Source organism: Acartia tonsa, chromosome 13, assembly GCF_053477335.1.
Source record: "Acartia tonsa isolate MP-2025a chromosome 13, ASM5347733v1, whole genome shotgun sequence".
Lineage (NCBI taxonomy): Eukaryota > Metazoa > Arthropoda > Copepoda > Calanoida > Acartiidae > Acartia > Acartia tonsa.
The window spans coordinates 30,509,260-30,653,438 of record NC_137272.1 but is presented as its reverse complement, the minus strand read 5'-3'; the positions used below and the strand labels follow the sequence as shown (position 1 = coordinate 30,653,438).

The following is a 144,179-nucleotide window of genomic DNA, read 5'->3' as shown; positions in this document are numbered from 1 at the left end:
ACAGGCCTTCGGCCATTTGGAGCCCACAAAACTGGTTTTAATTGTATAATTTTCCATTTTAATATCCGTGGACAGCTGTCTATAATACAATGCAATAAATAACTATTCCAGTATGACTTCCAAACCAATTTATTTCCGCTGGATAAGAACCGGTTCTAAGCCATACTGAAAAATCATGTTTAGCTTCGTATTACAGTCAAATTTCCACATTTTCCCACGATTACTAAAATAAAAATCATAAATAATAATGTCAGTTTTTTTTTATCACAGGCCTTTATTACAAAACTGGTTTTAATCTTATAATTTTCCATTTTAATATCTGCAGACAGCTGTCTATAATACAATGCAATAAATAACTATTCCAGTATGGCTTCAAACTGATTTATATCCAATGGATTAGAACTGGCTCTAAGCAATACTGAAAAATCATGTTTAGCTTCATATTACAGTCAAATTTCCACGATTATTAAAATAAAAATCATAAAATTAATGTTAATTTTTTTACCACGGGCCTTAGGCACATCAGGGCCCACAAAACTGGTTTTATTTGTATATTTTTTCATTATAAATAACTGTGAAAAGCTGTCTATAATACAATGCGATAAATATATATTCCAGTATAGCTTCAAACCGATTTATATCAGATGGATTAGAACTGGCTCTAAGCAATACTGAAAAATCATGTTTAGCTTCGTTTTACAGTCAAATTTCCAATTATTAAAATAGAAATCATAAAATAATGTTTAATTTTTTAGCATGGGTCTTAGGCACCTCAGGGCAAACAAAACTGGTTTTATTTGTATATTTTTTTATTCTAAATAACTGCGGAAAGCTGTCTATAATACCTATAAATACCTATTCAAGTATGGCTTCCAAATCGATTTATATCCGCTGGATTAGAACCGGCTCTATGCAATACTGAAAAATAATGTTTAGCTTGGTATTACAGTCAAATTTCCACAATTATTAAAATAAAAATCATAAAATTAATGTTAAATTTTTTAGCATGGGCCTTAGGCACCTCAGGGCCCACAAATCTGGTTTTATTTGTATATTTTTTCATTCTAAATTACCGCAGAAAGCTGTCTATAATACAATGCAATAAATACCTATTCCAGTATGGCTTCCAAACCAATTTATAACCGCTGGATTAGAACCAGCTCTATGCAATACTGAAAAATAATGTTTAGCTTGGTATAACAATCAAATTTCCACAATTATTAAAATAAAAATCATAAAATTAATACTAATTTTTTTACCATGGGCCTTAGGCACCTCAGGGCTCACAAAACTGGTTTTATTTGTATATGTTTTCATTCTAAATAACCATGGAAAGCTGTCTATAATATGATGCGATAAATTGATTAATTTAAGCATGTTAGAATTGTCCTATAATTTTCAAACTATGGATTTCCAGTCAAAAAATTGTTGATCAACAGTGCAGTTACTCTTTAAACTGTTTTTAACCTATTTTTTTATCATATATCAAAAATATACTATGACACCAGTAGAATCAGACTGCAGAGCCCAAATTTGAATAAAGTCCCCAATAAACTTTTTTGGGGGGATTTAAAAATCAATTTTATATGTTGCTGTGATCATTTTGATGGAAGCAGAAGCATTTTTTAGTTTGGGGTTAAATTGTTTCTTACAGAACAATTTGATGTGATTCAGATTATATCAATACAATAATAAAAACTCTACTCTGTTCGATGCAAATAATTTTTTTCTAAAACAATAATTTATATAGAAGAAATTTAACATTAAAATAAAACATATTATTCTGAAGTCTGAACCAATTAAAAGTCTTGTTTCATTTCAGTTTTTTACAATTCAAAAAAGAGTGTTTTCACAAAGTGACTTATTTCCAATGTAGTTAAATAATTTTTATTTAATTGAAATGAAAAGAATGAAAACTATACACATAAAAGATACATGCTTTTTAAAAATATTTAAAAAAATAAGTTTGAATAATCTTATATTTTATCATATTTGTATATGTGACAAAAAAAATTTGTTGTATTGCGTAACCGTTTGTTGTCATCTTTCACTATTTAACCCTTTACAGCCAATTTTTTTGTGTTTTAAATAAGTGATGGAAAACAAGCACGATAAAGTTAATTCATTGATATATTGTAAAGAACTAAGTTTTTAATGAATTAATTTAGATGAAATCAAAAGGCCTAATTTTACTCTATACCAGAATACTATATATATGAAGCAAAACACTCTAAAAGCTACGAATTTTACCCAAATAAAAAAAGACCTTTTGCTCTGATCAAAAAAGACCACAGCAACAGTAAAATTAATTCTTAAATCCCCTCAAAAAAGTTTATTGGGGACTTAACCCATTAGTGCCGAACCGGGTTTTAAAACCCGGTGCCAGAAAATGGAAAAAAACCGGTTTCCGGCTTCATAATTGCATCATTCTCAGTATGAATCCCCCCTCTACTACCCTGGCTTTCATTTCCCCCTGGAGCAGGCAGTTTAGCTTACTTCCGTTTGCTGGTATAGATCAACAAAGTTTGAAAATCATGACAATTCAAAATACCCCATCTAACTTTTTTGTTTTTATAGTAAAGTCGCTGATTTTTTTCGTGAAATCTAATGTTTATTGACAAGTACATCTATTTGTGAATTCGTTTTATTTAAATTATTATTTTTTATATGATTTTTTTATCGTTTTTTTACGCCCTATATAGGCCCGGTTCGGCATTTCCATTTTGAGTCTGAAATTTTTATTACCCGGTTTCACTAATAGATCTTTTTTGACAACAACAACAAAACAGGGTTTTTTTACCCGAAATCGCCGGCTAAACACGAAATTTGAAATAAATCACTTCGTATTATACTTGTAGCTCTTTAGATTACATGAGGTTGTGTAGTTTTCAATTACGGATCGTATCAAAGTTCTAAAAAGTGTTCATCTCACTTTTGGCGTTCAAAAATTACATTTTTCGATTTTTGGTCAAAATAACCGGGTTTATACAGGTCAACCGGGTTTTAAAACTGGGGGAAAGCACCAAAAACGGGTGTTAATGCCTGGTTGGTATTTATGGCCAAGCCGAACCGGGTTTTTTTGCAACTTTCCTGTGCACGCCACTAGAGCAAAACAAAAAAATACGAATTCCGTTTTGACCATTATAAAGCTTCCCTGAAACTTACAGCTCGATCGGCCCATAAAAGTGGCGCTCGGCACTAATGGGTTAATTCAAATTTAGGCTCTGCAGTTTAATTCTACTGGTGTCATAGTATATTTTTGATATATGTTTTAAAAATAGGTTAAAAACAGTTTAATTTATTTGCCTTGTGGCTTTTCTTGGATGTAATTAAATATATAGGTTTACAATTCAAATATTATGCTTATTTTATTCTAAAATCTTTTTATCATTTTTAGTCTTTTAAAATCGCTAGGATTTGTAGTTGCACTTAAAAAAAGAGCGAATAATGAGATTTTTCTTTTATTATTGTTATTATCATAAACCGGTTAGAAGATATATTTTTCATGTCAGATATACTTTATCTACAACCAAAACATCATAGACTATACAAAAAAAGGGCAGGGAGAATTAAATATTTTTCCTTCATCAAAGATTATTTATATGTGTATGATGATTTGGGGGTGCCTTTAAAAAGGGTAAGGCAGTACAAAAATTACCTCATCTGAGTAAATTATGTAGAACTTAACAAATTTTTATTGTCATAATAATAAATATGTTAAATAGAACATTGATACAGGAAAGGCATTATTTCCTATAAGTTATATTTATGTGGCATTGCAATAGGTATATTTTCTAACTAAAATTTGTTCTGTATCAGTGTCCTATTTTACAAAATCATTATTTTTTTAAATAGCTATTTTATTTCATACTGGGCTCTATTTGTATAGTCTATGATGTTTTGGGGCTGCCTTAGAACAAGGGAAGGCTGTACAAAATAAACCTTTGTACTGTAAATATTGAACTGCCTTCCCCTATTTGGAGTCACCCCCATATTATCATAGAATAGACAAATAGAGCCCACTATAAAATAAAAATAGCAATTGTAAAAGTATTTCTTTACAAGATAGTATCATGTTAGAGAGGATAAATAGGCAATGTTGAAGGGACCCTTTTAGTGGTACATATATAGAATCATCTTCTCAATCCTTGGGTAATTTAATAGCAGAACATTTATGTATGATCAGACCAGAGAAGTGATGAATGATGCTTTCTAAAGCAACTGTATGAATGTAAAAAAATCAAACTACTATCACAATAAAAGAAATGGCTCTAGAAATATTTTTCAAATTTATTTATTTCTTTTTAATCTAAACATCTATATATATATATATAAATAATCTTTGATGAGGGGAAAATATTTCATTCCCCCTGCCCTTTTTGTGTACACTTGTAGACCCTCACACAATACCAAATAGTAATTAGATTTCCAATTCCCCATAAAATGATGATTATATGCAACCTTACAAGAAGGCAATTTTGTCTTTAAAAGCAATAGGTGGCATGAAGATTTAAAAGGGCACTTATTTACATGATTAGTTTCTTCTGATTTTAGAGTGCCTCATGCTTTTTTTCCATACTGAAGCCTTTTATTTGCATTGAGAAGAGGTATAAATGAATTGTATAATTACTTATCTACCTACTTATGATGGCCAAATGGGAACATCAATGCATGCTCTTTCAACTCATAGCCCAATTGATTGCTTGTGGATTTAATGAGGCTCTAATGGTCTTCTTTGGTAATTATAAAATTAATGAAAAACTGTTAAAAATATTTAGACTATACATATTTTATTGTTTGTGGATTAAAAGGAGCTCCTATTGTCATCATTTATAATTGTAATATCAATAAAGAACTGTAAAAAATATTTAGACTATACATATTTTATTGTTTTACAATTACACAATCAAAATGTTTTTAATTGGATATCTATGTATTATTTAATAAATGATACATCCACTAACAGTTTCCTCCTGTTTAAGGATCATTTTATTGAGGCACTTTGGCACAACATTGATAACAAAAATTATACTGAATACAACTGTGAATTACTAATACTACATCTCTCTTAAACCATTTTAGGGCGCCTAAACTTGTGTTTCCATAATACATTATTCCTTACTAGTTCTGATTGCCTGTTATGTTAGTTGCACTAAAATAAGCTGAAAAATATCTTTTTAGACATTTGGTCCAACATTTTTAAACCTTAATTGCAACTTTTTCAGTTGTCAATAAGCACAATTGATAATAACTGCATAATAAGCAGTAATTTATCTCTTATTTTACAAGCATTAGTTTATTAACTCCATCTGTGTTAAGAGAAATGCCAACAAATCTAAAGGTTTGTTTAGCACAGAATTGTGTCAATGAATTTTAGTTATACTGTAGCAAATTTAAAAATAGGAGTTTTAAGGCACTTTTTATATCAAATTTAGCAGAATTTTTGTCATAATTCTGATTAACTAAGTAATTCCAAATATATATCAAATTTTTAAAACTTGCTTCGCGATCACTTTAATACATAATATTTCTTTGAGTATCATACAAAAAAAATATTTCTAGAAGAAATAAGTAACAAGACTGGTTGTGTATTTCCCTGGGCCTGTCAAATAGATACATGTACTGCAATCACAATGTGTCCTGAGAAAATTAAAAACGTCTCAAGAAATGGAACTGAGCCTCTGTTTAAGATGATTAAGGATATAGCCAATAACAAGTATGTATTTTATACCTTAAATAAAACAAATGAAATTGGCTTTCAATAGAAAATAAAATTTATTGTGAGCATTGCCATTAGGGCTGACTTAGATTTACTTTTAAAGATTTGGATCCATGAAAGAAAATGAAATAACAGGTTATTTCATAAGTTCATATGTTCACAGTAGCAGCTTTACTCCTATTTCTACTGGACCACTCTCCTAACCCTGCAGGGCAATCATTAACATTACCTAACCTATCAAAAGCTACTGTGAAAATATAAGAAAATCTGCTACTTGGTTTCTTTCAATAATCTAAACATTTATAATCATGGCATTGGAACATTAAATATAAATGTAAAGTTTACACAAAACTAAAATCTTGTGTTTTTTTCACAATAAGTAATTCTGTGCTTCAGGAACATAATTGAGAGTAACAAACATTTATGTTTATTTTAGACGTTCATAATTTGCATTAAAATACTCTTGATTTAGACACAACTTTACAAGATGCAAGCAACCCTGCCTAAAGACTTTGTATCAAGTCACCCTTCTTGGAGAATTTCCAGCATATCAAGATTATCATTGGTTCAGGAATTTTAAACTTTTAGAAAATAAAACATTAAACTGTTTTTAACCTATTTTTTTATCATATATCAAAAATATACTACGACACCAGTAGAATCAGACTGCAGAGCCCAAATTTGAATTAAGTCCCCAATAAACTTTTTTTGGGGGATTTAAAAATCAATTTTATATGTTGCTGTGATCATTTTGATGGAAGCAAAAGCATTTTTTAGTTTGGGGTTAAATTGTTTCTTATAGAACAATTTGATATGATTCAGATTATATCAATACAATAATAAAAACTCTACTCTGTTCGATGCAAATAATTTTTTTCTAAAACAATAATTTATATAGAAGAAATTTAACATTAAAATAAAACATATTATTCTGAAGTCTGAACCAATTAAAAGTCTTGTTTCATTTCAGTTTTTTACAATTCAAAAAAGAGTGTTTTCACAAAGTGACTTATTTCCAATGTAGTTAAATAATTTTTATTTAATTAAAATGAAAAGAATGAAAACTATACACATAAAAAAGATACATGCTTTTTAAAAATATTTAAAAAAATAAGTTTGAATAATCTTATATTTTATCATATTTGTATATGTGACAAAAAAAAATTTGTTGTATTGCGTAAACGTTTGTTGTCATCTTTCACTATTTAACCCTTTACAGCCAATTTTTTTGTTTTTTAAATAAGTGATGGAAAACAAGCACGATAAAGTTAATTCATTGATATATTGTAAAGAATTAAGTTTTTAATGAATTAATTTAGATGAAATCAAAAGGCCTAATTTTACTCTATACCAGAATACTATATATATGAAGCAAAACACTCTAAAAGCTACGAATTATACCCAAATAAAAAAAGACCTTTTGCTCTGATCAAAAAAGACCACAGCAACAGTAAAATTAATTTTAAAATCCCCTCAAAAAAGTTTATTGGGGACTTAATTCAAATTTGGGCTCTGCAGTTTAATTCTAATGGTGTCATAGTATATTTTTGATATATGTTTTAAAAATAGGTTAAAAACAGTTTAACAATACCTAATCAATATAATGTGTGGAATATAAAACTTAATCACAATCAAACTGTTGTTATAATATGGTAACACACTGAGTTAAGATTATCATGTGTTGAATAAATTTTTTTAATTGCAATACATTTATGCAACTCACCCTTTGTTGTGTAAGATTATTGGATGATACCCAAAGGTCACATAAATAATACCCAATTCTACTGAACAACCCAGCCATGGTATTGGTTGAAATTGTGTACAGATTTTAATAGGAAGCTGAGTCATCTATAAATAGTATTTCTTAAGATAAAGCTTTTCTTGGATAAAAAATATCATGTAAAAACTTATTTCCTAGTATAGTGTGAAGCACAAGACAAAACCCTTAATAAGTTAACCTTGTATTGTTGAATTCCCTAGGATAAAGTTAGTGTGGTATAGTAAAAGACAGACAAGAGGGAAAATCAGTGTTGCGGATCCGGATCCGCAAGGATCCGCATTTATTTTTAGTCCATGGATCCGGATCCGGATCCTGGGGTATAAATTTATAGAAAAATCTACCTAAATTTATATAAAATAGTCACTTACAAATTTTGAAATATTTGGTAACCTTATTAAGATCAGCTGATTCACTCCCACACTCTTCTCTCTCACATTGTATTCAAGATTAAAGAATGAATATTTTTAAAAAAAATTTGGTGATTTTATTTTTATAATCAAGGATCCGCACTGGCCAAATTTGGAGGATCCAGATCTGCATACAATCAATGCGGATCCGCAACACTGGGGAAAATACCTAGAAGCTATGCACCTTGTCCTGAATTCTATTTTGGTGTCATTGTCAAATCTGATAACAAAAGCAAACAATAATACACCTGCTCCCCATTTTATCACAAGTGCCTGTAGACCCGCTGTATGCCAGGGAAAGGGGGAAAGAACCCCCTCTCTCACCCTCCAATCATCCTAACCTTCCCTTTTTGCCACTGCCTCGAGCCAGGTGTATCTACACCCCCCACACTCCCCGGAGCTACAGTCCCCTTTTTCTACCCAGAAGATAACATATCTATTTTTAGCTAATATGCATATTTTTGTCATTGTTATGTACAGTATATAATCTGATTTTCATGTTTAATGCTGCAGTTCAAATATAGCTGCTTTCCAACATTCATCTGTTTATTGTTTTGCTGCCCAACTAAACTGTAGTGGTTTCCATCTTTTACTTGTGCAACAACAGGGTTCACCACAGTTCACCCTGTTAGATTAGCTATAGTTGTCATGTAAAATTTTTTAACCCTATTACTTGAATGCAAAAAATAAACAAAGGTGCTTGTCTGCCAGAGAAATCCTTTCTAAAGATTGATGAATTTTGGGGTCAGATGGTTCATTAGATATATCATGTCTATTTGCTTCTTAATCAATAAAGTTGCATGTCAACCATTTGTACAAGCAGAAGTATAAAATGAAAAACTTCTGGCAGGATTTACTTTGACCAAGAGGTGCACCATGGAATTCAGACGTTAAAATACACTTCTCTTGACTTTGTTGAAGCCTTTGGAAGGTGTCTCAGTCTGTGGCTAAACCTGTCCTTCATTGGTATTTTTGATCTGTTAGTTGATGTCATTATGTATCTAGTACCCACAGTAATGAGAGGTAGACATGTAAATCTGAATTAAAGGGTTTGTGCATTAAAAAAATCTCAATTGATTATCAAACCTTGACATTTGTTGAGCGCCTTTCACTATACTCATCCAAAAAAATATCGAATTTTAACATCTTGATTTTGCAGCCTTATTAAATTTAATAATAAAAGTTTTTCGTGTACAGTCCCTTTGAATCATTATTTGATAAACTTTAACACTATTTCAGTTTATTATGTAATTAATATAACAATTCTTTTAACATTTATACCCAATTGAAACATTTTGCTGATTTTTCATAGCATAAAACCTATCGAATCAATATTACAGTAACATTGTAATAAACTGAAGATAAGTGAAGACCAAATTAAGAAGCCCCCCCCTCGCTATGCAATTTTTAAAATATGATTTTATATGTATATTTAATAATTTAAATGTATTGCATTAGTTAATAAATTCTATTCATAACATTGTACTTATTCTACATAATAATGTTGTGAAATAGTCCTAATAGGCTGTCCTAATTCTTTCTTACCCAACCTAACATTTTAAAAAACTAAATATTAATATTTATCAATACTTTTTTTTCACTTTGATAATTTTATTTGATTTTCTTGAAATACATTTCTAAACAATTAAATTTGTATCTTTTATGAGGTACTTATAATTTCTAGTTTAGCTACCTACAAATTTAAAGTTTTGCATCTAAAAAAACATTAACTTTATTGCATTAGAAATAGAACAGACATTTGTTTCAATTCTTTTTGCACAAAAGTTCAATTTCCCTGGCAGAGAGAAAACAAGGATGACTTTAATAAGCTGCAAAGAGCAATTATATACAGGGATCTAATGGGATAAGACAATGGCCAATAAATTGACGTATACAACTAATCATGGCACACAAAATTACCCCTTTTGTAGATTAACATTAATTGGTGAAACGTTTGGACACTTTACTCAATAAACCAACCAATCAATATTCAATATAAGTCCCAAAAGTTGTTAGGGTAATAAATAAGATAACATTATCAAAAAACTTTGGGAACTAGTGTAACAAACAGCCCAATATAGAGTTAATAAATTAAAGTTTTTTAAAAATTAAAGGATAATGTAAGTTATTACCTGCCACATTCTTAAAAATGTAACCTACTGCTGCCATGTCTGTTGGGTGACACTAACTGTCAGAGTGGTGAAGAAAAAACTCATAGCTATGTCAGTATTCACAGTTAAGGCAAAAATAAATTTTAGATAGATGACAAAAATAAACTTTAGATAGATACTGATTGAAATATTTATCCTTATGATAAAGTCACAGGATGTCTGTTTGTCTGTCTGTTTGTTTGTACCGAAGGATTTCAGTAACCACTGAACAGTTCGGGTTCTCCTTTACAGAGAAGCTTCTCATAGGTCCTGGGAAGATTTATAACTATTTTGGGGAAGAGTACCACAACCCTCCCAAGAAAAATTGTACCTAGAAAAACAAAAATTTTCTTTTTTAACCAAAAATTAAAACTGACCGGGAGGGGGGGGGGGACGACCCCTCCACAAAAATAAATTATTTTTCTTTGAAAATCTGAAATGAAATAATTGGGTTTTGTAATCCAACTTCCCCTTCCTCAAGTGTCCATAGAGGCCTCTAGGGGCGTAGCTGCTAGTAGTAGAAATTTATTGTATATAGCATGATGAAATGAAATTCTAATTGTCACTCTTATGTAATATTGAATAGAAATTTTTGTCCTTTTAAAAATTATTGGCAATAAAAGAAGTTACAGAAGAAAACTACCTAAAAAATTTAGTTATTTATCTTTAACAACAGCTGAAAAAGTGATGTTTGGCCAAGCGAATATTAGAGTAGCTTCCTTTCAAAAAGTTAACCACAATTGAAATTGACTTTGATGCAATAAAGTTACACTCAGCTTCTTCTGTTCTGTCAAAGTTTCTATTCTTCTTGTATTTTATTCTAGAAGAAGGATTAGCATATTCATGCAAAACAAAAAAAAAACATTCTTTCATCAAGATTTCTTAATTATTATTGACTAGCGGCTTCGCCCCTAGCCTCTAAGGGCTTTGCCCCAAGAGGTTTGATCAAACCAATTTTTCTTATTTTAGATTTAAAATAAAAAATAAAATAAAATTATTTTTTTTTTTTGGGGGGGGGGTTATTTTTTGGGGGGATGGGGGTGTCCCACCCCCCTTCCCCCGAGAAAATAGTTATAAACCTTCCAGGGACCTATGAGAAGCTACCCTATAAAGGAGAACCCGATCGGTTAGCGAGATCCTTCGCTACAAATAAACAGACACACAGACAGACATCGTTCTACTTTGTATTATAGATAGATTTTTCATTATACCATTCACCTCTTTAAAAGCAAGGCATTTTAATATTTAGGGTCGTTCTGTCTGTTTACAACTTTGCACGATGATTAATTATAACCTCTATTCGAAACGTTTTTAGAAAATCGATTCCTAGCACAACAGAGTACAATATTAGGATCTACTGCAGTTCACGGTAGAATATTGCTGGTAACGAATATTTTACCGTGAACTGCAGTAGATCCTAATATTACAAAAAAAATCAGAGTATGTCCTTTTGTATCATGTATTTATGACATTTTTTACAGATTTGTTTAGATTTACAAATTATTAACTTACCTCCTTGTATTAAGTTATAACACTTTACAATAATTATTGTTCATTTGTCCTTCCTTCTGAATTAGAAAATCGCTATTAAGATGTAGTCAATCATGTTTATAATGCTATATACTTACTACAACAAAAAATAGGTCTCTTATTGAATCAGAAGAAAATTAAATCAGTGATGAGTACAGAATAAAGAAACAAGATATTTTCATCTTATCAACCAGAAATTTCAACTAGTAAGAAGGGAAAAAGGATGATACATATATCAGTTTTAAAAAAATAGCAAATTTAGAGGATCAATAACTGGTTTTTTTATTGGCCCTAAAAGGCAAAAGGCCTGAGGCCATAAAACCAGGATTAATTCTATATTTCTTTTATTTTTGGTAAACTATGCATTTTTTATGATAAAATATGTGATTTTTCATTATAGCTCAGAACCAGATTCGAGCCCCTCTTAGTTGTATACAAAATAACAGCTCACATGACTGTACCTCACATCCCTGTAAGTGTCACTCCCTCCCCTTCTTAGTTGTATACAAAATAACAGCTCGCTTGACTATGCCTCACATCCCTGTAAGTGTCACCCCCCCCCCCCTTCTTAGTTGTATACAAAATAACAGTTCGCATGACTATCCTTCAAATCCATGAGGGTGCCACCCCCTCCCCCCTAGTTGTATACAAAATAACAGCTCATATAACAACCCCTTAAATCCATGTGGGTGTCCTGCGACCCCCCCCCCCCCTTAGTTGTACCAAAATAACAGCTCTCATGATTATACCTCACATCCCTGTAGGTGTCACACCTCCCCCTCCGTCGTGTACCCAAGGGACTGGAAATCAAATATCAATTTCTAAAGATTTAGGATGCCCGTAGGCTAACCCACAACACTTCATCCGAATTCTGATGGAAAATACAGGGATCTAAAGGGACAAGACATTGGCCGATAAATTGATATGTACATCCCCAATAATGATACACAAAATTAACCCTTTTGTAGATTGCATAGTGGTTGAAACGTTTGGACACTCAAATTAATGTACCAACCAATCAAAATTCAATAAAAGTCCCCAAGGTTGTTAAACCAACGAAAAAGAAAACATTATGATAAGAATTTGGGGACTAGTGTAATAAACAGCCCAATGTCCCCTCCCTCCCTGTGGAAAATAGAACACCAACATTCATTAGAGAAAAGCTCAACAATTCATACAGTCAGATAAACAAAAGAACTAATTACTCTGTAAATATCTTTCGAACATCCTTAAATTAGCAGTAAGAGCTGTCCGTTGTGGACGGACTGGCCATAGATGGAGAAAAGTTTCGCTTTAAAAAAGGTGTGACAATGGTAGAAAAAGTCGTAAAGATTAAGATTGAAATGAGAGAGTAAAAAAAAAGATATAACATAAAGGGAATCAATTTTTAGAAATAAAATAACAAGGTTGACAACATCCATAATTAGCAAAGCATTGAAGATCATGAATGAAAATATGTACAAAGTGATCTAAAGAGCGGAGAAAATTGAATGATATTCTGAAAAACAATTCTAAAGAAAAATTTCCCCACAACCCCCTTCAAAGGTTTCGTGGTTTTTTGTAGAATTGATTGTTACAATAGCTATCCCTGTGTGTCTAATGAGTAGTTGTTAAGTGGTCATAAATTAAGAATAAATCTAATGGGAAAAATCACGAAACCTTTTAGTACTAATATTTATATTTTTGTAGCATGACTGACAGACCAACGGATTAAGTAAATCCTCTACTGGGTGCTCATTGGTGTAGGGAATCTTCACGCAAAATCAGTCGTTTGTATAGCATAGCAGCCAAGAAAATCACATTTCCCATATAGCGTTACGGACGGACACACATAGAGTTATAGAATAGTTTAGCTACTAAACATCAGAGAGAGAGAGGGGACAATGGGCTGTTTATTACTCTAGTCCCCAAAGTTTTATAATATGATTTTTTTTTTTGCAGGCTTAACAACTTTGGAGACTTTAGGGAATTTTGATTGGTTGATCTATTAAATTGAGTGTTCAAACGTTTCAACCACTAATTGTAATCTTCATAAGCGGTTATTTTGTGTATCATTTTAGGGTATGTATATCAATTTATAGGCCATTGTCTTATCCCTTTAGATCCCTGACTAAACATAGCTCCAAGTGTTTTATTACAAATTTAGAACGCTACTGTGTAAAATATAAATTGACATTCATTTTTGTTTCTTTACAAAAAAGCTTAAAACCTGCCTAGATTTATACTATCCTATACGTGGATATTGTGACAGGAGAATTTACGTCATTAATTAAGGTTGCTAATAAAGTCCTTTGTTATTGGTCAATTATCAAGGGAGGGGATAGGTGGTAAAGTCATAGGAGTGAAGGTAATGAGGGTTTCAATATTTTAGCCAGCCTGGAGAAACATTTTATCAGGGTATGCGAGAATCTCGCACAATAATCATGTATTCATTTATTATTCATTCATGTATTATTTCAGAAATTAATTTGAGTTTAATTGTGGATTTCAGAGAAAAAACGAAGATTTTGATTATTGTAATAGTTTTCCTGTGTTTAATTTAATATCTAACAATTTAATTTAATTGCTTCAATTTGTCTCAAGTTAATAGGATGGTGACTTTGAATACAGGGATCTAAAGGGATAAGACAATGGCAGATAATTTAATACACATCCCCAATTATGATACACAAAATTAGTGGTTGAAACGATTGAAAACTTAACTTAATGAATCAACCAATCAAAATTAACTAAAGTCCCCGAAGTCGTTAAGCAAACGTTATTGTAAAACTTTGGGGACTAGTGTAATAAACAGTCCATTGTTCACTCTCTCTCTCTCTGCTTTAAATATAAGATGTATTACGCTAGATGGTCAATCAGAAACAATAAAGGTTGTTTCAATCCCATATTATCTTTTCCTCCAATTTTTTAGTGTTCATCTAGAGAAACTAGAGCATCATCCGCGTGTAATGGGATGCGATACTCCACAGAAACACTTAAGATTATTAGGTTAAGTAACTTCCAACAGACAACCAACCCTTTGATTGCACGACGCACAGACGGACGGACGGACAGACATCATTCTACTTCGTATTATAGATAAAATTTTATTTTTAGAAATATAACCACAAAAATGATTGTAATTAATGATATGATTTTTAAAAAATGTTTTACCACAAAATTATAAACTTAATGGAATTGTCTATTTTATGAAGACTGAACTATTATAAACAGGGATCTAAAGTGATAAGACAAAAATACCCCTTCTGTAGATTACAATTAGTGGTTGAAATGTTTGGACACTCAGCTAATAATAACCAATTAAAATTTTATAAAAGTTCCCAAGGTTGTTGAGCTAACAAATAAGAAAACGTTATTATAAGACTTTAAGGACCAAATGGGTTGACATCTACCCTACAAAATAGCCTCAAACTTGCTCATAAATCATTACTGAAAAAAGAAATCTAGTTGGTCCCTTTGGGGGAGAAATTACCTCCCTTACAGTAAAAAGCTTAGATGTCCTTGACTAACATACATATAACTTTTTTGGATTAAACTAAAATTTTCTTGTCACCATATGAACAAGGACATTTGTACAATCCAGTACACACTATCATAATTCAGGGCAAAGTAAAATTTATATAAAAACAAGTATGACAACATCCATTAAAGCGAAGCTCTGAAAGGGTATGAAAGACGAATAATAATATGCAAAATATAAATATGTAAGTTTTGACAAAATTGGACGTAAATTTGTTGCAAAACTTCTTAAATACAGAATACTGTTTAAAGACATACTGACATTTTTAGGACGTGATTATGGAGATGCTTCGCTTAAAATATTGTACGTTATTGTAATAGGAATCAGTACGCTAAAATTCAGATCAATTGGATGATTATATCACATAAAAATTTGTCGTTTTATTTATTTTCAAATTTTAAAATCTCCATATTTTAAATAGACGTAAGGACATTCTGTTAACAATTCTAGAGTTGCTCCGCTTTCCTAAATGTACCTAACTACTACAGGTATCACCATGCAAAGTTTTAAATCGATAGGACAATTCTAACATGCATGGATTTACGGACGGATGCTAATTACAGAAAAGCTTCGCTTTTACTAAATATGATAAATTTAATTTTAGTTCTTTTCTTTTGTGGCCATAAATCTACATACTCTATGGTTCACTTTGTCTGTCCGTCCGTCCGTAACGCTATGAGATAAATGTGGTTTCATCGGATGCTATTTAAGATGGACAGCTGAATTTTTTTGTTAAGATTCCCTTTACCTATACGTATCAAATAATAGCATTATTCTGTCCGTCGGTCTTGACTTTATGCTTATACTTACGTTTACAAAAGGTTTCGTGAATTTCTATCTTTCTTCCTTTTACTGCCTCTTTTATATGATTACTAAACATTTGCTCTATTACTAACTTTGACCGCTTGTTTAACCTTAATATTTTTTTGCTTCGCTACCAATGAATGTATTGTTGTTTCACAAAACTAAAAAAAAGTATTTTTTCAACATATTGTATTTAAATTTAAAAGTTTTAAATTAATGTTGTTATACTTTAAATGTAATTTTTGTAAGTAAATGATAAAGACAAATAAAGAATCAAATAATAATAATAGTATTTAAATGATTTACTTATATATAACTCAAAAAAATATATTTATAAGTATAAACTAAACAATAAATATATGTAGTATAATTTAACTAAGACAATGTCAAACTATACTAGGAAAAAATACATATCAGTTAATCAGTTAATTATCGCATCGTATTATAGACAGCTTTCCGCGGAAGGTAAACTGAAAAATTTTGAGATTAGCCGAAAGCCCTGCCTCACAAAACTAGTATGGATATTATGATTTTTTTATTATCAATAGAAAATTGCCTTTGATACTTTACTAATAATACGATACAATAAATAATTTTTCAGTATGGATGAGAACCGGTTTTAATCCAGCGGATATTAATCGGTTTGGAAGCCATTATCCACAAATAAATCCAACACATAAAGTAGGCATGAAAATTTCATTGGATGGAGGAACGTCGAACAATGGATTTCTTGTTGTAGTCGTAGGTGTATTATTGGTTGTTTTTGTCTTGGATTTGGTCGCCCTTGTTTTGCCTAAATAAAAAAAGGATCATCGAAAGAAACGAAGTAGAGGGTTTTCGTCGTTTTAACACAGTAGCTTTTGATAGGTTGTTTTAGGTTGGATTAGGTAAATGTTAGCAAATTGTCCCCACAGGGGCTAGAAATAGGATATAGCTAATTTGAAAATACGACGGAACCCGCTACTTTGTTTTCTTTGGGGTATTTTATTGAATTTTGATTGGAATGTTAAATTAGTTGAGTGACCAAGCATTTCAACCATTAATTGTAATCTACTTAAAGGCTAATTTTGTGTATCATCATTGGGAATAAACATCAATCTATTAGCCATCGTCTTGTCCCTTTAGTTCCATGGCTTAACAGGTATTTTTGGGGGAAAATAACAAAAAAATGTGTTTACCTGAATTATATTTATCTTGACTGTTGCCACCAAGTTGCAACAAGCGGCCCAAAATTGTCCTCAGCATTTCTGTTTGGATGGATCTACTTCCAAGATTGGGTCGCACTGGACTCAATGCTGTTCTTGTCAGAGAGGCTATTCCAGGTGGACTTGACAATCCTAGACCATATGGTGTTCCTTTAACATCCTCAATCCCTGCTGTTCTACTAAATAACGCACTGCCTTTATTTACTGTTCCATATAGACTTTGTATGTATGCTTCTTTAGTATGGGTGCCAGAGGCCAGAGTACCAACAGTTCCAGCTGATGTCTGTGCAGCAATGCTGATAACTGACACAAAACTGAATGCCCCAAAGAATTTCATCCTAAAAAAATAAATTTTTATGTAAAAGTAACAGGATGTTTATGAGTATTTCTGTCTGTTTTTATCCAAGGACCTCGCCAACCGCTGAACCGATATGGTTTTCCTTTACAATGTAGCCTCAAATAAGTCCAGTGAAGATTTATAACTAAAGCTTCACTGTAAAAGAGAACCATATCGATTCAGCGGTTAGAGATATCCTTTTTAAACAGACAACCTCTTACTTTTATATAAGGATCATTATTTACAAATTAAATTGTTGTTAGTTTGTAGTAAAACATACTTAATATAAAAATAAACTTCGTTTAAACTAAATAGGTAATACTGTGTGTATGAAGGAAAAACAGTCCTTTAATCATAAATTTGCAAATGAGTCAAAAAAACAACCAAAACTTAAAAAAATTATAGTATTACATTACCATTTATAAAAAAAAACAGCTAAGATTACCTTACCTTATGTATAACTAAACAAGGTGAAATTATAACTGAACAATCCATACAATATGTTATGGGTATAACTCCGCCCATTTTCATCTTATGCTTACATAAAAACCTCTAAATTTTTTGATGTTCTATAAAATCATATTAAATTAATGGCACACTAGACTTCCGATCTGTGTGAGCCTATAACAGTAATGTTATATAAGGGTAAAAAGGATCTTTGGAACCAAGTTTGATGAATAAAATTGAGTAAATATGTTTATGAAATTAAAAACAAGGATGACAACATCCTTAAAAGCGATGCATTAAAATCAGATTGTAGAACAAACGAACATTGTGTTAGAAATCCTTGTTACAAAAATCAGATTAATAGGATAATTAAATCATACAAAAAATTTCTTTGTCAAAATGTTAAAATCAGCATATTTTAAATGAACGTACGGACTTTATAGTTACGATTATAGAGTTGCTACTCTTTATAAATCATAATTTATTGTTACAGGAATCATCATCCAAATTTTGAAATCGATTGGACAATTTTAACTTGCTTTAATTATCGAAAAGAGCTAAATGTTACGTACGGACTGCGACCATAGAAAAGCTTTGCATCTAATAAATTAGAAATGTAAAATGTACAAAATAATATTATACCCAGGTGATAATAATTTTAATCCTAACCTAAAAATTCAAACAATTTCAGGTTATAAATATTTCTGATATAATCTGCAATTTAATCGGTCATTCTATCTATAATAAAAAGTATAATGATGACTGTCCGTCCGTCTGTTTGTCCGACCGTCTGAAGCTTGAGATCTCGGTAACTACTGAGCCGATTGGATTCTACTCTTCAGGGAATATACCCATTGGTCCTGTGGTGGTTTTAAGCTATTTTCTTGGGGAATGGGACACCCCCAACCACCCCAAACAAAAAATTCACCTTTTTTTGCTGATGCAGGTAATAAAAACATTAGTGCTGCACCACGACTACCACTGTTTTTTTTGAGGCAGGTAATTAAAACATTGGTGGTAAACTTGGGGAAAAAGCCCCTAGAGGCTAGGAGCGAAGCCGCTAGTTGTTTATAAAGTAGTCAGGTATAGTTTCTAGGGGCGCAACCGCCAATGCTTTATTAGACAAAGGCATTTTTAAGGGTTTCGTGATCTTTTTCGAATTAACACAGAATATCTTATTTTCTTTTTCTTTTTAAGACAACTGAACATCTGCTCTATCATTCATGTTATCCGTTTGTTTGTGCTTCGCTATTTATGGATATTGTCACCATTGTTTTTATTAATCCTTATCTACAATATGATATTTTTATCATTATTCAATAAAACTCCCATAATTTGTTACTAGTTAACTTCTGTTAAAATAATCGAATTTTTCTTGTTTGTTACTTATTTTAAAGTAAAAAATAATATTTAATGGGCCATATCCTATTAAATTTCCAAGGGTAGTATAAGTGTATAGTGTAGTAGTATAAGGGGTTTCCTTGCATTACATAGATGTAAAGAAATATGTAGAACTTAGGAAACCCTAACCTCTAGGCTAACCTAAAATAATATATAGGATTTGACCCAACATTTATTTAGATTTAATTTTTAAAGTTATTAAATAATATTCTTGAGAAAGCCCAATCTTCCCCGCTTTTGTATTACTTTAGAGGAGTACGATTCCAGTTACGTCATATACGTTTCGTGAAAGAAAAAGGGAAGGGGGGAAAAAAATCTCTTTAAAAGAGATGGGAGAAAAGGGAAGAAATTTTCTTCCCCCCTTCCCTTTTTATATGACGTCACAGGAATCGTACTCCTCAAAAATTATACAAAAGCGGGAAAGATTGGGCTTTCTCATATTCTTAGGTGCGAAGACTCCATTAAGTTTGCGTTGTCTGTCATTCTGTAAGACTCCGGCCAATTAATTTTTTTTACGGCTGCTGTTTAGGAAATACTGCTTATTTTTTTGTAAGTGTTTTACCAAATATATGCTACATGCTATATCATATGCTACAAAATATATTTATGTATAAATATGAAGATTTCGTGATCTTCTATAATTTGTCATAGCCATGTGTCATTTATAACAGATTTCACTGAACATTTGCTATATAATTACTTTCTTTTTCTGGTCGTCAATCCACGATTTTCTTGGGGTGCTTCACTATTTTTGGATGTTATTGTTAACACCCTTGTTTTAGATATATAATGAAATACTCAATTGTCTTATTTCTATCAATGGTTGCTTCAACCAGCGCAATAATTAATTGTATAGGTAAATTTTCTATAAAACAAGAATAACAACATCCATAAAAGCAAAGCTCTGAAACGGTAGGACAAACGAACATAAAAATTTGCAGAGTGTCAGAACTAAAAAAATCAGTACATAAATGTATATATGTCACAGGGGCGTCCAAGCTTTTTTTTTTGGGGGGGGTAAAAAATTTTAGGGGGGGGGGTAATTCGTGTTTACCCCCCCCAAAATTTTTACCCCGGGGGTAAAATTTAATTGGGGGGAGTATTTACCCCCCCTAAAGTCTGTTGGGGGGGGTAAATACTCCCCCCAAATCTGTTGGGGGGGGTAATTACCCCCCCCAAACTAATTTACCCCGGGGGTAAAATTTTTGGGGGGGGTAATTTAATTATGTAAAAAAAGCACCTACCTAATCTATTAAGTTAATAATAAGTACTATCTTATAACATAAAGTAGTAAGTAAGGTTTATTTGACTATAGCTTCAGATTTCATTACTTTTAATACTGAGTTCTCCTTTTAAGGAAAGCTTCACATAGATCCCATGATGGTTCCACACTATTATAGGTCAATCCTTTGAGTGGTTTTAGGCTATTTTTCTCCTCCCTTTTTACCCTTTAGAAAACACGAGTTCTTAGATGCTAAGGGCGCCACTACTATTCAAATATATAGTAGTATCTTATTCTTTAGAACATAAAAATACAATAATTAACTCACTAACCAATGAACCAATATGATTTTACTTTAAAGTGAAGCGTCTTATAGGTCCTGGTAAGTTTTATAACTAGTTTTGAGACACCCTGACATCCTCCCAAAAGAAATCGCCTATAGAAATTCTTTTTCATTATTTAATGAAATATTTAATTTAATTAGGTATCTATTTTATGGAATCTTCAGTGCTTTACAATTACATCATAGATCCCCGGGATGGTTTTAGCCCTTATAAAGGCCCAAGCATATAAAACATGATCAAACTATTAAATTTTTTGTTATCATGGTTAAGAACTGTTAACTGGTTGGATCGTAAAATTTTTTTTTAAAGAACATTCAATTTGGGGGGGGGGGTAAATACCCCCCCCAAAAAATTTTTTTAAAGAACATTTATTTTGGGGGGGGGGGTAATTACCCCCCCCCAAAATGGTTTGGGGGGGGGTAAATACCCCCCCCAAAATCGTTGGGGGTGCCTACGGCACCCCCAAGGTAGGGGTAATTTTTTTTGGGGGGGGGGTATTGTTCACAAAATTTTGGGGGTGCCTACGGCACCCCCAAAATCGTTTGGGGGTGCCAAATGGCCCATTACCCCCCCCCTTGGACGCCTATGATATGTCAAATCAAAATTGTAAGTAAAATTGTTGAAAACTGCTTAAATACAGGAGGATGTTTATGGACATACTTACATTTTTAGGACTTGATTATAGAGTTGCTTCGCTTTTAATCAATATACTAAAAAATCTGATCAATCGGATGATTAGATCATATAAAAATTTATTGTTAAAAAAAGTAGAAAAATCAACATGTTTAAAATGGACGTACGGACATTCTGTTAATGATTATAGAGTTGCTACGCTTTTTAAATTGTACCTAAGTATTACAGGAATCACCATGCAAAGTTTGAAATCGATAGGACAATTCTAACATGCCTAAATTAACAATAAAAGCTATCTGACTCGGACGGACGTACGGACGGACCGACTCTGATTATAGAAAAGCATCGCTTTTAAAAAGGCATATACCTTCTACTTTTTCACCAATACGAAGCTATTTATAGCCTTTAAAAAATTACGTCATACTGGCCTACCATCGGTCAATCAAAATGTATACTGGCCTGCCATTGGTAATTTAGTCTGCGTATTTGCCTATCATTGGTAATTTGTATCGTTATTTTAGCCAGCTGCGAGCAATCATCATTTTATTAGAGTTCATAAAAATCTGGTGCAACATACAAGTATTAATATAACAAGGATGACAACATCCATAAAAGCGAAGCTCTGAAAGGGTAGGACAAACGGACATTAAAACTTGTATAATGTCAGAACTGAATAATCTTGATTATAAAGTTGCTTCGCTTATAATGTTGTACTTTGTTGTCCCAGGAATCAGTATACCAAAAATCAGACCATTTGGATAATTAGGTCACATACAAATTTGTTGTTAAAAATGTAAAAAAAATCAACATGTTTAAAATTGACGTACGGACATTCTGGTAATGATTATAGAGTTGCTACGCTTTCTAACTCGTACCTAACTGTTAGAGGAATCACCATGCAAAATTTGAAATCGATAGGACAATTCTAACATGCCTAAATTAACGAAAAAAGCAATTTAAAAAAGTAAAAAAATCAACATGTTTAAAATGGACGTACGGACATTTTGGTAGTGATTATAGAGTTGCTACGCTTTCTAAATTGTACCTAACTACTAAAGGAATCACCATGCAAAATTTGAAATCGATAGGACAATTCTAACATGTCTAAATTAACGAAAAAAGCTATCCGTTACGGACGGACGTACGGACGGACGTACGGACGGACGGACGTACGGACGGACCGACCCTAATTATAGAAAAGCTTCGCTTTTAACAATAGTATATCTGTTATACTTTTAAAAATAGCATTGTCATAGACCATAAACAATTCATTAAAAATATCTTTAGTGCACAGATAACATAATATGTCCTCCCTCTATATTAATGATTCTTTTAGAGATTAAGAAAACAGCAAATATTTATTTGCAGGGAGGGGGTAAATTTTGTTTATTGTTACACTTGCAGTAGCGTGTCTTTCTAAGATGCCCCTGCTTCGGACAAACTTAAAATATAGAAAAGTCTTGGCTAGTGATAGTTGTAATATCAGACACATGTTGATTTTTATGTCTTTATTTATGAAGTAAAATAAAACAGCACAAAGAACATCTAAAAAAGAAAAGAAAAAAAATTGGTCATAAATAAAACATAGGGGTTGATTAAATTAAAACCGATTATTCAAAAAATATACACAACAAAATAAAATTCTACCTATATAAGAAATGGGCTTTTGCTTTTTATAATTTTTTTTAGCATAAAAAAAATATTTGCAAAAAAAAAAGAATTACGTTTGGACACACAGTCTTTTATACCAATAAATTTGCTTAGGGGGGGTTAAAAAATTATTCTAAACATACCTGATAGTGAAATAACACAAGCACCTATCACACTTCTGCACTCTATCTTCCACAAACTGATTTTTCATATGGTATAATTGTTCTATTCATCTGATTTTTGGAGTAATGAATCCTAGGACAACAAGTCAATATTATAAGTAAAATGTCCTTATGATCAAGTCCTAAAAATATACAGGGATCTTTTGGGGATAAGACAATAGCCATTAAATCAATGTACGTACATCCCTAATGATGGTACACAAAATTATCCCTTTTGTAGATTAAAATTAGTAACATCTAAACATTTAAATTAATGAAACAACCATCCAAAAGTTGTAAAGCTAAAAAATAATAAACATTATCATAAAACTTTGGGGACTAGTGTAATAAACTGCCCATGTTCCCCTCTCTCTCTCTGATAAAATAAGTTTTAATTCCATTTTGTTTTGCCTTATTCTGTTTATGACATTCTGACACTGTTCTTTAGTCTTACGGTTAACTTAAAGAGATTCGGTTTTATAGATGATGTCATCCTTTTTTTCAGTGTGTACCTCCAACGCTGAAGAGAAGCATAGCTGGTGCGAAGGAACATATACAGATCCTGACGATGGAAAAGATCATGTAGGATTGGTAAGAAAATTTGTTACAACAGAGCTGGATCTTTAAATCATTTCAATGGTGCGCACCCCGATTTAGCGCACCATTGAAATGATTTAAAGATCCAGCTCAGAAATCTTCAGGGATAAGACGGTGGCCTATGACTGGAACAGCGGTAAGTGTCATATGTGACATCATAAAAATACGTCTAAAAAGGAAGGCTGAAAGGAGAAGTGTGAAAGGAAACCCTTAAAAAGGAGATGGATAATAGACATATTTTTATGACGTCACACATGGCACTTTCCGCTGTCCCCTACAAATTTGTATTCATCCCTAATGATGATAAACAAATTATTCCTTATGCAGAATAAGCTTGAAAAGTTTGTCTATTAAGTGCAGTCAATTTTCTTATTTCTTCATTATTCCTGGTAATTTTATATTTTAGTTCAGTGTTTGTAAACACTGGCAGACGAAAAGTGTAATGTTTTCCTTTATAAGTTGAATAAGGCATTTATATTTGAGAAAGAAAAGATGAAAAGAAAAGTGTGATTGCTGTCAATTTAATATAATTTTTTAATTATGAATTATTATTTAACTATTTTTAATAAAGTTACTCCAATATTGTTCCAAGGAAAAAAATATTGACTGCACCTATTGTCGATGCACCAACTAGTTCTGAATCAACAAAAAATAGCACAATAAAAGTACCTAAAGTGTTTAAGCCAACAAATAAGATTAAAGTATTCAAAATATATCTTTAGATAAGACAACGGATCATTTTCAGAAAAATCTCTGACTAATTTTTGAAAAAATCTGCCAGTCATTTTTGTAAAAATTGGCGAGTAATTTTTTGAAAAATCGGCGAGCCATTTAACTTAAATTTAAAAACAGTTTATTACGCATTTTACACATTTGTATATGAAACATTTTGTAATGCAAAATAAATATTTAAATAATATTCAAATAAATAAATTGTAAGTTGGTAATTAAATTTAAATAATTTCAGTTTGAAACATCGGACCAATGCTTTGCAAGTTACAATCCAAAAGACAGCTCCTATAACAGTAAGTTATTTTTTTCCAATCTAATTGTGATTTAATTAACATAAAATAATAGAGGGGAAAGGGGTTGAATAACTGTAAGTCCCCATCCCAGTACAGATTTTTAATTGGGTCTTTGAATATTAGCCAGTAGTGTCGCAAATATTAACACAGCTACAAAAATGCAGAAAGCAGACCGGAAAAGATCTTCAGCACTGGATCCAGGTAGTTATCTGGATTATATATCTATACTTATACATTTAGTGAGATTTATATCAAGTAAAATCTGTAAAAAAAAAATTATACATAAATTTTACCATTTTGAAAATTAATGATTATTTAGTTAATTATTATTAACATATATTTAATACCAGGGATGCACATCCCAATAATGATACACAAAATTACCCTTATTGCATCGTAAAATTAGTGGTTGAAACGTTTGAAACACTGATATGCTAGCTAAGCATTTAATTTTATCACAGCAGTTCATTCCCTATAAGTGTCTAGTTGAGCAAAGAAACACCCCCTTCCTTTTCTTTTTAAGAAGTACTCCCCATATTCTCTATTTAATAATAGGAGGAAGGGTTCGGTGCTCTCTAGGCACTTTGAGAGAAAGTTTGTAAATATTTTAGGAGGTGGATGTATAGATCAGTCCTGTGATTTCCAGGCATATCCTGATCTACAATACGCACTTTGTGGCACTAATGTTTGCAATACAATGGATCCAAAGTAAGATTTTAGTTTCTTGGCTGTCATTTAAGATAGATAGATAATAGATTCATCAAGAGATCCCATGGGCATCATCCGCTTGTAATGGGATGCAATACTCTAATGTCCACTGGTGGATATTAGGCTAAGTAACATCCAACAGACAACCAACTCTTTGATTGCACGACCTTTGTCTGAGAAGTCCTACTAACTGTGCATGGTTGCGCGTGATTATGGACCAAGGCATTTCTCCTACTTTAACTATTTATGTCGCGCATCTGACAATAAACTGGATATAATACAATGCTAGACCTAATTTTTTTGTTTGGATGAGATATCTTGAGAACCGGTTCTAATCCACCAGATATTAATCGGTTTCGAATGAATACGAGAAATAACTTTTAGATTTATTATATATTTTAGAAAAGGAGGAAGCAGCAACATTGAAATAAGTATAGGTAGAATATTTTTTATTTAAATTAAATCTGGATATGATGGTGAAATAGAGCAGGGATAGAGGAATGGGACAATGGATCAAAAATTAATTTTATTGGCTGTCCTAGATTTTTGGTACTGAAACTAATGCAACTTTTCTTCTTTTGACAATTTTTTAAGACTTTGGGGAACAGAGCACATAATGCCGCTAAATTTGTTATAATCCTAACAGACAAAAAACTGTATATAAAGTTTTTGCTTTTGTCTTAAATATTAAATGGGGTGGATGGGCAAGTAATCCCCGCCACATAACCTAAACCTCAATTTGAGCCGATAATAAAACTGACCCAAAAATGGTGAAACGATCATTCGAAACATAAATCTTACTGGACATACAAACAGATAGACAGAAATAATGCAACCTTTAGCAGGGATCTAAAGGGATAAGACAATGGCCAATAAATTGATGTACGTAAATCCACAATGCCGATACACATAATTACCCTTCTGTAGATTAAAAGTAGTGGTTGAAACGTTTAAACACTTAACTTAATGAATCAACCATTCAAAATTTACTAAAGTCCCCAAAGTTATAAAGCCAACAAATAAGAAAACTTTATTATAATACTTTGGGGACTATTGTTATAAACAGCCAATTGTCATCTGTTCGAGGGAGGGGAGCGGGCAGGGAAATGGCCTAAAACCATCCATACTTTACTGCTGTTTCTTAATATTTAATTATTTTCAGGGGTTGTTGTTGTGTCTTTGCTGTTTTCTAAATTATTCTAAGAAATAAAAAGATAATGAATTTGAAAAATTAATTATTTAAAAATGATTTTAAGTATTTATTTAAAGTATGAAATTGTACTTCTTAAAAAGAAATAAAACATTTTAATATTGTGCTTATTTATAATTCTGTTTTATTTAAACAAAACAAAGTGTTTTTGCAATATACAGAAATTTAATGATTGTGTATGTCCTCAGGGATATAAGGGGATAAGACAATAGCCGATAAATTGATGTAAACCCCCAATGATACTCCATTCTGTATATTAAAATTAGTGGTTGTAACGTTTGAACACTTAACTCAATTGAACCTCGTAAAAGTGTCTGACTATGACGTCAGAAAAAATTAACAATTAACCAATGAGAAGCCAGTATTCACTGTAACTGACCAATGGTAAAATATACAGCGATCTCTCATTGGTTAATTGTTAATTTTTTCTGACGTCATAGTCAGACACTTTTACGAGGTTCAATTCAATTAACCAACCAATCAAAATTCACTAAAGTCCTCAAAGTTGTTAGACCAACGAATAAGAAACCGTTATTATAATACTTTGGAAACTAGTGTCCTAAACAGCCCATTGTCTCCTTTCTCTCTCGTCTGTCCTTCTATATGTCGGTAACGATAAGGTTGTCTGATTTTTGCTGAGAATCCTTCAACGTAACCTAATAAAGAAGTAAGTTTTTGTCTGAAGCTTATGATTTCGATGACTACTCAACTGATTAAGTTCTCCATTTTAGGGAATAGGTCCTAGGATGGTTTTAGGTTATCTTTTTATATTAAAATCTTCGGATGAATGTAGAATCCTCCCTAACCCTTCGTATAAAGGGCCTCTAGATGCTGGGGGCTCTGCTACTACTGCTAGTATATGTTATTAATGTACCCTAACCTAACTAAACACTAACACAATAAAATTATCTCCATCCCCTTCCACATTATTAATTTTTTTTCAAAATAGGGGGGGAGGTTACTTTAAAGAAACTCAAGCTCTTTTGCTTGCTCCTTTTTAAAAACACTAAAATATGTGTATGTGAAAGTTTATCTTAGTTAAAGTCTTAAAAAGTTTTCAAAATCAATTCGGACAACAATATAGAAAAAAAAAGTTTTTAGAAAAAAAGGCACATTCCCCTTAACTCAAAATCGAGGGGTTTAAAGGGGTGTAAAACAGATAATATTTATTCACTGATTGATAAAATCATATTATAAATGCATATCAAGGAGTAATTAAGCCTTGGAGTATGCCGTAGATTTACTCATATTAGGTATTACCTAGCTACATTAGATAAAATTTTAACATCTTATATATGACGCGTTCATCATTCATAAAAGTATAAATTGTCCCAAAATACCTGGCCTTATCAATTATGTAGGTACGAAAGTAATGTATGTGCGTTTGTATAAGTTGAAGAGCTGAATAAAAACACTACTGCATAGCAGGGATCTATAGAGAAAAAACTGTGGCGGAAAAATTGATGTACATCCCCAATGATGATACACAAAATTACCCATTCTGTAGATTTCAATTAGTGGTTAAAACGTGTGAACACTCAACTAAACAAACTAACCAATCATAATTCAGTAAAGGTCCTCTAATATTACCCTACTATAGATTAAATTATTTGATGAAACGTTTAGACACTATTATTTTTAACCAACCAATTAAAATTCAATAAAAGTATCAAAGTTTTTGAACCATCAAATAAAATTATAAAGTACCAGTATAATTAATATCTTAATGTCCCCTTCCGCCCTGCTAGTAAAAATACACTCAAGCATTAAGTTATCCAGGGATCTAAAGGGATAAGACAATAGCCGATAAATTAATATACATCCATAATTACACCTTATGTAGATTACAATTAGTTGTAGAAACGTTTGGACACTCAACTATATGAAACAACCAATCAAAATTCAATAAAAGTCCCCAAAGTTGTTAGGAAAACGTTATTAAAAGATTTAGGGGACTAGTGTAATAAATAGTCCAATATCCCCCCACCCCCTCCCTAACTATGATGTAAACCTATACAATTTTGTATCCAGCTACCCAACTTACGACGAGGTGTGTGTATGTATATCGGCGAAATCATTTGTTGTTTTTTGTTCACATTTTTCCAAGCACATTACAAGATAATATTACAATCTTATCTTGATTTAAGTAAGCATAAAGAGGCAGAGATAGAGTTTTAAAGAATAGACCAAATATTATAAAAAAATTACTTAAGTTAGAGTTTTGGTTCGCTAAGTCTAAAGTAGGGATAAGGAAACCCTAACTAATAACATCTGAAATTTTAGAATTTAAATATAACATACGAGCTAACCTATAATCAAGCGAAGAGTAGCTTTACCTAATAAAATCAAATACTTTAGTTAGTAAGAATTTATTCTTATTTAATACGTCCATTACCTAAGTTTAGATTTGATAAAATTAGAAGTCGACCCAAACCTTTTTTTATCTTAATTTTATATCATTTTTCTTCATAATGTTAATGTTACATTGTATTTAAATCAATTGTTTTATTTTATAGCAAAGCTTTTAGAAATTTAGTATTTTTCTCTTCATGATCTAAACCTATATGTAATAACAACATCCATAAAAGCGGAGCTCTAAAAGAAAAATGGGCTATACTCCCTTTTGTGGCAACTCATCTTAAGGGGCGTTTGGTCGTATTTTCAAATTAGTTTTTATAGGTTATTTTAGGATAGGTACGGTTAAGTTGGGTTAGGTGATTGCCCTGCAGGGTTAGACCTCCCACATGGGCTAGAAATAAAGGAAAAGCTATTGTGAAAAATACCACTTAAAAAATATCCCTTAAGAGGCGTTGTCACAAAAGGTACTATACCCGGGAAATGAAGGGTTTACGAACAATAACTATTGTATACTGTCAGAACTTAATAAGCAGAAGATTAATTTGTAATCTAAACAAAATTGTTTATAAATTTGCTGCAAAATCGAGTAAAAGGATATATTTTTTTATTTGATTATAGATAATGATATGCTTATTGTACCTTGTTGTCCTAAGAAACAATAATTAAAAAATCAGATGAATAGGATAATTCATTTATTGTTGCCCAAAAAGTTTAAAATCAGCATGTTTCAATTGGACGTACGGACTTCATAGTAAGGATTATAGTGTTGCTACGCAAAATAAATCTTACCCTACTGTTATATAAATCATCATGAAAAGTTTAAAGTCTCTAGGACACTTCTATCATTTCTAAATTAACGAAAAAGCTAATTAATACGGACGGACGGGCTGGCCCTAACTATAGAAAGGCTTCGCTTTCCAAATAAGATTTTCTTGATAAATAAAGATATAATAATGTTTTTATGATAAAATATAGAATTGTTGGAAATAAGAAAACCCAGTATGCCTTTAATTGCTTGAAAGCCCCATTAGCTTAATCTAGGATAGGTTCTATAGATAATAAACTTAGTACTATTACAGTATGATATCTGTCTTATTTAGCCTGTAACTTTGAGGATATTCTACATTAACTGAATAGCTATGGAACTTTAGCTCTTATCTTATCCCTTGTAACTGATATTATTGTTTTGGTGACACGGGGTTTCACCAGATACAGAGACAGAGGGAACAATGGATTGTTTATTACACTGGTCCCCAAAGTTTTATAATAACATTTTCATATTCGTTGGCTTAACAATTTTTGTGGGACTTTTGTGAATTTTGATTGGTTGATTTATTAAGTTGAGTGTTTAAACGTTTCAACCACTAATTTTAATCTATATGAGGGGTAATTTTGTGTATCATCATTGGGGATGTACAATGTATCGACCATCATCTTATCCCTTTAGAAACCTGGGTTTTACAATGTAAGCGGCGTAGAATCTCTACAAGCATATTTGTTGTCTTTAAAATAATTTGGATTTACATTTACCGAATATTTAAACAGATATCTAAAGGGATAAGACAATGGCCGATAAATTGATGTACATCTACAATAGTGATGCACAAAATTACCCCTTCTGTAGATTACAATTAGTGGTTGAAACTTTTTATCGCTCAACTTATTGAAAGAAAAAATCAAAATTCAATAAAAGTACCTAAATTTGTTTTAAAAATTTCGTGTTAAAATTTTTTTTAACATTTAATCCTATTATATAAAGTAGCAAGCGTTTTTTGTCTGTCCTGAAGGATCTCTCTAACCGCTGAACCAATATTGTTCTTCTTTACAGTGAAGCTTCTTATAGATCCTGGGAAGGTTTTAAACTTTTTTTGGGGAGGGTGTCTTTACCCCCCTCCCTCCAAAAACTATTTTTTTTTACTCTTTTGAAACTCAAATTTAAAAAGGGAGGAGGTAAATTTTCCCCATTCTACCTTAAGTGCCCCTAGAGGCTTCTAGGGGGCGTAGCTGCTAGTATACATATAAATTACATGATTATATTTCTTATTTAATGTATGCATAGTTTAATTGAAAATATATTGTACAGAAAATAAAATAAAAATATATTGTAGCTTAAGGAACGATAAAATCCAAACTTAATCATTATATTAAAGTAACTGGATGTTTGTCTGTATAAAAGGTTCTCGCTAACCACTGAACAGATATGGTTCTCCTTTACAGGGTAACTTTTCATAGATCTTGGGAAGGTGTATAACTACTTTTAGGAGGGTACCAACACCCACCAAAGAGAAATCGCCCCTTGAAAAAAAATGGACCCCCCCCAAAAAAAAGGTTTTTTTTTAAAAAGCTACAATTGAATATGGAGGATAGACTTCACCCCCTCCCCTCAAGGGTCAATAGATGCTTCTAGAGAAGTAGCCGCTAGTAATTTATTTGGATTGTTGTTTAATGATGGAATGGAGATTCCTAGGATAATAAGGTAAACTGTAATAGGCAAGTTAACTCTAGAATCAAGTCAAAACAGAGAAAGAATGTCGATGATAAAAACGTTTTTTTCTAGTATGGCTTTAAAACCGATTATTATCCACTGAATTAAAACCGGTTCTCCGCCATAAAAAATAATGTCCGCGAAAAGCTGTCTATAATACAATGCGATAAATAACTATTAAGCTATTTACATCTGAATTATACAGTTAAAATGTATCTTAATGTACAAACAGGCATATTATGAATTCTAGAGTAGGTTGGCTACATAAAAATAATAAAAAGTAATGCATATTTATTCTATTTAAATAAAATATATAAATGTATTGTAAACCACAGTGCGATAGGATAAAAGAGATAAAGCAACAATTTTAAACTACTATGAGAAAATTCTCATATAAAAGAAGCAGTATGTCTATGTGTGCACCGAAGGATCTCGCAAACCGCTGAACCGATATGGTTCTCTTTTATAATGTACCTTCTCCTAGGTTTATAACTATTTTGGGGGAGGGTATCCAAGAGAAAACACATCTAGAAAAAATTTACCCCAACAAAAGATATTTAAAAAATTTCTTATTAAAACTAAAATTGAGTTGGGGGAGTCAACTTTTCCTCCCTATCTGAAAGAATCCCCCTAAATCTTTTTTTCACTTTTACCTTTAATACAAACTCAAGCAGACACTTTTTAAAAAGTTTCAGGTGCAAAAAAAAGTGTTTTTTTATAACTGCCATTTCACTTTATACTGTGGGAGGGGGTATTATAGTTGATTTATGTCTAGCTTTGAGCAAACTTGTTTTATGCACATTATATCCAGGAAGGGGAGGGGACATTGGACTGAAATAATACTGGTACTCAAAGTTTTATCGCCATGTTTTCTTATTTGCTGACTAAATGTAAACTCTAAACTTTTTTGATACTTTTATTAAATTTTAATTTGTTGGTTTCAAATCTACAAAAGGGTTTATTTTGTTTCTATTATTGTGTACATACATTAATTTATCCTTAATTGTCTTATCCCCTAAGATCCCTGAATTATATACTTTGTCATGTAGAATATTAAACATAGCTCTGGAATAGTTATTATCGTATTATAGACAATTTTCCCCGGATAGTAAAATGGAAAAATTATTTTTTTTTTTTGTTGAAAAAATCATTATATAAGTTGATACGTTAGCAAAAAAAGGATGAAAACATTCATAAATAACAAATAAAGCATAATTCTCGAAACCTTTACATATCAATATATTTATGTTCTTTGTAGTATGACCGACAGACTGACGGTCTAAGTTGTATACTGAACTTTCTTAACAGAAAAAAAGTATAGAAAAGCTTTGCTTTTAAAAAGAAAAAGTTTGTTTATGGAAAGAAAACGAAATTGCGGGTTTCGTCGCATTTTCACCGTAGCTTTTGAAAGGTTATTTTAGGTTTTGTAAGTGTTAATGATTGCCCCGCAGGGTTAGAAAATAGGCCATGCAGGTTTAGAGCCCCACGCAGGGGCTAGAAATAGGAGAAAAGCCACTGTGAAAATGCGACGAAACCCGAAACTTCATTTCTTTCCATGATCTGAAAAAGTTTATATATGTTCTGAAAAAGTTTATATATGTTGTATTTAATTTGTGTTAAATCTCAGGGAGGGAGGGGACATTAGTCTCTTTATTACACTTTAACCCAAATTTTAGAATAGCTTTCTTATTCGTTGGCTGGACAATTTTGGGGACTTATATTGAATATGATTGGTTGGTTACTATAGTTGAATGTCCAAAGTTCCTACCACTAATTGTAATTTACATAAGGGGTATTTTTGTGTATTGTCATTGGGGATGAACATCAATTTATCGGCCATTGTCATATCCCTTTAGATCCCTGATTAAATCTGAATATAAGATAATGAAAGTTAGGCCTAGCTAATTGAATAAGTGTATACTATAATATAGGTTTATATCTGGACTATTGGATATATGATATAAGTGGATATTATGACTGGGGGAAAATTGTCCTAAATTTAGGTTGCTAACTGTGTAATCTCGTATTGGCCATTTCGTTCATCCAGTAGAGGGGGATGGGATGGATTAAAGGGGGGTGGGGGGTCATATAAATATTCTTTGGTTATCATTATTTGAGAATCATTATTTTAGCCCGATGCGTGTTTCACTTTACTAGATTACAAGAAAATCTGATGTAAGATCCAAGTAATAATGCATCTATTTATGGAATAAACAAGTATATATATATTTATTTTGAATATAGTTTATTGTCTTACACAGGGTCTTTTATTCTAAATGTTATAGGCTATTTTATTTGTAGATTTGTATTATGGTTTAAAGCTACAAAATTCATTGAAGAATTGCTACGCTTTCTAAATTATACCTAACTTTTACAATAATCATCAATGCATGCCTAGTTTTATATCTACATGAAAATTCTAACATGCCTAAGACCTATTTGAAAAGGACCCTAAATATAGAAAATAAGCTTCACTTCTTAAATTTAATCAAAAGTATAGAGAGGGGCAGTAGCTATACAGTATACGTTACGAAAAATTACCGGTCTTTGAAATGGTCTAGTCTCCCTGTAATGAAGTTGTAACCCTATTTTTGTATGTGTGATCTTTATATACATGTATAATGGTGTTTGTTGCGGTAAATTAGATCAAAGAACATTTTCCGACATTCAGCAGGTTATAAAAGAAATTAAATATGAAAAAAATCAGACCCTTATTTTTTAAAGTAAATTTTACTTAAGCCGAAAAATCACATTGAATTAAGCATAGTGGTTGTGTCGAGTTTTATCTTCAGCATAAAATTTTGCTTCCATAGACACCTTACCCGAATTCCTAGCTGTCATACAAGTCATTTGAGCCCAAAAAGTATGTATCAAGACCTCAAAATCTATGATTTTTCGGCTTAACCAAAATTCACTTAAAATACATAAGGGTCTGAATTTTTTCATTTTGAATATTTTCTTTTTTAGCCTGCTAAATGTCGGAAAATATTCTTTGATCTAATTTACCGCAACAAACACCATTATACATGTATATAAAAAAAAACACACATACAAAAAATAGGCAAGACAATACCGCCGACGAATCTGATTTTCAAACTTTGGGGACTAGTTCAAAAACAACAGCCCTATGTCCACTACCTTCCTTGTTAAAGTTTTTGAGCCAACTTCAAGGATAACGCGGTTGTTCTTAAACTTTGGGTACTACATGTATTTTACTTTCAGTCAGATGTCCCTTTCTCCCTGGCTTTTATACAGTATGAATATTAGAGCTAGTCAAGATAAATATTATTTTCAGTATGGCTTCGAAACCGATTAATATCCGGTAGACAAGAACGAATATGAAAATGTAAAATCATAAGATTAAAACATGTGCCTTCAGAAACTCGGGGCTATATCCGCGGATAGCTGTCTATAATACAATGCGATAAATTATTATTCTTTGGTTTATGTCGATTATATGGTTTTTAAATAAGTGGTTGTGGCTGCCATAGTAACAAAAAAAGCTATTTTTAAATGATTTTTCTCGTATTCATTCGAATCCGGTGGATAGGAGCCGGTTCTCATCTATACAAAAAAACTATGTCTAACATCGTATTATATCCAGCTTTCTACGAATATAGAAATGTACAATCATAAGATTAAAACCAGTTTTTTTAGCCGGTGCCTTCGGCACCTCGGGGCTAAAAAACTAGTTTTAACCTCATAATTGTACTTTCTATATTCGCGGAAAGCCGTTTATAATACGATGCGAGAAATAACTATTAAAGTATTTACATTGACTAAATTGGAATCAGCTTATAGTGCCTAATAAAAAATGACGTCATACAATACAAATGACCGAATATGACCAGTATAAATTTTACTATTGGTCAATTAAATGTATCCTAAATTATATTTGGTCATTTATATTGAATGACCAATTTTTTTTATTAGGCAATATGAGTTGCTTCCTAAATGGCTTTGGTATAAAAGATTTAATAACTGAAATCATATCGATATTACAATATTCTAATTAAATTAACATAAACATATTTATTTGGGCATAAAAATTAAACATAGTCATAAAATAAATAAAAAAATAAAATATACAATTAAAATTACTATAATAATAAACAACCTAAATCCTAATTAGTTCTGCCCGGGTAACCATGAATAGATCACTATGGATCTTTCTACTTTGCCCAAAATATATCAAACATTGACTACCTACATAATAAAGCCTTTTAAGATAAAAAAGTTTATAGAAATAAAAATATGCTTTTGATTATTCTAAAATGATGTCTATTGTATGTATAATAGAATGGTTTAATCAATTCTCAATAGGAAAGTAATAGACAGAAATTGAATGTATAATACAGGGTGTTGCAGCTTATAGTGCCTAACAAGAAATGACGTCATACAATACAAATAATAGGCTACTAAACATTTATTAGATTAATTAAAATGTATACTGGCCTATCATAGGTCAATGTTTTTGCATGACGTCATTTTCTATAATTAGGGTCGGTCCGTACGTCCAGTAAAGCGAAGCTCTGAAACGGTAGGTGTGTCAGAACTGAATGAGCAAAATATTATGCATAAGTCTAATCAAATTCTAAGTAAATTTGTTACAAAAGTTCATGTATAAAGGATACTGTTTAAGGACATACTTACATTTGTAGGACTTGATTATAGAGATGCTTCGCTTGTAACATTGTCCCTTGTGGTAATAGGAATCAGTATTCTAAAAATCAATAGGATAATTATAACATACAAAAATTATACAGTATGACCCTCGAAAAAGTATCTTTTAGGGTATACAGCCCTTATTTCTTAATGTATCATCAAAAATATCATATATCCGTGTTCTCTGTACATTTCCACACAAGCATATATAAAAAAATTTATTTTACCTCCATTAACACTGGAGATTTTTAGAGCTAAAGTTTTGAAAAAGTGACTGAGAAAAAAGTAACTTTTAACATAAAATGACTTTTTTTTGGCAAAATTAAGATAGAAATTCTATTATTTTTGTTACTATCAGAAACTTTATACAAAAATGAATTTAAAAATTTAGGTTTTGAGTTCAAAGCATTTTTTTACACATATTTTTTGAGTCTTTTTAGTGTAATGATATTTTGAAAAACTTACTTACGAGGCAAAATTGTTTTAGATTAAAAAACCAAATGAATCTTTATGAATATAGCAGGAAAATTGTTTTTGTTTCATAATCCTAACTTTAATAACAAAAAAGTTATAAGGAAAATAAAATCACATTATAATGATTTTTTAGTCTAAAAAGCTTAATTAACCCCCTATCAAGTGATTGAGATGTCAAAAAAGGGGGCGGAGCAACTGCCATAATTAATCCTTTTCATAAATAAGGGTAAGTAAATATCCTGAAATTTGCAAATAATTAATTCATTCAGTAGTATTTTTTGCCATTAAAAATTTAAATTTTTTGGTGAAATAAAAAAGAAATAATTAGTTAACTTGATTTTCTTTGTTTATCATTCTTCAGTTACCAGAAAGACATAATGTAACCATCCAAAAATAGTGGAAAACAAAAAAAATTCTTTTTCTCAGTCACTTTTTCAAAACTTTAGCACTAAAAATCTCCGGTGTTAATGGAGGTAAAATTAAAATTTTTATATATATATTTGTGTGGAAATGTACAGAGAACAAGGACATATGCTATTTTTTATGATACATTAAGAAATAAGGGCTGTATACCCTAAAAGATACTTTTTCGAGGGTCATACTGTATGTTTTTAAAAAAAGTAAAAAATCAGCATGTTTTAGATGTTCTCGCTGAATAGTAGTAACGATTATAGATTTGCTGCGCTTCCCAAACCATACCTAATTATTCTAGGAATCACCATGCAAAGTTTGAAATCGATAGGACCATTCTAACTTGTTTACTATAAAGATCGATCCTAATTATGTGCAAATGGGGCGATTAATGAAAAATTTCTACGTACCTAACATTTAACATAATTATACATATACTTGAAAGATATAAACATAAAAGTTAACCTTTGCTGGAGTTTTGTTTAAATTTCCCTGGGAACAATTCTTTTCTATGTCTCCCCAGGGTAAAATGTAAGGCAGGGAGGGAGGGGATATTAGGCTGTTTTTTTACACTAGTCCCCAAAGTCTTATAATAACGTTTTCTTATTCGTTGGCTAATCAACTTTAGGACTTATTTCATTTTTATTGGTTGGTTTTTTTTAATCACTAAAGGTTATTCTACAGAAGGGGTAATTTTGTGTATCTTCATTGCGATGTACATCAATTTTATCGGCCATTGTCTTATCCCTTTAGATCCCTGGTAAAATGTAATGTCACTCTACAACACTTTGTAGTAGCAAAGCTACTCTATAATCCACTTTGTCTGTTGGTCCGTCAGTCTTTCAGTCAGCCCGTAACACCATGGGGGGATTCTGATTTTCGCAGCTGCTAGTTAATTTCCTGGATCATACAACAAAGATATAGAAATATTTCTTCTGAAGTTTTCGGGGATTTCAATCATCCTTGATATCTTCTTATTTTTATCCTTCTTTTATGTTCTTCCTCTTTTTCTATTCATGTTTTTTTGGTGCTTTGCTACTTATGAATGTTGTCATTCTTGTATGCATACATTTCTTTTCATACTTTTTAAAAATTATTCAGTGTTTTCATTCAAAGTTCCTGTTGAGCAAAGATTCCTTTTTATTTTTCCAAAAAAAATGAAAAAATGTGGAGTTATTTTGTGCCTATGCCTAACCCATGCAGGGTTTCTAATCATTGCAGGGCTTGACTAACTACAGAACACCATGTAGGGGTACCAAATACAAAATGGAACCAAACCAAATCTGGATCATCTCAAAAATGCCTATCCCAAAAATGACTAACCTGACCTAAACAAATATACAAACAAACATAAAATAAGACCCCCTCCCCATATTTTCATTCTAATTCAAAAATATGGAAAGCCTTTGACTATCTTCTTGGGGCTTATAACTAAGAGGTGGGGTGGATAACTTGCAATAAATATATTTTAGGACTTTTCCTTGGGCATATAAAAACTTGTTAAAAAGTTTTTTATGGCTATTATAAAAATATGTCACTCTATTAATCTAGAATATGGCCTAATTTTACTAAAAGCCATATCAAGTTTTTATGTGTATGATATATAAGCCTCGAGGTACAGATAAAGCTAGAAAAGCGCATTATGTGTTTTTCAGGGGATAAAAGGTATTGAGGTTTTAATATATTTTTCGTGCTTTCCCTAAAACTGCCAAGCAAGCACAGAATTCACCCGCACCATTTTTGAATTAATGTTTCACCCCCACGGAAGGACCTAACCCTGCGTTCCTATACATGAAGTGCCTTAACCCTATGTGGCTACCCAGGAGCCAAAATAACCTAACATAACCTGACCTAACGTAACAAATTACCCCCTTTCCCGCATCTAATTTAGAACTAAGGGGAAGGAAGATTTCCATGCTCGACTGGGCACTTTCAGGAAACTCACCGTTTTTGTTTGTTTGAAGTTTATAGCGTTAAATAAGATTTGTTTATGAGGAATATAATTTTTTATACCATTATACAAATCAATTTGGGTAGCCAACCAAGCAAAAAAATGGGGGGAGGGGGATAAATGAGACGTTTAAATGTACCTTTTTCTTTGTTTATCCAATTTTGCATCCTTAATTTCTTCCTATTCGTGATTTGTATATTTCTGTACTCTAATGCACCTTTCTTTTTATACTAAATGCAAATTGCAAAGCTGATGTTCATTCAAAATGTTCAAAAGAAGCTTCCCTGTAAAATAGCAGAAAATAGGAATAATATATTCATAGCCAGTATCAATTATTGCACAACCAGACATTTACCTGGATCCCCCTGTTAAGAGCCTTTTTCGTCTGCTAGGAAATTGCTTTCTGCTCTTTTGTAGCGACATGGCTGTGTTTGTATACCGGATGCTATTCGTAGATTTTCAAAGACCCAATTGAAAGTCGGCACATGGTCCTTAGGAAGGGGACATACAGTTTTTTAACCCCTTACCTCTCTAGTGTTTTACTCTTATATATAAATGTCCATTAGGATCTTGACAAGTTTTTATTTTAGTGCCAGACAGGTTTTTAGCTATTGGCCGAAGATGGGAGTGGTACAAACCGCGGTGAAAATGTAGTTGTCTGTAGCTTAAGAATTCGATAAATACTGAACCAATTGAGTTCTTCATTCATTTTAGGGAAGCTTTATTTAGTTTTTTAGGTTTTAGGCTATTCTTTTTTTAGGTCTACCTCTGGAGTCTATTTTACTTCCCTTTGCAACCCCCTTTGAATACAGAGCACCTAGATGCTAGGGGCGCTAGTATCTTATAAACTAATTTTATACAATCTAATAGGTATTCCAGTATCACTTTGAAACCGATCAATATTCGGTGGATTAGAACCGGTTATCAGCTATACTAAAAAATATGTATAGCATCATATTATATCCAGTTTTCCACGGAAAGCTGTTTATAAAAGGATACGTTAAATAACTATGAAATGCTTAACTGTATATATGTATATATCACTTGATTATTTAATTAGTCATAGAATGTAAATATCTCTTTAAAATAGCCGCTACGCCCCTAGAGGCCTCTAGGGGCACTTGAGAAGGGTGGTGGTACCCTCACCCAAATAGTTATAAACCTTTCCAAACCTATGAGAAGCTACCCTGTAAAGGAGAAGCATATTGGTTTAGCAGTTAGCAAGATCCTTTGGTACAAACAGATATATTGACATTCTGTTACTTTATTATAAGGATTTAAGAATTTAGTAGGGTTCGGCCGGATACTTTTTTGGCCGGATACCGGATATCCGGCTGATTTCAAATGCCAGATATCCGGTAACCGGATAAAAAATAAAGTATAAAAAATTATAGAGCCGGATATCCGGCCGGATAGTTTTAATATCCGGCATCCGGCCGGATATTGAAAATGGCCAGATATCCGGCCGGATATCCGGCCACACCGGATATCCGGCCCAACCCTAGAAATTAGTAAAAACTCATTAATATTATACCCTTAATAAATGAATATAATATATATATATATATACATATATATTGATTTTTGGCTACATAAATTGGTTATTTTAAAAGAACATTTATGTACAAACACACTTTTTCTATTCTTTCCAATATTGTTTAGGCGTGAATAGATACAATGGAATGAACTAATACAATTATTTTCAAGATTTGTACAGTGTAACACTAATTGGCGTGAATAGATACAATAGAATGGTCATATACAATTATTTTCAAGTTTTGTACATTGCAATAATATTTGGGCATGATTACATACAATAGAATGGTCTCATAAATTTTTTTTTAGGTTTTGTACTGTGCAACACTATTTAGGCGTGAATAGATACAATGGAAAGGTCTTATACAATTATTTTCAAGTTTTGTACAGTATAACACTATTTATGAGTGAATAGATATAATGGAATGATTTCATACAATTATTTTCAAGTTTTGTACAGTGGAATATTATTTAGGCGTAAATAGATACAATAGAATAATCTCATACAATTATTTTCAAGTTTTGTACAGTACATTTAATTCTACTGTTTAGGCACGAATAGAATTGGCCTTCTACAATTTTTTTCAAGATTTGTAAAGTGCAACGAACAGATACAATGGAATGGTCCTATATAATTATTTTCAAGATTTGTACAGTGCAATATTACTATATAGGCATGAATAGATACAATGAAATGGTATTATATAATTATTTTCAAGATTTGTACTGTTCAATATTACTATTTAGGCGTGAATAGATACAATGGAATGGTCTCATACAATTATTTTCAAGCTTTGTACAGTGCATTTCTATTTAGGCGTTGATTGATACAATAGAATGGTCTCATAGTTTTGTACAGTGCAACAATAGAATGGTCTTATAGAATTATTTTCAAGATTTCTACAGTGCAGCACTATTTAGGAGTGAATAGATAAAATGGAATTATCTTATTCAATTATTTTCAAGTTTTGTATTCTGCAATATTTAAGGTGAATATTAAATCTTATCCATTAGCAGAATTGATTGAATGCAATCGGGTGGTTTTTAAGTTAACCTCCCAACCCCTTCAACAAAAAAAAAATTGTGGGAAAATTACCCCCTCCCCTCAGGGAAAAGGATATATGATTCTGACAAACAATTCTAAAGAAAAATTTCCCCACAACCCCCATCCCCTTTTCCTCCCCTTCTAACCTAGCCCTCTTCAGTTACATGAAAAAACAGGATATACTCCAACCTTACTTCCAAAGGTTTCGTGAATTTGTAGAATTGATTGTTAGAATAGCTAGGCCTGCCTCCCCCCAAATAAAAGCTTTAACGGCATTTTTTCTGTTATATAGTGTATAAATCTTAAAATATTTTGAAGTTGTTGTAAAAGAAAGGATGCCCAGTCCCACCATTTATCCACCTTTTCTAAATAGAAATTTTCTTAACGATAGCGAGTAATGGATATCTGAAAATACGCATTGACGCCAAAGAGTACAAATGTTACGCCAATTGTGATCACAACTCTCACGTTTATATAAAAATGCAACATATAATAATAGCTATTAAAACAATTTTCAAGCATAACTTTTATCTTTTTAGGATAACAATTAAATAAGAAAAATATTTTTACCATATGAAATTCGTGATCAAACACCTAATTGAAAAAAAATGCAAGACATAGCTCTTATTTTAAGAAAGACTAGGGGCAACGAACGCCCCCAAGAAGCCTCTAAGTGTTCTTAAGGTGGGAGGGGGATAAGTCAACCGCCCTTCTACTTTTTAATTTGAGTTTTAATAAGAAATATTCAGAAAAAAATTTTGTGGGGGATTTTAAATTGGGAGGGTGGAGATACGCTCTCCCAAAATAGTTAAAAACCTTCCCTGTACCTAAAAAAAAGCTTAATTGCAAAAGAAAACCAAACAGATGTTATTTTCAAAAAAATTTTATAAAACAAAAATTGGCGCATTTGTATGAACACCAGAATTATAGGTCTGAAAGGGGAAGGAAAAAAAGAGAGGGGGAAGAGAGGGGGTAAACTAGTTTGAAGATATCTGAGAATAGTTATGATCGCCATCTTCCACTATCTTTCTTAACCATTAAACAAAAATGATCAAATCATGGGAGCATAGCTAAAGAAATATTTTTCCAGGGATGGAGGGGACATTAGGCAGTTTAGTTCGCTAGTCCCCAAAGTCTTACAATAACGTTTTCTTAATCGTTGGCTTATCAACCTTGGGGACGTATATACAATTTTGATTGGTTGGTTCACTTAGTTGAGTGTCTAAACGTTACAACCACTAATTGTAAACTACATAATTAGGTGTGTCATCATTGGGAATGTACATCAATTTATCGGCCATTGTCTTGGTTTAATTAAACGTTCTTTTTTTACAATAACAAAGTCTTACAATAACGTTTTCTTATTCGTTGGCTTATCAACCTTGGGGACGAATATACAATTTTGATTGGTTGGTTCACTTAGTTGAGTGTCCAAACGTTACAACCACTAATTGTAAACTACATAATTATGTGTGTCATCTTTGGGAATGTACATCAATTTATCGGCCATTTTGTCTTGGTTTTTTAAACGTTCTTTTTTCCTAGGGGGCGGTTTCTATCGGGATGGCGGAGGTAACCTCTCCCAAAATTAGTTATAAACCTTCCCCGAACCGAAGGATCATATCGGTCTAGCGAGATCTTAAGCTACAAACAGACACTAATTGGACTAATAGGGTCACAATGTAGGAAAGATCTGACCACATTATTGGTTTCAAAATGTACAATTTTGGTACGAAGGGTCGGTAGTTTTTTCATTTGATAAGCCATAAGTTTAATTTCTTTAGATAAAGCTTTGCTTGGAGAAAATATTAATTGACGAAAATATTGTCGCTTGCATAAAGGGATTGAATCATATAGTACTTAATATTAACAAAATCTTAGTTTGCAAGAAATTCCTTTTTAAGTTGGACGGATTATATTGTATGATTAAACATCTAAAGTAATATTTTTGCTTTTATTTCTATAGTAAACCAGGAATCTAAAGGGATATGACATTAGCCGTTAAATTTATGTACATCTTCAATGATGACAGAAAAAATACCCCTTCTGTAGATAAAAGCTATTGGCTAAAACGTTTGGACACTAAACTTAATGAACCACCAGATCAAAATTCAATAAAAGTCCCTAAAGTTTTAAGCTAACAATTACGAAAACAATTTATAAAATTTTTGGGAGAATAGTGTAATAAAAAGCCCAATGTCCCCTCCCTCCCGGCCATGGTATGTAAACACATCTATCAATTTTTCAATCATGTTTTTATGTGCTATTATATGATATGTAATAATTGAAAATATTATAGGCTTATAATAAACATTATACAATATACATATGTGAACTATGATAATAATTTACATAAGTAGCGCACCAGTTACATGTAGATTAATCAAAAATAACAAAATGCATTTAATCAGATAAAGAGGGGATAATGGGCTGTTTATTTCACTAGTCCTCAAAGTTTTATAATAAGGTTTTCGTATTCGTTGGCTTAACAACCGTAGGGACTTTTAATGAATTTTGATTAGTTGGTTTATTAGATTAAGTGTCCATACGTTTCAACGACTAATTGAATCTACATTTTGTGTATCATCATTGGGGATGTACATCAATCTAGCGGTCATTGTCTTATCCCTGTCACCAATTACACACGAAAAATAACAAAATGCGTTTATTTTTTGTAAAGTTATCCTAAAAGAGGATGCCCAAGTAAAATACAAATATTTGATGTAAAAAAAGCTTCATATCATTACGAGAAGATAAGATTTTACAGACGGACAGACAGATATTAATTTATAGTGGCTTTGCTATCTTTATCTGTAAATAAACAATTTACCAAGCAAAAAATGATATCTAATTTATTTCTTATAAATGTGATAGATTTATCATTGTAGATATAAATGTTTGGATCTAGTGCAGTTCACGGTAAAATGTTCCTTGTGACGATTATCGCCAAAAATCTAAGAATTTTAAAGGCTGTTAGCTTCCAAACAGCTGAACGTACATATTTTGCCCGCGCACCTTCCTACAAATAATCTGGAATAACCAAGATCCAATGATGCACAATGAAAGCTTTAATTAAGATCAAGGATGACAACATCCATAAAAGCGAAGCACTGAAACGGTAGGACAAACAGACATTAACACTTGTATAGTGTCAGAACTGAATAATCATAATATAAATGTATAAGAGTGAAAGCAAAATTGTAAGTAAATTTGTTGAAAAACTGCTTGATTCAGGATAATGTTTATGGACATACTTACATTTTTAGGACTTGATTATAGAGTTGCTTCGCTTATTACATTATACTTTGTTGTCCCAGGAATCAATATACCAAAAATCAGATCAATCGGATGGTTAGATCACATAAAAATTTGTTATTAAAAAAGTAAAAAAATCAACATGTTTAAAATGGACGTACGAACATTTTGGTGATGATTAAAGTTGCTACGCTTTCTAAATCGTACCTAACTATTAAAGAAATCACCATGCAAAATTTGAAATCGATAGGACAATTCTAACATGCCTAAATTAACGAAAAAAGCTATCCGTTACGGACGGACGGACGGACCCTAATTATAGAAAAGCTTCGCTTTTAAAAACGCGTAAAGTAAGTCTTTTTTGCGCATTTGTGCACTCTTCAAGATACCCGTGCATTATTGATTGATTACTATTACCAGGAACATTTTACCGTGAACTGTACTTGACCCAAATGTTTTTCTTTATACCTAGAATACATCATTATAAAAATATGCAGGACTGTAAATTAAATTGGTACCCAAAGTTTTATTACTAATTTGTCTTTTACGTTGGGTCAAAAAGTTTGAGTAAATCTATTAATTTCGATTGATTGGTTTCAAAACAGTAGTAATAAAAACTTTCATTTAATCTACTGAAGGGAAAATTTTGTTTATTATAATTGAGGATATATCATACATTGTCTTATCTTTTAAGTTCACTTATCATACTACATAGATCATAAATATTGTATTTTCTCAGCATAATGGAAAAGAAATTTTACCTTCAAATCCCCAAAGTTTGCCCCCCCCCAACACCCTGGTAGATTTCTGTGTACGCTTCACTAGTAAAGTTTTACAATGTGATTGCTATTATACTCTCAGACGAAAAATTGTGGATACAGCAAAGACCATTTATATATAGAGATCCTTCCAAACATACAATAATGAAATAAGGATAACAAACATCAATAAAAGAGAAACTCAACAAACCAGACAGACAAACGAACATTGACATATAAAATGTAATGACGAATTCAATATCAATCAAATTGATAGAACAATCATATCATTAATAATAAAAAATTATGGTCAAAATTTTAAAGTACCTAGGAACAAGATACCATTATTCTGACAAACTTCTACTTCCTTTTCCCCTTCTTTTTACTCACTTCCCTTTAGTTACAACACAAAACAAGTTTTACGCCAACTCTAAGCTACAAAGATATCAAAATTTTCAGCAATTTGAAATGGAATCAAGTTGCTGAATCACAGTCCCTATCTAAGTTTCAATTCCGCAGGGCAGTTTTAACACACCTAAATACACAATAAGAGTCATAACCCTGCACAGGACTTCTAAAATAGTTCTTCATGATTGAATAAAACTTTCTAAGAAATCTATGTAAAAATTATCTTTGCATACAGAGATCAATTTTGAAAATTGGTCCCCATAGAATAATTCAAGTCTTTAACCTCTTTATTTCTAGCTTAGTGTTACAGGAATAGGTCAAAAGGCGATAAAGAGGGCCATTTTTTTCACTTAATATCCGTAAAGTTGTATGTTGCAGTTTAGTCTAATGCGCTTGTTAAGTCAAACTGTTCCTAATTTTGACCTAAAGTATGAAATGGTAAAAATTAAGAACAATTGGACTTAATAAGCGCATTTGACTAGACGCTCGCACAACTTTACAGACAATATGCGAAAAAAATGACCCTTTTTATCAACCTCTCGAAATAAAAAGATAAAATGAAAGGCAGATCCTATAAAACCACATATTTAGAACATTTAGAAATTAGAACCTTACTAGAAGGCTAAGAATCAAAATATATGTTAAGAGGTATTAAGAATATTATACACAAAAATCGGAATTTTAATATGCTACTGAATTGATTTTTCCATTTTAGTAAAGATTCACATGTGTCTAGGGGTGGTTTTATGTTATATATATTTTTTCTTTTTCCAACCCTTCAAATACAGAGCCCTATATGCTAGGGGCGCAATTGCTAGTGAACTAAGTAACGCTTGAATTGAAATTAAACAGCACTATCAAAATAGAAGGTGGTGTGTGGATTTTCAGTACTCATTTGGTTCTTTGTGTGATGGCACTCTTTACTCGTTCAGATATAATTTTTCATTAGTTATAAGCGAAATAATACATTGATATAGAAACAATGCAAATGGGAGAAGTTAATAAATTACTTCCTTTGTGTATATTGTATTATATCTGGGTATAAAATATAGGTCAGAATCAGTCCTTCTGCTTTTTGCCTATTTTCTTTTAATGAAGTAAAGATCTAGGAATGGATCTTTGATATTTTGCATACTGTGGGTAAATTACTTGAAATCAGGCTTTTATTTTCGCAATAGCTATTGCAAAAGTAAAAAATCTAAACGCTGCATACAAATATATAAAAGCAACAAAGATTACCAGGGAAAGGTGTGGGGGGAAATTAATTATACTAATAAAATTTGATTGGTTGGTTTATTAAGTTTAATTTAATAACGTTCCAATCAACAACAGTTATAAAATATCGATGGGATAATTTTGTTTATTATCAATGTAGTTCTACATCAATTTATAGTCTAATGTTTTATCCTTTACGATCCATGAAAACACAAAACCGAGGTTTTTACCCAAACTTGATTAATGGTTTAATTACCTAAGCAGAGTATGGTCTTGAGAAAAAATTAAAAAAAAAAGACAATAACGTGGGAGAAAATCACCTAATTTTTAAAACTAGTAGGATGTTTTTTATGACAGACGCAACAAATCATTATATCAGATGCTAATAAAATTATAGATTTTTTTCAAACGTTTTCACCGTCTGATTTTAATAGGAGACAAGGAAACACTTTTGATTTTAGAGTAGCTTCACTACTGCCAAAGATCTACAGTATGATTTTTTTGAGAGATTCGGTAGAGTATATTAGCCGCTTGAAAAATATTTCAGAAAAAAAACAAGGATGACAAAAGCGTAGCTTTGAAATGGTGGTACAAACGAACATACAGAATAATGTTCAAGGACATAATTACATTTTTAGACTTAGTTATAGATAAGCTCCGCTTATAACATTGTACTTTGTTGTCCTAGGAATCGGTATTCCAAAAATCAGATAAATCGGAAAATTATATTACTATAAAATTTGTTGATAAAAAGTTAAAAATAAACATGTTTAAAATGGAATTTATATAACGATTTAAATTACAGAGTTGCTACCCTATCTAAATTGTACCTAACTACTACAGGAATCACCATGCAAAATCGAGAAGATAATTCTATCTTGACAAAATAAGCTATCCATTCCGGACGTACGGACTTTAATTAAGGAAAAGCTTCGCTTTTAAAAAGCGAAATAATATACTTACCATGACAGTAAAGTAAAAGGAACTATTAAATAGTATCTGAGAAAAAATGTTCTGGAATAAATTACCAATATATTTATTTATTTATATTTACAACTTTCCTGATAAAATAGATCACTGCATGATAGACTCGAAATAAAGTATTACCAAACTTTACCAATAAACTGTAAACAAATATGATAAATATACAAGCAAAATAACAAGTTAATGTTGAGATTCAATTCCTTCTCGTTCCTTCTTAAGCATAAAATGAATTTGAAAATTTTAAACATAAACTTTAATATCCTTATCAGGATGTTGATTTTATATGTCGTCTTTATGACAGGTGAAGATGTTATGAATATATTTCTTAAATTATGTATATAAAAAAATATTGTACGGTAATATCAAATTAAATTAAAAATAATTTATTATTTTTTGTTTTTTTTTGTACCAGAATCATCCCTGCAATGAAAGAAGAAAAAAATTTGTTTTGTTTTACATAGCAGACTAAATGTATTATGATAACATACAACGTCTCTTTGTGAGTTCATATTTATAATATTGATTTTTATAAATGAATTAATGAAAAAATATTTGTTTGAAATTTGACTAAATGTCATATTGTATAATTTACTTAATTCTTAACAGTCGGACCCCTTGCCGCATCTTTATCGGTCGGGGGTGAGGTGGTGGTGTTCGACGCCCCCTCCCCTATTATCTGAGCCACTATTAGAGCTAGAGGTCTTAAAATTTCTGTGTATGTCCCCTGTTTGATAATAAATTTCCGACTATAAGTGAGTCAAAGTAAATTTTCGCTTTCTTCATCCTTTTATTTAACAACCTTTGTTTTTAGGTCCTTTTTTACTTAAATATTACTAACGGCTGCCTTTATTTTATTTTTTATTAATATTTTATTTTCTAATGAGAGCTACAATTGAATTTTCATCAGAGCATATTTAAATAAATTTGTATCTACAAATAACTTTCTTCTTTAATTATAGTTAAGTAGTTAAGTGCTGCTACTCTATAATTACAATCTTCTTTAAAAGGACTGTTAATGTTTATGATAATTCATATTAGATTTTAGCAATGTGAAGCTGCTTTGTTTAGGAGTGAGGGGGTGTTTGAGCTAATACTATTCAGAATCAAATCTTTAGTGGTGAAGCTACTCTATAATTCACTTTTTCTGTGTGTTAGTTAGTCCGTAACACTAAGGGGAAAATGTAATTTTCTTAGGTCTTATTGGAGACAGCTGAAATATTCAGTGAAGATTCTTTTGACATTTATTCTTTACAATGCCTTTTTGTCTGTCTGTTGGTCATGCTTCAAAAGACATATTACATATTCTCTCCTCTAATTTGTATTTGTTAAGAAAACTTAACATCTGCTCTCACTTTGTGCATTTGACCATGACAAGATTTTTTGTGCTTTGCTACTAATGGTTGTTGTCATAAATGTTTTATTTTGACAATGATCAAAGAATAACCCAATAAATTTTAGCATGTTAGTTTGTTTTGAAATTTTTGCAAGGGGGTACTTTCATGAATAAAAATATATCACAAATTCAGTTTGTCAAAAATATTAATAAGAAGAATGTTCATAAAAAAATAATACTAAAATTTTTGTTCTGATCCCACAATATAAGTTTCAAGTTAGTGTGAAACTGCATTTTGATACTCCGTGCATCATTTTACCCACAAACCTGTCGCATAACTCTTTTTTTAATTTGAATCCCAAAAAAGCTTGGGTGTCTTTGATTTTTATCCTTATATAACAGTAACATGATGTCTATTTATCTATTTGTCTCAAAGGATCTCGCTAACTGCTAGACAGATATGGTTTTTCTTTACATTAAAGCTTTTTATACATATGTCCTGGCCATGTTTATAACTATTTTGGGAAAGGGTACCTCCACAATATAAAAATTGCTCCTAACAAAAAATAACCCTCTAAAATTTTGGAAAAACTATGATCTTAAGTGTAGTTGCGACTCTCCACCCCCCCCCCCCCCCCTCCCTCCCCTTCCTATCCCCAAGTGTCCCTAGAGGATTTAAGGGTACGTAGCCGCTAGTCCTTATATGGAAATAACGGGATGTATGTATATCTGTCTCTAGCAAAGGAACTCGTTATCCGCTGAACAGATGTGGTCCTTGTTTTTTTTTGTAAAACTTAAATTAAAAAATAGAGGGGATTAAATTCTAGTGCCCATAATGATTGCTGGGGGCATAGCGTTTTTAGCATGGCAAGCATCGTTTTAGAATTAAAAAGAAAATAAATGTTTCAGTTAATAACAACCCAACAAATAATATCTATAGCAATTTGATCAGCTGATTGGTTTTAATACTAGATGTTTTTTTTAAGTAGCGCAGCTACTCTAAATCTAGGAAATAAATCTAATTTTGCTTAGAATTTACTTTTAGGTGTTTTAAACGTTGTAAATTGAAGATTTTATTTTGATAATTAACATTTTACAACAATACCCTCTATAAACTGTGAGGAAGTTTGATAAAATTACGTTTATTTTGCAAGCTTTTTTGAAAATACTTCATTATTTTTATAATTCTGACAAAATAGAATTTCTGTTTAAGTAAATAACATGGCCACAAAAAGGTTTAAGCAGTTATTGAAGTATTTTATTACCATTCTTGCTAATTAAATAGTCGTTAACTATGTTTAATTTGCATTTTTTTAAAAGACAAGAAAAATATTCTACTTAAATGCTACTTTTATGAAGTTATCTTAAACCTTTTCCAAAAGTTTGTTTTATAAAAATATTTTATTTTCCATTGATTTTATTGATTATATAGGTTAAAAATATCAAAAGTATTTTTTAAAGGCTATAGATTAATTTTGATTAATTCCGATTTTTAATTTTTTAAATTTTTTTCAAATCTGAAAGAATATGCCTGTCTTTTTAAAGAATAGATTATATAAAAAAACTAAATTAAACATATTCAGGCTATCAAAAAGTTAAAAATATTTTTTTTTTACTACTAAATCGCTAATTTTTAAAATCATTAGATTTTAAGCTTATTTTGCATGGAAACACACTTTTTCAGTCATTTCTTCTCAACAATGGATCTTAAATGATTATTACTGAAAACTTTTATGAAAATGTTATTAACCAAAACTCCAAATAAAGGAAATAATTGCCGTTTGCGAAAATGTGTGCAAAAAGTTGCCAATATCTCGTTAGAAGGGACTTAATTGATTTTAATTTTTACTGCTTACGACTTAGTGGACTATAAACTATTAGAAAAGTATCACTTCAAGGTGGAATTTAAAGGGTCAAATTTTTTTCTTTTAAAATTCGCAGTGAGATAGTGTGTGTTGCTTACAGCAAATTGGAAATTTCACTTGTAATCAGGATCTAAAGGGATAAGACAATGGCCGATAAATTGATTTAAATTTCTAATGATGATACACAATATTATATTACCCCTTCTGAAGATTAAATTTAGTTGTTGAATTGTTTGAACACTCAACTTAGTGAATTAACCAATCAAAATTTACTGAAGACTCCAATGTTGTCAAGCCAATTAATAAGAAGACATTATTTTAAAACTTTGAGGGACTAGAGTGATAAACACCCCTTGACCCCTCTCTCTCTCTAAATAAAGATTCATAAATTGCAGTCAAACACTTTAACTAAATTCTGAAGTACATAAATTATATATCGGGGACAAGACAATGGGAAATTCAATAGTACATAAATTATACATCGAGGATAAGACAATGGGAAATTCAATACTCTTCCCAACCCATCCTAATTACAACAAACAAGACCCTTTGGTATAAAGATATCTATTATTGGAGGAAATCTTTAAATTCTAGCAGCACCCAAAAATTAACCCTTCTCTCTTTCTTCGCAGGAATAGGTATAACCACTTTCTTCGACAAAACTGGAACATTTCATACCTATTGAATATTTTAGGTTGCGCAAGCAGTAATCCCGCAGGGTTGTAGTTTAAATGCAATCTTAATCTAAAAAAGATAAAATACTTTAATTTAAGAGTAAGAAAAACAATCTTTCAAAATTTTTTTTTCTTCCAAATTATAGAGGAAAAAGCTATCTTTAGTAGAACAAGCTATGGCCTTAACTAAACAGAACTAGATTTTTTAAATATTTGCTAAGAGAAAAGTTGCTGTATAAGCTTCCACACTCTCACTGCTACGTGAGCTGGCAGGGTTGTGGCTAGTTTAAACAAATTTAATTGCAACCTTCATACAGAATAGAAACATATTTAACTAACGCATTAATTTTTACTAGAACAAGCAAATGCCTATAAAGCCTAATTAAAATTAACTTGATTTATTAAACATTTGCTTTAAGAAAAGTTGCTGTGATTACTTGCACACCCTCACACCTAATCCTAAAGCAATTATTATGTTGTCATTGCAGAAATATAGAAAATGTAAAGATATGTGTAATCTTTACAATATAATACATATAAACAGAAACAAACATAAGAATAAAAAAATATAAAAACAAGGATGACAACAACCATAAATAAGAAGCTTAACATAGCAGACAGTTAGACAAACGGACATTAACAAAATTAAAATATACTGGAACATAAAATTTAATACCTTTCCATCCTTATTTAGATGCTCCAACGAAAATTTCGGATAAAATTATGCCAAAATTATTCAAATACAGGATGCGAATTAAGAACATACCTACATTTTAAGACTATAGAGATGCTTTGTGACTAATATTATCATCCTGGTCATCAATATTTCAAAAATAGTCCATTATCACATAAAAATGCTTAAATCATATTGAAATTGACATTTTGCCAAAAGATTTATAACCCTAGATGGGCTCTAGTTGAGATGAACCCTATTGGATGGTCTTACTGCTCTTTGGTTTTATTTGGACTGCAGTTAAATAAAAAAAAATACAGGCTCCTTCTGGTTTCATGCTATTTTATCAGCTACAAATTGTGATTGTTTCAGCTTCCCTACTCTTCAATGTACAAAGAGACGTTAGTTGGTACAACTAATAACCTAAAAATAAGCTTTTTTTGTCTGAAGCTTAACATCTCAACAACTACCGATCCGATAAGGTTCTCTATTTCAGGGAAGCTTCACATAGCTTCTGTGATGGTTTTAGGCTAATTCATTTTCAGATTTAAGGCTACGTATGGTTTAAAGCTATTTTTCTAGCCCATCTGTGAACCTCTGAATACTGAGTCCCTAGATACAATGGGCGTGGCCACTAGTAAACAACACAGAGTTAATAAATAGTAAAATATTCAAATCAAAGTAACAAATTTATTACAAATATTGACATGAAGTAATGAAATATGCAGTTGAGTTTGGAGTTTTAAAAACTCAAAAAAAATCTAATGATAACAGTTCACCAAAGGCTTTTAGGCCCAATACAACATTTTAGGGTATATACAACTAATTGTACATTAAAAATTAGATATTCAAATGGTTTAATTACAACTTTGTTTTCAAAAAAACATAGAATATAGTTTTGAATGAAGAAAAACTTTAATTATGATCGAGTGAAAGATAATATTTAAATTCAAAATAGTTCTAAAAATATTAAATCACTTTAGAACAAAATCATACTTAATTCATCAAAACAGTGATTTTTTATACTTTTTGAATTCAATATCAATCTGTACAAATTCATTTTTCTTCAAAACATAATAACAGATGTCAAGAGAATTTAGTACTTTATCAGTGTTAATCATGGTAGTAATGGTTTGAAATTATAAATAACTTTATACATGAACTAAATGTAAAAAATAAATTCTTCGACAATTCATCACAAATTTTTATTTTAAATGAGAAGATTAATTTTTTAAAAGAGGGAAATAAAAATTTGAATTAAAAATTCATTCCACCTACAACATTTCAAAATCAATCATTTTAAGCTTGGCCTGTTTGGACAGATTATACCTCATCACTCTTTAGAATAAGCTTTGATTTTACATCTTATGTTTATCTAAGAAATGCGGGGGAGGGTGACCTTGCAGGCCTCCTCCCATATGAACCATCCCTGCGCGGGGGTGGCGGGTACGACTCCCTGTCACTACCACTTCTTCTTGATGAACCGAAACTATCTCTTGGCGGGTAGTCTTTTCTGGGGGGAGGTGCTCCTCCGCCCCCTGAACGACCACCACTAGTTTCCCTTACTGGTCTTGGGCCACTAAAATTAGAATTCAATACAATTTATTCAAGATATTAGAAGATACATGTTTGGTTGGATACCGGATATCTGGCTGATTTCTAATGCCAGATATCCGGACATTAGAGTACTAATAATACTTTTTTTGATGTTGTTGGCAACAGATGACATTTCTAAAAATTAATAACCAGCATGTCTGTAATAGGTTTTATACCTTAATCTTTTTTCTATGAATTTTAAAATGGTTAATGATAGGATAAGTATGAATTTTGTTTCTAGATTACAGATTATCATTGGATAGCAATATTTTTTTTAGATGGAAATAATTCAGATGATTTTGTGTTGTGGAAATGCTTAATGACAACAGCTTCAGATCTCACTGATTCACTCATAAAAGACTTATTTTGATATTTGAATCAAATCTAAATTTGAGAATGGATGACAAAAATTATTTATATCGTGGTATGACAGAATTTCATCAATAGATTTGTAGCAGTTAAGGCTGTAACTAGAATGTATATTCATGTTTCTGGATTTGTTAATTAAGTTATTTTATGTTTAGTGTGTACACCTTCAAATTTGTGTGTCTTAGATAGTGAATATTTTAAGTTACTGTTCTGAATTTTGGCTTGTTCTCCATACAGTTAACTTATTACAACTATCAACTCTACGATTAATATAACCTAATCTTTAAACTTACCACATGATTTGAATTCGATTTAAATAAAACTTTTATTTAATCTTTTCTGAACACAATTGATTATTTTACAAATTTTGAAGAAACTATGATCAAAACTTGGAATTTGATTTCTTAATCTTCATCCCATCAGTTCTCTTAGAATTTGACATTTAGTTCTATCAATTCTTTAACTCTATCAAGTTAAAGTATAGCATCTTGCAGGAGCTTATTAGGTTCCAGGGGTGTATATTCTGCATGGGATCCCCTGCTCAGGGGGGGGGAAAAAAAATAAAAAATATGTGGTTGGAGGGAAAAAAAATGTAAAAATTAAGAAAACTGAAAACATTTTTTCCATTTCGCCCCCCTCCTTGGTTAAAAAAACTAAAAAAATGTGTGGTAGGAGGGATAAAATAAATAAAATATAGAGTTCTTTAAATATTTTTCTATTTTCCCCCCTACTTTTAAAGAAAAATCTAGGGGGGAAAAAAAATAAAAAATTTTGTAGCAGGGGAAAAAAAATAAATCTTGTGCAGAATATACACCCCTGTTAGGTTCTATTCTAAAAATTGTTTGATTGTTTCTTTTTTCTTGAAATATTAAACTTTATTCTCATATAATGCAAATTTGCAGACAAAATTTGATAAAATGCAAATTGGCAAGTAATTTTTTTAGAAGAATTAAGCTATTTATTTAGGTAAAAAAGCCAATATGAAAACATGACATAGAACTTTTACAAAAAATATTTTAAATATAAATATATATTATAAATACCTACCTACCTACTGTTAAAAAGCTAGTTATACTTAAAATTTAATATTTGAACTCGGCAGGAAAAATTGAAATATTTTTGGCAGCAATAGAAAAAAATATACACCCCTGAGCATAAAAGTGTTTGAAGACTTTATGTACAACTATACTAAGCTCAATTATTTCAATTTCAAAAGCAGCAATACTTTAGTCAGAAAATTCATGAAAAATAGCCACCTCAATAAAATCTTACTGAAACTTTCTTGGAATGTTCTATTTTTTATCACTAATTCTGTTTCTCCAAGTCTTTTGGTAGACAAATATCACAGTCTGTTGGATTAAAATTATTTTCTCAAACAGATTGCCCTGCATTCCATTACACTGGGGTTTCAACAATTCTGAATGCTTGGTTTTGAGGTTTTAAGATCAGGAATCTTTTATATCACAGTTGTTTCATTCACAGCTTTAGTTTTTTAGTTTTAAAATATATTTCTAAGGTCACTTGAGATCTGAGAGATTAAAATAACACAAAATAAAGAATTTGTCACCAAGGTAAAAAAAACTATTATCTAAAAATTAGATTTTCAACAACTTTTGGCTTAAAATGCAATTTTCACATATAATAAATGTGTAGGTAGGTATGATTTCTTTTCTGCATGAATCACAGTTTTTCTGAATTTTTTTAGATGTTAAACAACAAGTTACCACAGGCTGAATATCATGTATCTCAACTCTAAATGAATCATAATGATTTTTATTTGTGTTTTAGATTAATAATATATGTACACATCAATAATTCCTCTGCCAACAGAAACCTAGAATGTTTTTTTTGTTATTAATAACACTTTAACTGAGTGAATTTTAGTTTAAATTAGATTTCGAGTCATTATTTACTGCAGAGCCTCGTATTAAAGAAGAATTTTTTCAACATAATTCATCTGACAATTTTTTTTATATATCATTCAGTGACTATGATATCCGACATTAGTACAATAGATTTTGTCTACTTAAATAGATAACAAGATCATTGTTAGAGGATGAAAATTGATTGTTCTTTGCATCTGAATGTATTTTAAAGTTCAAGGTTTTTATTCAGTATGAATTACAGTGGAAAACTTTTATCCACAGGCATGTTAATCTTTTATGAAAACCCGTTATAACAGGCTGCTCTTCAGAGGATAAGCTTTAGAATCTGCTGATGACTTTTTAAAGTTTAATTCTTTTATTCAGAATCTTTCTGACTTTATTATCACAGAATGAGCAATTGTCATTTCTTAATCTTCTGTAACAAATCTTTCAGAATCTGATTTGCTACTTTCTCTATTAAAGTCAGAAAATATAATGAAAAGTCATCTTGATTTTATTTTAGTGACTTTATTGATTCTATTGTTGACTTCAGTATATGATATATTAAGATATTTTAAGTTAAGTCTTTTTAGACTGGATAATAGAATTTGTTGGGATCTATAGTCAAGGCAAGAGTATCTCATTATTTTTCAAAGATCTTTCCACAAAAGCAAAGTTATTAAGTATAGTCTTTTATTCTTATTTGTATATGAAGACTGACTAGATGTGTTTTAGATAGAATTTCATAGCTTTAGCTTTTCTGTTAGCTTATGTATTATGCATTAGACTTTAACATTCAGTGTCTTATGAGATATTGCTTTATTTTTTACTTTTTTTCATCTTTTCAACGGGACTAGACTTATTCTTTGGTAATTTTACTGTAAACAAGCCGTGTCAAGGTTATAGGTAACCCCTAAAACAAACAAAAATAATTAGTAGAAAAGTGTTCCTAATAAAAATAGATATATTAAATAAATTTTAACACAAAGGATATTTTTATTTAAACAATGAGTTTCATGATTTTAAAAAAATTATTCTGTCTTTTTCACAGAAAAAAAATTAAACAGTATTTATCTAGACTAGTAGACATATTCTTAATAATCATGAAGCTGAAAGTCTAAAAGATCAACTATTAAAGATAATAGGCTATGAAGAAAATGATCAAAACTCTTACCTCATGACATCCCTTGGGATAGGAGAACGGCTTCTCATCCTCTTTGGAGGTGGGGGAGAGCCTCGAGGTGGCCTAAAAAAAGATAACTTGAAATTACATAGGTATAAAAAAGCAGGATAACAAAATTCATAAATTATATAATTCTAAGGAAAAAATATATTCTTAAGTCAGGAAAAAAAGACATCTTGCATAAACCTTACCCTCTGTAATCTCTACTGCTTGGGCCAGGTCTCGGTGACAGGCTTCTTGAATCCGGCCTTCTGCCTCTTGGTGGGGGAGGAGAATCTGGCCTACGACCTCCACTGCGTGGAGGTGGGGGCGAGTAGTTTCTTCCAGGGGGAGGGCCTCGAGGTGACATTTCCCTGAAAAATATGGTTAATTTATCACTTAAGTAGACTAACTGTAAAGTAAGGTTTTTGAATCACTATATCAAAGTATCAATATATCTTTAAGTATGGCTGTGCACCTAGAATCAAGCTCCGTATACATAGGGAAGGTATGTGGTTATAACATTATCGTGTATGTAATCAGTAAGAAGCAATAACAAAAATTAAGGTTTAGAAAGTTCTTGGACAAGTCCTAAAGTAATAGAAATTTTACCTTCTGCGCGGCGGTCCAATTGGGGAGCGATCTCTAGGAGGTGGACCCCTACTTCCCCTTGGGGACATTCCCCTTGGTGGGGGTGGTGAGTAATCACGAGGAGGTCCTCTGGTGGGACCTCTAGGTGACATTCCACGGGGAGGACCTCTGGGAGGTGGTGATCCCCCTCTTGGTGGCGGAGATCCCCTTCTATGGGGTGGTGGTGGCCCTCCACGTGGGGAGGGTGAACGACGACTGTATGAGCCTCCCCTGCGGGGTGGAGGGGGTGAATAGTCTCTTGGTCTGCAAAAAATATATATCAATAAGTAATATAACCGTAATATTGTTTATTTTTCTGTGAGTGTGAGATTCTCATGTAAAAAATCAGTCAATCAAGAATAAGAATAAAAAAGGGATCTAGTGCAGTTCACGGTAAAATGTTCCTGCTAACGATCATCTCCAAAAATCTATGAATTTTAAAGGCTGCTAGCTGCCAAAGGGCTGAACGTACATATCATGCCCGCGCACCGATTTAAGCGGCATGAGAAGGACTACAAATATTCTGGGGAAGCCAAGATAAAATAATGCACAGGGAAAGCTTCACAGAAGGAAAAACGTAGAAAATAAGTCTTTATTTTGCGTATTTATGTGATTGTGCACTGAGAGATACTGTACATTATTGATTAATGACTATTCCAGATTGTTCGTAGGCCTTCTTTAGTCAGAAAAATTTTGTTCGAGCACAAATTATATGTTCCAACTTCTGACCATTAGAAGAGACCTAAAAAGTCCACAGATTTTTGGAGATAATCCATAACAGGAACATTTTACCGTAAACTTCACTAGACCCTACAAATGAGAGTACATACCTGTATCCATCATCTCTGTGTGGGGGTGGTGGTCCTCTCCTGTAGTCAGATGGGGGTGGTCCACGTCTACCCGGGGAGGGTGGAGGTCCCCTGCGTCCTGGAGAATAGTCACGGGGCGGCCCTCTGGATGGGGGTGGTGACATGTACCTTGAATATTCAGATTAGTTTATTTTAGGTAAATGTTATGTCGTTATCTATTAAAAATAACTTATCATCAAAATTTAATTCTAAACAAATTACCTAAAAAAATCAAATTAGGTAAAAACTACCTACCCAGGTACTTTTTGTCATTTTTGAGAGGGGACAATGGGCTGTTAGTTTCATCAGTCCCAAAAATTTTATTATAACGTTTTCTTATTCATTGTCTTATGTAACAACTTTGGAGAGTTAAATTAATTTTGATTTATTGTTTCAATAAGTTGAGTGTTCAAACGTTTCAACCACTAATTTTATGTATCATCAATAGGGATGTTCATAAATTTATCGGCCATTAACTTATCCCTTTACATCCCTGAGATGGGTTTTTGAGTCAAGAATTCTGCGTTTTTTCGACATTTTTTAGGCCTGTCGTCTTCCGTCAATCAATCATTATTATGAAAATGCCTCGTAGGATTTAAACTGAGTATACAACTATTTATTTAATTATTTCGCTTTTGTTGGTATTGCTTTTATCTGAGAGAGTAGGTTATTAAAGATAAAATCATTCTTATATGATGAATTTTCCCAAGCTTTAAGATTTTTTGGATAGGCCTCCAGGTGGTCTCTGGACAGGTAAAAATGATAACCTATCCTCTCAGTCCAAAGATAAAGCCTATATACCAGGTTTACGCAAATGTGTCAGAACTCCCCCCCCCCCTTAATGCATCTTTTTAGAGCTTTATTAGACATTATACTAATACCTAGCTAAAATAATAATTTTAAAATTTTTTATTTCTAAGTTGTATAGGTACTCTGTAAATATCCTACGAGGCATTTATAATAATGATTGATTGACGGAAGACGACAGGTCTGAAAAATGTCGAAAAAACGCGGCATTCTGGACTCAAAAACCCATCTCTGATATGAATTTGATTTTACCTTGGGGGTGGGCGACCTCTTGGTTCAGGTGAGTAATCCCTGGGTGGTGGGCCCCTACCAGGTGGTCCCCTCCTGGGTGACGGGGAATATTCTCTGTGGTGAGGGGGAGGAGGTCCGCGGGGGGGTCCTCGTGGCGACATATCCCTCATTGGAGGTGGGGGGCCTCTGTAACGTTGTGGTGGAGGGGAGTAGTCGCCCCTGGGGTGTGCCTCCCTTGTGGAGTAATGTGAGGGGGGTCCATAGCCATCTCTTCTCTCATACCTGAAAAAATAAAAAAAAATAACTTAAAAGTTAAAATTCAATAAAAAAATGTTTTTAAAATTTTTTAATTGGTAGGTAGAAAAGGGAAGAACTAATAATAAAGAGCATATGGGGTGGACTAACCCCCCCCCCCCCCAAAGAATTTTTTTTTACCATCTTATTTTAAATCTAAAATAAGAAAATTTGGTTTGATCAAACCTCTTGGGGCCCAAGCCCCTAGAAGCTAGGGGCGAAGCCACTAGTCTTTAATAAAGCAATAAAAGAGATGGAAGGTATTTAAAGTTTGCAAATTTGGAAATCACACTTATATACCTATTTTGTTTATATAATAATACTAAATTGTTTAAAGTAAAAAAGTTCTTTGTCTTTAGCTTAAGATTTCGATAACTACTAAGCCGATTGAGTTCTCCTTTATAGGTACAGACTGGCCAGCCAATTTTGAAAATAAAAAACGTACATAACGTACACAAAAAAATACGTTACGTACATAAAAAAAGTAAAAAACGTACAAAAACGTTAAAATAAGTTAAATAATTTCCTAGTTACCTATTATCAATACATTTAAGTCTACTAGCATCTACCTGTAAAGGAGAACCATAGCGAACTGACAGACACAAGATATCCTATTACTCTATTTAAAAGAACTAGCGTCTACGCTCCTAAGGGCCTCTAGGGGCACTTGAGGAGGGGAGAGTTGAATTCAATAAAAAAACATAGATGACAACATACATAAGTAGCGAAGCTCAAAAGTTATTTATAGACATCTGGAATAAAATTAACTTAAAATCAGTGAGCAATTAAAATTCATTTTTGGAGGGAGGAGGTAGTTTTTTTTCTAAAGTCAATTTCTCTTAAGAGGGTGGATGGTGATACTCTTCCCCAAAATAGTTATAAAACTTCCAAAAACCTATGAGAAGCTATCCTGTTAAGGAGAACCATATCGGTTCCGTGGTTAGCGAGATTCTGTGGTTCAAACAAACAGACATCCTGTTATTATGTACAAAGTATATCCTATTATAAGGACCAGCGACTACGCCCTTAGAGGCCTCTAGAGGAACTTGATTAGGGGGGGGGGGGAGTTGAAATCAAAAATCCATTTTTTTTATTTAAAAATAAAAAGTAAAAAACAAGGATGACAACATCCATAAGTAGCGAAGCTCAAAAGTTATGGATGGAAATCTGGGAACTATATAAACTATAGAGTAGTGTCGTAAAAAATAAGCATTTAACTTATTTAAATAAATCACAAAACCTTTTAAAAATATATATTAACGTGAAAATCTAGAAATAAATTCAGCCCCCCAACCAATAAGCAAATCTCAATGAAACAAAGTGGAAGTATTAAGAATGAAAACTAATACAATCCCTGAAAATTACAACCGTCTATCAGGAATATGAGTAGAGAAAATCACAAAAACCTATACAACTAGGAATCGATCTAGCACTGCAACAAATAGACAAACATTAAAGAAACTTTTTGAAAATATGTAGAATGTGAATTTATTTATTCCCTGAAAATTTCAGCCGTCTATCTTGAATAGAAGTCGAGAAAACCATGAAAAAAAGAAAATCTTATCTAGGAATAGATCTAGCACACCAACCAAAAGGCAAATCTCAATGAAAATATGTGGAATGTGAACTTATTCAATCAAACAGGAGCCGAGAAAATCACGTTTCTCCGATAGCATAAGGGACTGACAAAGTGATTATAGAGTAGCTTCGCTAATAAATTTTTTAGTGATGGAGGGGGGAGTAGACTACCCCCATTTATGATTTCAATTTTAAAAAGAAAGAAAAAATAGGGGAAGGATGGTGATTTTTTTCTAAGAGTAATTTCTCTTGGGAGGGTGGTTGTACCCTCTTCCAGGACCTATGAGAAGCTACCCTGTAAAGGAGAACCATATCGGTTTAGCGGTTAGCGAGAACCTTCGGTATAAACTGACAGAGAGACATACATCCTGTTATTACGTACTAAGTATATTCTATTAAATAAAGTAGTAAGTTTTTTGTCTGATGCTTAATATTTTCATAACTACTTCACACAGTTACCGAGATGGTTTTAGGCTATTTTTCTACCATTTTGAATACAGGTTCTTGAAGGGATATGGAAGGGCAGAGAAAATAGCCTACAACCTCACAGTCGGTTCAGCAGTTAGCGAGATTCTTCGTTACAGAAAAAAAGGATTTATAGGATAAACATATAATAGGATATAGGGTTATTTTGTCTATTGCTAAAGATCTTAGAAAATACTAGTCTTTAATACAAAGTAAATCAATGCCTGTCTGTCTAAAGCTTAAGATCTTGGTAACCGCTGAACAGATTGGGTTCTAATCTTCAGGGAATATATCTACTGGTCCTGTGGTAGTTTTTGGCTATTTTCTTAGAGTGTGGAAAACCCACCCCCCAAAAAAATAGGGGTAGTTTCATGAAATGCATTTAAACTTGAATTTAGTCAACTGCATATCTCTTTCTGTTCAATAGTTTAAACTAAATCTATAGGACATATATTTCAAATCCATAAATTTAAACTGTAAGTTCTAATAACATATATGCATAATTTACCTACATATTTTTGTTCTATGAAAATTGCAGATATTATTGAATTTATTTGATATAATACACCTATTGTTTTTGCAAAAATTTTCGTACAAAACATAAAAATTACTTTTCTACTAATATTTGATTCTTATTCTTAAAAAAAACGTAAAACGTACAAAAATATAAAATACGTTACGTACACATCTCAATATAACGTCCAGAACGTACTCAGATTCGATACGTTACGTACAAAACGTACACTCTGGCCAGTCTGTAGGTAGGGAAGCTTCTCATATGACACGGAATGGTTTTAAGCTATATTTCTGTCCCCTATCTATCCTTTTTTATACAGAGCCCCCTAAATGCTAGGGCCAAAGCCGCTAGCAATATCTAAACTAATTTTAAAATTTTACCTTGGTGGAGGGGATCTACCACCCCCTCTGCCACCACGTCCTCTGAAACCACCCCTGTCCCCTCCACGCCCTCTACCTCTAAAGCCACCCCTATCACCTCCCCTTCCTCTAGAGCCACCTCTGTTATTTTGAAATGTTTTGATTTTGAAAAAAAAATCGAAGATTTTTAGTAAATATTTTGGAAGATTAATTTCTTATAACTCATTCTTACTTGGTACTGTTTGTTTAGCGCAGCTACTTAAAACCCGTGTGTTTGTACGTCCGTCATTAATTGAGAAATACACGCTTCCAGCATGTTTATGATATCAATGTAAAATATCATCTGAATTATTTTAAAACAAAAACATTCCTTGAGTAATGTGGGGGGCTGCGTCTCTCATACCTATCATACCTATCCCCGCCCCCACCCCGGCCTCTACCTCTGTAAGAACTGCGCCCCCTATCACCTCCGCGTCCTCTATCACCACCTCCACGTCCCCTGCCTCGTCCCCGGGATATTTCCACTCTCAGCCGTTCACCGGCGTATAATGTACCGTTCATTTCCTTAAAAAATAGAGTGAAGTGAAAATAACTTCAAGACCTGAAGTTTGTTTAATAACAATAAGGTAAAAATAATTCAAAATAGTTCCCTATAGCTTAAAAGTACCTCCTAGCCTTGTGGAATATTTAAAACCCTTCTTGATCTCCCTAAACCTAACTAAAAGCAGTAGTGAAAATTTCAAACAAAAAATGATAATTAGAGGATTATTTGGGTCCTCATGAAAACGATAATTTATTCCGTATCCAACCTCTATTAATGGGAGTTAAAAGTTTCTTATCGCATCGTATTGTGTATAACACGCCGCGGTTTTCCGCGGATAGTAAAAATAAAAAAAGGTTCCAGTTTTGTCGGCTCAAAGGTTAGACCAAGAAAATTAATAAGGCCAGGGATTAAGGGGGGGGGGAAGTTTTGCCACTTTCGCGTAATCCGTGATTATTAGGCTAGGTATTGATGTGAGACTATAGGTTATTTGGGATAAAAGTTTACTTTTGGGTAGTACTTCACGTATATTTAATCATTTTTTGGATAGGTCTCCAGGTTCAGGTGCTGCAGGCTGGAAGGTGGTTTCTGGACAGGTAAAAAAAATTTAAAATTTTTGTTTGAAGAGTTAGAGATCAAATTATTAAACAAAATATGCATCTTTATGGATATTATTGACATATAAGAAGAAAAAATTGAAAACGGCCTCCAGGTTCAAGTGCTGCAAGCCTCCAGGTCCACTCTGGACAGGTAAAAAAACAAGTTTTTTATTTTAAGAGTTAGAGGTCAACTTATAAAACAAAATATGCATATTTTTTTATATTATTGACATATTTGAAGAAAAAATTAAAATCGGCCTAAAGGTTCAAGTGCTGCAGGCCTCCAGGTCCACTCTGGACAGGTAAAAAAAACAAGTTTTTTTATTTGAAGAGTTAGAGGTCTACTTATTAAACAGAATATGCATTTTTATGGATATTATTGAAATATCAGAAGAAAAAATTAAAATCGGCCTCCAGGTTCAAGTGCTGCAGGCCTCCAGGTCCACTCTGGACAGGTAAAAAAACAAGTTTTTTATTTGAAGAGTTAGAGGTCAACTTATAAAACAGAATATGCATATCTTTTTATATTATTGACATATTTGAAGAAAAAATTAAAATCGGCCTCCAGGTTCAGGTGCTGCAGGCCTCCAGGTCCACTCTGGAAAGGTAAAAAAACAAGTTTTTTTTATTTGAAGAGTTAGAGGTCAACTTATAAAACAGAATATGCATCTTTTTTGATATTATTGACATATAAGAAGAAAAAATTAAAATCGACCTCCAGGTTCAGGTGCTGCAGGCCTCCAGGTCCACTCTGGACAGGTAAAAAATCAAATTTTTTATTTGAAGAGTTAGAGGTCAACTTATAAAACAGAATATGCATATTTTTTTATATTATGGACATATTTGAAGAAAAAATTAAAATCGGTCTCCAGGTTCAGGTGCTGCAGGCCTCCAGGTCAACTCAGGACGGGTAAAAAAATAAAAAAATTTACTTGAAGAGTTAGAGGTCAACTTATAAAACAGAATATGCATTTTTTTGTTATTATTGACATATTTGAAGAAAAAATTAAAATTTGCCTCCAGGTTCACTTGCTGCAGGCCTCCAGGTGCACTCTGGGCAGGTAAAACAATCAAATTTAATATTTGAAGAGTTAGAGGTCAGTTTTTAAAACAACATTAGCATCTTTTTAGATAAAATTGGCGTCCAGGTTTAGGTGCTGCAGGCTTCCAGGTGAACTTTAGAGACTATTTCCAGGTATATTTCCTATTTATTTGATTTCCCCCCTACTTTTTTTTCTATTCTATATGGTAGTTATCATATTCATTGAAACTTTTTGATGGATCCCAGTGACCGCTGTTGGCCATTGGCCAGGTAAATATCCAGGTAATTTTTGAATTTAGAGGAAAGGTATGTATTTAAAAAATGGTTAAAATAAGATAATATAGTAAAATTAATCATTTAAGGCTTCAAAATGTGTGTCCAGACAGGCTCCAGGTCCTTTAATTTCACTATATTATTATATTTTAAGTTTTAAACTTATTCTATTTCGAAATCTTTCTTCTAAATTCCAAAATAACCATTTGAGATATTCACCTGGCCGGCAACAACCAGCGTTCACCAGGATCCAGGTAAAAGTGTCACTGTCCATATAAAAAAGTAAAAATGTATGATACCTACCTACCATGTTTTAAAACAGGAAAAAAGCAAAAATACCTGAAAATGAAAGCCTGCAGCACCTAAACTTGAAGGCCGATTTTAATTTTATCTTCAAGTATATTTAATATATCCAAAACAATGCATATTTTGTTTTATAAGTTGACCTGTAACTTTCTAGATAAAAAGACTTAATTTATACCTGTCCAGAGTGGACCTGGAGGCCTGCAGGATCTGAGTCCGATTTTAATTTTTTCTTCAAATATGTCAATAATATAAAAAAAGAAGCATATTCTGTTTCATAAGTTGACCTCTAACTCTTCAAATAATTTTTTTTTATTTTTTACCTTTCCAGAGTGGACCTAGAGGCCTACAGCACCTGAACCTTTAGGCCGATTTTAATTTTTTCTTCAAACATGTCCATAACATCAAAAAAGATGCATATTCTGTTTTAAAGTTGTCCTCTAACTCTCCAAATAAAAAATTTGATTTTTTACCTGTCCAGAGTGGACCTGGAGGCCTGCAGCACCTGAACCTGAGGGCTGATTTAAATTTTTTCTTCAAAAATGTCAATAATACAATAAAAGATGCATATTCTGTTTTATAAGTTGACCTCTAACTCTTCAAATAAAAAAAAATATTTTTTTACCTGTCCAGAGTGGACCTGGATGCTAGCAGCACCTGAACCTGGAGGCCGATTTTAATTTTTTCTTCAAATATGTCAATAATATCAAAAAATATGCATATTCTGTTTTATAAGTTGACCTCTAACCAGGGTGGGGAAAAACCCAGGGTTTTTTAAAAAAGCCCAACCCAACCCGTAAAAACCCTTAAAACCCTGGGTTTTATTGGGTTTTTTCGGGTTTTATTGGGTTTTTTCATTTAGGAGTCAAATACATTTGATATATTGATGAAATATTAATGTTTATGTTGTTGTAGGTAAAAGGTAAGCAAGATTTCACAATAAACAAGATAGATAATGAAAAAAACTGGCATTTCGATCAATAATAAACCCTTATTAGCAACGGTGCACAAAATATTCTATTAAGGGGGAGGGGAGGTTAAAAGCTTCAAAACATGGAACTTCCTCCTCTATTCCTAAGCTGTCAACACCCCCCCCCCCTCCCAGAAATTATTAAGGTATTCCCCTTTTTACATCCCCTTAATAAAACCCTCTGCACGCCACTGTAACTATTTCCTTTCATAAATTGTTATGTTTTAGTTTAAAAATCAATTATGATTATGTAATTTACACAATTTATATATCATCAATTTAGTAGCAAAGCGTTTTCTGAAATTAAGTTTTGAGAGAAAGTAATTTCATAAACATTTGAACAATTAGTAGAGCATCATTTTTATAAGGGGGGGGGGGGGGAGGGGTCAATGCAACCATCTCTTAATCAATGATTAAATAGCACTTAGAATTCGAATTTTGATCTGAAATTTTTCATGAGTATTCCTTGGTAGGTATATTTTCCCTAAATCTAACAAAAAGTTGGAAAAAGTAACGGCTGGCGGCTCAGCCGTTTAGCCGATTTTTGCCTATGTTGAGGGCAAATTCATCATTAATTACGTAGGAATCAACTTTTTAAAACATATTTTGGTTTAATTCATGTTAAATGATAGCAATAACCATTTTTAAAATTTCTAGTACCTACAGCAACCGGCTAGAACCGTTTGATAAGGTTTTTGAGAGACAAAAAGTATTATGTGGAGATAGGTTTTGTGACTAATTTGCTCTTAAGATAGCCGAAAAATGGCAAAACATCTGAGCTGCCAGCCGTTAGCCATTACTTTTCAAACTTTTAGTTCGATTTAGGGAAAATAGACTTACCAAGGATTATTCATGCAAAATTTCAGATCAAAATTCGAATTCTAAGTGCCATTTAATCATTGATAACGAGATGGTTGCATTAACCCCCCCCCCCCTTACTTTATATTTTTTTACGTTTTTTAGGTAAAATTTGCTTTAAAATGTTATTAGATCCTAGTCTTTGAGTAAATAGAGGTTTAATTTGTAAATTTTAATGTGAAATTTCAATATTTTTTCAAAAACCCAAAAAACCTTGGGTTTTTTTTCAATGGGTTTTTTAAAAAACCCTGGGTGGGTTTTTTTGGGTGGGTTTTTTGTATGCCCACCCTGCCTCTAACTCTTTAAATAAATTTATTTTTATTTTTTACCTTTCCAGAGTGGACCTGGATGCCTGCAGCACCTGAACCTGGAGGCCGATTTTAATTTTTTCTTCAAATATGTCAATAATATTAAAAAATATGCATATTCTGTTTTATAAGTTGACCTCTAACTCATCAAATAAAAAACTTGTTTTTTTACCTGTCCAGAGTGGACCTGGAGGCCTGCAGCACTTGAACCTGGAGGTCGATTTTAATTTTTTCTTCTTATATGTCAATAATATCAAAAAAGTTGCATATTCTGTTTTATAAGTTGACCTCTAACTCTTCAAATAAAAAATTTGATTTTTACCTGTCCAGAGTTGACCTGGAGGCCTGCAGCACCTGAACCTGGAGGCCGATTTCAATTTTTTCTTCTTACATGTCAATAATATCCATAAAGATGCATATTTTGTTTAATAATTTGATCTCTAACTCTTCAAACAAAAATTTTAAATTTTTTTTACCTGTCCAGAAACCACTTTCCAGCCTGCAGCACCTGAACCTGGAGACCTATCCAAAAAATGATTAAATATACGTGAAGTACTACCCAAAAGTAAACTTTTATCCCAAATAACCTATAGTCTCACATCAATACCTAGCCTAATAATCACGGATTACGCGAAAGTGGCAAAACTTCCCCCCCCCCTTATCTAAACCCCGAACAAACATATTATGCAAATATGAATTTTCAAAATAGCAGCTTTATTATTCATTTAGGATGATTTTACAATAAATATGAAATGTAGATGCCTCTTTAGGTTACAAAATTCCACTGTTATTTTTTTATTAATCAGCACCAATAAAGCACAAGATCTAAAAAACAGCATTTGGGGGAAATACTGGTGAACAAACATATTATGCAAATCCAAAACAAAGCAATAAAAAAAAGGTTTTTGGGCACTTTTCTCCTCTTTTAAAGATTGATTATGATAAAATAATAATTTTTTAAGGGATTTATGCATTAAGGGGGGGGGGGGAAGTTTGTACACTTATAGGAAATGAAATTCAGTACCAAAGTTTGGGAGGGTACTGTGGGCTTGTTTTTAAAGTTATCAACCTAATTCTTTTTGTAGGCTCTCTTATATGACTGGATATACACGTATTTCTTTGAAAATTGAATTTCGGCACTTTCCTTCTAGGGGCTTGTGGAGCAATAGACCCCCCAAAACACTAAAAATATGAGTTCTGAACTTATTTTTAAAGATATCAACCTGATTTTTTTTATAATAATTTTTTTAACATAACCGAATCAACGAACCATTACAGATTTCATTTTGGGACTTTCCTTCTAGGGGCTTGTGGAGCAATAGACCCCTCAAAACACTAAAAATATGAGTTCTGAACTTATTTTTAAAGATATCAACCTGATTTTTTTTATAATACTTTTTTAACATAACCGAATCAACGAACCATTACAGATTTCATTTTGGGACTTTCCTTCTAGGGGCTTGTGGAGCAATAGACCCCCCAAAACACTAAAAATATGAGTTCTGACCTTATTTTAAAGGATATCAACCTGATTTTTTTATAATACTTTTTTAACATAACCGAATCAACAAACCATTACAGATTTCATTTTGGGACTTTCCTTCTAGGGCTTGTGGAGCAATAGACCCCCCAAAACACTAAAAATATGAGTTCTGACCTTATTTTTAAAGATATCAACCTGATTTTTTTATAATACTTTTTTAACATAACCGAATCAAAGAACCATTACAGATTTCATTTTCGGACTTTCCTTCTAGGGTGTAGTGGAGCAAAAGACCCCTAAAACACTAAAAATATGAGTTCTGACCTTATTTTTAAAGATATCAACCTGATTTTTTTAACACTTTTTTAACATAACCGAACTTGGTAACTTTTACAGATTTCATTTGGGACTTTCCTTCTAGAAGCTAGTGGGGCAAAAGACATGCTGTATTTGTTGCAATTGAAAAACCAATCAATAACTAATAGTTTTCTTTTTTTACACTGAATACTTAATTTTTTTTCAATTATGTAGATAGTTTTTGACTTTTTTAAATTTTTTAAAATTTGTTAGGATACATCATCATTTTTAGTCTTTGTACAGTATTTCTATACCAAGTATTATGAAACCTTAATCTAGTTGTCTTAATGTAATTTTTTTTAAGAATACTACATAATATTTGAATATGACTGTGAATTGATTCAAGCGCATTTTCATTGGACCCTAGAAGGAAATCAAAATCTGTAATGATTACATAGTTCATTTATGTGAAAAAATTTCACATTAAAAAAGTATTTTTAGTGTTTTGCTTCACTAGCTTCTAGAAGGAAAGTCCCAAAATTAAATCTGTAAAAGTTACCAAGTTCAGTGTTAAAAAAGTGTTTTAAAAAAATCAGGTTGATATCTTTAAAAATAAGGTCAGAACTCATATGTTTAGTGTTTTGGGGGGTCTTTTGCTCCACTAGTCCCTAGAAGTAAAGTCCCAAAATGAAATCTGTAATGGTTCATTAAGTCAGTTGTTAAAAAAGTTTTCTTTAAAAAATCAGGTTGACATCTTTAGAAATAAGCTCAGAACTCCTATTTTTAGTGTTTTTTTGGAGTCTTTTGCTCCACTAGCTCTAGAAGGAAAGTCCCAAAATGAAATCTGTATTGTTTCGTAGATTTGGTTATGTTAAAAAAGTATTATAAAAAAATCGGGTTAATATCTTTAAAAATAAGCTCAGAACTCATATTTTTAGTGTTTTTGGGATCTTTGCTCCACTAGCCCCTAGAAGGAAAGTCCCAAAATGAAATCCGTAATGGTTTCTTAGTTCGGTTATGTTAAAAAAGTATTATTTTTAAAAAAACAGTTTGATATATTTAAAAATAAGCTCAGAACTCATATTTTCAGTGTTGGGGTCTTTTGCTCCACAAGCCCCTAGAAAGAGAGTCCTAAAATGAAATCTGTAATAGTACGTAGATTTTGGGGGTCTTGCTCCACAAGAAGTAGAAGGAAAGTACCAAAATGAAATCCGTAATGGTTTCTTCAATTTTCTTTTAGTGTTTTTTTGGAGTCTTTTGCTCCACTAGCTCTAGAAGGAAAGTCCCAAAATGAAATCTGTAATGGTTCGTTGATTCGGTTATGTTAAAAAAGTATTATTGAAAAAAATCAGGTTGATATCTTTAAAAATAAGGTAAGAACTCATATTTTTAGTGTTTTGGGGGGTCTATTGCTCCACAAGCCCCTAGAAGGAAAGTCCCAAAATGAAATCTGTAATGGTTCGTTGATTCGGTTATGTTAAAAAAGTATTATAAAAAAAATCAGGTTGATATCTTTAAAAATAAGGTCAGAACTCATATTTTTAGTGTTTTGGGGGGTCTATTGCTCCACAAGCCCCTAGAAGGAAAGTCCCAAAATGAAATCCGTAATGGTTTCTTCAATCGGTTATGTTGAAAAAGTATTATTTTTAAAAAATCAGGTAGATATCTTTAAAAATAAGGTCAGAACTCATATTTTTAGTGTTTTTTGGGGTCTTTTGCTCCACAAGGCCCTAGAAGGAAAGTCCCAAAATGAAATCTGTAATGGTTTGTTGATTCGGTTATGTTAAAAAAGTATTATTAAAAAAAATCAGGTTGATATCTTTAAAAATAAGATCAGAACTCATATTTTTAGTGTTTTGGGGGGTCTATTGCTCCACTAGGCCCTAGAAGGAAAGTCCCAAAATGAAATCTGTAATGGTTCGTTGATTCGGTTATGTTAAAAAAGTATTATAAAAAAAAATCAGGTTGATATCTTTAAAAATAAGTTCAGAACTCATATTTTTAGTGTTTTGGGGGGTCTATTGCTCCACAAGCCCCTAGAAGGAAAGTGCCGAAATTCAATTTTCAAAGAAATACGTGTATATCCAGTCATATAAGAGAGCCTACAAAAAGAATTAGGTTGATAACTTTAAAAACAAGCCCACAGTACCCTCCCAAACTTTGGTACTGAATTTCATTTCCTATAAGTGTACAAACTTCCCCCCCCCCCTTATTATGAAATTTAGTATAAGGTAGAAATTAATGATTTTTCTAAATAAGAAATGTTTGAAAAAAATAAATTTGATCCCTATCACTTTTGAGGACAGCTGCTGACCCCCAGTCTTATGGATGAACCTAAATACATGTTAAAGATAAAAATTACCCTGAAAAGTATACAAAAATGTTTTTTTATGTGTTAAAAAGATTCATTTTAAAATTTTGATTTTGAGGATGATGACCTTACAGATGCTCCTGTTGGTGGTGATGGTGAGCCAAAGGTTATCTAAGTACATGCCCATTACAACAACTTGTCTATTAACCTATGTACCATTTTTTGTAGTCATAGCAGCCTTCAATGGAGCCTTCCGACAAGAAATATAACCATCTTCTAAAAACTACAGTATTCACCTTATGAATTGAAGTAAATAAAATTGCAATTCTTTTCTTTTTTAATAATGCTGGGCTGGAGGATGTTATAACTACAAAAATTGGATCATAGTTTAATATATAAGTTGTCATCATGGACATGCACTTTGATAACATTTGGCTCACCATCACCACCAATAGGGGCATCTTAAAGGTCATCATCCTCAAAATCAAGATTTTAAAATAGATATTTTCAACACACCAAAAAAACATTTTTGTATAATTTTCAGGATAATTTTTATCTTTAACATGTATTTAGGTTCATCCATAAGACTGGGGGTCAGTAGCTGTCCTCTAAAGTGATAGGGATCGAATTTATTTTTTTTCAAACATTTCTTATTTAGAAAAATCATTAATTTCTACCTTATACTATATTTCATAATAATTAATGCATAAACCCCTTAAAAATTATTATTTTATCATAATCAATCTTTAAAAGAGGAGAAAAGTGCCCAAAAACCTTTTTTTTATTGCTTTGTTTTGGATTTGCATAATATGTTTGTTCACCAGTATTACCCCCAAATGCTGTTTTTTAGATCTTGTGCTTTATTGGTGCTGATTAATAAAAAAATAACAGTGGAATTTTGTAACCAAAGGAGGCATCTACATTTCATATTTATTGTAAAATCTTCCTAAATGAATAATAAAGCTGCTATTTTGAAAATTCAGATTTGCATAATATGTTTGTTCGGGGTTTAATAATCTATATTTCGTATAAAATCATCTCCAATTCGATTCGATATGTACAACATTGCTTTTCAGTGTGGCTAAAAACAAGTTCTATTCGGGCGAAAATTAATAGGATTCGGAGCTAAAGTGTAAAAAGAATGGGTACCTGAACTGCTTTGTCAGCTCCGTCGGGATGATTAAAAGTTATAAAACCATAACCTTCACCAATAAATACCTACAAAAATACTTTAATCAACGTCGAAGGTATAAAAAACATAATTTTTTTTGCATTACAATGAAATGTTATTGAATTTAAAAATGGTAATTAATACCAATAAAAATAGGTAAAGAGACCACATTCATTTATTAGAGCGTTGTCAGCTTTCAAGTAATGAAAAGGGTAAGGCAGGCCTTCATTGTTTTCAGGGGGTGGCGAATCCCCCCTTTGGCGCGCTTCTGTTTTAAAGAAACCAAAATAGTTTTGCATTATTTTACAGAACTAAAATGTATAGGTATAAACTTTTCAAAAGCTTACTTCTTCAACTGCCCCGTATGTTTCAAATGCTGATCTGAGGTCTTGTTTCTTTACAATCTAAATAAAAGAATTTGTTATAATCAAAAAACTATAGGTATTAAACTATAAAAATACGACAAAAGTAGAAACCGTATACTTTTTAGCTAGACCAAAATAATCAGTAGGTAACAAGTTTGAAATAGATAGGACAATTCCTACATGCTTGAATTAATGATAATAGCTCTCCGTTTCGTTACTTAACTTAATGAACCAACCTATTAAATGTCAATAAAAGTACCCAAAGTTTTTAAACCAACAAACAAGAAAACGTTATTAATAAACTTTTGGGACAGGTGTGATAACAGCCAAATACCCTATATTATTGGTAAAACTTACATCATTAATATTGCCTACAAAAACTCTGGTGCCAGGCAGCGCATCTGTGGACATAGTCTGATCATATAACAATCTGAAGAAAATAATAGTTTTTTCTCGCATCGTATTATAAAAGGCTTTCCGCGGAAATAAAGATATACAATTATAAGATTAAAACCTGATTAAAGACCCGAGATGCCGAAGGCACGAGTTGAAAAAAAATTATTTCAATTTTATGATTGTACATTTTTATATTCGTAAAAAAACTGGATATAATCCGATGCTAGACATAATTTTTCAGTATGGCTGAGAACCGATTCTAATCCACCGGATTTTAATCGGTTTCGAAGCGATGCGAGAAAAGAGATTAACCAGCTGGAATTTCAAAGAACATTACAGTGACTTTAAGGGATAAGACAATGGACGATAAATTTAAAAACATTTCCTTAACAAGATTTACCCTTCTATAGATTAGTCCAACTTTGATTTAAGTTTTTGAGATACTGAATAATGTAATGGATTATAAAACTTTGGGTATCAATGCAATTTACAGTCCAATGTCCCCTCCCTCCCTCCCTGGCTAATAGGTCCAATAATCAATAAAATATCTTAAATTTTTATAATATAAAGAAACGATAACAAATGAGTAAATTATAAATACAAGAAATTTTATAATATAAGCTCCAAGAAACTATAAAATTTTGGAATGCTAACATGTTATGCAATAAGTTGTAATAAAGAAAAAAAATATAGGTATTAAAGCACCAAAAATAAACAAAAAAATAAGAGGTAGAAATGGTAGGTATACAAAAAAATTACATAAAATATGTCAAAAAAATATTTTTTTTTCAGGTCAAAAGCGTTAAATATAAAGCGAAGCAGTCTTATATTACTGACATGTTGTTAAACACCGTTAATTAAGAGAAAATAAGCAATTTTTAACAAAAAAAGCTCTTTTTGTAGTATACGATGAAAATACATACATTTATAAATTTATAATGACGAGTAATATGAATTAAAATAGATGAATTCTACAATGAAATATGAATAATTTGAAAAACTACCTAAATATGGCTTATTTGATATAATAAGTAGGTATTTAATATTTTGTAGTAAGCTAATTTGAGCTTTAGTTTTAAAGTCTTTGGAAAATTCTGCGTTTTGTAAGAAAGTTAGATTAATAGATATGTTTTAGGTAGACTATTTAAAAAATAATATGAAATGATTATTTTTATAAATAACTGTCGAAAAGTCTTTCAATTAGAGAAGGGTTAAGAAAAATGAAAAATAAAATATATTTATCAACCCTTCTTCAACTTTAAGATACGCTAAATTTTTTTTTGGGTGGTTTCACCTAAAGTGTCTAGCAGGCACAGAACCCCCACTCCTTATTTTGTATTATATTATAAGAAAGGAGGTAAGTTTTTCGTGAGTTTGTGTTTTATCTTATTGAGTACGGGGTAGACCCGTATAGTATGCCCCCCCCCCCCACCCCCTATGGATTAGGCATAAAGATTAAGAACCCCCCAATAATTTTCCGATTAAGTTAAAAAATGAGGGAATTGGGATTGGTTCTATACTCGCCAAGCACTTAAAGGGAAATCACCAAATCTTTCTTAACAATTATGAACAGATCTATCTATCGTTCTGTCCGGGAGACCGCCTCTAGTCTTCAACGGATAATCCATTATTCAGTGCTTGGAAATCTGTCTCCAGGAAAGAAGTGACTGCCTCCAGAAATTCTTCTTGTGAGTCCAGGTGTGGGTAGAATGCAGCGTTGGATATCTGAAATTTAAACAAGGATGACAACATCCAAGTGAAAGGTCAAATTTTTTATAATATTTGTATTTTGTAGCTTGAACGTCAGACTGATGAAATTCCTATTCTTAATTTTGATGGAATAATATAGTTGAAACGTTTGAAGACTCGACTTAATGAGCCAACCAATCAAAATTCACTAAAGTCCCTAAATATGGTAAGTCAACGAATAAGAAAACGTTATTATAAAACTTTGGCGTTATCCTCTCAGAATTTTTTTTCAATTTTGAAAATTTGAGTACCACCCCCCCCCCCCCCCCCCCGAAAACGACGAACAACTATTTTAGGTTAGGTTTTAGGCTAGGGAGCCGAGCGCTGCGGCTAGGCAGGCAAGGGAGCTGAGCGCTGCGGCTAGGCAGGCAAGGGGGCCGAGCGCTGCGGCTAGGCAGGCTAGGGAGCCAAGCGCTGCGGCCAGAGTTCATAGTTCGCTGTCGGGGGTGGGGGGGGGGGGGGGGTTACTCATATTTTCAAAATTGAAAAAAAAATTCTAAGAGGATAATACCAAAACTTTGGGGACTTGTGTAATAAACAGCCCATTGTCCCATTTCTCTCTGGGTAAAAAATATGTTAATCTTACCTTTACAAAATGGCTGTCCGGGAAATAATATCTGATCTTTCTAATATCCTTATCGCTGATACTCCATGCCTTCTCTCTATCCCCAGTCAGAAATAGAACCGGTTTCTTGAATACAAAATTTTCAAGCTCTGGAAACTTCCACAGATCTAAAAATAAAACAAGGATGACAACACCTATAAGTATTAAGTAGCGAAGCACAAAAATATCATGTTTGACTTAGTGAATTACAGAGAAAAATGTTCTGTGGAATTATTTAAGAGTTAAGGAAAAAGAAAGAGTCAGAATTTATAAAAAAAAACTTTTAAAACACAGTTAACATTTCAAAGGATTAAGCTTCTTTGATATTCAGGTTATCTTGTAATTCAAATCAATTGTTTGCATCATCAAATTATACTTCCAAAATTCTCAAATAAGTCAACATTTTATACCATGTAGTTTTCATTTCATGTTTCATCAAAAAAATGTACACATTTTTTCACTTTTTTGGTTAATTCAAAAGAACACCAATTCTTCCTCCATCCTAAAACCTAAACAAAGCAGGATATCATAAAGATTAAAATTTTTCCCATCTCAGGAATAACTCCACCCATTTTTTTAACAGATTTCAAAATCCAAATCTCCGCCCATAAACAACCAAGGACAAAGATAAATCTATAACCTTTTCATAACCCCCCCAATCCTCCCACTTTTTTGTCTCCTCCCAGTTTTTTTCTGTCTCCGCCTTCAACCAAACTCACCATCCAAAACTCCGCCTATTTCCTAACCATCAAAAAAATTCCTTTAACAAAAACTATGCCCCGCCCCATAACTCAAACAAGGCCAAGAATTATTCCCTACTCCTCCTTTTTAAAAAACTAATGTTTTAATCTTTTATTTCAAACTTTTTCAGTAGTCATCTGTATTCTATGGTGATACCTAAGATTCAAAATAATTTGTGACATTGTTCTATATAAATGTATGTTTAATATCTTTGATCATATTTGCTGTTATCTAATGTCTCATGCCTATATTTTTTTAGACAAAATGAATTGAAAATGATTGCTAAAATCGAAATATATCTTCATGTCTTAGAATAGTGTAATTTTTTTAAAATAGGTTGAAAAACATACTAACTTTAAAATATTCTATCCTCCATGTTTTTCCCATGCATTCTTCACAGAATCCCTATTTTTTAAACTCAAATAAGGGTTATCTTTGAATACCTATGTACAACCTTTTGTAAGTATGATGTTAGCAGGTATTCCAGGGCAGAACAGAGAGGATGGGGACCCACCACCAGCAGGATCTCCCCCTCCAGGTTCTCAGATACCCATACCACAACCATCAGGTGACACTATTCAACAAGAAAATATAGATGAGGTATCTTTTTTTAAAAATAGGTCTTACAAGTCAGAATACTTTAAGGTTCACAAAAAGCTGGCCAATTTAATCAATAGTTCGTCCAGAATAAACTTTCTTCAAAGCTGTATAAATTTCAAGATCCTCCCTCCCAATTCCAAAATAAAATGTAACCACAATCCACGATTCTCACAAGAAGCTTCAAAAATATTCACAGAAAATCTTGAATTTATCAGCTTTGAAAATTTAAAGATTGGTTTAAGGGAAGAAAGACTGTTTTTAAAAAAATGTAAACTTGAACTTAAAAAATCAAAAATACATTTACACAGCCTTATCTTAGAACCAAATTTGCACGTTTTTTTTAATACCAGGTTAGCACAGGACAAACTTGTTCTAAGTAAACAGGCTGTAAACAAGCACAAACAAAAATTGATTTTCCTTTTTAAAAAAGAAAATAGGCCCCTCCCTCCGCATTTAAAAACCAGCTTAACAAATGAAGAAACAAAACAAAAAAAGAAAAATAGGAAATTCATCAAAAGAAATCGTTATAGGAAACTTAAAAAGAAAATTGATCGCAAAATGCAACTACCTTTAGTAACCAATTTTAGTGATATTGAGGTAACCAAAGACATGGAAAGTTTATTAAACAAAGGTTTAAATTATGCCATTGTCCCTAAAACCATTAATACAACTCAGATTATTGCAGGTTTTGAGAGAATGGGACGCACAATGAACTGGATGGACAAAATCAATAAAGAAAAAGAGTCAAATGAAGAGAGGGAACTTGACCTATCTTTGACTGACAATTTTATTAAGGTTCCATGGAAACCAACCAACATTAGACAACCGCAAGGTACCCCAACAGCTGACCTGACAACCTTTTTAAATGGTAGTTTATCTTGCGTTTTAGGCTCAGACTTGAAAAAAACACACAGGAATCTACCTGTAAATGAAAGAGCAGCCATGGACAAGCTGGTTAGTCTACAAAAATCCAGAATTATTACCATCAAACCGATGGACAAAATGGGTGGGGTAGCAATTCTTAACACCCCAGAATACATTTCAGGAATGGAACAGCTTTTAAAAGCAGAATTCAAGGACGAAAATGGTACTAATCATCTTTACTTTAGGACTTTAGAGGCCGTTGAAGCAGATCAGCTGCAATTCAACCATTTAGAGGAGCTTAAGGACATTGTCAGGAAAGGTAGGCAAAGAGGCTGGATAGGAGAGGACGAAGCAAAGTGGCTAGTCCCCGACCATTTCAGCCCAGGGAGGCTATATGGACTTGTAAAAGACCACGTGGACCCAGCTAAATGGCCAGCTGGAGGAAAAATCCCCCCCCTACGCCCTGTTGAATCAGCATCAGGTACAACCTTTGAAAATTCAAGTCATTTTGTTGATTATCATAGTAACCATTTAGTTAGTTAACCCGCGACCGTGGCTCAACACGTAGCGCATCCGCTCGTCGTCGGGAAGGTGATAGGTTCGAATCTCGGGCCGACACCGCGTCATAACTAAAGACGTTAAAAATGGTTCCTACTGCTGCTATGTCAGATGCGCGACATAAATAGTTAGAGTAGGGGGAATGCCTTGGCCCAAAACAGGCGCAACTCGTTACCATGCACAGTTGGGACTTCTCAGACAAAGGTCGTGCATCACAGAGAGTTGGTTGTCTGATAGATGTTACTTAGCCTAATATCCTTGGGTGTTTGGACAGAGAAGGGTGCGTTACAGTCATCCTTAGTTCTCCTGGATTGCTGGACCAGGACCTGGACAGTACATCAAGTCGATAAGGTCCTGGACTGCAATCCCGCCCGTACGAAGTAATCAAGTAAGTAACCATTTAGTTAAGGATATACCCAGCTTCATTGAAGACACACCAGATCTTCTCAGATTCATAGAATCTGAAAACCAGAAAGGTCCACAACCTGCAGGTTGTGTGCCAGTCACTCTGGATGTCACAGCTCTATACACAAACATACCTATAGACGAGGGAATGCATTATTTTCAGGAGTTTTTAGATAAGAGAGAAGATAAAACAGTTCCAACTGCATTTTTAATAACTCTTTTAGGTATGGTGCTTAGTTGTAATATCCTAACTTTTGACAACAAATTTTATTGGCAGGAAGTAGGAGTGGCAATGGGAACCAGGGTTGCCCCCACATTTGCTAATATTTTTATGTCTGTTATAGAAGGTAGAATGCTTAGAACTTGGAGAGGCCAAGCCCCAGCATGGTACAGACGGTTCATAGATGACTGCATTATGCTGTGGACTGGATCTGAAGTAGAACTTTTAAATTTTTTAGAACATATAAACAACATACATCCCCTGATTAAATTTAAAGCCTCTTATGATTTTCAGAGTAAAAAAGTTGAATTTTTGGATACTGTAATTTCCATAACTGAACAAGGATTTATTAGGACATCCCTTTTTACAAAACCTGGCAAGAAATGTACATATCTCTTGCCATCAAGCTGTCACCCTGGTCACATCACCCAAAACATTCCCTACTCTTTAGCTCTAAGACTCAAACGAATCTGCTCTGACAATTTAGACTTTTTAGCACACCTGGACATATTACAAGAAAAACTGTTAGGAAGAGGTTACAAACAAAACTTCATAGTTAAAGCTTTTGAAAAGGTCAGTAATCTACCCAGAGCAACAGCATTGATAAAAACCGAAAAAAATCCGGTAAAGAGAGTTGTACTCTCACTTCAATTTGATCCCAGACTACCCAATATTTCTAATATCTTGTTTAGGTTTTGGAAAGTCATGATACAGAATCCACACCTCAAAAGAGCCTTTCCAGATCCACCAATGATTTGCTGGTCCAGACCAAAAAATCTACGGGATTTTTTAATTAAGGCACAACTCCCACCAGTAATTACAGAGAGAAGGTCAAGCAGGGTTAAAAATGGATTTTCCCACTGTGGTAGAAATTGTAAAATGTGTCACAATTCCCCCCGGTTTTGTAAAAGTGTCATAAACACTAAAACCAATGAAATCTTCCCTATTTTAAGCACTCTAGACTGTACTAGTAAAAACGTTATATATCTTATTACTTGTAGGAAAAACAGTGGATCCTGTGCAGTTAGGAGACCTCAGTATGTGGGCCAAACAAGTAGAATGATCTCCAGCCGTTTTAACGAGCACAGCCACACAATCAGCACTGGATCAACTACAGTTGGAAGTCATTTCAAGGCCCAAGGACACAATCTACAGGACTTGGAAATTGTCCCAATAGAGAAAATACGAAGCACAGACCCCTGGATACGCCTAGCTAGGGAAAAACTTTTGATTAGGTCTTTTGATTCTGCTCTCAATAAAATTGTGTAATTTGCTTCACCCAACAAACATTTAATCATCATTTAAACAAAAAAATCCTTTCTCAAACAAGACCCATCTTTCCAACAAATTTCTTTTTTTAACACATAACATTTGTTTGCAGTTTCAGAGATCTACTAAAAAACCCTCATCATTTGGTTTGTAAAAAATATTTTATTTCTGAACATTTCTTTAAACTCAAATTAACTGTGTGCATTTGCAAATTTTTATAAAAAAAACTTTTAAAACACAGTTACACAACGGTCTAAGGGTGGAAATTTGGCAAAAAAGTCATGATCAAATTTTCTTATTTTAACTTGATATTATTGATTTACATACCCCAGCCCATGCATAATGGACAAGGAAAAGAAAAAATAACGTTTGGAACTAAGTTTTTTTTTACTTCAAAGTTGGGCCAAATCAATATTTTTTGAAGGTCAAATATCTACTTTTTATTTTCTACCTAGATATGAAAAATTATTTTTTTTGCATAAATATCTATTAAAAACTAATTTTGTTCATATTCTTTACAAATATATATACCAAATCAAAAAATAAAAACATTTTTATTATATATTTTACCTTAAAAGTGTTAATTTTATGCTTTGAAAGTAAATTAATGAAAAAATTTTCGTCATTTTTTTACTGAAAAATTTAGCAAAAAAAATTAGTTTTCCTCATTTTACTCCTAGTTGCGATACCGACCCCATACCAAACCATATATGATTCTAAATTTTGAGAATATAATACAACTTTAAGTGAAGTTTCCAGAGTGGGGTCGGTAGCGCAACTTAAAAAATTTTTAATCTAAAAATTGCCTGTAAAACTTAAATGAGGGGGGGGGGGGGATTACAAACCATAACAGCAATCTTAATTTCTTTGTTATTCCATTACTATTAAACTTTTAAAAATTAATCAGTAATTACTAGAGGAACAATAATTTTAAAGGAAAACCGCGACTTACCCGCAGTTCCCGCAAAAAAAGCCGCCGCCCACATATTTTAAAACACAAAACATTTATTGCATATAGGTCATTTCTTTTTTGATTTTAGTGTTTAGGGAAGGTGTTTGCAACTCTAGTCCTTAGAAGGAAATACAAAAATAAATTTTGTAGTAGCGTAGCTACTTTCACATTCGCGAGTCCGTCAGTCTGTATGAATCGATATGTAAACATCATGAATTTCTTTGCTACGACTCAAGACAGTTGAAAGAAAATCTTTTTATGAACATTATCTGTACAAACAACCATCTACTGTAAGATATTTATTTGGTCCGTCGGACTGTTGTTAATTCTCTTACAGACATAAGATATCTGTAGAGAAAATTTGATCTACTAAGCAGTTTTATTATGTAAAAAAGCTGATTTTTTGGTGATGGTTAAGCTCACCAACAAGCATCTACTCTTTAGTTCGTTCACTTGGTCCCCTCATCTGTCTGTAAAACTCTAAGAACATTAAGATTTCAAAGAGTAAATGTGTTCGTTTCTTCTATCTTTTTTTTGTAAGATATGTTATGATTTAGCTGGCAAATACTGTTTTAGTCTATTACTTGGTCTACCGGTTTTTCTTTACTGTTCTAAAATGAATTAAATTTTGTTTGATATCAATTTTATGATGGTTATCTTATTTTTGGTTAGATAGGAGGGGGGGGGGGGGGCATAGATACAAAAAAATATTTTGGTCAGTTATGAGAATACTTTTTTCCTTTTAAACTCAGTATAATACCTTTAAAAACAGTAAAATTTTAACTTCTGGTTTGGTAGTAGAAGGGGGGGGGGGGGGTGGTGTTGGCCCCTGTAGGGCGTAGATAGATAAATTTAGATAGATACTTAATGGTTAAACTATACAAGTAGAAAAATACACATAAGATACTTAACAAAAAAAAAAAAAATTAATCAATATCTTTAATGGGAAGCTCGATTATCCAGTCTCAATATTCATTTTCTTTAAGTTTAAAACGACCTAACCTCTCTTAAATAAATTATAAATATTAAAAAGCAGTTGTAAGTGGATAGTAAAAGGTGTATTATAATACTTTTATTTAAATATATCACTTTTTTTATTGACTCCAAACAGCCAAATGAGGTAGCAAATAACACGGCGGAATTCGGCGGTAGACGACGGTTTCGGCGGGAAATTCCTATTATTTATTAATAATCGTTTATCTAGGGTAGTAATTGAATCAGGTTAAAAATTTGGTTCATTTATCTTTGAAAATAACAGAGTAGTAACAAAAATTATATTTTAAAAATCACCCCTTTTTGGTTACCCCCCAATCACATTCCTGTGCACGCACCTATACATGACCATCTTTAAAAAGTTGCCTAATGTAATATATTACTCATAACTTTTTATTTTAATGAATTCGGACTGGTAGAAGTGTAAATATTTAAATTTGATTAAAGCTATACCAAATTTCCACTAAACCCCTTAAATAGACCATAGTGAGTTAACATTTCAAAGGATTAAGCTTCTTTGATATTCAGGTTATCTTGTAATTCAAATCAATTGTTTGCATCATCAAATTATACTTCCAAAATTCTCAAATAAGTCAACATTTTATACCATGTAGTTTTCATTTCATGTTTCATCAAAAAAATGTACACATTTTTTCACTTTTTTGGTTAATTCAAAAGAACACCAATTCTTCCTCCATCCTAAAACCTAAACAAAGCAGGATATCATAAAGATTAAAATTTTTCCCATCTCAGGAATAACTCCACCCATTTTTTTAACAGATTTCAAAATCCAAATCTCCGCCCATAAACAACCAAGGACAAAGATAAATCTATAACCTTTTCATAACCCCCCCAATCCTCCCACTTTTTTGTCTCCTCCCAGTTTTTTTCTGTCTCCGCCTTCAACCAAACTCACCATCCAAAACTCCGCCTATTTCCTAACCATCAAAAAAATTCCTTTAACAAAAACTATGCCCCGCCCCATAACTCAAACAAGGCCAAGAATTATTCCCTACTCCTCCTTTTTAAAAAACTAATGTTTTAATCTTTTATTTCAAACTTTTTCAGTAGTCATCTGTATTCTATGGTGATACCTAAGATTCAAAATAATTTGTGACATTGTTCTATATAAATGTATGTTTAATATCTTTGATCATATTTGCTGTTATCTAATGTCTCATGCCTATATTTTTTTAGACAAAATGAATTGCAATTAATGATTGCTAAAATCGAAATATATCTTCATGTCTTAGAATAGTGTAATTTTTTTAAAATAGGTTGAAAAACATACTAACTTTAAAATATCAGAATTCAATTAAATAAAAAAGAAGATAGGAGAATATCATAAACTTCATAAATTTATTTTTTTGTTGTTGCATGGCCGACGGACAAAGTTGAATACTAAATGCTATTTGAAAATCTGTTTCTTTATTTAAAAATCAGCAATTCTTCTTAAAAATCAAAAGAAAGTAAGGAGAAGATGGTCCTTATATTTTTTTTTGTTTTAGGAGAGTATGACACTACCCTACACCACTGATTGGTTGATTGCAAATTATATATAAATTAGGGTTGGCATTCCAAATCCGAAAACCGGAGCTGGATCTTTAAATCATTTTTGTGGTGAGCCAGATCGGGGTGGTTCACCTCGATCTGGCTCACCACTAAATGATTTAAAGATCCAGCTCGGAATCCGTCCAATTATTGGACAATTTTTAAATCCAGAATCCGAATCCGCAATACGTTATTTTAATAACGGATTCGGATTGTTAATTGTTAGGCTAAAATTTAGGGTATTGAGTTTTTTTGGTTTAAATATATATTTTAATTTTTAACAACGTTAGGTTAGGTTGAGTAAGGGTTAGAAAATAGGAGAAAGGTTACTGTGAAAATATAAAAAAAAAACGCAGTACCCGATAAAATTTAATCCCTTAATTTATTTTAAAAAAGGCGTTTTAAAATATTGCTAGAATCCGAAATCCGTCAAAAAAATAAGAAGCCGGAATCCACGGATTAATCCGTTTCATTTTTGGGCGGATTTTTGTAAGAATCCGAATCCAGTGCAAAAATTGAACGGACCACCAACACTTAATAGTCTAAAAGTTGCTGTTATGCACAGCTGTATGCAAATTTCACCTGGATTAGTCCTAATAGCAGAAGCATGAAACTTGGCAAGATTGCTCAAGAAGAGAGCTCTATAGGTGTCACTGTTGATCAAGGGTTGCAGCGCTTTTGTGGCCTCTAGCTTGAACTCTTGACTTTGCAACAGATCTATATAAGAACAGACCAGTTACGTTTTGTTTATGTTATTTTACCAGCATACTACTAAAGCCATAATGTTACAATTTGTTAACAAGGCATTGTAGAATTAGATATAGGTTTTCAATAGTAATGCATAATGTTAAATATATAAAGCCATTACATCAACAAGTCATTAACAGTTCATAAATGAACACTTTTATCGGTCACCTAATATTTTTTTGGGGTGAGTTGCTTTACATACAGATTGCTTAACATATAATAGACGCGTGTTTGTTAAAATCAAATCATAAAGATTCTCGCGTCAATAACATTATACCAAATCGTCCTGTATACAATCTTTTAAAATCAAATGGATCTTATATATAATCTAACATATAAGCAATTAATTTATAGTTAAATTTAAGAAATAACCTGCTGAAACAATATTAATAAATTTTAATCTTATCATCATAGAAATTAACTTTTGAGGTTTAAAGTCGAAAGAGCAATTCTATATAACAATGCCTATCTAACATAAGAGCTATTATTTATGAATGCATGGACCCTTAAAGCAGAAATGTGTCGCCTTTACATCATTATATAAATACCTGCTATTGGCTTTTTACTATCAAAATTAGACTTCAATGTTTGAATAACATAAAAACTTTGAATCAGATTTTGCCATTCTTGAAATCTTGCGTCTGTGTTGACGGGAGAAGAGGAAACTACCACTAATCTGTCAATCAAATCTGGCCTAAATATTAAATTTTCAAAATGTTGTTAAGGGATGGTAAAAATAGAATTTAAATTTGAAATCTAAGTACATTATTTGTGTATGCCATTTTATTAGGCGATTCTACTGTTTTACATAGTTTCCCTTTTTCCTTAAAAACTTTTTGTCTGTAAAGTATTAGAAGGTAAAAGATAGTTGAGTAAATTTATCTGATTAATCGATATGGTTCTCCTTTACAATGTAGCTTATTACAGCTCTAGGGTGGTTTTTAACTATTGTTGGGTTAGGTACCACCAACTTTCCAAAATAATCACTCCCTTGACCCCCCCCCCCTCCCCCACAAAAAATAATTTCTTTTACTTTTTAAAAGCTGCTATAGTTATGACAAATAGAAAGTTTTCTCGTTTTCATTCGAAACCGATTAATATCGGGTGGATTAAAAAACGGTTATCAGCCATACGAAAAAAATAAGTCTAGCATCGTAATATATCCAGTTTTCTACAAATATAAAATGTACAATCATAAGATTAAAACCAATTTTTTTATATTTCACATTTCATATCCGCAGAAAATTTTTTACAATACGATGCGAGAAATAACTATTACCTGACTAGCGCTGTATACATACCAATACGGCCACCCAATCCAAATCCAACAAAACTGGATTCTTTCACTTTTAAACCACTCAACAACTTTACAATATCTCCTGAATATTAAAAAATCTTTGAATGTCTTTGTAAAATAATCAACATTAAACTTTAGAAGATAAACTTTTTGTCAAAACAATAAGGAATAAAAATTCAAATGATTCAAATAATGTGTACTAATGGTTCGACCTATCTTGAATAGGAGCCTAGAAATTTATGATGCCACCAAAAGTCCAAAACATTTTAAAAATACAGACATACTCAACTTTGAAATTATACTAGAGTAGCCTAACTACTTAATATTTGCTATAAAATAATGACACAAGATTTCAGATAGGTATTAACTAGGTTTAGAAATAAAATTAGTTTTTCCTAACCTGACATAAGTTTGTGACTCATCGCAGAGCTCTCTGGACTGTTTCCATGGTTTCTAAAAAAATTAAAAATACAGCTTTAATAAAGTTGACACTATTTACACTGTACAGCAAATAAAGTAATTTTGCATAGAACGAATCAAAAAGAAAATAGGTAATTAGGGCCAAATATTTCCAAAGATTGAGTGAAAAAATTTTAAATCGTCAATTTAACATATTTTTATATTTTTTTTTGTCTTTAAATTTCAAGCTTCGCATAAATGAGGTGACAATGAACTATAATTAGATTCCCAACAACAATGCCAGCTTGAACCAACCAATCAGGATTTACAGAAATTACCCATTGTATATTTCAGCGTTTCGGAGCCGGAGCTGGGAGCAGCAACATTTTTGGTGGAGCCGGAGCCGTATTTTTCGTTAAAAACGGCTCTGGCTCCAGATTAGCTAAACATGATTTTTTAAAGTAATATTATAATTTGGCAACGGTCTATTTCCATATAATAAACTGAAAAACTATTGTTACTTAACAAATAGACACACATCCTTCTACTTTTATATAGCTTTAATCAAATAAAAGCAAAATATTTTATATTATTTATTTTATTTTATCAAATTCAATAATGAACAAAAATTGATATATTAATTTTAAGGTAGGAGCCGGAGCCGCATAAAAATTAAACGGCTCCGACACGCTGGTATATTTAAATAACCCAAAGAATGAGAGATTGTATTTTTAAAAAAAAAATTGGGTACCATTGTAAATAATAATCCAATGTCCCCCCCCCCCCCCCCCAGAAAAAAACATATATAATATCAAAGTTACTTAGTAAATTATTTCTAGTTTGATAGTTAAAAGTGGTACAACACCAAACTCTTTACCTTGCATCTGGAAGTAGTATGTTTCTTTTTGTCAGATGAAATAACTGTTTTCCAATCTTTGTAAAGTTCTCCTTCCTTAAACATAAATTCAGTTACAGAACCAAATTAAAAAAGAACAACAAGAATGACAACATCCATAAAAGCGACGATTTAATGAAATGAATATTAACAAAAATAGAGTAGGTAACAACTGGTTAATATTAATTGAATATAGGATGAATATTATGGAAATACTTGAATATAATGGACCTTTTTGTATAGAGATGCGTTACTTGCAATCAATATAAAACAGGAAAGCCATATTCCAAAAATCAAGTCCATAATTTTTTTTATAAAAAGCCAAAAAAAATCATATTGTTTATAATAGACATATGTACATTCTGCCGTTGACAATTGCTACAATTTCTAAATTGTACCTAAATATAACATGAATCATCCTTACCTGCCACAAAGATCATGTTGAATAAGAATTGGTGGTTTGGTCGAGGCATCTTTCCCTCTTTCATAAGATGTCTAGATAAAAAGTTTAATAATTACAGGGATCTTAAATCTATTAGTTGTATAGTTTGGACACTATTTGTTAAGAAGGAACAAACCATATTCAATATATTGCACAAAGTTTTTGAGCAAACGAACATGCTAATCCTATTAAATAAAGTAGTAAGCGCTTTTTGTCTGTCCCGAAGGATCTCGCTAACCGCTGAACCGATATTGTTCTCCTTTGCAATGGAGCTTCTTATAGGTCCTGGGAAGGTTTTAAACTATTTTTGCCCCTTTCCGCCCCCCCTCAAAAAAAAAATATTTTTTTTACTCTTTTAAAACTCAAATTTAAAATGAGATAAGGTCGTGAGTGCCCCTAGAGGCTTCTTAGGGGGGCGTAACCGCTAGTGTGATTATAAAACTTTACCGGTTTAACTTACAATCCATTGTATCCCCTACCTCCCTGGTAAATAAAAGGTCATTAATGCCCCAAAGTAGCAGATTTAATTATCTTTAGTATGGAAGATTATCATATGAAAATCGGTTTTCACGTTTACGAGATCTTTCGGGACATACACACACTTAGAAATTAATACTTAATAGAAAAGAATTTCAATGCTTTAAAAAAGTAAAATATACTCACATAAGAAAGTTGTAAAGAAGAATCCGCTTCTTTAGACTCTTTGGTTGATGACATGTGGCTGTTTTGTCGTCTAGTCATCTGATTTGTCACGTGACTACTTGGAGCAATCAGCTGTTTGGTCATGTGACCGAAGGAGCCGCTCATGGCTCTTGTGACTGTTGTACTGCTGGATTTGTTGGCATGCTAAAAAGATTGATGTGTTCATTGATTGGTTTTATTACATACATTTACAGCAGCTTTCACTCAAATCAGTCTAGACTCTGAAGTAATTTCAACAAATCATTTTACTTTTCTTTTAATTCAAAGCCTACTAAACATTTCATTTGAAATGGATGAAAAAATAAATAGAAGTAGACGGATACTATCATTTTTAAACTTTTTCAAATTTACCTTTGCCAACAAGTATCCATTCTGGACATTTTTAACTAGCCTTTTCATTAATTCTCTGAAATTAGAGGCAACATTATTTTTCACATTATCATATAAAAAAGCATAAATAACAAGATTTTACATTAATAATCATGATTTTAGAAAATTTGATGAGCATGGAATATTCATTTAAAAATGAGATTAAACGGTTCATATTTTATTTAATTCGTTATTTTTTTAATTTCTTGTACCTAAAGCTTTGAAAAATATGATCATAAAATTTTAGATGTTTTTTTTAGAGAATCATTTTCTTTTTAAGCAACTAGTTGCTTTTCTTGTACCCAAAGTTTTATAAACACATTCCTTCAATTTTTGGCTTAAAACTTTGGGGACTTTAATTAAATCTTAGTAATCATTACTTATTTAGTTTTAAACTAAAGGTTAAAAACTTAAAATCAATTTTAGAATTTGCATTGAAAATCAGGATCATAATTTAAAATTAAAACTTTTGAGTAATAACGAAGTTTTTTTTCTTCAAATTGTTAAAAAATTTATAAAATTTAAGGCTTAGATTAGGTATCTTCTAAAATGTAAATTTAGATTTTATAATTGAATTTTGTATGAAAAATTAATTAGTGCAGTCTTTCATAATATAATACATTATACAAATACAACCTTCGTATAGCATTTTTGTCCATTGATAAGTAAACATATAAGATAATAACCCCATTTTTTAATAGCTAAATGCAGAAAGGTTTTTTTTTTTAATGCAACCATCTCGTAATCAGTGAGCAAATGGCACTTAGAATTCGAATTTCGATCTCAACTTTTGCATGAGTAATCCTTGGTAGGTCTATTTTCCCTAAATCGAACAAAAAGTTGGAAAAGTAACGACTAACGGCTGGCGGCTCAGCAGTTTTGCCATTTTTTGGATATCTATAGTACAAATTATTCACGAAACCTATCTCCACCTTATTCTCGTTGCCACTCCAAAACGCTATCAAACGGTTCTAGACGGTAGTTGTTGGTACTAGAAGTTTCAAAAATGGTTATTGCTATTATTTAATATGAATTAAACCAAAAATATGTTTTAAATAGTTGATTCCTACATAATTGATGATGAATTTACCCTGAAAATAGGCAAAAAAAACGGCTAAACGGCTGAGCCGCCAGCCGTTACTTTTCCAACTTTTTGTTCGATTTAGGGAAAATAGACCTACCAAGGATTACTCATGCAAAAGTTGAGATCGAAATTCGAATTCTAAGTGCCATTTGCTCACTGATTACGAGATGGTTGCATTAACCCCCCCCCCCCTTACTTTTTCTTTTGATTTTATTAGGATTTTCATTGGACAAACACTTTAAAATACAATTTTCCCAAATTTTAAAAATTCATTGATTTATCACAGTAAATGTTTGGGGTTTAGAGTTCAGATGGAAGTGGATTTTTAATTAGTATTTTATATACAATCCTTAGGTATTTAATTTCACTAAATGTCTTCCAATTTTTTTTCCAATCAGTCAAAGCAGAAATTTAAGGTATCTTATCTAAGAGAATTTACGTTTAAAATCTTGAATTGTTAATTATCTTTAGGTGGACATCTAATTGTAAATGATATCGAACTATGATTATGGCTTGGATTTTAAAACACAAGATATTATCATCCATTTGATGGCTTCTGGATGTCTATTATCTACAGGATTGGATTGTGCCAGCAAATTTTGCCCAACAGGCAACCAGTGACCAGCTGCCAAGAACAAGGATTGAAGGCCGTGGATACTACAGACTGAAATAAAACAAGAATATCTCTTAGAGGTAAAGCAAAAACTCATGAATTGACACATGGAAAGAGATAGGTATATGAAGGAAAAATGATAAATTATAGATTTATCATTTTTGTAGCATGACAGAAAGAATGTCATACTAAGTGGATTATAAACTGAATGGTCATGAGCACAGAGGTTTTTTACCTAAACATTTTATCTGTCTTAAATAGCAGCTGAGAAATTCATGTTTCCCCTATTCCGTTTCCTACTAAGTGACAAAGATAAACCATAAAGAAGGGTTTAGGATAGCGTAAATTAAGACAGACAAACAAACACCCCTTTGTAGATCAAAATCATTGGTTTAAAAGTTTAGACACAGGAAGTTTAAAACATCCAATCAAGATTTAAGTACCCAATGTCATCTCCCTTGCTGAATTATATAAAGTTCTTACCCCCGTGTGTGTTGTACTATGTCCAAATTCATGGAGTTGGACTGGGGAGGTTGGGACACACTCCATCAAGTCGGAACAATGAGAATTCCAGCCAAGCAAACGGACACCTTAATTTAAAATTGTAGGTTAGGTTAGATAAGATTGCAATGCATGTTTGTATTTCGTTTTCTTTCGACGAAGCCCGCTACTTCGTTTATTATCCATGATCTTAATGAGGATTTTAAAATTTTATGTGGCATAAAAAAAATAGGGGAAATAGTATGAAGCATTTGAAATTTATACTATATACTAGTATATTTTTAGGAATAGTAGGTATGCAAAGTATGTTTTTGGCCAGCCTGCATTGTATATATTTCAGTCTTTTCTAGCATGACCGACAGCCAGACGGATCAAGTAACTGCTAATGCTGGATGCTTTATTTTCCACATAAATTTTAGCTGTTTATCATGAATAGCAGCTGAGAAATTACCGTTTCTCCAATTTCGTTTCTTACAGACTGACTATTATTTCGAAATATAGAGCAGTGTTGCTACTAATAGCTTACCATATCCAAAAGGTGAAGCTAGGACCCTTCCACAATTACTAAATGCCATCTCTTTGATAAATCCTCGACCTTAAAAATATACATATAACAATAGCTATGTGTCTTGTTGTCAGGTTAAAATCAGGGTAGAAGGTGACATTGGACTGTTTGTTACACAGGTCCCTAAAGTTTTATAATAACGTTTTCTTGTTTGTTGGCTCAACGTCAACAACTTTGTCTTATCCCTTTTGATCCCTGGGTTAAAATGAAAGGATGAAACGAGGGAGAACTTTTATGAATTGTTTAATATTTATGAAGGGCTAAAACAAGAAAAAATACTCTGTGAATTCATATCTTGAACGTTGTTTCTATAAGTAAAAGATTTGACAAAATCGAATTTATAAAAAGTTTAAGCTGACAAATCTAACCTAATTCTTTTCTTACAACTGATCGGATGTTGGTAGGACGCGAACGGACCCAATTTTTGAGTGGCTGTGCTACTAAAAAAAATAGTTCTACCTGTATTTGACTCTTCAATGTAGTGAGTAAGCCTGTTTGTGTTGTGGTGTATTTTTGCGTCTACAGGTATCCTGGCAAGTTGAGCGCGCCTGAATATTACATTTTAGAAAGGGGAGTCATTTTCGGCGTATTTTCTGTGAAGTTGGATGTAACCTATTAGTCAAATGCTCTTATTTTGTCAAAATGTACTACATACAAGTAAACAAGCAAGTAAACTACGTCATATCCAATATATGGAAACACATTATTCATTTTAGGTATAGTACTCTTTCGTTATAATTTAGATAAAAAGAAAAAAATTACAGGATAAATCTCTTTTTTGGCCCGCACTTTTGGCCTCTAAAAGCAAACTTAACTAAAATTATTACTATAATTTTTCATTTTACTAACCGCGGAAAATTTTCCATTCTAGTTGCAATAAATAAGAATAAATTATAGTTTACCTGGCGGCTGGTGATCCAAAGTATGCAAACCTGCCAGGCGTTCTGGTTATCCGGAATCCACTTGAAATTAATGTATTTTAGACTTTAAAATGGCACTTGACTACGACACGCTAAAACGTTGTTGAGTTTTTGGTTTAATTACAATTCTTACATAAAAGTAGATGGATGTCTATCTATAGTTCTCACTAAGATCTCGCTAACGGCTGGACCGATATGGTTCTTCTTTACAGTGCAGCTCCTTAAAGGTCCAAGGGTTTATGTCCATTTTGGGTGAGAATACCTAGACTGTTCCTTTTCACGATATCTATAGATATGGGGAATACCCTCCAACCCAAATCCAAAACAGTCTAAAACCTGCCCTGGACAATACAAAAAATAAACTTTCTTGAAAATTGTGGATAAACAGTCCATCTGTTTACGAGATTTTACTGATAAAAAAACATGCTGTTACTTAATAATACAGGATATTTTTTACCTCAAACTAAAGAGCTCAGCAATTGAAGATCTATTATTTCTTTCCGACAAACTTCTACCAAATCCCGGGTATACAGGGGGTAGAGATATACTTGGAATTCTATCATCAGTATCCTCACTCTCTCTCCTCTCCCTTTCCTCCCTGGCTGTTTGTTCTCTCTCCCTCTCCTCCCTGGCTATCTGTTCCCTCTCCCGCAATTCCCGTTCAAATGGAAAGACAGGCAGGTTTGGTGGCTCAACTAAAAAAATATTAGATTTTTGTTGCGAGTATTGAAGAGGGAGGGGTTTAATTCTTTATTTTTTCATATTTGTAATTTCACATTCACATTTGCAATTTATTCAAAACATCTAAATACATTTTAATACTTAATGTTATGAAAGATATCTGTATTAAAGTAATTCTTTAGAAAACTTTAAGTGCTTTGATATAAATAGAAAAGACTTGACTTAGACTGAACTAGTTCAACGATCGCTTATGGTCCATCGAACAGTTGTCAGGGCATAAACACACAAATTATGGTGGTTTCCCTTAAAGTAGCTGTAGTAGAGCACTGGAAAAATTAATAAAAATAAATTGAAAAAAGCCAAGCCCTAAACCTGCGGAGCTACCAATATAACCTAACCTAACGAAATATTATAGTGATGGGAATCCGGATCCGGAATCCGAATCCGGAATCCGCCCAATTTTCGGCCAATTTTGGAATCCGAATCCGGATCCGGAATCCGTTTTTTATAGCGGATTCCGGATTCTAAATTGGTAGGCTAAATTTAATTTAAATAGGTTAGAAAATACCAAACACATTTTTAGGACATACGTAGCACTTAAATTTTTAAATTTACTAATGTGATGTAAATGTTTTAGTTATGCTGGAAGTCAACACTTTAAACAAATCAAGGCTTCAACCAAGTAACATAGTGATAAATTAACGAAAAAAGCTATCCCTCTGTGACGGACGGCCTTTTAAATACTGCTAGAATCCGGAATCCGAATCCGGAATCCGCCAAAAATAAGAATCCGGAATCCGCAACAATCCGTCACTTTTTTTGACGGATTCCTTCAGAATCCGGAATCCGAATCCGGCCCAAAAATTCGACGGATTCCCATCCCTACGAAATAAACAAACAAAAATTCCTTCCCCTCTTATTTAAAAAAATATAGGAGGGAGGGGTGTTTTGTTCTTGTCATGGCACTTTGAGGGAAATAACCAATTAATAAAATGATTAGGTACTTACATATATCTCCAAGGGCAGCAAGGGTAGAAGCCGCAAGAAAGTTTGTTCCCTCAACTTCAATATTTTCAGCTCTATTCTCCTCCTCGTGGTCATCATCATTTGTATTATTCTCAGCAGAGGTGTTGGGATCATTTGTACCATCAGTTTCATCTTCATCTAAATGATTTTCAATTTCAAATCAGGGATCTTAAGGGATAAGACCATGGACATTAAATTGATATGCAACCCCAAAATTACTGTTATGTATGTAGAATGGTAGATTGGTTGAAAAGATTTGACACTAAATTTTAGGAACCAACCAATCAAAATTCAATAAAAGCACCCAAAGTCTTAGAGCCAACAAATCGGATAACATGGTTATAAGATTTTAGTTACCTGTGAAATTAACAGTTCAATGTAACCTCTCTCACTTCACAAAGTTAATTTATTTAAGTTAGTTAATTTTAATTACCTGAACTGGAACTTGAATCCTCTTGATTATTTCTCAGTCTAAAATTTACTCGGATACCAGGTCTTGATTCCTAAATCAATAACAGGATTAGTTAAGTTGTGTTTTTTTTATTAAGAAAACAGGGATCTTAAGAAATAGACAACGAAAGAAAAATTTATATAAATAAATAATAAACAAAATTAAACCTTAAAATTACGGATTGAAAAGTTTTGACAATGCTAGTTGGGAACTCAACATTCAAAATTAAAAAGTACCCAAAGACTAATAAAACTTTGGGATGGTACCAGTATTACTTAATTTTACAGCTCTCCTCCGTGGTAAATCCTATCAAAGTTAAACTCTTACCCTTGATGTGGGAAGGCCAGTTGAAATGATTTGAATGTTACCAGACTCGGTGCCCCAGGTCTCTGCTATAGGCGGCCCTTCACTCTGCAAAAAAATGTAATATATTAGGGATAATGTCGTCTTTATTGAATCATGAGAATGACGTTTTTAATTACGAAGATGTCTTCAATCATGTGAATGTCGTCCTGTCACATGATAATGTCGTCTTTCATTATGAGAATGTTGCCTTTTGGGAAAAAATCTCTCCTATTCCGTCCAAACACCCGGGGTATTAGGTTAAGACTAAGTAACACCTATCATCCAACCAACTCTTTTATTGCACGACCTTTGGCTGGAAGTCTTAACTGTGCATGTTACCTAATGAGTTGCGCCTCTCTTACTGTTAATGTTGCGCACCAATATAGCAGCAGTAGGAACCGTTTTTAACATCTTTAGTTATGTTAAGCCGAGATTTGAACCTATTACCTCCCCGATGACGAGCGGATACGCTACATTTTAAGCTACGGTCGCAAGTTGTCTTATTTAAAAGGCAAGGAAACTTATATTCACAAAGTAGTGCGTGCAACTATATCAAGCAGGCGACATCTATTGTCTTATCCATGAAATAAAATCTTACATCTGTATCGCTGTCTGATTCTTGTCCAGGGGCCAGGAAGGGGTTGACAAACCTGACCCCTCCCCGCAGAGGCGAGGAACTTCTGCCGGGGTGCAGGGGTGGGGCAGAGGAACTGTTTTGTTCTGTTGATACCATCTCATCATCTTCCTCTCTAGAATTTAAAAAAATATATGTAGAAGTATAGATGAGCAATCCAGACAACTACCTGCCCCAAGTGGGGGAGAACGTTAGCGTCTGCTAGCAAACTCAATTGTTTCTGTTCTTTTGTAGGGACTTAGCTCTGTTTACTGTTTATATTTCCGAAGCTGTTTATGATTTCAAAACCCCAAACCCCCCCAAAAAGTGCTATTCAAATGAAGGAAAGCATAACAAAAATTTTATTGGTGTAAGAAATAAAAACTAGAAGTCTTTTTTACATAGAAATATAAATTAGAGTAATAGGTATTTGTTATTACCTTAGCTTTTATCAAAAAGAATGATATCAAATTAGAATAATTGACCGATTGACAGACAGGACAAATAATAGAAATAAAATAACTTATCTTTTAATCAATAATACTTTAAGGACTTACTTTAATGGAATAGTTTGTATATCATGAATACAGCACCATTCTGAGTTGTCATCACTACTCAGGTTTCTTGTAGCGGCTACCCAGCCTTGCGGGTGGATCCTAAACATATTACAAATACTTTGAGACCAGTATAAATTATGGTCCAATATTCCCTACCTCAATCCCTGCTGTATTTTTATAATTAAGTACAACAGTTAATAATTTTGTTTATCGTGATTGGGGGTTTATATCAAATCTTATATTGCCTTAACCCTTAAGAACTAACCTGAGACTTGAGATAGTTTTTGCTTCGTCCCCTTCTGGGAAGTCAGCGATAAGCTCGACTCTGTTCTTCTTAGCATGAAATAACCTTAAAATAAAAACCAGATTAGCTTTCATGACTAGTTTTGTCATATTAATTGTAAAAAAAATTCATGTCTTTTCATATAAAGACGTACCTATAAAAGATTAAACATTACTAAATATCAGCTACCATGATAAGTGAATAGGACTTACTTTGTAAAATTGAGTGCCATCTCATGATAACCTCTGGTCTCTTGCATTTCTCTGTACACATCAGGTTTGAACCCTAGCAACAATAGAAATAAATGCAATTTTAGGGTAGAACAGATTATTTTTGTTTTTATTTTTTAATTCTAGGAGAGAGTGAACATTATTATGTTTAATAATGTATCGTTGTATCTTAGTTCAGGCTTAAAACTTTAGATAATATTTTATAAAAGCTTGATTGGAGTACAAAATGTTGAACAAATATTTCTAATCTACAAAATCCTTGTACATTGTCTTATCTCCCCCCCCCCCCCCCCAAAACCGGCCCCAATCAAAAACGAAGGTTTGAAGCAGCAAATTAAAATTAATAAATAATGATCGAAAAATTGAAACCCAATAAATGAGAAAACGTTGGTATAAAGAACTTTGGGTAAAAGAGTTATTTTCAGTGCTCCCTCTCTTGAATTTATTGCTTATAAAAAATGTATAATCTAAAGATAAATACAACCATCTAAAAACATGTTACTACAGCGTAGCCATTGTAAGGATAAGAGCGCAGCCAATCCTAAATAATAGATTACCTTCCAAGTCTTTGTCCATAGTATCCAGGTTAACATCATGTATAACCATAAAGAATCCTTTAGACGTGGAAATTACCATTTTCTCGGCGTCCGGCGTCAATCGCATGCGCATTAAACCACTCATGTTGAACACCTAAGTGATATTGAAATTAGGCAAGGTACCTTTAGGATTCTAAGATTTACTAGCTGTTTAGCCTCTAGCAGCATCTACAAGGGAAGGGTAGAAAAATTGCCTAAAACCATCCCAGGGCCTATGTAAATCTTCACTAAAATGGAAATCTCAATCGTCTCATTAGTTATAGAATTCGTAATCTACAAAAAAAAACCTTACTACTTTATATTATAGGATAGAATTATATTCAAGTACCGACTTTCAATTGGGTCTTTCAGTATCTTCCAATAGGGTTGGAAATAAAAACACAGCCAAGTTGTTACAAAAGAGCAGAACGCAATTTGGTAGCAGATGAAAATGGTCCCCATCACTTGGGCCAGGTAGTTGTCTTGGTTACATATCATAGCAACCCTATGAACGTCTTTTCGTAAATCTAAAAATTGAAGGAAGGTCTCTGCTCAAAAATAAAACACATACAAAGAACATCTACCTTATTGTAGCACCCTTCTGACCGGCCCTCCGTGAATTTGTTAAGCTCCCAGGTATAGATGGCACCATCAAATCCGGAGGTCACAAGAAGATTGTTTTGAGATGAATATTCTATATTTTTCACCCAGTTAGAGTGGCCTCGCAATGTTCTTATCCTTAATTTAAAGAATTATGTTTATATTAGATAACTCACCTTATATTGATTAAATCACCAATTGAATTTTTGAAAAGAATATTAAGTCATTATCTTCATTTTTACTAGACTAACCATTAACCCTTAACGGTCGGGGAGGGGGGGGGGGCGTTGAACGCCCATCATCCGGTTTTTTTCTATCTCATTTTCTGTGTGTGAAAGATAAAGAGCCCAAACTGCTTGACTTTTTAAGTATGGGTATGACACATAACTGAGAGTTGGAATTTTTTGAATATCTCCATCCTGGCTGGCACAGGATGCCAGCAAACCTGGCAGGGTCATCCAGGTAAAGAGCAAAAATATTTTTTTGACTAAAACAAAGCATTTTATCATACCAAAATACTAAAAAATCCTCTAGTAGTACATCCTTATAAAAAATACAGGTGTTCAAGTCACTTTCAGGTTCCAGGTATGATCCTGCAGGCCCTGAACCTCCAGGTCTCCAGAAATCTTTAAAAGGCTCCTGTGGCCGTAATTTTTGACGTAGAGAATTCAAATTTCAAACTTAAGCTTTTCTTACATGTCTACATAACGTATTAAAATTTCATGAAGATCCGCCGCCGTTTTCCCGCCGACTGCGGCGACTGGCAGCTGCCAAGTACAGCTGCGGCCGCTGAAACTTATATTTGATATTTCTAATGTAAAATTTACATAAAAATAAACATTTTCTGGAAAAAAAAATTTCTTCTAGCTTCAAAAATAAGAAAGTTACAGCCGTTTGAAATTTTTAAGTAAAAAAAGACCCAGGGGTGTATATTCTAAATGGGATCCCCTGCTCAGGGGGGGGGGGGGGGAATAAAAAATAAGTGGTTGGAGGGGGAAAAAATGTAAAAATTAAGAAAACTGAAAACATTTCCATTTCCATTTCCTCCCCCCCCTCCTTGGTGAAAAAAAACAAAAAAAATGTGTGGTAGGAGGGATAAAATATAGAGTTCTTTAAATATTTTTCCATTTTCCCCCCTTCTTGGTGAGAAAAAACGGTATTATCCTCTTAGAAATTTTTTTTTCAATATTGAAAATTTGAGTACCCCCCCCCCCCCCCCCCGACAGCGAACTATGAACTCTGGCCGCAGTGCTCGGCTCCCTAGCCTGCCTAGCCGCAGCGCTCGGCCCCCTTGCCTGCCTAGCCGCAGCGCTCGGCCCCCTTGCCTGCCTAGCCGCAGCGCTCGGCTCCCTAGCCTAAAACCTAACCTAACCTAAAATAGTTGTTCGTCGGTAGTCGGGGAGGGGGGGGGGGGGTACAAAATTGAAAAAAATTGAAAAAAAATTTTCTAAGAGGATAACGCCGAAAAAACTATAGGGAAAAAAAAAAAAAATTTTGTAGCAGGGGAATAAAAATAAATCTTGTGCAGAATATACACCCCTGAAAAGACCTAAAAACAAAGGTTGTTAAATAAAAGGGTGAAGGAAGCGAAAATTGACTTAGACTTATAAAAGGTCGGAAATTCATTATCAAACCATGGACTATCACAAAAAAGTTAGCCCTCTAGCTCTAATAGGAACTGAGATAATAAGGGGGGGGCGCCCCCCCCCCCCGACTGATTAAGGTGCGGCAAGGGGCCCGACTGTAATGGGTTAAAGTAAAATAATAGAGGGAACATGATAGGTATGTAATTCTGACCATATGGCGGAGACCCTGTCCCGAATTTGTATTGGGTCTTTAAAAACAGCTAATAACGTCGGAAATATATAAACAGCCAAGATCCTACAAAAGAACATTTGCCAGCAGACTATAAGGGGCTCCACCTTAAATTTGGGCAGGTTGTTGTCTCGATTATACACCTAGACTAATACATTTATTGGCTAAACTACAAAAAGAATGATTTCTAGAGTAGGTATCTACTTGGTTGCTAAGCTTGCAGGGGTATTATTCTGCAAAAGATTATTTTTTTCCCCTGCTGCAAAATTTTTATTTTTTTCCCCTCCTAGTTTTTTCCACCAAGGAAGGGGATAAAATGGAAAAATATTTTCAAAACTCTTTATTTTATTCATATTCCCCCCCCCCCCCCCCCCCTATTCTTTTAGTTTTTTTCGCTAAAGAGGGGAGAAAAATAGAAAAAATGCTTTCAGTTCCCTTATTTTTTACATTTTTTCCCCCAACCACATAATTTTTATTTCCCCCCCACCCTCCCTCCCTTGGCATGGTCAAATTTGCACAATATACACCCCTGTAAGCTTGTGCATAATTTACCTGGTTTTAAGGTTTCTAACATCCCATAACGCCACAGTAGTATCGTCTGAACAACTGGCAAATGTTCGAGTGTCCAAAAACCTAAAAATATATATAATGTAATCCAGTTAACTAGTATATAAAGGAGTAGTTTTTTGTTTGTTTGTTTGACATTGTTCGTTATGCTCTTGCTAACCACTGGACCGATTAAGTTTTCTATTTTAGAGAAACTTTACAAAGGTTAGGGATGGTACTTGAATTTAATTTTCTAGGTGGTTTTACACTTTTTTATTGCCCCAGCGCCTCACTTAACTCCCTCCCTCTTCAATATTTTTATGAACATAAATTAATAAAACGGTATCTTTCCAAATATCTAGGCAATATACTTACTTAGGTAATCAAATCCCCGTTATTCTTAAACAAAATGAAAATAATGGGTTGGTTATTTTTCGGTTGTTTGATTATAACTTTAGGTCAGGTTATGTTAGGTTATATTTGGTACTGAAGGTAGTCCTGCAAAACGTATAGATAAGGTCTATATGGTGGGGTTTTCAGGGCTCGATAGGCACTTTGAGAAAAAGCCACAAAAACTTTATCAATATTCCCATCTGTTTTATAATCAAGACATTCAAGAAATTATTAACGAGTTTTAAATTAATAGGACAATTTTACCTGACACAGTTGACACTATCTGAATGTGCAGTCTCAATATTTCTAACAATTCTCTGTGTTAATGGATCAAATATAAGAATATTTTTCTTTTCACAAGCAGCACTCAATATTTTTCCATCTGGACTAAACTCCAAGTTGAATACTCCACCTGTTTAAAAAAAGCAATATTTAGGTATCATTTAATCCTTATATAAAAGTAACAGGATGTTCATCATCTGTGTGTCTAAAATAACCGCTAAACCGATATGGTTCTCTTTTACAGTAAGCTCAAGCTAGTCCCAGAGAAGGGTTATGACTATTTTGGGGAAGAGTACCTACCTATACGCTCTCCAGAGAAATTATCAAAAAAAACGGTTATTGAGACGATAAAATAACGAGAAACCACTAAAAAAAAGTAGAAAAAGTAAAAACTAAATGCATTTTTTACAAAAGACATGACTTTAATGAATTAATATTTAAGATTGAAGCTACATCCTTTAAAAAGAACTATAGGTACTTAAAAAGTATAAAAATATAAAATTATAATTTTCCATAGGTACCTACCAGTAACACTAATAGGAACTTCTTGTATATACCTTCTCCCTCGCCTTACCATCTACAAAAAAAAAAATAAAGTTGCTATAAATATCCAATAGGGTACCTATAGCTACAACTTACTATAACTTACATACATTGTCGGTCAGTCCGTAACACTATAAGGGGAAATGAGATTTACTTCGCTAATATTTTAAAATATTATATTATATTACCTGTATTCTATAGAAAGGTTGACTAGTAGCTTGAAAATATTATATTATATTACCTGTATTCTATAGAAAGGTTGACTACTAGCTTGAAAATATTATATTACCTGTATTCTATAGAAAGGTTGACTAGTAGCTTGAAAATATTATATTATATTACCTGTATTCTATAGAAAGGTTGACTAGTAGCTTGAAAATATTATATTATATTACCTGTATTCTATAGAAGGGTTGACTAGTAGCTTGAAAATATTATAGTATACTACCTGTATTCTATAGAAAGGTTGACTAGTAGCTTGAAAATATTTTATTAGATTACCTGTATTCTATAGAAAGGTTGACTAGTAGCTTGAAAATATTATAATATATTACCTGTATTCTATAGAAAGGTTGACTAGTAGCTTGAAAGTGCGGGTGTTGCTCAAAGCTTTCCCATCCATCGCTGAAAATGAAGTCAAAATTCAGCGGTTTAAATTATTTTTTTAAGATGTAAATTAATTTCGTAATTAATGTCACGTTACTACCTACCATTTTTAAGACATAGATAAATCTTTGCCATTATTGAGGAATTTAATAATATGTGACTAAACATAAACAAAAATCTTCGTCTGCTAGAAACTCCTCTAAAAATGTTTGACGGATTTTTGTATCTGATAGATTATCTAGGGTGATTACTGTTAGGTACTATAAGTTTGTAAATATCTTAAAATGATGAAAAAAGTTTATTACTAGGTATAAAGCGCATTTTTTTTCAAGTAGGGATAGGACATTAGACTGTAAATTACTCTGGTAACATAAGTTTTATATCCAAGATAACTATTCGTTGGCTCAACAACTTTTAATGAATCTTGATGAGCTGGTTCAAACACCAGAATTGTCTAAATTTTTACCGATATTTTTCAATTACTCACATGATTTTTAACATTTTTTTTGAAAAAAACCTACCTAGGAATATTTGTGAGGCTGTCTGTTAATTTCTTCCATAATCTGTCCGTGTCCCCGGGTCTAGGTTTGAATCCTAGCCGTCTTTTCCGATCTACAGGGTTATCATTTATGTTGACGTTGTTACAATGAATTGAAAAGTAATATAATCCTTGTATAAAAGTAACAGGATGTCTGTCTGTCTAAGAATGATATGGTTCACCTTTACATTAAAGCTTCTCATAGGTCCATGGAAGGTTTTTAGCTATTTTGGGGAGCTAAAACCACAATCCTACCTAGAGAAATCACCCCTAGTTAAAAAAAATTCTATCTTCCAAAAATGATTATCATAGTGGTATCCTTGCCAAAGACTAGGTATACTTGTTCTAAAATAAATATCCTATGAAATAATACCTAATAGTAGTTAATAAGATTATTTTAGTTTTTCGACAAATTCTACCTAGCTAATAACCAACTATTTAGTTCTCCACTTAAAGCTTCACAAAAGCTAGGGTCGCTAATAAATAAAAAAAAACAGTGTCTTTATAAAAAAAATCGCAGAGTACATTTCATGAAAGCTTAATTAATTCTATAATGGCTAAAACCCTTTATTAAAGTGGGTTCCCATTAAATAGGCACACGAAAATATCTTTCAGAGTGAAATCTGTCATTAGTAGGTAACTTTGTCTTTTGAGGGAACATACAAGAGCTGATTGATTAAGATGCTGACACAAAAATATTCAAAGATATACACATGAGGCGGTTGTGACACTTTTTGAAACAAATACTAAAAGTCAAAGGAACTCAACAAAAAAAGTTACAGCACTGAAATTTGGTATGGCAGTTATTTTTAAGAGGTACAATGTGGAACTGTGAAGAAACGACAGCAGAACAGCCGCTATCGCCGAATTGGTTTTTTTTTGAAACGGCGGTTTCACCAACTTTTCGTCACCGTTCCACATTATACCTCTTGAAAGCGACTGTCATTTAAAATTTCAGCGCTTTTACTCTTTTTATAAGTTGAATTCCTGTAATTCTGGTTTCAAAAAGAGTCACAACCGATCCCTCCCTTTTTTTATTAATTTTAATCAAGGAAGTACCCTAGGTTTTTCAATTGTGGACTTCAACTTTAGGTAGTACTTTTAACACATTTCGATCGATGGGTTCCAAACTGATTGTATTCAAACTTTACAGTTAATAATTTTAATCTACAAGAATAATTTTGCTTAACATTATTAAATAATCATATTTTACATTTCATTATCTTATCCTTAAAATACCTGATCGTTAAACACAACGTCAACCATTTTCCTGTGACAAAAAATTTATTTAATCCCTCCCGTTGGTTTCTTTCACTGCGCGACCACTTTGGCATTTTTGAAAATTTTTTTCTTTTTTCTTTCGTAGATTTACATTTTGAATTATCTGTTATATATTTTCATAACAAAATTATTTTAGTAAACCTATAAATGTGCCTTTAACAAATTTTAAAAGGTACTGGTTATTTTTTATATTAAGCACATTTAAGGTTTAAATTGCATTTTTCATAAGAAAAAATCTGAAATAAAAATTGAAAAAACACAATTTGTAATTTTTCTCTTTTTTAAATTTCAACATTTTAACAAAAAATGCAACATAAAAACTATATAAAAACTACAGTTTATTAATTAAATTTCAGAGCAGACATTACATTGATGAATAGAGGTGTTGTTGACTTGAGGAAAGGTTGGTTGGAGGGGAGATGTTTAGTTGGTGGCAGCGACAAGAGCTTCGGCGACCTGAAAAATGAAAACTTATGGGAGAGGGGCGCATGGGAGTTCAGGAAAATAGCCAAATCCCATCCCATGTCATCTATGAAGCTTCCCCGAAAAGTACAACCCATTCGGACGAGCAGTTTCTAAGATCTTAAGATTCAGACAAAAAAACCTCACTGCTTTATATTAGAGGACATCATATAGGATTTAAAGTTACAAAATATAAATATATACTTTTTTCCTGTAATGGTAACTTTTATTGTCACATATTATAAATTGGTACAACTCTAATTAGCGAAGCATTTCTTTTCAATCTAATTTCAGTATTTGTCAATGTTAATGTAAAATATTTTCCAGTATGGCTTCGAATCCGCTGGATTAGAACCGGTTCTTAGACATTCTTAAAAATGATGTATTGCATCGTATTACAGTTTTCCACAAATATTAGAGTATAAATCTTAAAAATCATTACCAGTTTTGTTAGCCTATACCCTGGTCCGCTCGGGGCTAACAAAACTGGTTTTTATCATTCTGTCTATTATACAATACGATTAATAACTATTCCAATATGCTTTAACCTAACTTACCTCAATGGCAATCTGAGCCTCGGCCTTGGAAACCTCATCGTTAGCGGCATTCAGGGCAGCTTGCGCGTCAGCAAGAACTTGTCTATATTAAAATAGGATTATCTTCTAAACTATTTATAACATAAGTACCCAAATTTTTATAAAAGCGTTTTGGGGACTTTTATTAAACTTTGAATGGTAAGTTAATTAAATTGATTGTTTAAACATTTAAACCACCAATTGTCAACTACAGAAGGGATGAATTTGTCTATCATCATTGGAAATGTTTATCAATTTATCAGCCATTGTCTTATCCCTTATTATCTTAAACTTATCCTCTTGAATACAAGTAGATCAACATCCATAAATAGACATATAGAAAGATGAATTATTACGGACAGACAGACAGACAAAACAATGAAACCCTGGATGCGCATAGGTCATACGAATCTTGACAAAAAAATCAACTTTGGATCTTTAATACTAATAAAAAGTAGGTAGTAAGATAAAGAATTAGTTTTCAAATTTTCATTATCAAAAGCAAATAAATTAAATACATAGACCAAAATCATACATAATAACATCATTTGCTTATTAAAAGATGGAACAATATTTTACCTGGCAGCGCCGTTATCAAGGTCTTCGACTTTGTGGGCTTCCTCAGCAAGGATCTAAAAAACGTGTAAACACTAGGGTAAAGCGGGGCGATCTCGGTTTTGAGGTGAAGTCGGTATTTTTTTGACCACCTTCATTAAATGACATTTTTCTCCGTGTTCTAATCGACTGACAGAAAAAAACATAAAATCAAATTTGTTCCTTATTCAATTGCCTACAAAAAAGTATAAAATGACAATTTTTGTGAGATAAATTTTAGGGTACTTATTGGGTCTTAAAGTCGGACGACAAAAATTTTTTTTTTCGATTTTTTTGCTTCAGTCGGAAAAACGGTAAGTTGGACAAAAACTGGTAAGAGCTAGAGCTTAGACGTCTTCAGGGGACTTATTAAGAATCTAATAGGCTATCCATTTCCGTTTAAAACTTTAAAAAAGCTTGTATAGTTTTTTCTTAAATAGACTAAAAGTGAAGCGGGGCGAATTCGGTTTTTTCACTTTTTATACTAACTTTTTCAATTTTATATAAAAAAGTGAAATTTTCGAGAAAAAAAGTCAATTTTCTCGTACTTAGAATAAATTTATTTTTTTTTGTAGAAAAAATTGTCCGATCTTCATAATTTTTTTTGTGAATGCTCTTTATTACATTTAGCAACTTTAACCTTTAGGGCATGCTGTAATTAAATCACTATGTCATAGGTTTTTTGAAGCTGGAAAATCGACCACAGATTTTGCCAAACTATTCTCTTTTTTTCAACTTAATTTTTTTAGGAAATTTTGCTAATAGAACAAATTTTTTTTTGGCCAAATCTATTCAAAATTGCCTGAATTTCAAGGATCAGGCCTTTAAAGTCATAAAAAGTTATTTTTTCTAGTAGTATTTTTATGTTTTTTATCAAAAAAATTTTCGAAAAAAAAGTCAAATTTCGCGTACTTCGGAAAAATTTTTTTTTTTTGGTAGAAAAAATTGACCTATCTTAATAAAATTTTTTGTGCATACTCTTTATTACATTTAGCAACTTTTACCTTTTGGGCATGCTGTAATAAAATCAATACGTCATCGATTTTTTTGAAGCTTGAAAATGCCCTACCGACTTCGCCTCAAGGCGGGGCGAAGTCGGTGCCGTTTTAGAGATCAATTTTGACAAACTTCCCAATGTCCTAGGTTTACGTCCCTTTAGGACCTGATCGACTTCTCCGAGATCTTTCTACTGGTCTTGGTCCCATTTAAAAAAAATAATTTTTACGATTTGCAGGTTCAAAAAACCGAAAAAAAGACCGAGTTCGCCCCGCTTTACCCTAAAGTAGGATTTTCCATGTTTTTACTCGAGTAAAAAAGGAACATACACAATGTGACAATTTAAATTATACTGAAAAGACACCCAGTGATCTTAAGGGATGAGAAAATGGGCGATAATTTCATAGCACGACTAAAAATTGCTTTCTTATAGCTTTTATCAAAGAATCAGTGAAAATCGGCCAAGATTTGCATAAATTGATACAAGTTAGAGACGGGTAGGCAGTAGTAGACACACTTTTTGGAGACCAACGTTGAGCCGGTTCTACAAATTACCAGAAAAGATTTAATTTGATGAAAAATAAAGAAACCTGAACGGAGGAATCATCATTAATGGTAACGGAGCCGGAGGAAACGAAAAATTTCTTGGCGGTACCATCCTCTTCGTATACAGTTACAACACCTAAAAATTAAAAACGATAAAGAAAGGAAAAATTAATGGAAGGGGACACTTTGATTGGCTAGAATATTGATCATATAATCTCAATTATAGTTTAATTAGCGCAGATAATCTTTAAAGTAAGTGCTAGCCTATATCCCGAGCATTGAAGCCAGATAAAATATTTTATATAGTTATGTAAAAATCTTTTTTATCATTTGATTTGTGAATTAGAACACTTTTCCATTCCTATCCAGTTTTCTTAGAATTCTTGTTAATGAAAATGAATTTCCTAATAAAAAAAAATGAACCTACCGGGCTTAAGAACAGCTAGAGAGGGTACGTGGGCGGGAAGGATACCGAAAGCTCCGGAAAAGGAGGGGACATCAACCTGATCAGAAAAAGTGAATTTATATTAACTCTTAATAATGTATTGGACATAAAAAAAATAGATAAAGATCAAGCTTCAATTACATAAATTGAAGTTATAAATAAATAAAGATGACAATTCAAAAAAAGCTCTACAGTCAGAAGGGAGAATAAACGAGCAATAACTCTTGTAGAGTGTCAAAACTCAATGAGCAAAACATTTATTTGTTAAGCTTAACAAAATTGTACATAGATTAATTGCAAAAATTGCGTACATATAGGATACAGTAAAAGGACATACTATCCTTTTTAGCATTTGATTATAGAGTTGACTCGCTTATAATATTATACCTTGTTGTCCTGGGAATCATTATTCAAAAAATAAATTAAATAGGATAGGTAAATAAATCAAACAAAAAAAATATCAGCATGTTTTAAATGAATGTAAGGACTTTCTGGTGATTATAAGGTTGCTACGCTTCCTAAATCGTATCGTATTATAGGAGTAGCTAATAAAATATTATTCCTTGTCACCTGTCTGACATTAGCAGCGTCATAGTGGACTGCGTTGGGGGCAGCGAAAGTAAAAGCCATATCGGCACTCCTGAAAAAGTTATATATCTGTAATACAAAGTAGAATGATAACTGTCCGTCCCTTAAGATCTCGGTAACCACTGAACCGATCGGATTCTACTCTTCAAGGAATATAACTACTGGTCCTGTGGTGACACCCCCCAACCCTCCCAAAAATGAAAATACAACAGCATATCTCCTGGATGAAAAATGAGAGTCCTCCCATCCGATACTTTAAGGAACAGAGATTAATAGAAATTCCAAACGCATCGAAACGAGTGAAGGAGGAAATATTTCGATAGTCATGTCCATTTTACTTGTCCCCAAAGTTTTATAAACTAGTGTTCTGGTTGGTTTGCTTACAACCTCTAAATATTAATTATTAAAGTGCATTAAAATTTTTCAACAATATATAAACGAGAAATATTTTGTACTTCAATTCATAGTCCTTTATGTCTTATCCTTTAAGATCCATGCTCAAGACATTCAAATAAAAACTCTCAGGACCAACCAAGATATTTATTACAATCGGTGTTTTTTCAGATAGTCATTTTCAATTAAAGGTAGGCGTTTTTTGAAATCAGCGTTTTTTTGAATAACTTTATACCTGACAGAAGAGGTGGACATCATTCTACGGCCGAGACCAAAAGCCAAGCTGCGGAATGCCATTTTTACAGGTAGAGGGAGGTTAAGTCTGCAAAAAAAAACCACAATATTATCGTTGAATTCCGGATGATTATTTGTACACGTACGTACGTGTCTTTGATCTCGCTAAAACCACACTGAAATTTAAAGGTAAGTTTAAAGGAAGAGTTTCTAAATTTAAAAACACCAGGTGAAAAGGATGACAACATTCAAAACGAGCAATGCTCTACAAATCAAAAACAACTATTGAAAAATATTTTTGGGTTTGAGCTTTAATTTTTTATTTTAAAAAGGTTTTTAAGACGTTTAAACTGTAAAACAAACGAACATACAAAATAATACAAAAAATAAACAAATAAATATTATTCGAAGCACTTTTTCAATGTATAGATAATAGATATGTCCATTTTTATAAAACACATGAATTTCAAATCATTTTTAATCCATTTTGGTTGGGAGAAACTTTTAACTTGAAATGAAATGGGGAGAGAAGAAAGCATCATGGAGAATTAAAAACACAAATCACGAAACCTCGGAAATTTTAACTTTAAAATTGCTTAAGCTTCTGTCACTTTAAAATATTATTGAATTTGTAGATTGATAATTGCTTTCTATGACGAAAAAAAAGTATTTCAAATGATAATTTGTTAAGTATAAACTTAAATGCAAGTTTATACTAATTAGGAAACTTCAACATTTTTCTAATGAATAACTAGAAACTATAGTATGGTATTAGGCAGTAAAGATATTTTTAGGGCATTTTTGAATATCTTAACTGTTTTACATTTTTTGACAGAAATAACAAAAAAAGAATATTCTAATTAATTTGAAATTTATTTTGAATAAGCAAAAATGTTCCAACTCACTAAGATCAGCTGATTCAAGTTTCGTAGATTTTTACTTTTATAATTTGGCGCGGCATTTCCTCCATATTGGCACAACCTCACACACCAATACACACACACACTTGCTGCCTCCCTTGCTTATGCTGGCCCTGTTTTTTTTTATGACATTTTTCAACATTTTCTTGGCCATTTCGGGGTGATTGTGAATGTGATCTTTTGAAAAGATGACTTTTAGACACTTTTTATTCATTTGTTGTTGTTTTATGAAATGATTTTTAGCATATTCGGGTTGTAAGTATATATTTATAAATAAATATGGATTTTTGTTTGAAAGTACGTACATTTGATATTATAAAATTACAACGGTTGCGACTTTAGAGGCATCTTAGAAATAATTTAATGTTGGAAAGGCGGGAGAAATAACTCCTACTTTTAATTTAGAAGTATAAGTTATACAATCTTGGTGCGAATTTTCTTGGTCGGGTTGAGGTACCTCTCCCCCAAAAGAGATTAAAGCCTTTTTCGTACGTACGTTGTTGACTGATTTTGCCACACACAGACTCATTGATAGATAAACATACCTACATGTTATACCGTGTTAATTACCTTTAAATAAATGAAATACCCATAATTTCAGATTTAAGATGAACGAAACTGTAATATTAAACAGAATTCACCACTTTTTCTGTAAATTATTACCACAAACCAAATTAACCAAGAAATTTAGCGCTGATGGAATTCATCAATTAATCAAAGAAGGTAAGATTGTTTGATTTTTATATTGACCTCTCTAGATTGCAAAACACGCCTGCATAATCTGTTTTATTCGAAAAAAAATTTTGTTTAATTATTTTAGCTAGTCCCTTGTATATATGGTTTTGTCCTTAAACAATGGCAAAGAAACTCCAGTGTGTTTGTTGCCTTTAATGTTTTTTCTTACCAAAAGTTTGGTCGAAATATTTCTTAATTCCGCGAGATGTATATTTTTAGATATTTATACAATATGTACCTATACAGTAGCTTTGTATAAAAAAAAAAATACTCTTTAGGTGTTGAAGTAAGTCGATTGGGGGAGATGGATTTGGTTAAAGAAATGAAAGATTTAGATCCTGAAATATCTGTAGAAAATGCTTTAGAGGTAAGTTTTAAATAGAATGCTTAAAAGCTCCTTTTTAAAAGCGAAGCTTTTCTTTAATTAGGGTCGGTACGTCCGTAACGGATAGCTTTTTTCGTTTATTTAGGCATGTTAGAATTGTCCTATCGATTTCAAATTTTGCATGGTGATTCCTTAAATAGTTTGGTACGATTTAGAAAGCAACTCTATAATCATCACTAAAATGTCCGTACAATTTTGCTTTGACTCTTATACATTTATATTCTGATTATTCAGTTCTGACACTACACAAGTGTTAATGTCTGTTTGTCCTACCGCTTCAGTGCTTTGCTTTTATGGATGTTGTCATCCTTGTTTTGTTTAATAGAGATTTAATGCTTGATAATTTACTTTGTCTGTCTGTCAGCCCGCAACGCTTTATGGGAAATATGTTTTTCTCGGCTGTTGTTAAAGAAGACAACTGTATTTTTTGTAAAGATTCGCTTTACTTATGATCATCTATATAGTATAACCTATTATTTATTTGATTCTGTCGGTCTGTCAGTAATACAAAAAAAATTGTGTTTCCCCACTCATGGATGTTGTAATTCTTGTTTTATATTGTTTTATCGCATTGTATTATAGACAATTTCCAAAGATATTAAAATTTTAAAAAATAAACAGATTAAAACCATTTTTGTTTGCCCCACGGGTCGAATGCCGGGGTTAACAAAACTGGTATTAATTTTATTTTAATATCTGTCGAAAATTGTGTCATTCAAAGCTATACATGGTTTTTCAGTATTACTGAGAACCGGTTCTAATCCAGCGGATATTAATCGGTTTTAGCCATACAGGTTATATTCTTCAGGAGGCTTTGAATTCACTGTTAGAAAATCTGCGATTTGGTAAAAGTCAATCCATCTATCTGAAAGAAGCAGTCCGGATGTACGTGACTAAGCAAAATATAAACAAATATGTGGATTTAATTGATACAAGAATAGCTGCCCGAGAAGATTATTTGTATGCGTGTTCTCTAGTGCAGGTTTGTTAAAATGTTTGCCAATATTCCCTCTAAGTGCCTAGTTGAGCACAAACTTCCCCCATCTCCTTATTTTGAAATTGATATAAAATATTGGGAGGGGGGGGGGGGTGGGTGTGTTAGGTCAGGTCAGGTTAGGTTAGGTTATATTTCATTGGTACTAGAAAGGCAGCCTCCATTAGGGATCAGGCATTTGGAAAATTAACCCTCCCTTCCCCTACTTTTTGATGAAAATTTAGGGCATGGTCCCTTTCGTGACATCGCCTCTTAGGGGGTGTTTCGTCATATTTTTACAGTAGCTTTCTCCTATTTCCAGTCCCTGCGGTGTGCTCTAACCCTGCAAGGCAGTCATCTTACCTAAAATATCCTATCAAAAGCTACTACGAAAATACGAATCACGATGAAAACCTATCTAACTGTTGATCTTTTAGTATAACTGCATTATGCATCACTAAAATAATCTTGAAATCCTTGCTGCTATATGCTAGGATCACTTGCTTTTGTTAGTCCGTAGTCCCATTTTAATCTGTACAAATGGAATTATAAATATTTAGGACTCTCGACAGAAAGAAGAAGTGAAGGCATTTTTGTTGTTGAACCAACTTATTTTAGTTCATAGGTTTGTAATAGGGTTGGGCCGGATACTTTTTTTTGCCGGATATCCGGCAAATATCCGGTTATCCGGCCAAATTACCGGCTATCCGGCCGGATAACCGGCCAAATTACCAGATATTAAAGTAGTAAAAAAAATTTCAGAAATCTTATATAAAGGGGGGGGGGAAAATGTGGTGACTCGTGCCACGACATACCAGCAATTTTATTTTGGGTGCTACTCCCTTAGTTTTAGAGATAATTGGGTGAAATCTTTTGGGCTGGGTCACTATTACACTAATTACCATTAAAACGGTGGACGGCGGGAGCGGCGGTACCGCCGCCATTTTTTATTCAAATATTTTTTACTGATCTACCTCAAAAGGTTTTGTCTCAATATCTTTAAAAGCTTAGGAGAGGCACTGAATTTAAGATATACCTTGATAAACGAGAATTTGAAAAAAAATGACAAAGTCCCCCCGCAGGGTTGGTTATAAGGGGAAAAATTTTTGAAAAAAATAACATGGTCTCAAATGATTCCAAATTGCCTAATTCGGCGAGAAATGCAATAAAAAAAATTTTGGCGGCGGAAAATGGCGGTGGACGGCGGGAGCGGCGGTACCGCCGCCATTTTTTATTCAAATATTTTTTACTGATCTACCTCAAAAGGTTTTGTCTCAATATCTTTAAAAGCTTAGGAGAGGCACTGAATTTAAGATATACCTTGATAAACGAGAATTGGAAAAAAATGACTAAGTCCCCCCACAGGGTTGGTTATAAGGGGAAAAATTTTTGAAAAAAATAACATGGTCTCAAATGATTCCAAATTGCCTAATTCGGCGAGAAATGCAATAAAAAAATTTTTTTTGGCGGCGGCGGAAAATGGCGGCGAACGGCGGGAGCGGCGGACCCGCCGCCGTTTTTTTTGAAAGATACCTCTAGTTGGGGTAATTAGTGACCCAGCCCAAAAGATTTCACCCAATTATCTCTAAAACTAAGGGAGTAGCACCCAAAATAAAATTGCTGGTATGTCGTGGCACGAGTCACCACATTTCCCCCCCCCCCCTTTACATAAAGTTAAACTTATTCAGAAAAAATGTTCTTCTAGCTTCAATAATAAGAAAATTATAGGGTGAGGCGGGGCATTACCGGTAATTTTTTTGGTTTTTTGAAAAAAGAATGGGGTAAATATTAATATTTTTAAATGGGACCAAGACCATTAGAAAGCTTACGGAAAGGACTATCAGGTCCTAATACGACGTTATCCTAGGACTTTTAGAAGTTTGTCATAATTGGACTAAAAGAAATTACCGATAAATGCCCCACGGTGGGGCATTGTGGGTAACGTCTTTTCAACCTAAAAAAAATCGATGAAAAACGGCCAAACGGCCAGTCAAACATAAATAATCATAATTAGTATAGGTTATAGGGATTATCCACAAAAATTTTCATAAAGATCGGACTATTCCTTCTATGTCAAAAATCATTTTTTTTAAAAGACGAGAAATTTCGATTTTTTTTTCACAAAAATTTTCTTAAAAAATAAAATTTAAAAATTTTTATATAAAAAACCTGTTCTATTCACTTTTTGGCCTAATTCTTAAAAAGCCCATATTGAATTTTAGATTTTACCAAAGAAAACCTGAAAATTGATCTTAAAAATCGAATTTGAATTTTTTTTCGACGTTACCGAAAAATACCCCGCGCGAACTTTGGTCATTTTTGAAAAAAATATTTACTCTACATTTAAGCTCTCAACGGATTTGGAAAGAGCGGGCAATTCTTAGTTCAAAAGGTTTTTACGGATCAGTTCTAGGTCTTACCAATTTTTGTGTAGGTCGATCTTTATACACCTAGGTGAAAAAAATTTTGAAGAAAAAAAATTTTCGTCCGATTTTGAGACCCAAAAAGTACCCTTAAAATTCATCTCACAAAAATTTCATTTAATACTTTTTTGTAGGCAATTTAATAAGGAACAAATTTGTTTTTATGTTTTTTTCTATCAGTCGATTAGAACATGGAGAAAAACGTCATTTTCTGAAGGTGGGTAAAAAATTACCGGTAATGCCCCTTACCGGTTAATGCCCCGCTTGACCCTAGCCATTTAAGATTTTAAAAAGCAGAGATTTTTGGTGTAAAGTATAAAAAATTATAGAGCCGGGTATCCGGCCGGATAGTTTCAATATCCGGTATCCGGCCGGATATTGAAAATGGCCGGATATCCGGCCACACCGGATATCCGGCCCAACCCTAGAACTTTGTAACTTATTTAAATTCTATTATATATTGTAGGAAGTAAATTTATATTTTTCTTTATATAAAGAACATGTTTCATAGCATCTCAAAATCCTATATCATATCCAGTTGCCCTATTGATTTGTTTTTATTTTAGTATAAACCCGGGGAAACTAGATGTCCATATTAAATATCTGTGTCAACGAAAGAAATCCAAAGAAAACGGCTCAGAACCAGGCAATTTTACTTGGTATTAATGGCAATTATAAAGGATAATTGCAATCTTAAGGGAAACGACAATGGTGAAAAGAAACAAATAGTCTTAAGTCCAAAATATTGGTTCAAAAGTTTGGACACTCCTATTTTTGATCCAACAAATCAAAAGTACCCAAAGTTTTATTTTCATCTAAAGGTTGACCGCGGGGAAAGAAAAATTGCATTAAACCATCCCATTACTTAACTTCAATGATATTATAGTCTAAAACCATATAAAGAATACCTAGGATTAACACCAACTAAATTGAATATTAAACAGATCTTGAAAGGCGAAAATTAATCTCCATTTTGAGTTTGGACAGTGCCAACCAACATGTTCATATTATTCTTCAGATTATAGACTCAGGAATTTTGTTTCATTCAATAAATAATATGTTACTTACCTACAGAAGATGTTTATTCAATTTTTAGAATAGCAATTACAGGGACGATTAGACACAAAGTTACTTTAAGTGTCGTATCTCTGCAATCAAGTCTAAAAAGTACAAGAAAAAAAACATATTATGAGCACCCTGTAATACCTGTATTTCAAAAAATTCTGGATAGATTTTAAAAGTCTGTTTGAGGTTCCTTATTCTGGTTGTTGTCATCCTAGTGATGAGTTGTTTATGAAGCAATTTCAATATAACACATTGAATTAAATATTAATTTATTTGGATTTTAGTGAGTATAGATTTTGAAATTTTGCGAAAATTGAACTCTTGGTCCTTGCTGAAAAGTTTGAAACAGTGGCCTGTCTTCAGGTATTATTCTCATGAATGGAAGTAGCATGTTGTTTTTCTGTGTTTTTTTTTGTTGAAAAGTTAGAGTTAAACCTATGAAACAAAATAAGATGCATATTTTGTTTTTCAAGTTGACCTCTATCTCCTTTAATTTTTTTTCAATTTTACCTGTCCAGAGATATTCTGGAAGCCTGCAGCATTAACCTGGAGGCCAAAAACCAAATTTTTTTAAAATAAGGAAACTACACCCTAAAAGGAATCTTTTTTGTGAAATACTATATCCTCTCACTCCAAAGACTAAGCCTATAATCACTTTATTTTAGATTTTTTAGAATCATGTTCGTTTTAAAAGATTTTACCTATTTTTTTTCGTGACTAAATACATTGCTAAGGTATCAACTTATCCAGCAAAAAGGAATAAGTTTTCATGAATACTAATCTTGTTTGTGCTTTAGGTTGAAAGTTTTCAACGTATTGAACCGCCAACTGGCTGAGGCAGATAGTTTAAAAGATATTGAACAACTTGCCGCATTTATCCTAAATACCCTGCATGCCAGCCCTAACAAGAATAATAATCTACAAAACAACGGCAGAGCGTACGAGCTGAAGGAGGTTTTATCGGAATTATTCCGTAGTTTGGATGGTAATATAAATGTGTCCAGGTTTTATAAATCTGAATTGATGAATTATTTACATGTTGGATTGTTTAGCTCAAATAGAGCTATTGGTTAATGTATATAATGCTGTTTTATTTTTGGATACAATGTCCATTTTTTGAAACACCAAAGAAGTTAAACCAAACTGATGTTTTCTACACTTTAGCATAGAAGCAAAATATAAAATAGTTGCCTTAATATATTATCATATATATTGGCAGGAAGACCGAAGTTATGGATGAAAATAATCAAAATTCATTACTGGGAAAATTAACTTTTTTAATGATGCTTTGTATTGTATTGGTTCTAGGCTATATTCCGGTTGAATTTAATCAACCCATCTATATTATATAAGAATTGATTTGCCCCCCCCCCCTCCCTAAAAAAAAATAATCTTTAATTTAAAGTAACTGATGTATTTGCATATACTTTAATTTTTATCACCGGAATATCCCTGTGTTTCTAGTTCATATTAATACTTATATAAATATTTGTATTTCTAGTCTTCTATTATATTACGCTTAGCCTTTATTTATGTACCTAAAATTATTACCTACCTAATGTAAACTAACGAAGAGAAAAAAATATGAAAATTCTGAATTTTTTTTCCTATCGTAAAATTCTTTTTTAAATTCATTTATATGTAAACAAAGCATTTTTAATCTATTTTTCATTGTTTCATAATTTAAAGAAATAAAATCGTGTAATAAAAAACTAAGTAGGTACCTAGTGGGTTTTGTCATATTTTCGCAGTAGCTTTTCTCCAATTTTTAGCCACTGCGGGGCTAATTCCTAACCCTGCGGGGCAATCATTAAAATTTACCTAACCTAAAACAGTGAGAATACGACGGTACCTATACCTGCTATTTCGTCTTCTTTTCATGATCCATAAAATGTAGTAAAGAGACTGACTGTGATAAACAAGAATATTTTTATTATTTTTACAAAAAAAAATCCGCAAAAACTAAATTATTTAATTTTCAGACTGAAAGGACCTAAAATGGCCGGAGTTGTTGCAAGATCCCTGAACATGGCCGTGAGAACCGCCAGCCGCCGTGGCATCCATGTGTCCGCAGCTGTTAGAGGCGACCATGACATGACTGACCCCATTGAACACGCCACTGGTGAGTAGTATTGTTTATGCCTATAAAATTAGTCTTTAGAAGCAAAGCTTCTAACGGAGGGAGTTGACACTGTGCCTATTCCACTAGTCCCCAAAGTTTTATAATAACGTTTTCTTTTTCGTTGGCTTGGCAAGTTCTCGGAACTTCAGTGAATTTTGATTGGTTGGTACATTAAGATTGTTATTCAAACGTTTCAATCACAACTTATTTTGTGTAACATCAATGGGGATGTACATTAATTTATCGGACATTGTCTTATCCCTTTAGATCCCTTTTATGTCATAGTTAAGCTTTGGAAGCAGTGCTTCTCTATCAGTGTTGGTCTGTCTGTAATGTTAGAGCCTTTTTTATTGTATAAATATTAAATACAAATAATTTCACAACCCAATTCCCATCCCTCCTTTGTCCCTTTTGTCTGTACCCAAAGATTTATGCCCACTTTGTCTTATAAGTTAGCTCCAGCTTCAAAACTTTGGGTACTGCTATTAATTCTGATTGCTTGGTTCTTAACTTGAAGTGTCTTAGGTACCTTTTCAACCAATAATTTTAATTTAGGGTTATTTTGTTTATCATAAATTGGGATTTATATATCAATTTATCATCCTTTGTCTTATCCGTGTGTTTGCTAGGTGTTGAGAAGTACGAACTGTTGGCGAAGCAGGCTGGTAATGATGATCCTTTCTTTCTCAAGTCATACTCCAGAGGAGCTGTGAGTACATTTATTATTATTATAATAAAGTAACAGGATGTCTGTCTGTTTGTAGTTTGTACGAAGGATCCCGCTAACCGCTGAACTACCACCTATAGTTTTCCTTTACAGTGTAGCTTCTCAAAGGTCCTGGGAAGGTTTATAGCTATTTTGGGGGAGGATACCACCACCCTCCCAAGAGAAATCGTGTCTTAAAGAAAATTCCCCCCCTCTTAAAAAAAAGAGAGGAGTAGGTTTCTGGTAAAATCCGTAAAGGTTATGTGTTATAAGTAAAAAACAGTAGTAGAACGATAAAAATTTATGTAATCTTTTGTCTCTAGTTCTTTTCAATAAGAAATACACATATTTAGTGAATATTATCGGTCTACTACTATTTTTAAGCCTTATAACACACACCTTTACGGATTCTACCAGAAACCTACCCCTTTCTTTTTCAAACAAATTAGGTAAAAAAAAGGGTGGTTGGTGGGTGGTTGGTCCATCATAAAAAAAAATCTGTCACAATGTCCACGTGTTCTATATCCATTTTAATTACCTTTCACATGTTTGTAGGCCACCAAGGAGGAGCCCTGTATTGTGAACGCTATGGACACCTTCAGACTTGTTGGTTGTGTCTGCCATGAGGACGATACCATCATTAAATGGATGTGGCTCTGTGAGGTGAGGCGCATTTTACCAGGGATCTAAAATGATAAGAGAATTACTGAGAAAGCCAGCGAATAAGAAAATATTATTATAAAACTTTGGGTACAAGTGTAATAATCAACCCATTGTCCCCCTATCCGCAGTATTTTACAAGTTGAGCATCGTATACCTGAGGTACCTAATAAAATACATTTGGGATATATGTACTATCTTTTCCTCTAAATTGTCTGCCTGTGAAAAAGGAAAGAGGTGCAAGTGTAAAGTAGTTAGCTTTTTTGTCTGTAGCGAAGGATCTCGCTAACCCCTAACCGATATGGTTCTTCTTTTCCATGAAGCTTATCATAAGTCAAGGGTAGGTTTTTAACTATTATGGTGATCTTGATCGTAGAAAAATGCCCCCCCCCCCCCAAAAAAAAAATTATGTGAAATGGAAGGGGGTGGGTCGACTCTCCCCACCTCAAGCGCTCCTAAAGATTTCTTAGGGCGTTAGTAATTAGATATATTCAATCCTATATAGGGATTAGAGTAGAGGGGGAAGGGTATAAATAAATGTATATCCCCATCCCAAGAACCATGTGTCGACTTTCAATTCGGTCTTTGGAAACCAACCAATAGCATCGTATTAATATAAACACAGCCAATTAGCAGAAAACAATTTGCTAGCAGACGAAACTGATCCCAACAGGGGGATGTTTGGTTATAAATCTATATATTATTTATAAAAAAAATTTTATCTAGGGAGCTCCCAAGAGATGTGCCTGCGGCTACTGGTTTTCCCTGAAGGTTCATCCCGCCCCAGAAAAGTTCGCCATGCCCTTGTAAACTATATTTACACGATAGGAAAGAGAAACATTCGTTCATTTGTTGGCATTTTAACCAAGGGATCCTTAGGGAAAAGACAATGGACGATAAATTGATGTTAATAAACATGGGGTGTATATTCTGCACTGTATTCCCTTTGTAAAAGGGTGGGGGGAGGGGGAAAAATGAAAAAAAATAAATACTACTGAAAACTTTTTTTCCCCTCCTTGGAGAAAAAACCAGAAAAATATTTGGTTTGGTTAACAAAGTGAATAAAATATAGAGTACAAAAAAATATTTTTCCATTTTTACTCCTCCTTACCTAGGGAAAAAACTAAAGGGGGGAAAAATAAAATATTTTGCAGCCTGGAAAAAAAATTACTCTTGTGCAGAATAACACCCCTGTATTAAACAAATTAAACCCCTCTGTAGATAAAGATTATTGATTGAAATGTTTGGATACTATAACTACTGGTTTAGAACCAAGTCAAACCGATCAAAATTCAAAAAAGTACCCAAAGTTTTTGTGACAATGAATAAATAATCCAATATCCACGCTCTTCCTTCCCATAATTGACAAATGAACGAATCTTCTCTTTAATTTAACAGGAATGGTTTCAGAGTCGACCGTATAGTAGTGAATTTTAATTTAAACAGTATAATAAAACAATTGTCTTGAAAAAATATCTTGAAATAGAACTAGATTTTAATTTTATCTTATGTTTGTTATCATTTGTTTACAAATATTTAGCGATTTTAATTGATTAAAATAGCTGAATAAATGTCCATTAACATTATTATATGTCATAGGAAAGTATTAAGGTAACGAATTAAATTTCTAAATTTGTAGCCTAAATGTTTTTCTAAATTAATTTATAGCGAAAAAAATCAATAGATCATAATGAAATTAAACGATATCTTGTTTTAGAAGTAAAGCTACTCCGTATCTTGCTATGTCGATGGTCATTCCGTTAAAATTTTTGTAAATGTAAAGAAACAATATCGTAAAATTCTACCCAAAGGATTTTTAGATTAATAGTTATACATTTTTTTAATCCCTCACTTTTGTTTAAGTACTAACCCTGTGGGGCATTTAGCTACACTGCACAATAGAAATAGGAGAGAAGAACTATAGTGTGAACCCCTTTTTCGTAAATCTGACGAAGGAACTTTTCCAGCTGACAAAAAACTTTAAAATTTTTGGAGTATATAATTTCTAGAAAGCTAACTTTATATTAAGGAATTCAACAATTCATAGCTAACTTATTAAAGGATTTGTAATATGCTTTACACTATACTAGAAAATAAATTTTAACACGATATAATTTTCGTGAGAAAAGCTTTATCTTAAGAAATTCGACTATTTATAGCTGACTCTTTATATGAACAAAATGAAAATAATATGCCCTTTCCTTTTACCCATATGTGTACAGTGTATACACAGTACTACGCTAGGTCCTGTTGAAAACGTAACGAACGTACTGTTGTATTGCTATTTGTTATTTTTTTTATATAATTTATTTGGAGGTAAACATGAAACAAACTATGAATTTATGTATTTTAAATGTTTATAATAGATACGAATTACGAATTAAAGATTATAAATCATGTACATTTGAAGTCCGAGATATTATTTTTTTTGTTTGAATAGAAACTCAAGAAAAAAATAAGATTTTATTAACTTAAATTCATAGAGGGATTTTTATTATTTTACACCGATTGCAATAGATGAAGCATATTTATTATTAATGCACAGATAAAACATAGATGTGAAACAACAATATGAAGGCAGTACTTCATGTGATGGACTTGATTCGAGTAAAAGTTGAAAGAACGGCTCTAATTAACTCTAATGAAAAAACTAGAAAACTTCAGTTTAATTCAACCAATGAGATTTCATGTATGCTCCGATGCGATTCATTTATTGGCTCAATCAGACATTACCTCTCTTTCTTAGTACCTTTATTCACTGCACTAACCCTGCGAGGATATTATCATAATCCTTTACCTACATAATATAACCTGATCTAAGAGTAAACACTATCAGGATTACGTCACAAGACCATCCCCCTCACTCCTTTTTAGTAGCGAAGCTACTCTATAATTCCGAATGTCCGTCCGTCAGTAACGGTGTGGGGGAAACGTTATTTTTTCGGCTCTTATTCAAGATACAAGGCTGATTTTTTTTGTCAAGATTCTTATTATTAAGGAGCATAATTAACTTAAAATATCCACATTGGCCGGACTGCTTTTAGGCAGCTTTTTAGCCGCTTTTACTTTTTACAATAGATTTCTTAATTCGACTTATACGAAAGATACAAGGCTGAATTGCCAATATTCCCTTCATTATGTACCATAATAAGGTATAAAATCCATTTTAGTCTGACTTCTTTTAAGCAGCTTTTCTTTTTACAACATTTAGAGACATAAACCTTTTTTTCAATGTTTCGTGATTTTAAGTTTTTGCATATTCTCTACCTTTTTTCTTTGTTATGATAACAAATAATCTGCTCTATAACTCCTTCTGTCCGTTTGTCTATTTCATATTAGATTTGTGCTTCGCTTCTCATGGATGATGACATCCTTGTTTTATATTATTTCTATTCGAAAATATCCCATAATCGTCTCTAGATATCATAAAGTAGTTTTAGGCAAGGATCTAAAGGGATAAGTCATGGCCGATGAATTATTGTACTGTACAACCCCAATGACCATCACATAATTCCCTTCTGTAGATAAAAATTTGTGGTTGAAATGTTTGAACACTCAACTTAATTAACCAACTAATCAAATTTCAATCCTCAAAGTTTCTAAGCCAACGATTAAAAAATGTTATTGAAAAACGTTGGGGACTAGTGTAATTACCAGCCCATTGTCCCCTCTCTCTTATGTTAAAGGGCACATGGCTACATACATATAAAAAGGATGACAATATCAATAAAAGCAAAGCTCAACAAACTGGTCAGTTAGACTTGCGATCATTCACAAACATAAAATTGCTACACGTTCAAAGTTTGAAATCGATAGGATGCTTAAATTACCGATAAGACACAGTGCGTCGTAGCTCAGTGGTAACGCACTGAGTTACGGTGATGAGAGTTCGAGTTCTAGTCCCCATGTGGCAACTCGAATTTCTCAGTTGAATACATTCACGCAACTTCCCCTGGTTGTGTAAGAAGGGGATTATTGAGTAAGTTTGGATACTCAATAGTCACGTACATAATATCCCAAGCTCCTCTGCGGAGAGCGTCATTCATTACGGTGACTTAATTTGGGACACCTGTCATACTCGGCGAGGGTGAGGTAATAATGAGTAGCTCTCATGAGATAGCGGGTCAAGTTATAATGTGCTTGAACGTGGAGCTTGATAGCCCTAGTGGCTATACAAAAGTGTCTCAGCCTACTCCATGACTACTTAGGTCCAAACACTAAGAGACTATGGCTAATCAATCAAAAAAAAAGTGCGTTCAAAGGTGCTTTGACTTTTGTGTCAGAACCAAAATTGGAACATAGAGCTTTTTATTACCCTAGGTTAGGTAACTTAACTTCACTTTTCAATAAAATCTAAAATGCAGCCGTTTTTGAGAAAATTAGATTTGAAAATTTCAAGTTCAATTTTCATCCCCTAGGAGCTACTGCATAATCATGACAAGAAAAGCAAAGATTATTTATTTAAAATTTTGAACAAGTTTGCGTTTATAAAGTTCTTCATAAAACCACTCCTGAAGTGAGTTGATTTATGGCCATTTTTATCAGTTGCTTTGCTAAGGTCACGGAAATTCAGAATTAAATAAATCATATATAGAGAGGTTTTATGAAAGACTTCATAAAAGCAAACTTATTCAAAATTTTGAATAAATAATCTTTTCTTTTCATGATTATGCGGTAACTCCTTGGGGAAGAAAATTGAACTTGAAATTTTCAAATCTAATTTTCTCAAAAACAGCTGCATTTTAGATTTTATTGAAAAGTGAAATGAAGTTACCTAACCTAGGGTAATGAAATGCACCGTGTCCCAATTTAGGTTCTGACACAAAAGTCAAAGCACCTTCGAACGCACTGTGAAGAGCTATCTTTTTTCGACGGACCGACCCTATTGACAGAGAAGCTTTGCATTCCATAACACGTGTCCCTAAGTGTTTAGTTATGTAAGCGAAGATATTACGATGCCTTTGATATCTTATCTATTTTGCCAAGTGGGGGGGAGGGGTGGATGCATCACCCTTCTACACACTTCTATATCCTTCTATACTAGGGCTCACATGAACCTTATACAGTTGCTATGCGCAGAATAACATAGAAACGGCTGCAAATCCTAAGTAATTAAGTAACAGGATGTCTATATGTTTGTCTGTACCCAAGGATCTCGCTAACTGTTGAACCGATAAGGTTCTCATTTACAGGGTAATTTCGCATAGGTCCTGAGAAGGTTAACTATTTTGGAGGAGGGTACAAGACCATGAAAAATCGCCTCTAGAAAAATACCCCCCCCCCCCCCCCCAAAAGAAAAGAAATTTAATTAATTTGAAAACTAAAATTAAAAATGCGGAAGGGATGGTCGACCCATACTTAAAAAATCCCTCCATCCTTAATATTATTTTTGTTTTTATTAAATCTAAAATAAAAAATGGGTTATCGAATTCAACTCCCCCCTCCTCAAATGCCTCTACGGGCGCATCTACTAGTAACATTGTACTCTGGTGTGGTTCAATTTTAAATAGAGTTTTTAAAATCTGTTAATTAACAACAAAAAAAAGGCGACAAAAGTTCAATATTTCGGTATAGGATATCTTTGTAGCATCTGATGGCTAGCCCAAAAGCCAATCTGGTAGGGCATCCAAGTGAATATTTCCTAAAAACAAGCACTTGGTATCTTAACGGAGAAATTTAAGGCTCTTCGCTTATTTCTTTTGCACCAAAACTTGAAATAATCATTATTTGGGAAGAACATTGATTTATCTTCAATTGTCCTTAGAATGTAAATAATTCTAGTACCCAAAGTTTTATATTATTTTCCTGTTTGTTAGCTCAAACTAATATGTTCAAACTGTAGAGGGAATAATTTTGTTGATAATAATTGGGAATGTATATTATTTTGATAGCAGACCATAATAACTGAAAATTCTTGATTTGAATGTTTATCTTGTACAATCTAATCAAAATGTTTTATTTGAATAGAACGATTATTTATTTATCTATTCAATGTACAGTACATTTCAAAGTGTTATTGGAAATTCAAGGAAAATTTTCTATATCTATCTTAATGGAGAAATCAAGGAAGACAACTTCCAACTTAAAGCAAAATTCGGATTGTGAAAAGAAAACAAAGTAGCGGGTTTCCTCGTAATTTCACATTAGATTTTGATAGGTTATTTTAGGCTAGGCAAATGTTAATGATTGCCCCGCAGGGGCTAGAAATAGAAAAGTTACTATGAAAGTACGACAAAACAAGCTACATCGTTTTTAAAAGCGAAGCTTTTCTATAATTAGGGTCGGTCCGTCCGTACGTCCGTCCGAGATAGATAGCTTTTATTCGTTAATTTAGGCATGTTAGAATTTTCTTAATGATTTCAAACTTTGCATGATGATTCCTGTAGTAGATGGGTACGATTTAGAAAGCGTAGCAACTCTATAATCATTACCAGAATGTCCGTACGTCCATTTTAAACATGTTGATTTTTCTACTTTTTTAACAACAAATTTTCAAGTGTTCTAATTATCCGTTTGATCTGATTTTTGGTATATTGATTCCTGGGACAACAAAGAACAATATTTAGGCGAAGCAACTCTATAATCAAGTCCAAAAATGTAAGTATGTCCATAAATATTATCCTGCTTCAAGCAGTTTTTCAACATATTTACTTACAATTTTGCTTCGACTCTTATACTTCTAAATTCTGATTATTCAGTTCAGATACTATACAAGTGTTAATGTCCGTTTGTCCTACCGTTTCAGTGCTTCGCTTTATGGATGTTGTCATCCTTGTTTTTACATGTTTCCAAAGTTATACCACATAAAAAAATGTAACAATATTTGGCTACATTAACTTTGTCGGCGTTTTACGGTAATGGATTCATTAACACTTGGATCATATTATCATATATGTACTCTAATAAATTGAAACTTATAGCTTGCTAAAAAATTACCCCTCCTAACCAATAAATGATGTCCTTGTTAGCCAAATGAATTATCGACAAATTTTCATCCTGTCATAATATCCACGCATATTCTATAACCATTGGGCGTTATCCTCTTTTTCAATTTTTAAAATTTGAGTACCCCCCCTTCCGACAACGACGAACATTTTAGGTTAGGTTAGGTTTTAGGCTAGGGAGCCGAGCGCTGCGGCTAGGCAGGCAAGGGGGCCGAGCGCTGCGGCTAGGGAGCCGAGCGCTGCGACCAGAGTTCATAGTTCGCTGTCGGGGGGGGGGGGGGGGGGGGTGTCAAGTTTAATGTGAATTAACTGTGATACCTATTTAGGTTAAAACTACACCAAGTAAGACTTACACCAAGCTGACAAGCAACCTGTTTAATTACACCAAGCTGTGGAAGGAGTGAGAGGCCATGAAGAATTGAGGGGACTCGAACCAGTGATTTAATTACACCAAGTTATTATAGTTTTAATACATCAAGTTAATATATTTGTGTTAATCATTTTGTGTTATTTTATTTATTATGTTTATCTATTCCAGAGTTTACATTCTGGGGTTTTAGCTTACCTTAGTGGTTGTAAATTACATCAAGTCTGTTTATGTTTCAGAAGAGATGTGTGCATTATTGTTATCTTTATAATAGTTGGGACACCTGTCATAAATGATCACTCTGCTCCTATTTAGGCAAGTTCTTCAGGGGTACTCAAATTTTCAAAATTGAAAAAAAAATTTCTAAGAGGATAATACCAACCATTTTTACGCCAGCGAATAATCTCCAAACACTTTTATTCCAAGTTAGTGCTTCTCATTACAGTTCTTGTCAGCTTATACCAACAACGAAATTAATTTTTTTAATCTCGAAACCGGTACGTGATTTTCAGCTGTCGTTGGGGGGCAACACTTAATTTGATTGACGACCTTTTTATCTGCCCCCCAAATATTATTTAAGATTTATTTAGCTTGTTGGCTATACCTTATTCTTGACTTCTTGTGACACCATGTCTCAGTTAAGGAGACTCCGACATAGCTGATATGTTAAAGTTCCTAAAAAATAATCAACCATCCTTTCTTCACTCAATTTGGGAGTTGAAATTCAGTATTCTTAACTTTTTTAACCCCCTCAGATTCACACACCCCCCCCCCCCCCGGTAAAACCCTGTGCACACCATTGACTTGCTTCCTTGCTTGTTCTAGAACTTTCATTTCCAACTTTTATAGATAGCAAGGAGGAAGAAAGGGGACATAAGGCGTCTTCTAAAACTTGATTAGTTATAACTAACTTTTCTACAAATAATTTTAGTGTGTACAGAGGAGGTAAATTTTTAATTATCATAGGGTGTGCAGTTTATCGTTCATTGTCTTATCCCTTAAGATCCCTGCATGAGTTATCAGATAAACGTTTGAAAATAAAGGGGGATGGGAGAGGTAGAATGAAGTATATCTAAGAACTAGGATCATGTACACGTTTAATGCTTTCTTATCTATCAAATCCTTTTAATAAATAGGATGTTTGTTTTTTTTGTATCGAAGAATCTCGCTAACCTCTGCACCGATTTGATTTTCCTTTACAGGGTAGCTTCTCATATAGTCCTGGGAAGGTTTTTGGGGGAGGGTAAAATTTAAAATCTTTTTAAAAACTAAAATAAAAATGGGTGATGGCTGAACGACCCCCCCCCAAAAAAAAAAAAAAATCTCCCCCACAATTTATTTTTCTTTTTTAATCTAAAATAAAAATTGGGTTATCGAATGTTGTCCGCCCTCCTCAAGTGCCCCTAGAGGTCTCTAGTGGGCGTAGCCGCTATTAAATTAATAAGGCACAAATCTATGATTTTCTTCTTTTATGCAGTACTTATATAACGGGGTAGTGGGCAGGAATAAGGTATAACCAACAAGCTAATTAAATCTACAAATGAAGAGGTTGTCAATTTTGCCCCCCCCCCCTCAATGACAGCTGAAAAACACGTATAGGTTTCGTGAATTTTTCCGAATTAATTTAGGTAGGATTTAGAAAGCGTGGCAACTCTATAATCGTTACCAGAATGACCGTACGTCCATTTTAAACATGTTGATTTCTAACTTTTTTAACAGAAATTTTTAGGTATGTAAAAGTAAGTACGTCCTTAAATAATATCCTGTTTCAGAGCTTCGCTTTTATAGATGTTGTCATCCTTGTTTTACAATAAATATCCTTTTAAAATTTTGATGTTTACGTTCTTATATCTATTAATTTAAACTAATTGTAAAATTTTGAAATTAAATCTTGCAGGTCTTTTCTTTGCATTATAATCCAGAGAGAGAGGGAACAATGGGCTGTTTATTACACTAGTCCCTTAAGTTTTATAATAACGTTTTTTTATTCGTTGGCTTAGCAACTTTAGGAATTTTAGTGAATTTTGATTGGTTAGTTAATCAAGTTGAGTGTTAAAGCATTTCAACCGAAGAAGGGGTAATTATGTGTTTCATCATTGGGGATGTACATTGATTTATCGGTCTTTGTCTTATCCCTTTAGATCCCTGATTATAATGTGTGAGATTACTCATGTTTATAGTTTATCTAGAAATTAATCTGTATTTAGAATTCAAATGACCAACATATAAAACAGCTAAATTCTATGGATTTTAATAGCAAGTCTTTCAAAATTGTACTTAATTGAATTTGTCAAAGTTTAATCACGAAAATATAAAAATTATTTATTGGCTTAAAAACGCGGTGTACTCTTATTAAATCTTGATTTGTATACTTATTAAACCAGAAGTTTACAAAATGATAAAAAAAAAATAGTTTTGATCTACAAAGGGGGTAATTTGAAGAAGTACATACTTTGTCTTTTTTAAGATCATTGCTGCACATAGTTAAGATTGCTTTTTGACAAAGGGAGGGGAAAAGAAAATAGCTGATAAATTGATATATGTACATCTTCAATGATGACTCACAGGATTATCCCTTCTGTAGAAAACATTAGTGGTTCAAACGTTTGAACACACAACTTAATGAACCAACCAATCAAAATTCACTACAATCCCCAAAGTTGAAAGCCAAACTTTAGGTACTAGTGTTATATACAGTCCATTGTACCCTCTCTCTCTGAAAGTTAGGCAGGGAAATTTTGCTAGTTCACAAAATTTGCTACAATGAAAGACAGTCTATTTATTTCATGACGTGAAGTAAATCACATTGATTTTAAATAACAATATTTAGGAATAATATTAATTATAAGATCAATTATCGTGTTTTATATCATGTTCTACAAATTTTATATTGCTTTATTTTCTTTCTCGTATTCATTCGAATCCGGTGGATAGGAACCAGTTCTCATCCATACGAAAAAACTATATCTAGCATTGTATTATATCCAGCTTTCTATGAATATAGAAATGTACAATCATAAGATTAAAATTATTTTTTTAGCCGGTGCCTTCGGCACCTTGGGGCATAAAAAACTAGTTTTAATCTTATAATTGTACTTTCTATATCCACGGAAAGCTGTTTATAATACGATGCGAGAAATAACTATTCCTAGATCAATAAGTGGGAAGTTGATTATAATAAATCTTATTAAACGGGGATCTTAAGGGATAAGAAAATAGCCGATAAATTGATGTACATCTCCGATGATGACTCACAGGATACCCCTTCTGTAGATTAAAATTAGTGGTTCAAACGTTTGAACACACAAGTTAATGAACTAACCAATCAAAATTCACTACAATCCCCAAAGTTGTAAAGCAAAACTTTGGGTACTAGTGTAATGATCAGTTCATTGTACCCTCTCTCTCTGAAAGTTAGGAAGGGAAATTTGCTAATTCACAAAATTTGCTACAATTAAAGACAGTCTATTTATTTCATGACGTGAAGTAAATCACATTGATTTTGAATAACAATATTTAGGAATAATATTAATTATAAGATCAATTATCGTGTTTTATATCATGTTCTACAAATTTTAATATTGTTTTAATTTTCTTTCCTAGATCAATAAGTTGGGAAGTCTTATTAAACAGGGATCTTAAGGGATAAGAAAATAGCCGATAAATTGATGTACATCTCCGATGATGACTCACAGAATACCTCTTCTGTAGATTAAAATTAGTGGTTCAAACGTTTGAACACACAAGTTAATGAACCAACCAATCAAAATTCACTACAATCCCCAAAGTTGAAAGCCAAACTTTGGGTACTAGTGTAATGATCAGTTCATTGTACCCTCTCTCTCTCTGAAAGTTAGGAAGGGAAATTTGCTAATTTACAAAATTTGCTAGAATTAAAGACAGTCCTTTTATTTATGAGACGTGAAGTAAATCACATTGATTTTGAATAACAGTCTTTAGGAATATTATTTGTTATTAATTTTAAGATCAATTATCGTGTTTTATATCATGTTCTACAAATTTCTGGATTGTTTTCATTTTCTTTCCTAGATCAATAAGTTGGAAAGTTAATTTAGGGATCTAAAGGAATAAGATAATGGCCGCCAAATTGATGTAAATCCCCAATGATGATACACAAAGTTACCCCTTTTGTAGATTACAATCAATCAATACTCACAATAGTCCCCATTGTTAAAGGACGCCTGCAAGAAATAACACGCTTTAACTGCTGAAAGACTGCCACAAAAAGACCCAATACCCCAAATTTAAAGCCTTCAGCTTCAATAACAAAAAAGTTCTAGGCATTTCAAAATAGCATTTTATGTACAATGGAATTTTTGAAAGATTTCCAATGCTCATAAAAGAAAAAACAATATTAAATTACGTCGCCTAGACACAAAATTATAACCTTATCTTTGTCAGAAACTTAGATTGCCTGTAACTGATTACATTTTTACAATAAAAACAACACATTTCATAGTCAAAATCTATGAAAAAAATTCGATTTAGATTGCATTTTAAAACGAAAATCATAGCGGAAACAAAGGGGTAAACTAATACAAGCTTAGCTGTGATTGGTTGTTAAGCTGATTCAGCCTTCTGATTAGCTACAGTACATTCGGTACAACGCAAGTAAAACTTAATTTTTTTAATGATTTTGACTATAAAAATGGGTATTTTTATTGTAAAAATATAATTAGTTACTGGAAACCTACATTTATGACAAAAATAAGCTTAAAATTTTGTTTCTAGGCCACGTAGTTTAATTTCAAAGTTTTCAACATGAGCATTGCAATTCTTTCAAAATTTTTATGTACATAAAATGTTATTTTAAAATGCCTAGAACTTTTTTGTTATAGAAGCTGAAGGCTTCAAATTTGGGGTATTTGGTCTACTTGTGGCAGTCTTTCAGCAGTTAAAGCGTGGTATTTCTTGCAGGCTTCCTTTAAGCGAACGAGTAAGAAAACATTATTATAAAACTTTGGGGTGTTTGACCGTTCAAGATCAATGCCCTGTACGATTTCAACAGATTATACAACTTAAGAATTCAAAATTTTAAAATTATTATTTAAGCCATTTGTATAATGTCTAATACAGCTCTAAAAAGATGCCTGAAAAACGCCTATCTCAAAAAACGCCTTTTTCATAAAATGCCTACTACATTTTTTAAAATTATCTTTTAGTGAAACATGTAAGTCTAAGAAGGTATTGTGAATATAATGTCACTCTTGTACATTCCTTAGGCACTTTTTATTTTTTTAATCATTTTAAGCAATAACATACTAAAGGTTTGCTATTTGAAAATTGATCACAATTGAATAACAAAAACTTTTACCTAGTGAATTCATGGTTTATGTTTCTTTATTTCATATATCTACTGTAAACAACCCAGTTTATTATTATTTGACCCAATATCTTAAATTAACAGAATATCAGTGAATTTCAAAATAGGGTTGTGAAATTTGGGTAGGATGTAAGGAAGGTGTTTACTATGAGCTCTATTAAAACATACTTCTTATTTATTTTCTTTGTTATTTGACCCAATATCTTAAATTAACAGAATATCAGGTTGAAATGTTGTAAATATGACTAAACCTAGTGAATTTGTTAAGAGATATTCATAAAGATGTTGTAGAATTTAAGTTGGGTTAATTTCAAAATAGGGTTGTGAAATTTGGGTAGGGTGTAAGGAAGGTATGAATTGTTTAGAAAACACAAAATTTTGTTCTAGTTTATATTATGCTTAAAAAAAATTTTAGATTCATGTTATATAATGATTAACATACACAAATAATATACAAAATATTTATTGAGTATGATATGCTTTAAAATTATCAGAATTATATAGCTGTTCCTCAAAATAAAAAATGAGTTTAGAATAATTATTATAAATTATAAAGCCATTTAACATTTTTAATGTCTTATTCCTAAATTCCTTCTTTTTTTATCAGATTCAAATATGATTTACTTTTCAATAAGCTTCAATAATTAAACCCTTACCTCTAATGAGTTCTCCTTGCAATAACTTTCTCCCATCCCCCATTTTCCATTTATTCAAACTATCCCTATTCTCTTAATATAGAAGCTTCTCTTTAGTTTACCATTTTATCCATTTTTGTACATAGTTTATTGGCTGGTTGGATTGGTATTTTATTATTCTATTAAATACTAGTTATAAATTAGGCTTTATTTTTTAAAAATGTAGTGGGCATTTTATGTAAAAGGCGTTTTTTGAGATAGGCGTTTTCTGAGATGGGCGTTTTTTGAGATAGGCGTTTTCTGAGATGGGCGTTTTTTGAGATAGGCGTTTTCTGAGATAGGCGTTTTTTGAGATGACCCATATGAAAACGCTTTTTTAAAACTTTGGGGCCTAGTGTGATAAACAGCCCATTGTCCCCTCTCTCTGTCTGATAAATTACGCTGTAAATCGATTATTTTACAGGCATTTTGGTAAAAATACAACCAAACTATTAAAGCTACAAAAAAAACAATACTGAAAGTACTTATTTTATTTAATGTCTAAAAACTAAACAAAATTTTAACGCTAAATTAATGATCAGAATAGCACTTTAGATGCGTAGCATATCCTTTAATCTTAGGATCTCTGACTCAGGCATTTTTTCTCCTTTTGATTTGACATGCTATAATCGTATTCTCCATTTTAAACCTTGAATAATGGTTCCTGTAATAAGGTACAACTGGAAAGCGTGGAACTTTTTAAAAAAATTTTATTCATGTTGTTTTTTAACTTTATAATAAAACTTTTTTTGCATGCTACAATTACAATTTCAATGGTAATTCCTCAGGTGATTGGTCACACTGCTAAAAGTGAAGCTGCTCTATATTTATAACTAGCGGATACGCCCCTAAAGGCCTCTCATGGCAATTTAAATGTTTTTTTAATAATACGTTATCTATGTTGCGTTCAAGTCTCTATATGTAAATGTTTTTTTTTGTGATTTCTCTTGGGAGGGTGGTGGTACCCTCCCCCAAAATACTTATAAACCGGGACCTATGAGAAGCTACCCTGTTAAGGAGATTCGGTCAAAACATACAAACACACAGACAAACATCCTGTTACTTTAGTATAAGGATGTTTGTCCTCCGACTGCGATTTTCATAACGTAGGTGTATTTGTTTCTCTCCTTCCCTTCTCTGATGAATTTTTGAAAAACCGCAAATATTGAATATTATTTTTTTCACAGATCTCAAGGGATAAGATAATGGACGATAATTTGATGAATGTGCTCATTATGATTTTAAGATTCTTTGAATTAAATTATTGATGGTAAAATTGACTAGTTTCTACCAATCAATCAATATAAGATAACAATTTAAAAACATTAAGTGCTTGTAAAACAATACCTCCCTGTTTAGCTCAGAGTCATATGTCCCTTATTTCCCTGATTTAAAAAAAAACTCACACACACTAAATTAATGGTTCAAAACAAATAAAGTACAAATGCTATAAGAACTGTTTACTTTTAGATTGTCCGATTAGTTTGAAACTTTCGAGTGAGGGAACTATGGACTGTTTATTACACTAGTCCCCAAAGTTTTATGATAACAGTGTCTTGTTCGTTGGCCTAATAGCTTTAGGGACATTTTGAATTTTGATTGGTAGATTCATTAAGTCGAGTTTCCAACGTTTCAGAACCACTAATCCTAATCTACAGAAGGGATAATTTTGTATATCATCATTGAGGACGTACATCAATTTATCGGCCCTTATCTTATCCCTTAAGACCCCTGGTATATAATGACCACAAATCGAGCTAGAAAAGTTACTCTAATTGATCAAGATAAATTTGCAAGTCAAAAAAGTGAAATAAGTAGAACACAACAAGATTTGATTTAACATTTTATTTAAAAGTTTAGTTCAAAGTTATGATTTGAAACATTGCATGGATCTTAAGAGATAAGACAATGCATGATAATTGAAATATATCCCAAAATGACGATAGAATGAAAATAGTAGTTGAAAAGTTTGGACACTGCTAGTTAGAATAAACGAATCAAGATTTATTTAAAGCACTAAAAGTTTTTAAACCTATGAATGCAATCTTCTAATTAAAAAAACAAACAATCCTTTTACAGTGTTTTGCCTTTTCACAATTAATCATACCAATCAACGCAAATTCTGATTGTTAAAAGTTTAAAATAAGAAAGATTTATCTATCTTTAAAAGCGAAGCTACTTTGCTGTTGATATTTGGTTGATCGTCAGAACTATTGAAAAAAACCAGGGATCTAAAGGGATAAGACAATAGCCGATAAAATGATATACATCCCCAATAATGATACACAAAATTACCCCTTCTGTAGATTAAAACTAGTAGACACTAAAATTAATGAATCGACCAATTAAAATTCCCCAAAGTTGTTAATCCAAATATAAGAAAACGTTATTATAGTGTTTGAGTCTGAACCTTACCGTGTCATACTAGAGACGTTTAAAATTGTACCTTCTGTTGCTATATCAGGCCAGTGACATAAATAGTGAGAGGATGGAGGAATACCGTGGCCTTAAACAGGCAAAATTAATTATCGTACATGTCGACTGTTTGACTTTTATTTAAAACTGGTGGTTTAATTTTTAGAATACTTATTGAAAATGTTCATGTTCTTAAAAAGTTATCTATAGTCTAATGAAATTTTCTATAACCGTTTGGTTAGAAGTGGGGCTGCTCTATAGTTTACTTTGTCTGTTAGTCCTTAAAGCTCTGAGAGAAATATTCTTTTCTCAGCTGCTACTTAAGGTAGAAAATAACTCTTACCTCAGAGCATTTAGTATACAACTTGCTTTGTCCGTCAGTCTGTCAGCTTTGTCACAAATAAATATATGTTTATTTTTTTGTATTTTACTGTTATTTTTCTATGAATGTACACGTACCCAGGGTTATAAGACAATGGCCGATAAATTAATGTTCATCCCCAATGATGATACATAAATGTACCTCTTTTGTAGATTACAATTAATGGTTGAAACGTTGGATACTCAACTAAATGAACCAACCAATTAAAATTCACTGAAATTCCCCTGAAGTTGTTAAGCTAACGAATAAGAAAATGTTAATATAAAACTTTGGGAACAAGTGTAATAAACAGCCCAAAGTCCCCTCCCTCCCTGACGTGTATGTACGCCTCTAGAGAGAAAATAATTGTGATAAATTATTTATTAATTTTAAACATTTTTCAATATTTCATTATAAAACCAATGATTCAATTTTGCCTGGCTTACTAATAAATAGGTAGCAAAATTTATTGTTAAAAACAAGGTCGTGCCTGTCCAACAAGAAATTAAAAACATAGACAATTCCAACCCCTGATAGTTTTAAAACATGGGATTAGCTTTTTTTGAGGGGGGGGGAATCTCAATAGGTGTTTTTTTTGGGGGGGAGGGCCCAGGGGGAAGGGGTAGTGTAAAGAGTAAGCGCTGGAAAGTTTCATGTGTGACGTCATAAAAATACGATTAAATCCATCTCTTTTTTATAGGTTTCCCACTTCTCCTCTCATCCCTACTTTTTAGGCGTACTTTTATGACGTCACACTTTCTGGTTCTTCGTCTTTTTTACTTCTAGCTTATTTAAATCCAGCACGCGAGGGGCTTTAACCCTGCAGGTCCTTCCCTTACCTTTACATTAACCTAATCTAAAATAAGCATTAAAAAAATAGATACAGTATTAGAAAAACAGCACATACAACTGTTTTGTATGATTAGTCACTTAAAGGGAGTGTGAACGTAAAAATTTCTCATCTGATTATCAAATCTTCACATTTCCTAAGCACATTTCACTATACTGATCAACCAAAAACGTCCTATTAACAAAAATATCCAGGAATAATGCCTTGATTTTACGGTATTTTGGGAGGGAAAAAGGAAAAAACTGGGAAAATCTGAACATTTTTGTTTCTTATAATGTTTGTAGGGATATTTAACTTGTCATATATAGTTGAAACATTTTACTTACTGTTAAGGATTTATTTTATGATATAAAATTGCCAATTAGTTTTTTTATAACGTAGTAATTAGGTAATAAAGACCTATTTTAAATTCGTATTATTGACAAAACAATACCTCACTGTCTACAAAGGGTTGAATCTCATAGGTTATTTAAAATAATAATATCCTTTTTTATTGTGTTGGACAATAAATAACCCACTTTGGATAATTTGTTTACACTTTTATCAGACTGTTTATAAAGAAATATTGCGTCTTTATTATTTACAAATTTGTAATTAAAGGTGGGCGAGAGATGGACCATCTAAAGTTAATTGGATACTAATAAAAAAACCTGTTTCTAACTTTGTTATTGTATTTGGTTTTCAATAAAAAATATTGCTTATTTTATCAATTTCTAAGTAACTATACATTGGTTTAAAGCAAGGATTATGTTAAAAGTCAGCTTAACCGTTAGGAAAAGTCAAGAACTATGTGAAAAAGTTTAATTTTAGCTATAATGGGAGAAAAAAGCAATTTAATGCACATTTTATATAATACGGAAAATTTCTTCCTTTCCCTTTACCTTATAAAAATCGTCGGAAAAAGCCGTTTTTTAAGCAAACAAAAGCGCGTTTTGCTCTATCTGTGAGATATTATGAATGAGATAATGTTAAGATTTGATATTAAGATAAGAAAAATTTACGTGCACAGTCCCTTTAAGATAAAAGCCTATAAAAAAATTGTTATAAATAAAGAAATTATGTGTTTGTGATTATAGAGTAGCTGCTAAATATTGAGTAAAAAGGTATGATAAATTTAGCTTGATGAAATATATTAACTTTGTTCTTTGCTAGTATATGATAACACGGATATAAGGTATAGGAACTTCCCTGAAAAACAGTATATTTTGTGGTTCTGGGAAAGCGTTATCCTATTATACACTTTATAGTAAGGTTTATTTTGTAAAGCTTGAGATTTCAATACATTCAATACATTAGAATGGAATTACTGACTTTCTAAAAATTATTCAAGAGTTCCTAATTGCTTTTAAAATTGTTCCTAACTGTTACAGGAATCACCATCCCAAGTTTCAAATCAATAGGTCAATTTAATTATGTTTATGTTTACTACCGTTATGGACGGACATATTTACCAAAATATCGAAAAGCTTCGCTTTTGAAGAGCATCAACATTTTTTGATAATTTTTGTAAATCTTTCACAGATGTCTTAGATTAATGAAATAAAAGTAACATGAGACATGATGCCTTTGGCTTTGTTGTGATTAAAAATAAAAAAAAATTACCATTCCCTTTACTCTTAATAATGTATAAACAAAATAAATGATTTTCTTGCTTAATGATTCTTTTAGAGCAAAGCTGCTCTGTTATTACAATGAGTGAAGTCTCTCTCAAACTGAAAGTGGACTACTAATATGGCCTGTATGAAAACAATGTGTGAATACACATTACTGCATACCTCCAACCTCTTATGGTAAATTGTAATTTGAGAAGAAAATTTTTTAAAAATGGGTAGGTTTCGGGTTTGAGTCTGTCCATGCCGCGTCAAATTAAAGACGTTAAAAATGGTACCAACTGACATTTTTTGCATAGACAATTTTCTATGCTTATGCTAATCTGAAAACGGCTGCGAAGCTATGCATAATTGTCATTCTTGTTTTAAATCAAGTGCTACCTTATTACCTACAAACTTGAACTGGGTTGCCATGTTCAAAGTTTTGAGATCTCATTCAAAAACAAAAATAATTAAGCTGCTCTCTAAAAGTCAAGTGCTAGAAAGTGATTTAAGTCCAGAGAGAGAGAGAGAGAGAGAGAGAGAGAGAGAGAGAGAGAAAGACAGAGAGAGAGAGAAAGACAGAGAGAGAGACAGAGAGAGACAGAGAGAGAGAGAGAGAGAGAGAGGTTACAATGGACTGTTTAATACACTATTTCCCAAAGTTTCATAATAATTATCCTTCTCCTAAAAAAGAGCAGAAAGCAATATGTAAGAAGACGAAAAAGTTCCTTAACAGGGGGATCCAGGTAGTTGTCTGGTTATAAATCTATACTATAAATTAATTATATAATTCAGAAAAAAGTCTTCGAAAATCGGAAGAAAAAAATTTGGGAACCATGGTCTACATATATTTAATGATGTGGTTTATCAGCTACTTGATATTCAGTTATTCAGCAGTAGACCTTTACACGACCTGAATTGTCATGTAAGATCTTTTGAATGCCTGGCCCGATTGGATATAACTCATAGAAAAGCTGAAAGATTTTTGTATTGTATATAAGCTATCCGTCAGAAACATAAGGGGGGACGTTAATTTCTCAACTGCTATTAAAGATAGACGTTTTTTGTGAAGATTCACTGTAACAATTAAAATAGAGCATATAATTTACGTAGTTCTTCGGTCTGTCGGTTTTTATTTAATAGACATGTATACTTACTTCACTAGCAAAATTTCGAAATTTTCTACATAATTAGAGTTTTTCATGACCACTAAACATCTGCCTTTTATCTAACTTTGTCCGTTTGTACCACCATCATTTTGGACGAAGCCCATTTTGTTCCGAATTTGTATCACTTTTGAAAAGTGCGACTCCAGTTACGTCATATTTTTCTTTCCCAAAAAGGGAACGGGGAAAGAAAAAAAAGGGAAGGGGGGAAGAAAAAAGATATGAGAGAAAAGGGGGTTTTCCCCATCTCTTTTGAAGAGATTTTCTTCCCCCCTTCCCTTTTTCGGAAAAGAAAAATATGACGTAACTGGAGTCGCACTTTTCAAAAGTGATACAAATTCGGAACAAAATGGGCTTCGTCATCATTTTGTTATGCTATCATCCTTTTAAAGGCAGTTTCTTATGAGTCTAGAACTAATATGTCTAATAAATGCCTCGCTTTGCCTAGAAGCATTTGTTTATTCAAAATTAACACACAGAGAAAGGAATATTTAATCTTTAATTTGAACAAGGATGACAACATCCACAATTGTAGCGAAGCATAAATAATTCATAAATAGACAAGGTAAAAAGTTATAGAGCATGAAAATACAGAAAATATAATGATGAATAATTTAGAACTATATATATTGTAGCATGATCGACAGACCAACGGATCAAGTAAGTCATATACTAGAAATCATGTTGGCATGGAGAATTTTCACACAAAATTCATAAATAGGAACTGAGAAAACTTTTTGGATGGACAGACATACATTTCGAATTATAGAGTATAATTTGTAAAATTTGTAGCTTTTAACTTGAAACCCTCTCCCCAAGATAAATATTTATTTAAATCTTTGCTTCACGTGTATTTTTTTATTGAGATACATTAGCCAAAAGAAATATAGCCGAAAACCTGACAAAAGAGTCGATGAAATAATAAATTTTGGATATTTCATCATACATCTATTAACACCCATATTCAAATTAAAACTGTTTACCTACCGAGAGAGAGAGAGGAGACAAAGGGCTGTTTCTTACACTAGTCCCCAAAGTTTTACAATAACGTTTTCTTATTCGTTGGCTAAGCACCTTGAATGGTTTTGATTGGTTGGTTTTTTTTAAATTTAAGTGTTTACACACTTCGACCACTAATTGCAATCTACAGAAGGGGTAATTTTGCGTATCAACATTGGGGATGTACTTGGATTTATCTGTCATTGTCTTATCCCTGGTTTACCTACCTATCCCTGGCTCCCTGACAGATTGATTGAAGATTCTTGAGAAGTTTTGCATAATTCTCACATTTAGAAACACTCGGATACAGGGAAAAGACAATGAATGATAAATTAATCTTCAACATAATATAGCAGTGAAAACACCCCCTTTCCCCTTATTTTTAAAATAAATTAAAAACCTGTGGACGGCAGTGAACCCATATCATTAGAATAATAGAACGGGCTAAAACTTTTGCTGAGAATTTAAAAATACTGGAACAGAAATTAAACTTTATGTTAAAAATTAAATAAATTTCAAATAATAGGTTAGAGACAATAAATAACATCATATCCTATTTTATGCAAGATTTTTTGCATTTTTAAGTAGTAATGTTTTTCTTTGTCTGTAGGTTAAAATCTCGCCAACCACTAAACTGATTGAATTATACAATTTAGAGAAGCTTTACATGGGTTCCACTGGTTGTATTATACATATCTTTGATTATGTATGTTCTTAGTGACAAAAACGAATCAAATCGAATTAATCTGTCAAAGCATATGCAAAAAAGTATTGTTTTCTAATACAACTAAAAAACCTTTTTTATTGGAACTATTTTTCCTTGTAAGATAGCTATATAGAACGTGTTTCAATGTTTCATTATCGACAAACAAACTGTCATTTTTATACAAAAGCTTTAAATTTCTTGGGTCAAGCGCAGTTTATGGTAAAATGTTCCTGGTAACGAATATCTCCAAAAATTTATGAACTTTAAAGGCTTCTAACGGCCAAACGGTGAAACGTATAGATTATGCTCGCACAAAATTTTAACCGACAGAAGAAGGCCTACAAATATTGTGTGGGCATGATATGTACGTTCAGCCGTTAGGCAGCTAGCAGCCTTTAAAATTCAGGAACATTTTACCGTGAACTGCACTTGACCCAAGAAATCTAAAGCTTTTGTATAAAAATGACTTTTCGTTTGTCCATTGACTTTGTATATAGCTATCTCAAAAGGAAAAATAGTTCCAATTAAAAAGATTTTTTATAGTTTATTAGGAAAATATAACCGATTGAATAAATTTTGCTGTTTTAAATGACCACCCTTATAAACATTTAAAAAGTTTGATTTTCTAGCCATCAATATATTCATACTTGTTATTAGTTTCACGCAATATGTGTACTAGAAGTATTATTTTTACTAAAGTAATAGGATGTTTGCAGGAATAAGGTATAGCCAACAAGCGAAATAAATCTAGAATAATGTATGTGGCGGATTTGAAGGTCGTCAATTCTATTGTGTTGCCCCCCAACGACAGCTGAAAATCATGTAGAGGTTTCGTATTTTTTTCCCAAATGGTATAAGCTTAGATATTTGCCAATCTTTCAGTATGTCTCTAAGATATAGTGAACGGCTGGACCGATCATTTAAGAATTTTCAGGAAATTTTAAGTTTAAGTCGTCCCTTAATTTTCTATTCTAAAATAATTAAAAGGTAATAAGATGAGAGATTGTTAATTTTCCAAGGGCGATTTCTCTTTGATGGCTGGAGATACCCCTCCCCCCCCCCCCAAAAAAAAAAAAATTGTAAACCTTTCCTGTGCCTATAAGAAGCTACACTTTATAGGAGAACAATATCGGTCAAACGGTTTCAGGGATTCTTTGCTACTGAAAGGCACAGACAGACGAACAGATAGACATCCTGAAACTTTTAAATAAAGATTATTAGACCTTTAAACATTGAAAGTTTTCATTTTTTATTATTTTTTTTGAACCTTTACTATCTTGTTTTGTAACTATCAATAAATTGAAACTTGTTATTATTTTACTTCTAACTTTGCATTTGATGGATTGCTTTTCAATAGGTGGGGTTACGAAAAAGCAAACACCAAATGAACTTTGTATTATTTTATAATGTTAACCAATTTAAAGGCAAAGCTTTCTAAAATTAGAGTCGGCCCGTCCGTCCGGATGCAGTCTAAAATGGTGCAAAAAATGGGGACAAATTTCAAATTGTTTTGGCGTGTGACGTCATACCCCCATCTCTTTTCTAGGGGGTTTCTTTCCTCCTTCCCTTTTCTTTCCTCTCACTTGTGACGTAAATAAACAGCCCCGTCAAATCAATTTGAAATTTGTCCCCATTTTTTGCACCATTTTAGACAGCATCGTCCGTCCGTTACAAAAGCTCTTATTTAAAATTATTTTTAAATCTTAGAAACATTTGCGTGATGATTCCTGTAATAATTTTGTACAATTTAGAAAGCGTAGAAACTCTGTCCAATACCAGAATGTCCATCATTTTTTACTTTAAACTTTTTTTTGGCAACAGTTTGTTGAATAATATACTTATCATATCCATATGATTTTTATAATAATGATTCAAATGTCAACATCCTATTTAAGTAATTTTGGACTTCTTATTATACTATTCTTAAAGATATTTCAATTTGACTTTTTCCTAACACTATGTTAGACCAATCTATCGATATTTCAATAATTTTTGTCTAAATCAGTACATACGAATAGCAGAACTATACAGAAATGCTTAAATACTAATAGAAATATTTAAATACCCACTTCCAAACGGTATACCTTTTAAAAGAGTACAGTTTTTTTTAGATGAATGCTTATTTTATAAAAGTTCTTATGTGTCTGTCAGAAAGAACATGCAAGAACATAGACGGCTGTTTTTTTTAAATTTAGGCTATTTAACCATTGATCATTCGCGTTCTAACAGAGAGAGAGAGAGAGAGGGGGGGGGGGACAATGGGTTGTTTATTACACTAGTCCCTCAAAATTGTAAATTAGCATTTTCTTATTTGTTGCCTTAACAACTTTGGGGACTTGAATTTTGATTGGTTGGTTCATGAAGTTGAGTGTTCCATCGTTTCAACTAATAATTTTAATCTACAGATGGGGTGATTTTAGTATCATCATTGGGAACGTACGTCAATATATCGGCCATTGTCTTATACCTGGCTTTCAAATAAAACATAGACATTCTAACCTTCGAACACCTTTTTCGACACTCTAAAGTTATAAAATCCATGTTTTATATTGATCTAATTTTACAAATCAATGCCGAAGCAGTTTTTGTCATTATTAATCAAAAATAAAAGGCATAAAGATATGCAGAAAATATGTCATAAAGGATTTAATTTGCAACTAATATCTTTATTTGGGTCATGGAAAGAAAGCTAAGTTGCGGGTCTCGTCGCATTTTCACAGTAGCTTTTGAAAGGTTTTTAGGTTAGGTAAGTGTTAATGATTGCCCCGCAGGGTTAGAGCCCCCCGCAGGAGCTAGAAATAGGAGAAAAGCTATTGTGAAAATGCGACGAAACCCGAAATTTCTTTTTCTTTCCGTGATCCCTTTATTTTTCTTATCTTGTTTAATATTAGTGGCTGCACCTCTAGCATATAATATAGCCTAAAACCATCCTGTGCGAAGCTTCCATTAACTGTTT

The 144,179-nt window shown here is 32.4% G+C and overlaps 8 protein-coding genes across 11 annotated transcripts; 3 read left to right on the top strand and 5 right to left on the bottom strand.

Moving 5' to 3' along the window:
- Positions 1-16,192: 16,192 nt before the first annotated feature.
- On the bottom strand, positions 16,193-18,030 carry LOC145335480 (uncharacterized). 2 transcript variants are annotated; one of them, XM_080181242.1, is made up of 3 exons: positions 17,903-18,030; positions 17,089-17,453; positions 16,193-16,703 (listed from the first exon to the last, which is right to left on the bottom strand). In XM_080181242.1, the coding sequence occupies exons 2-3, from the start codon at positions 17,450-17,452 to the stop codon at positions 16,564-16,566; spliced, it is 504 nt and encodes a 167-aa protein (XP_080037368.1). In that variant the 5' UTR covers position 17,453; positions 17,903-18,030; the 3' UTR covers positions 16,193-16,563. The 2 variants fall into 2 exon arrangements, with proteins under 2 accessions (XP_080037368.1, XP_080037367.1); XM_080181241.1 differs by having other exon boundaries at positions 17,898-17,992.
- Positions 18,031-20,070: 2,040 nt separating this feature from the next.
- Positions 20,071-26,953, top strand: LOC145304006 (uncharacterized). Its single transcript, XM_080145758.1, has 6 exons — positions 20,071-20,156; positions 23,816-23,901; positions 24,875-24,932; positions 25,544-25,640; positions 26,043-26,077; positions 26,803-26,953. The coding sequence occupies exons 1-6, from the start codon at positions 20,090-20,092 to the stop codon at positions 26,841-26,843; spliced, it is 384 nt and encodes a 127-aa protein (XP_080001884.1). The 5' UTR covers positions 20,071-20,089; the 3' UTR covers positions 26,844-26,953.
- Positions 26,954-53,616: 26,663 nt separating this feature from the next.
- LOC145334894 (uncharacterized) lies at positions 53,617-75,080 on the bottom strand. 2 transcript variants are annotated; one of them, XR_013885042.1, is made up of 13 exons: positions 74,540-75,080; positions 74,165-74,221; positions 73,796-73,864; positions 64,034-64,225; positions 63,683-63,804; positions 60,470-60,730; positions 59,393-59,539; positions 58,545-58,826; positions 58,145-58,306; positions 57,945-58,016; positions 56,162-57,683; positions 53,993-54,519; positions 53,617-53,853 (listed from the first exon to the last, which is right to left on the bottom strand). XR_013885042.1 is itself a non-coding variant. In XM_080180512.1 (11 exons), the coding sequence occupies exons 1-11, from the start codon at positions 74,639-74,641 to the stop codon at positions 54,312-54,314; spliced, it is 1,674 nt and encodes a 557-aa protein (XP_080036638.1). In that variant the 5' UTR covers positions 74,642-75,080; the 3' UTR covers positions 53,617-54,311. The 2 variants fall into 2 exon arrangements, 1 of the variants encoding a protein (XP_080036638.1); XM_080180512.1 differs by lacking the exon at positions 56,162-57,683 and having other exon boundaries at positions 53,617-54,519.
- Positions 75,081-75,358: 278 nt separating this feature from the next.
- LOC145334895 (sn-1-specific diacylglycerol lipase ABHD11-like) lies at positions 75,359-89,994 on the bottom strand. Of its 2 annotated transcripts, XR_013885043.1 has the most exons (11): positions 89,918-89,994; positions 89,528-89,710; positions 88,847-88,917; positions 88,405-88,479; positions 87,529-87,581; positions 87,111-87,210; positions 86,380-86,525; positions 85,667-85,801; positions 76,914-77,059; positions 76,125-76,303; positions 75,637-75,846 (listed from the first exon to the last, which is right to left on the bottom strand). XR_013885043.1 is itself a non-coding variant. In XM_080180513.1 (10 exons), exons 1-10 carry the CDS (start codon positions 89,963-89,965, stop codon positions 76,184-76,186), a joined length of 1,077 nt encoding a protein of 358 aa, XP_080036639.1. In that variant the 5' UTR covers positions 89,966-89,994; the 3' UTR covers positions 75,359-76,183. The 2 variants fall into 2 exon arrangements, 1 of the variants encoding a protein (XP_080036639.1); XM_080180513.1 differs by having other exon boundaries at positions 75,359-76,303.
- A 1,221-nt stretch (positions 89,995-91,215) lies between these two features.
- Positions 91,216-105,115, bottom strand: LOC145334892 (DDB1- and CUL4-associated factor 10 homolog). The gene is made up of 21 exons (XM_080180511.1): positions 104,975-105,115; positions 103,686-103,778; positions 103,113-103,182; positions 102,541-102,592; positions 101,998-102,145; positions 101,347-101,427; positions 98,964-99,117; positions 98,362-98,494; positions 97,787-97,859; positions 97,557-97,640; positions 97,292-97,390; positions 96,720-96,870; positions 96,104-96,187; positions 95,759-95,828; positions 95,308-95,463; positions 94,076-94,313; positions 93,601-93,660; positions 93,158-93,246; positions 92,660-92,728; positions 92,116-92,222; positions 91,216-91,683 (listed from the first exon to the last, which is right to left on the bottom strand). Exons 1-21 carry the CDS (start codon positions 105,034-105,036, stop codon positions 91,591-91,593), a joined length of 2,166 nt encoding a protein of 721 aa, XP_080036637.1. The 5' UTR covers positions 105,037-105,115; the 3' UTR covers positions 91,216-91,590.
- Positions 105,116-105,245: 130 nt separating this feature from the next.
- ATPsyndelta (ATP synthase, delta subunit) lies at positions 105,246-110,323 on the bottom strand. The gene is made up of 7 exons (XM_080180515.1): positions 109,818-110,323; positions 109,172-109,241; positions 108,584-108,659; positions 108,201-108,292; positions 106,600-106,652; positions 106,003-106,084; positions 105,246-105,439 (listed from the first exon to the last, which is right to left on the bottom strand). Exons 1-7 carry the CDS (start codon positions 109,877-109,879, stop codon positions 105,407-105,409), a joined length of 468 nt encoding a protein of 155 aa, XP_080036641.1. The 5' UTR covers positions 109,880-110,323; the 3' UTR covers positions 105,246-105,406.
- A 504-nt stretch (positions 110,324-110,827) lies between these two features.
- LOC145334890 (uncharacterized) lies at positions 110,828-117,690 on the top strand. Its single transcript, XM_080180509.1, has 8 exons — positions 110,828-111,459; positions 111,750-111,838; positions 112,665-112,838; positions 113,390-113,454; positions 115,819-115,898; positions 116,197-116,283; positions 116,602-116,680; positions 117,115-117,690. Exons 1-8 carry the CDS (start codon positions 111,345-111,347, stop codon positions 117,389-117,391), a joined length of 966 nt encoding a protein of 321 aa, XP_080036635.1. The 5' UTR covers positions 110,828-111,344; the 3' UTR covers positions 117,392-117,690.
- A 78-nt stretch (positions 117,691-117,768) lies between these two features.
- On the top strand, positions 117,769-121,305 carry LOC145334891 (cytochrome c oxidase subunit 5B, mitochondrial-like). The gene is made up of 4 exons (XM_080180510.1): positions 117,769-118,439; positions 119,069-119,148; positions 119,701-119,808; positions 120,532-121,305. The coding sequence occupies exons 1-4, from the start codon at positions 118,316-118,318 to the stop codon at positions 120,613-120,615; spliced, it is 396 nt and encodes a 131-aa protein (XP_080036636.1). The 5' UTR covers positions 117,769-118,315; the 3' UTR covers positions 120,616-121,305.
- Positions 121,306-144,179: the final 22,874 nt, after the last annotated feature.

Excerpts from the sequence above, each read along its gene's own strand:
- LOC145334891 (XM_080180510.1), top strand. The coding sequence starts at position 118,316 with ATGGCCGGAGTTGTTGCAAGATCCCTGAACATGGCCGTGAGAACCGCC. Across the intron at positions 118,440-119,068 it reads CCCCATTGAACACGCCACTG|GTGTTGAGAAGTACGAACTG; the intron begins GTGAGTAGTATT and ends TGTGTTTGCTAG. Across the intron at positions 119,809-120,531 it reads AATGGATGTGGCTCTGTGAG|GGAGCTCCCAAGAGATGTGC; the intron begins GTGAGGCGCATT and ends AATTTTATCTAG.
- ATPsyndelta (XM_080180515.1), bottom strand. The coding sequence starts at position 109,879 with ATGGCATTCCGCAGCTTGGCTTTTGGTCTCGGCCGTAGAATGATGTCC. Across the intron at positions 106,653-108,200 it reads ATGATGATTCCTCCGTTCAG|ATCCTTGCTGAGGAAGCCCA; the intron begins GTTTCTTTATTT and ends CACGTTTTTTAG. Across the intron at positions 106,085-106,599 it reads CTTGATAACGGCGCTGCCAG|ACAAGTTCTTGCTGACGCGC; the intron begins GTAAAATATTGT and ends ATTTTAATATAG.
- LOC145334890 (XM_080180509.1), top strand. The coding sequence starts at position 111,345 with ATGAACGAAACTGTAATATTAAACAGAATTCACCACTTTTTCTGTAAA. Across the intron at positions 111,839-112,664 it reads CTGTAGAAAATGCTTTAGAG|GAGGCTTTGAATTCACTGTT; the intron begins GTAAGTTTTAAA and ends TATATTCTTCAG. Across the intron at positions 116,681-117,114 it reads AAACAGTGGCCTGTCTTCAG|GTTGAAAGTTTTCAACGTAT; the intron begins GTATTATTCTCA and ends TTTGTGCTTTAG.
- LOC145335480 (XM_080181241.1), bottom strand. The coding sequence starts at position 17,983 with ATGAAAATGGGCGGAGTTATACCCATAACATATTGTATGGATTGTTCA. Across the intron at positions 17,454-17,897 it reads TTAGTTATACATAAGGTAAG|GATGAAATTCTTTGGGGCAT; the intron begins GTAATCTTAGCT and ends TTATTTTTTTAG. Across the intron at positions 16,704-17,088 it reads TCAAGATAAATATAATTCAG|GCAAAACAAGGGCGACCAAA; the intron begins GTAAACACATTT and ends TTTTTTATTTAG.
- LOC145334892 (XM_080180511.1), bottom strand. The coding sequence starts at position 105,036 with ATGCCAAAGTGGTCGCGCAGTGAAAGAAACCAACGGGAGGGATTAAAT. Across the intron at positions 95,829-96,103 it reads CTGGCCTTCCCACATCAAGG|GAATCAAGACCTGGTATCCG; the intron begins GTAAGAGTTTAA and ends TTATTGATTTAG. Across the intron at positions 92,729-93,157 it reads CATTGAAGAGTCAAATACAG|GTCGAGGATTTATCAAAGAG; the intron begins GTAGAACTATTT and ends TATATTTTTAAG.
- LOC145304006 (XM_080145758.1), top strand. The coding sequence starts at position 20,090 with ATGAAATACTCAATTGTCTTATTTCTATCAATGGTTGCTTCAACCAGC. Across the intron at positions 23,902-24,874 it reads GAAAAGATCATGTAGGATTG|TTTGAAACATCGGACCAATG; the intron begins GTAAGAAAATTT and ends AAATAATTTCAG. Across the intron at positions 25,641-26,042 it reads TGCAATACAATGGATCCAAA|AAAAGGAGGAAGCAGCAACA; the intron begins GTAAGATTTTAG and ends TATATATTTTAG.
- LOC145334895 (XM_080180513.1), bottom strand. The coding sequence starts at position 89,965 with ATGAAAAGGCTAGTTAAAAATGTCCAGAATGGATACTTGTTGGCAAAG. Across the intron at positions 88,480-88,846 it reads CAACATGATCTTTGTGGCAG|GAAGGAGAACTTTACAAAGA; the intron begins GTAAGGATGATT and ends TTTATGTTTAAG. Across the intron at positions 87,582-88,404 it reads ATACTACTTCCAGATGCAAG|AAACCATGGAAACAGTCCAG; the intron begins GTAAAGAGTTTG and ends TAATTTTTTTAG.
- LOC145334894 (XM_080180512.1), bottom strand. The coding sequence starts at position 74,641 with ATGCGAGAAAAAACTATTATTTTCTTCAGATTGTTATATGATCAGACT. Across the intron at positions 73,865-74,164 it reads CATACGGGGCAGTTGAAGAA|GTATTTATTGGTGAAGGTTA; the intron begins GTAAGCTTTTGA and ends GTATTTTTGTAG. Across the intron at positions 54,520-57,944 it reads ATCCCAAGGGATGTCATGAG|TGGCCCAAGACCAGTAAGGG; the intron begins GTAAGAGTTTTG and ends TTCTAATTTTAG.